The 121,896-nt window shown below is 34.8% G+C and overlaps 1 protein-coding gene and 1 pseudogene across 8 annotated transcripts; one reads left to right on the top strand and one right to left on the bottom strand.

Moving 5' to 3' along the window:
* The first annotated feature begins 9,803 nt into the window (after nt 1-9,803).
* ABCA5 (ATP binding cassette subfamily A member 5) lies at nt 9,804-105,050 on the top strand. Of its 8 annotated transcripts, none has more exons than XM_058284632.2 (41): nt 9,804-10,056; nt 30,904-30,976; nt 32,399-32,433; nt 32,559-32,675; nt 33,668-33,887; nt 36,380-36,541; nt 37,500-37,588; nt 40,393-40,622; nt 42,907-43,048; nt 43,761-43,949; nt 45,101-45,248; nt 53,795-53,963; nt 56,011-56,069; nt 66,850-66,960; nt 68,168-68,343; nt 68,880-68,999; nt 71,488-71,626; nt 72,913-73,003; nt 73,194-73,333; nt 75,029-75,148; nt 76,830-77,031; nt 77,561-77,730; nt 79,808-79,935; nt 80,322-80,459; nt 84,520-84,633; nt 87,156-87,326; nt 87,923-88,036; nt 88,425-88,559; nt 89,130-89,204; nt 90,141-90,232; nt 94,700-94,826; nt 95,130-95,247; nt 95,345-95,436; nt 96,269-96,444; nt 96,873-96,948; nt 97,103-97,197; nt 98,007-98,126; nt 102,034-102,183; nt 102,610-102,689; nt 104,150-104,205; nt 104,731-105,050. In XM_058284632.2, exons 3-41 carry the CDS (start codon nt 32,419-32,421, stop codon nt 104,836-104,838), a joined length of 4,974 nt encoding a protein of 1,657 aa, XP_058140615.1. In that variant the 5' UTR covers nt 9,804-10,056; nt 30,904-30,976; nt 32,399-32,418; the 3' UTR covers nt 104,839-105,050. The 8 variants fall into 8 exon arrangements, with proteins under 8 accessions (XP_058140615.1, XP_058140620.1, XP_071066886.1 ...); XM_058284633.1 differs by having other exon boundaries at nt 9,870-10,056; nt 33,668-33,872; XM_058284637.2 differs by lacking the exon at nt 32,399-32,433 and having other exon boundaries at nt 9,832-10,056.
* Nucleotides 105,051-116,554: 11,504 nt separating this feature from the next.
* On the bottom strand, nt 116,555-118,525 carry LOC101430058 (membrane-bound transcription factor site-1 protease pseudogene; annotated as a pseudogene).
* Nucleotides 118,526-121,896: the final 3,371 nt, after the last annotated feature.

The raw sequence follows: 121,896 nt of genomic DNA, 5'->3' as shown, positions 1-121,896 counted from the left end.
CTTCTTACATTCTGCTTCTTCCTTATGGATTCAGTTTCTTTTTTATTGAAGTACAGCTATTAGTAATTTTTTCACTCTAGGTCTGAGTGGGGAATTATCTTGGTCTTTGTCTGAAAATTGTCTTTTTTCCCCACATTTACTTTGAATGAGAGTTGGCTTAGCATAAGATTTCCTTAGAACTTTATTTTATTTCAAAGTTTATTTTTACAAATAGGACTTCTGTTGTCAGTCTTGTTTGTGTTTCTTTTTAGGTAGTTTGTTTTTCCTTGCTTCACTGTTATGGGTTTTCCTTGTCTTTGGTGCTCTTCTAGTTTAACTACAAATGTCTAGATATTGTATTCTTCTTTGGATCATTATATTCTTTGGATCATGTCTTTATTTCTGCAGAATTTTCTGTCATTTTCTGTTTGAATTGTGCCTCTCCTCTATTAACACTTTTGTTTTTGTTTGGATCCCCTAATAGATGTGTATTGGATTCTTTCATATTATTCTCCACATTTTTTAAGGCTATATTGGGATTGAACTCAAGACTTTATACATAGGAAGCAGGCACTCCACATTTGTAAACTTCTCATTTTTATTTTCCATCTCTTTATCCTTTATGCTCTACTGTGGGTAATTCCCTCTAGTTTATTTTCCAGTTTAATAAATATTTCTTCCACTGTATCTAATCCATTTGTTCAGCCCATCTGTTGAGTTTTCTGTTTTCAATATGTTTTATGATAGTATGGAATTTGTATGTCTTATTTACCATTTTATCCCAACACTTAGAATAGTGCTAGCACTTTTTGCATGCCAAACAAATACTTATTAAAATAATGACTCAATAAAGTTGTTTTCCAAATATGTCTATTTTTCATCTTATCTTTTTTCTTTTTCTTTTTGTTTTCCTTTTTATATTTTTAATCATTTTATACATTTTCTTTTGCAGTCACTTTCAGGTTGTTTTATTAACTCAAATTATTAGGGCACAGATCTGTTGTGTCTGTTGGCTCTCCTTTGTGGTGGATTGGCCCTTACATGGTACACAAATTTTATTGAGAACTCATCTTCAGGGAAGTTTGCTTACTCTGTGGGATTGTTTTGTGTCCTGAGTTGTGCAAGAGTCTTTATCAAGCATTTTTTTTGCATTTGCTTATGTAGTAGCCCTGGCAGTTTCTCTGTTTCTAAGCTTGGGAAATTTTTTATATCCTATCCATCATTTCTATAAATTTGCAGGGGGATGGAGATTGCATGCTATGATTGTTATATCTATATGGAAGGATGATTGTGTTCTCCAAGTCTCGCTAATGAATTTCATCCAAATTATGCAAGAGATTATCACTAAGAATGACCATCTCATTTTTCATTTTTAGAGTTTTTAGCAAGAATATTCTGGATATAACCTTTCAAATCATTTCAGTATATATCACTGTGCTACATAGTTCAAGAAATATTAAGATTTAGTATAGAAATTAAGAAATGTTCATAAATGGGGGTCAAAAGCCTTTACATGCTATAGAAATGAATATAACTCTTTAGAATAATGCATGATACATTTATTATTAAACAAGTAATTAAACTTGTTAAAAGAATAAAATGGGAATTGAAATGACACCAAAATCATAAGTAATGAAAGATAAATTGGACTTTATGAAAATTAAAAACTTTTGTGTGTCAAACAACATTATCAAGAAAGTGAAAAGGCAATCTACATACTGGTAGAAATGATATATCTGATAAGGATCTAATATCCAGACTGCCTACAACTCAACAACGAAAAGATAAACAATCTGACTTAAAAATGGGCAAAGGACTTGAATAGACATTTCTTCAAAGAAGATATACAAATGACAAATAAGCATATGAAAAGATGCTCGGCATTATTTGCCACTAAGAAAATACAAATCAAAACCACAATGAGATACCATTTCACAACCACAAGGATGGCTATAATTTTTTTAAAAAGAAAAATCACAAGTATTGGTGAAGATGTGTAGAGATTAGGGCCTTGTATATTGCTGGCAGGAATATAAAATGTTGCAGCCACTGTGGAAGACAGATTGGTGGCTGCCCAAAAGTAAACAGAATTACTATATGATCCAGCAATTCCACATGCAGGTATTGGGTATATAATTAAAAACTGGTACTCAAATAAATGTAAATACATGTTCTTGGCAGCACTGTTCACAGCGGACAAAAGGTAGAAACAGCCCAAATGTCCATAAGCTTTTAAATAGATCAATAAGTTGGTATATACATACAACAGAATATTATTTAGCAATGAAAAGAAAAAAGTAATGATACATGCTATAACATGGATGAACTTGAAAACATTATGCTAAATTAAAGAAGCCTGACCAAAAAATCGCATATTGTATGATTCCATTTATATGAAATATCCAGAATAGGTAAATACATAGAGACAGAAAGTAGATTGGTGTTTGCCAGGGTCTAGGGGGAGGGGGCCATGGGCATCAATTGCTTAGTGGTCATGGGGTTTCCTTTTGGGATGATGAAAATGTTTTGGAACTAGATAGAGGTGATGGTGCCATAAAATAGTGAATGTACTAAATGTCACTAAATTGTTAACTTTAAAATGGTTAATTTTATGTCATGTGAATTTATTCTCAATTTTAAAAAGATGTTAAAAAAAGGGTGAGAAATAGAAGGCAGGCATTTTCTAGAGGTGTTTCAAAAATCTCATGAAATGGTACTAATTGAAATGTGTCTTAGAGAATGAGTAGGATTTCTAAAGTAATAATGAAAGGGGAACTGCTGGAAGGAAAGAATTTTTTTCTAAATAGAGTGAAAAGCTTAAGATTAAAAAAGGAGATGGGAGGGTAGAGAACATAAATATGGGACCACAAGTAGTCCAGTATGCCTGGTTGGGATTTCAGAATGATAGCACCATTAGAAAGTAAAAATGTAAACATGAAAGTAAAGCATGGGTAGGGATAGGAAAGTAAAGGTGGGCAGGAATTTAAATTTAAATTCCTTACAAAGGTATTTATCAAAAGGAAAATGATGATGTTGGATTTAATTTTAAGGATAAATTTCATAAGCAGGATCACTTAAAATTTAATTTGGGCCATGTCTTCTTTTCAAGGTCCTGATCCTCTTTGTTTCACTAGTTTCCAGGAAGGTAAACTGAATCAGCATTTTTGTCTCTGGGATATACAGGTACCATCTAGTGGCAGAAGACAGTAATCACAGGAATGAAAATTTAAACCGAAAACATTTGTACTTGTTTTTCACGTTATTTATATTATGATAAGCTAATAACAGTGGACCAAGTTCTAACCTGATAGAGAAATAAAGTAATCTAAAATAACATTGCTCGGTCACTGCATTAAGAGAGTATGGGATTAGATTGAAAAAAAAAGACCATAGAGCAACATCTGCAGATTTCACATCAGCAATAACATCAAATTATATTTTAGGAATGGACCTTAAAATAGGATCTATTTTAGTTTACAGGTAAATTGAGAAAAGGAAAGTCAGTGTAAGTGAGGAAGTGGCTGAAATATTGAAGGCAGCAGTATTCTTCAAGAATAGTCTCCCCTTCCTCTTTGGCTAACTTCTATTTAGCCTTCAGATCTCAAGTTAGACATAACTGCCTTCTGACAGCCTTCCTTGACCCCATAGGTGTGCATTTGGAGAATTGCTTATACATTCCTACAGACCACTATCCTAACAATGCTACTGAACACACTCCATTGTCCCTTCTATAGCTATTTCTTCCCCCCCCTATAGCTCTTATTACAGTTTATACTCCTCACCAGCTGGTATCACATGTCATTCACTATTCCGTCTTTAATGCTTAGCATAGTTTCTGACACATAATAGGCATTCCACAATTTTAACAGAATGAATAGACAGATTAATGAAGACACGGAAATGTATGTGGTACAAATATTGAAAGTTAAATATTTAATATTTTCAAGAAAATTATTAGAAAAGATCCTTTTCTCTTCACTGTATATTGATTCCCTATATGATGTCCATTTATTTGTAATCTCTAGTGTGTTACGGTTTTCAGAGTACTTCTCTCTACCTCAGTAGAAGAAAAAATAATGCATATTCAAAAATAGTAACTGACATTGTCGTTGTACAGATTAAATAAAAGACCACATATAAAGAAGATAGAACAATATCTGGCAGGTATTATGTGTCTAATAGTTGGCTTTTATTATTTCACATACTTCATGTCATATATTCTTTGAGGCAATCTTGGAGAGTCAAAAAAAGGCAGCTATTTTTTAATCCTATTTTATAAATTAGGAAACTTATGATTATGAGGCTAAACGAGCAAGGTCACATTAATAACTTAAGGTTCTGAATCCAGAATATCCAAGTAATAATTCTTTGCTCTTTCTATGGAATCATTTTGCTTTTCTAGAGAGAGAAAAGATAAAGAGCAGTTGAATACTAAGTAATCACAATGTTACACTGCAGGGAATTATAATTAGTTGTACGGGGTGTATTAATTAGTCTTTTATTGCTGCTGTAATAAATTTCCACAAACATAATGGCTTACAACAATATAAATTGATGATTTTACAATTCTTTAGGTTAAAGTCTGATGCACATCTCTCTAAGCTAAAATCAAGATGTTGAAAGGACTGTATTCTTTCTGGAGTCTTTAGAAGGGACTCTGTTTCCTTGTCTTTTCTATCTTCTAGAAGGCACCCACATTCCTAGGCTTGTGGCCCCCTTCCTGTATCTTTGAAGCCATCAATGACTGTCTGGCCAAGTCCTTCCCATGGCACATTATTCCAACATCCTTCTTCCTCCCTTTTCCACTTTTTTTTAAAACCGTGAAATAATTTCAAATTACAGGGTTGCAAAAACAAAATGCAAACCCTATACAGAGTACTCTTAACATACACCTACTTCCATCCCAGATGCCCAGATCCACCAATTTTAACATTTTGCAAACTTTGCTGTTTCTCTTTCCCTCCCCCCTTCCTTTCATCTACCTACCTATCTACAGACATACCTAATTTCATTGTACTTTGCAGATACTGTGTTTGTTTGTTTTTTAAGAAACGGAAGGTTTGTGACAGCCCTGTGCTGACCAAGTTTAATAATGGCATTTTACCAACAGCAAGTGCTCACTTCGTGTCTGTGTCACATTTTAGGTGTCTGTGTCAAACCATTTTCATTTTAGACATAATGCTATTGCACACTTAACAGACTACAGTATATTGTAAACATAACTTTTACATGCATGGAAAACCAAAAATTTTATGTGACTCACTTATTGCAATATTCACGTTATTGAGGTGGTCTGGAAAGACCCACGATATCTCTGAGGTATGTCTGTCTCTTTCTCTCTTCCGAAGATTTGAGAGCAGGTTGCACACATCATTCTTCTTGAACAAATCACCCTTCCGTGTACTTTTCCTATGGACAAGGATATTCACTTATGTAATCACCTTAAGCACAGTTATCAAGAAATTTAACATCGACCTAAAGCTTACATTATAGACTCTATTTTTTTTCTTGTGTCCCAATAATGTCCTTTTATCTTCCACTTTTAAGGACCTTTGTGATTTATACTGGGCCCACCCTGAAAATTCAGGATAATATTCCTACTTTAAATCAGATATTTAGCAACTTTAATTTCATCTGCAATACTAGTTCTCTTTTGCCATGTAATGTAACATATTCACAGGTTCCAGGGATTAAGGTGTGGACATCTTTGTGGGGAGGTGGCGGGGGAGAGGTGAATAGTGCATTCTAAGGGGAACAGTAGCATAGGGGTCCCTCAGATGAAAAGCAGCAGCAGCTGCTTGTGGACACAGAGTTTTCCAATGGAAATGTTAGAGCTGTAACGCTAGTGACCTAAGACATATTATTAAACTCAAATGTGGTAGATAATAAACTCTCGGGAAGTTTTTACACGGCAAAACTGGAATCTATCCTATTTTGCCCTTGTGTACCCTTATTTTTCAACTTGAATGAATGGATGGGATTTTAATCAATTTGTTAGTTTTTATCTTTTATGTTTTAGCTCAGAGTTCAAGTTGTCATCCAGAGTTTTATGATAAACTCTGGATAAAATGCTTTTTTGAAGTGAATTTGTAGCATGTCTATAAAATTCTCATTTTAACTCAAAGATCAAAATATAAAAAGTATGATATGAGTTATCTTTAGTTTACTTAATCTGGTTCCTAGTAATTACCATATTTCTTTCTAACTGTTCATAAAAATATGTAATTATGAAGTCTGGAATTTCACTTTTCTGGTCTATAGTTTCTAGTATCTATCTTTTCATCATTTTTAAAAAGCAGGTGATCTGTCTTCTTTTCCTTTTATATGGTTTCTCTGAACTCATCAACAAATGGAATGGGTCTTAGATGATCTGTAAACAGCTGTGGGATGTAATTTGTGCCTGGAAACATGAACTTATTTGAAACAGATAGGTGTTATCTTACTATCTCTTCACCTATCTCAAGTTTCAGTTCTCTATGTTTGTTTCATCTTTACCAATTTAAAGTCCATTTTCCTTACAGAAGAGGGAAGATAAACACAAACTGAGCCATCTCTTTTTAGCCTTTACAATTATTCTTTTAGGTAAGTTGACAATTTTGTGTTTATAAAAAAATTCTGTGTAGTCTTATTTATCTCAGCCTTCTAATATATTCTATTAGCTAAACCTCCCTAGTTTTAAACTAATCTCCCCATCTTTTCCAACAGAAAGTATCTAGGTAACTACTGCCCTCATTGATTTCTCTATAGCATTTTATTGTTTTCACCATACAATTTAACAGTGGAACAAATATTTTTTCCATTGTTTGATTCTTTCATTTTTGTGCATGTGTTTCTCAGAACAATTGTTGATTTCTTGATTTTTTTTTAATCTAAAAAGTAATGGTTCTTGTTAAGCAAGAACATGTACAAGGCACTAGATAAATATTTGCTGGTTGTTTAAGTGTTTAAATACCAAATTGCCTAGACATGCTTCAAATATTAGTTTCCATAACTCATTTTTCTGGTTGGAGAACACAAAGAAAAAAAAATTTATGATACTTTTTGGGATGCAATAAAAATAGTCATAATAATAGTGGTAATAATAATAATAATAATGAGTAGTAATAAAAACCTAAGAAACCAAAACTAATTCAGAAGTAATTCCCTTAGTGCATTCTTTCAACCCTCCACCAATTATTAATCATTTCCAAAATTCCATAATAACAATTTCAGCCATATTTGAGGTGGGAATGTAGAATTAGATTATTGTTAAAGATGCTAGATTCCTTTTCCACTTTGTCAACCAAGGTTGCATTTCTTTGTTTGATTTGCCACATTCTAGACCACATACCAACTTGAAATTCTTTATAATTATATATAGTTTAAACCCCAAATTTAGAAACCACATCACTTCTCTTGGCATCTTTTCTAGCTTTTAGACATGTTGTTTGTTTAAAAACAAATAATAATAGTGTTAAAAACATTTAAAAAGTGATAATGTAATTTCCAATGTATTGATAACCATGCAAAATAACTGATAACAATTTAGCAATTTTGTGTAAAATAGCATAGATGGTCGATTAAAGAAGACTTTGGTGTAGCAAATAAAATAGTAACACAAATAGAATCTAGTGCTCACCAGCAGTAGGTTAGATTTTAGGTGGTTGTTTAGGGTGGCAAGCATCACTCCAATTCTCTACATTAAGTACTAACAAAATTCTAGTATGCTCTTAATTTTGTATAGCTAGGCAACCTGTAAATCTACCTATGACTTCTATGATCTATGTATTCTCATGTGATTTATTTGTCTAAAAATTCTATTAATGACATGTGGGGATTTGGATTGCCACCATGACAACCAAGCAGCATGTTTGCTAGTTCCTAGTTACAGAAGCTCAAAAAGGCACATCTTCCCTACAGCTGCTTATTTAGTGCTAGGACCTGGTAACTATGGCAATCAGATTGAGATTATGTGGCTAAATTGTTTACAATGTTTAATAAGCACAGGCAGTAAAATACGTGAAAGTGAACTCATTAATTTGTAGTAATCTTTTTTTATCTGAAAGGTGTTATTTAGTATTCCCCCTGTTATGTTATTCCCACAAGCATATTATTATCAGAATTTGTCATTCACCCCATAAGAATTAAGATCTTCCTTTTCTATCATTAGGAAGATTTTAAGTGAGTGCTGACATTTTGAAGGGACAATACTGAAAACAATAACTGTTTCCTCATCTTTACCAGCAACTTTTACTATACACTGATGCCTAAAAACCTTGATATTTAAATTGTTACAAGAAAAAGCTCTTAACCTAGTCTACTTACAATTTAATTGAAGGGACAGAACATAAGTAAAATTATGAACAAGATGGCAGCATGTGCCTAGTTTAAAAGAGAGCAAGGTCACTTGTCAGGGATGATGAGAGTTTTCTAGAAGAAATGTTTTTGTTTTGTTTTGTTTTTTGTTTTTGTCCTGTCATGAAACAAGAGCAGAAGCATAAGGAGACGAATGAATGAAGAAGAATATTACAAGGATAAGAAACCCAGGATATGAATGCCTAAAATAGTGGTAGAAGTGATGAGGAGATTTCTGAAATTAAAGGAGAGCTTCTTTAAGTTACTGAGGTCCATGATTGGAGCATTTCCGTGATCTTTCAGCTACATTTTACCAAGTTTATTTCTCTTGGATTTACACTTACTAACTTGTCCACAAAATCCTAAGATGTTGAAAATGCATTCTTCTGAAATTTTAACTAATATGCTTTAGATATTGCAAAAAAGAGAGAAAATATATAATGAATAGTTTTCAGTACCTACTGCCCTCAGGTTTCTGGTGTCGTTTCTTGGACATTCTATTCCCTTGTCCCCGACTCCCACTGCTAACTCTTTTTTTTTTTTTAATCATCGTGGATTCTGCTAAACCACCTTGGACTCCCTGTTTAACTCATATGCAATAGAATAAATAAAACTTAATTCCTTACTGTTTTTCAAAAAGTAGAATGTTGAGGAGATTTGGCTTAAATTTGAAAAAAACTCTCAAATTCTTGAATTTGAAAAACAAAGATGTTTAAAAATGTACACAGGACTGAAAGAATCTTAAAAAACGTCTTTAAGTAGCTAAATCCCACCCCCACCCCCCAAATAAATAACTGTGCCAAGAGATGTGACTCTCCTGATGTTAGTGTTGTGAGGTTTTCTTTCCCCTGCGGTAACTTTTGACCACCACTTAGGTCACTGAGGGCAATAAAACTCAAAACACCCGATGACATGATTAGTAAAAATGAATGCGGCATGGAATCTCCCACAGATACCATGTCTCAGTCATATGGAAAATCAGGATCCGCTACATTCCCAGACTTTCAGGAGGGTACCTCGGAAACGAAGAGAATCCTCAATTTCCAGATGTCCTACAGATGGGGGAACAAGAGAGCTAGTGAGGGGAGTCAGCAGTTATGAAAATGAGGACACTGCACCCCAGGCGCTGCGGCGGAAGGGAGAAGGGACTGCGGAGGGACTCGAAAACGCAGTCCTCCGAGAGGACAGCGCAAACGCCGGGAAGAGGGTAAGAAGGAATCTTAAAACTGGACGGGACAGTGGAGGAAGATAGCGCCAGGAGAGTTCCGTGCTCGGGGTCACACATTAGGGGGCGCTGGGGCTCAGACTCAAACCCGAGCGCGGGACTGCCAGGAGGTTGTTTTTGCAGTGCCCTAAGCGAGGGTGTGAGGAGATCTCTGCAGAGGCGCCCGGGACGCTGGGGTTGCGCCAAGACACCCAGCGCGCGCCCTCACGCCCCGCCCCCGAGGGCCCACGGCCCCTCCCCTGTCTGCGCCTGGGCGCGCGCGGCCGAGCGGCGGGAGCGCGCCCGTCCCTGGCGCCCCGCCCCCAGGTGTGCTCACGTGGCGCACAAGCCTGGCTTCCGGCGCCGCGCGTTCCCGTCGCAGGCGCAGTGCCCGCTCCGTGCTCGGCCGCGCGGGACCGGGTGGCGGGAACGCGCGCGCGCGACCGTGCCTTCACGCCCCTTTGCGAGCTCCGTCACGCGCGCGCTTCCCACAAACCAGGCGTCTCTGGGCCTGACGGCACCGCTGCCCGCGCTCTGAGGTGAGGAGGGCGCCGAGGGCAGGAGCACTTGAGGGCCGGGCGCGGGGAGCTGCCCCGAAGGAGTGAGGGGTCGGGGAGTCGGCTGCAGGTGTCCGCGGAGGGGCTGCGAGAGGAAGGGTGGGGGCCAGGAGTCTTCGCAGCAGGTGTCGAGTGCTGCGGACTCGGGAAAGGGGCCGAGCCGGAGCTCAGGGAGACGACAAAACCTACTGGACGCCAGAGGAAACGCGGGTTATCCGCGTGCGGCTGCCGGGGATGCTGTTTAGTCGCCTCAGAGGTGGGGTCGTGGAGGAAGGGGCGCCGGGGGCCGGGACGCAGAGGGGGGCCGGCCGGGCACCCGCGCGCGGCTGCGGTTGTGCGCGGTCGTCAGCGTTGGAAGCGTCGGCTGAAGTACATTTCCCTTAGAACACCTGGATAATTAGCTCTCGTTAGTGTTCGGGGATTTCGCGCAGATCATTATCGTGTGTGTTAAAAGGACTCTGGATGAGATGAAAATGCGCAGATCTCATGACACGCTTTTTGGGGAAAACACCCTGATTCCTGAAACGTAAAGAAAAGCTCTAGGCGTGAAAGTAGTTGAGCGTCTGTGCTAGCAAGGTGGGCTGGAGGCCTTGTAATCTATTTGAAGCGGTGAAACCCGAAGGAGGGCTTCTGTGCGCCTTCGGTTTGGATGTACGTTTAAAATAAGTCTGTAAAAAATAAACACGTTTACTTTCTGTGAAGAACGATCTATAGTGAGGTAGGTTTACCAGGCTCTGTACTATCAAACTTTTAATCCTGACCGCAACCCTACGAGGTTGGAGCCGATGTGGAAAATGGATCTCAAAGAAGTTAAGTAACTTAATACGGTTTCAGCTAGCAAAAAGGTGGGCCTGCGATTCCATCCCAGGGATATCACACTCCAAAGTCTGGTGCTTTATGCATTATTTTAAAAATTATATATACGTAGAGAAGACTCCATACAAGAGAACATTATGAAAGGATTTTGGAGGTATTTGGGTTAAAATCAAAGTAACAAGGTGTTAGTGCTGTTTAAGTGTATTTCCCTCCAAGAAGAGTTAGTATAGAGAAATCTTATATTTAGGGTAAAAGCAAATTGATGAATACATATTTATCGAATGTCTTATGTGTGCTGAGATTATCAAGAAGAATACAATTTACAATCTCTGCCTTTGAGTTTTGAAAGGGTGACTGTTGTATAAAATCCTATGAAAAAGGATTTCATAGTATTCTACTAAATAGTATTCTTTACTTCCGTGGGAATAAATTGGAAAAAGAATAGTTTTAAGCAAGCCTTTAGGAACCTATTGCATATAAGAAAAGTTATTCGGTAACTTGTTATATGGGTATGATTGTATTGTTATTTTCCCATTCAGCAAGAAATACTGTCATGAATTTAAGTTAAATTGTATTGGCAATTTATTTTTTAATTTTATTAGAGAGGTCGTGAGTTTACAAAACAATTCATGTATATCATATAAGATTCCCATACATTGTCCTACCTCCAGCACCTTGTATTATTGTGACCCTTTTGTTACAAATGATGAAGGAACATATTCATAGTACTACTGCTCTATATAGTCCATAGCTTATATTTGGTGTATTTTTCCCTCAAACCATCCTATTAGTACCATGTATTAGTACTGTATATTTGTTATAGTTAACCCCAGCTCATCATCCACCACAGAGTACAGTGTGTTATATGGTCCCCTAGCTTGTACCATCCATCCAAGGTGTACATTCATTGGCGCTCAGTTTTATCACAGAAATGCACTGTCATCACCTGTCCATTTTAGAACGATTTCATTACTCCAAAAGGAAAGATCCTGTCCCCCCTTATGTACCCTCATTGTTAACCCTTAGTGATGATACAGTTCCATCTTTGCCATTCCTGTAAAAATATTACAATATTACTGTTAACTATAGGCTAAATTGTATTTTTCCCATGCATCACCATATTCTTAACACCTTTTAATAGAGGAACGTTCTTGTCTTTGTACTATTAAGCACACTCGTCATCTACTACCAAAATCACTATTTTAAAGATCCAGACTATCCCTAGCTTTCTTTAAATTGAGACCTTCCTAGACTACCCCTTTCATCCACAATCACATTTATGAATCAGCAGTGTTAATTTTACTCACTATGTTACCATCAGCTCTGTCCATTTCCATGGTTTCCATCATCCTTGTTAAGCATTCTATGTACATTCAGCATCAGTTCCCCTTTCTCAACCCACATTCTGTCTCCTAATAACCTATTAACTCCATGAGTTTACTCACCGTATTTAGTTCATATTAGTGAGACCATACAGTATTTGTCCTTTTCTGTCTGGCTTATTTCATTCAGCCTAATGTCCTCAAAGTTCATAGTTCATCCATGTTGTCAAAAGTTTTTTTAAAAAACTTTCACATGTGCAGTACTGGAACTGGTATTTTGTTTTATATTTATGCATCCTTTAGTAAATCTTAAACGTTAGAGCAGAGGAGAGCACTTATAATTTATCCCCTGTAAAGTACAGTTGAGGAAGTATGAAGTGTTCTATATAGATGCACAAAATAAGGACATCTAAGCTAGTTTTGCATACAAGGTCTTTCAAAATACATTCCAGTGCCTGTCTTTATATTCTTATCTAGAGCACACACCAGGGGGACTCTTTGACTCCATTATGTCTTGGCCATGCTGCAGTTTTTCCTCCCTAGTCTTTACCTGAGAGAAGCCCTTTTTAATTTTTTAATTAAAAAAAAAATTTTTTTTTAAATGGTACTGGGGCCAGGGAATAAGCCTGGGACCTCCTATGTGGGAAACCAGCACTCAATCACTGAGCCACATCGGCTCCCCTGAGTTGATTTTTGTTTGTTTTCTTGTTGTTTTGTTTTTGTTTTTAGCAGGCACGGGATACTGAACCCAGGACCTCCCATATGGGAAGCAGGCACTCAACCGCTTGAGCCACATCTGCTTCCAGGATGCCCTTTTAAGGAGTCTACCTTTTCCATTTTTTTTTCTCTACCTGGAATTTCCAAACCACTCTTTTCCATTTGCACTTACCACATTATGTTAAGTTTTATCTATATCTCGAGTCATTGACAGTGTATAACTTGTTTTTTTAATAATGTTTGGTGCATAAATGTCTCAGTAAATATTTGGTTATGCCACTTCTCTCACTTCCCCTCCTTTTTCCTCCTTTCACCCATAACATGCATTGGCAAATTTTTCCTGTAAAGAACCATATAGTAAATATTTTAGGTTTTGTGGGCCATATGGTCTCTGTCTCAATTACTTAACTCTGCTCTTATAGCACAAAATTAACCGTAGACAGTATGTAAATGAATGAGCATGCCTGTTTTCCAGTAAAGACTTATTTATAGACACTGATATTGAATTTCATGTAAATTTCACATATCACAAAATATTGTTTAATTTTTTCAATCATTTAAAAATGTAAAAAAAATGCTTAGCTCCTGGACTGTACAAAACAAGCTGCACTCAGGATTTAGGTCCTACCTCCTCCATGGTAGTTTGCAGACTCTTGATAAATAAAGCCTCTCAGGAAGCCTTGATAGAGGAATTTGCACTAAAAGATGATACTGGTTATAATATTACTTTTGGTGTTAGAGAAATAAAGATATATAAGATACTTTTTTTTGCAAGGAGCTCAAGGTCAAATTTAAGATTAAGTAATGTAAACAAACACTGGTGACATAGTATGGTAATCGCACATGCAGTTATATTTACTTGGTATTGGGGTATAACAAAGGGGCAATAATCACCTCTGTTTGAGTGTACCAGAAATGACGTCTGAAGTCATCTGTTGGAGTTAGGGAGCAGATTTTTAATGAAAATCTGTCTGGGAATCACTCAAGGATGCTAAGAAGGTGTGTGACCATATCTCTTACTAAGATTAATATGAACATTAGGATGACTTACTTTTATTATTTTATAGAATATAAATTTAATTCAGTCTTTACAGAGACAAATATGAATTTGAGTTTTTTATTAGGTCTATACATATAGATTTTTGTGTTTTTCAAGGTTATTTTTCCTGTTCTGTAATAAAATGGGATTATTTATGTCACAAATATTTAACCATAACTGTATTATTAACTGTAACTGTATTAGCAGTTTTATTAAGCTGAATTCGAGGAAGATAATGTAATGTTAGATACATACATGTATTTTTTGGAATGCTTTTCTAGGAAAAGCATTACTTTTAACCAAGGCAATATATATAACTATAGGGATACTTTAGACTTTAAAAATATTTTTATAGTTCTCAAATTTCTTTCTTTAATTAAAAACAAACTCATACTTTTTAAGTAATTTTTTCTCTAACAATTATTGGTCATGTATATTTTTTATTCTTTGTAGAAATGTGAAATATGTTTCATAGCACCTGGAATGTAGTAATAAATTTTCCTTTAATAAATGAGTAAATGAAGGGTTTTGTTTGTTTTATTTATTTATTTTTTATTTCTTGAGGTACCCAAGGTGAGGTATTGAACCCGGGACCTCATATGTAGGAACCAGCACTCAACCACTGAGCCACATTGGCTTCCCTGAATTGGATTTTTTGTTTGTTTTGCTTGTTGTTTGTTTTTCTGGTTATTTTTTCCAGGAGGCACTGGGAACCAATTCTGTGGGAGGCAGGTGCTCAACTGCTTGCGCCTCATCTGCTTAAAATGAAATGTTGATATTGAGTTTTGAAATTATGTAACTCCTAGTCATTACCTTAAGCCAATTATTAATACAATACAAAGAGGAAGATGGGCTTCAGTGGGCTTTCTGTTTTCTTGGAATATTAGATTTAGTATGAATTGTTTTATCTAGTTTTGTCTAAAGAAGGAAAATGATAAAGTTAAAAATTTGAGTAAACTTTTAGTAAAGTGAAATATTTAAAGCCCCTCAACAAGCAATATATATTTCAGCTGTGTTGAGGAACAATGGAGAATAACTTTTAAAATAGTTTTAATAATTTTGTACCCTTATTTTTATGTCTGTGTCATCATTCTTCAGCAGTGGGGACTGGCTTTGTTAAAGAGTTTTAAAAGTATTACACTTGCAAGATTTTGAATTGGAACTATATCCATTATTTCTAAGTTTTCAAAACTATGATTTTGAAAATATGCCATTAGAAGTTTTAATGTATTTCAGTTGTTGACTTTTCCAATCCATTTATGTTTCAAGAGAGGAGGTTTATGTGAGTTATCTACTCAGAGAGCTGCTCTTAATGTTGTATAGTCTACCCCACCATTTCCAACTCTGCCATGGGCTTGTATTCTACTGCAGGTGAACTTCTGGTTATGGTCCCTTCAGTAGGATTCTTTTCTCACATAGGCCAACATTAAGTGGAATGCAGGCCAGACTGCCTTTTATTCTTTTGAACAGCATCACATAAGGCTGTAAAAAATTGGAATAAAGGGAATTATAGTAATTGAAGATGAAATTTAGAGCTGTATGCTAAACATGGGGTTTCCCATGGTCTAAGGAAAAGTACCCAAGAAGTTAAGCCCTGTTATTCCTTTTCTGGTCCTATCTCATCTGGCTTTGTAGCCCTGTTCTCAGATATCCATTTCTGTTAGAAGCACCACTTTTATGTCACCTGTGCTACATGAATTTCCTCCTTTCTTTCAGGATACCTTGCTCTTCTACCCACAGGAGTTTGTCTTGTTTCAGACAGTATTCCTTTATGTTTGGATTAGTTTTCACTATAGAATAGTCCTGCCTTCCTGCATCCTTTCTCCATCCTAATTTCAATACTGCCACTCCCTGTTAGGATAGTCATTTAGTCCTTTGGCATTCCAAACCCCACAAAACAATGGGGGATAGGTGAAGGGAGGGGAGTTTTGCAATTACTTTACCAGTATGAGTTGTAGGCACTCCTTTTTAATTTTTTCTTTTTCTCTCTGTCTTCTCAGAGGACAAACATTAATTCTTAGAGACAGTGTGGTTTCAACACTTGAAGTAGAAGCAAAATATTTTACTGAGTACCCAATAATTTCAAAGGAATCTTTTATAATTACAGTTAGTACTTCATGTTATTATGTACCATACTTCTTGCTTGATTTATTTTCTGTATCCTTTTCAAATTGGGCCTTAGACCCTGGGTTGGAAGGGTGAGGTGGGCAAATAGGTTCATTGTTGAGTACATTATTGAAGTCACTGTTTAGATGAAATATTAAACTTTAAAGATTTATGAAGAACCAGTGTTAAGAACATTTGATTCTTTTTCAATCAGCCAAATCAGTCTTTTCATATTATGAAGAAAATAAGGTCAATTGTGTTTTCTTCTTTAAGATGTTTTGTTTTCATAAATTTGAATAGGTAGGCATTAAAGATTATTGAAATTTAGCATTTCCATATGATTAGAGCTTTTTTTTTTTTAAAGATTTATTATATTTATTTCTATCCCCTTCCCCCTCATTGTCTGCTCTTCGTGTCCATTCACTGTGTGTTCTTCTGTGTCTGCTTGCATTCTTGTCGTGTGGGACTGGGAAACTGTGTCCCTTTTTTTGTTGCGTCATCTTGCTGTGTCAGTTGTCAGTTCTCCATGTATGCGGTGCCAGTCCTGGGTGGGCTGCACTTTTTTCGCACAGGGCAGCTGTCCTTACAGGGCGCAGTCCTTGTGTGTGGGGCTTCCCTATGTGGGGCACTCCTTGTGTGCAGCAGTACTGCACATGGGCCAGCTCCACACGGGTCAGGAGGCCCTGGGTATAGAAGCTGGGCCCTCCATATGGTAGGCAGATGCTCTATCTGTTGAGCCACAGCCACTTCCCAGATTAGAGCTTCTGAATATAAGAATCATCAGATTGTTCAGGTCAGTCAATGCTGATTCATCTATATAATTTGATAACAGTTCATATTTTCCTTTCATCATTTTCTTTTCTTTGACCTTTTTTTTTTTTTAAGATTGATTTATTTATTTCTCTCCCCTTCCCCCCACCCCCACCCCCACCCCGGTTGTCTGTTCTCTGTGTCTATTTGCTGCATCTTCTTTGTCCACTTCTGTTGTTGTCAGTGGCACAGGAATCTGTGTTTCTTTTTGTTGCGTCATCTTGTGTCAGTTCTCCGTGTATGCGGCACCATTGCTGGGCAGGCTGCACTTTCTTTCGCACTGGGCGGCTCTCCTTAAGGGGCGCACTCCTTGCGCGTGGGGCTCCCCTACTCGGGGGACACCCCTGCGTAGCAGGGAACTCCTTGCGTGCATCAGCACTGCGCATGGCCAGCTCCACACAGGTCAAGGAGACCTGGGGTTTGAACCGTGGGCCTCCCATGTGGTAGACGGACGCCCTAACCACTGGGCCAAGTCTGCCACCTCTTTTCTTTGACCTTTTGCCATCTTTTCTGGGGGATGTCCTTGACTCTGTCTTCAGTCTAGCTCACTAATTTGCCTTCAGATGCAATTATTCTGTCATTTGCCCCATCTATTGTTGGTATTATTTCTGCCAGCCTATTATTTCTAAGTTTGCTAATTTTTTTTCTTAATTGCCTTGTTTTTGTTTCATGAAAATGATATTCTTTGTTACCCCTTTGAGGATGTTAATTATACTACCTTTATATAGAGTAGCAGTATGTATTACTTACCTTGTACCTGGTATGTTTTCAACTTTACATGTATTGGTGCTTTTAGTCATTGTTAGAAGTGGATGCTATTATTACTCCATTTTATAGATGATAAATTTAAGGCATAAAAAAGTAACTTTTCCAAAGACTTACAGGAAGTATGTAGCAGAGACAGGATTCATATCTAGTCCATTTGGTTACAAAGATCACACTCTTAGACACTATACTATACTCTTTTTGGCATTATTCTTTTTTTGTTGTTGATTTTAGTGCCTCCTCTTCATAATATTGTTTTTCTACAAATGTTTACTGATTCCAGTTTCTACGGTCAATTTTCTATTTGAGATTATCTTTGAATGTGTTTGAAGATGCTGACTGGCTTTACTGCAGCCTGCCTTTGATTGTGTGTGTATGCTGGAGGAGGGGAATATATTGCCAGATCTGTACAGAGCAGTTTCTAGGAGTCAGCACCCATCTTTGAGTTAGTACTACCTCTCAGTATAAATATCCACACTTACTGTTACATCCTGGAATTAGATGATGAACTAAGGTTGGAATTTTACTTGGAGGTCAAGGTGTTCTAACAAGATACTGTTTTAATTCAAAACAAATCTTTTTATATTTATCAAATTATGATGTAGATTTGGTATATTATTTTATTGAATTAAAATTTTAGCTTGTTTTCTTGGCATTGATTTTTTTAAAAAAATTTTTCTTTTTTTACTTTTTTTTTGGTTTGGAATTTTTAAAAAAATTTTATTTATTCATTTTTAAAAAAAATATTACATTAAAAAAATATGAGGTCCCAATTCACCCCCACCTCCCCCACCCCACCACTCCCCCCACAATAACACTCTCCACCATCATCATGATACATCCATTGCATCTGGTGAGTACATCTCTGGGCATCGCTGCACCCCATGGCCTATGGTCCACACCATAGCCCACACTCTCCCACGTTCCATCCAGTGGGCCATGGGAAGACATAGAATGTCTGGCAATTGTCCCTGCAGCACCACTCAGGACAACTCCAAGTCCCGAAAATGCCTCCACATCTCATCTCTTCCTCCCATTCCCCGCACCCAGCAGCCACCATGGCCACTTTTTCTACACCAATGCCACATTTTTTCGATTATTAACCACAATAGTTCATGAATAGAATATCATTAAGTCCACTCTAATCCTTACTGTATTCCTCCTTCCTGTGGACCTTGGCTTGGTTGTGTCCATTCCACATCTATGTCAAGAGGGGGTTTAGATTCCACATGGATACTGGATGCAATTCTTCTGCTTTCAGTTGTAAGCACTCTAGGCTCCATGGTGTGGTGGTTGACATTCTTCAACTCCATGTTAGCTGAGTGGGGTAAGTCCAATAAATCACAGTGTAGGAGCTGAAGTCTGTTGAGGTTCAGGGCCTGGCTATCATATTGTCAGTCCAGATATTCAAATCCCCTAAATATATCTTAAACCCCAGCACCAAACACAATTCCAGTAAAGTAGCATAAAAGGCTTGTGAAAAGAGATCCCATCTGAGTCCAGCTCCATCATGCAGAAACACTAGCTCCAAAGAAGGGCCAACCGACATGGCAGTGAACTCCATCTGCCATGACCATAGAACCTGTGGGTCTCTTTAGCTCTCAAAAGAACCAATACCTGGGGTTGTATCTACTTTATCTGTCTCTGATACTCTGCTCAGGTGTGCATAAGGGCAATCCTTCTGACAACCTCCAGACTCTTTTTTAGAGACTCATAGCCATATGAACTCATTTGTCCTTTCCATTTCCCCCTTACTTTAGGTCAAACAGCATTTTTAACTCCTGTTATTATATGTAGACAGGGATATTCTGCTGGTCCGCGTTGAACCTTTAATTCAGGGTCATTTTCTAGTTATGTCATCCGCTGGTACTTGGTAGTGATCCCTCGGAGCCAGGGAGCCTCATCCCCAGGTGTCATGTCCCACACTGGGGGGAAGGCAGTGCATTTACATGCTGAGTTTGGCTTTGAGAATGGCCACATTTGAGTAACACAGAGGCTGTCAGGAGGGAACCCTTAGGCACAGTGCTGCTCAAGGCCTTGTTCTTATTTCAGGTGTATAGGCTCACAAGCATAGTCATTAGTATCAGGGGCTCACTGTTGGACCCTCATTCCTTCCTGGTCCTTGCCATTGCACTTGGAGGACTGCCGCTGCTCCCCTAGAGACCACGACAGAGCCCCACCCCACCCCCGGCCAGGAACCCAGTACCCCCCCAGCTGTTGTTTTTAATTGTTTCCACTATGAGTATATCCAAACATTTCCATGCACCCTGGACACATGCCCTGTATAACTCCCTGTCAACCATATGTCCCCTGTCAATAACATCCCATACCAGTATTCCTCTGCTGCCATTGTTGAACCACTCTGTGATCCAAAACTTCCTGAACAGTGAAGCCCAATATAATGTCAGGTTCCCTTAATAGTAAAATAGAATATAGCGATGAGTTTAAAGGTTAGATATAGAATATATATTGATTTGGAAAAATTCTGTATCCTATCTTTTTCTTTTCTTTTTCCCCTAATTATTGAGCTTCTCTTCACAAGAGCCTTAGATCACAGTAATTCAAATATACAATGTACAGTAGTCCCACATATCCATTATAAAACCTTTTCCCTTCCACAGAGATAATCTTTTAACTTACGCATATCATATTTACTGAAACTGATGTACAGATATTGAGAAAATAGCTTTCAAACAAGGTAACATTTGTGTTTACATTGTGGTTTATACTCTAGGCTATGCAGTTTTCTAAATTTTTTAGTTATCCTATGTTTTACATTATGGTTTACATTATTAGTCTGTCGTCCCCTATATGTTTTTGGTGTAATATTACATGTTTTATATCCATCCTTGTATACTCTTGTGAAACACTTCCCTTGCCCTCACATTTACTCTGGTTCCATCTATTCAATATCTATGTCCCCCTCCCCTTGGGGCCCACAGTGACAGTCAATCTTCATTTCCTGAGGAGCCATGTTCAGAGATACTTGCAACAGTGCTGAGGGCCTGACCCGCTCAACTGCCCTAATGCCCTGGGAGCCACCATTTCTCTTGAGAGATACAGTTCCCTCTATTTGATGGCATTAGTCCTCCCTAGATTGTGGGTCTACCTTCACTTTCATTATATGGGTCTCTACCCAATGATATAACCCACTCTGGCAAAATGAGCATTCAGATATTCCCTAGGAGTGTGTCCTGCGTCAGATTATCCCCTTTGAGTATCTTAAACAGGTAACTTCCCTAATTATATTTTGAAAAGGTTTTCTTAGCATTATACACTCAACCAACACCTGACAATCTCCTATGTTCGTGTGTTGCCCCACCCTCTCCCCAATTTCTTGGGCAATATTTCCCATCCGCCCATCCCTAGCCCCCCTCAAACCCCCAAAGTCCCACCCAAAGGTAACCCTATGCCCCCATTTTATCCCTTCCTTGTACACATACTTACCTGCAGCTTATCATAGATTTCACCCATGTAGATGTCAGCTTACATTCTTCCTCAACCCCCCGATTTCCTGTAAGCCTATCTTCCAGTCTCTAGCTCTCTGAGGCAGCTTGCTTATTTCATATCATTGAGGTCATGTAGTATTTGTCCTTCAATGCCTGGGTTGCTTCACTCAATATAAGGTTCTCAAGATTCATTCATGTTATCACGTGTGTTTGTAGTGTATTTGTTCTTAAAGCCGAGTAGTATTCCATTGTATGTATATACCACATTTTATTGATCCACTCATCTGTTGATGGGCATTTGGGTCAATTCCAACTTTTGGCTATAGTGAACAATGCTGCTATGAACATTGGTGTGCATATATTGGTTTGTGTTGCTGCCTTCAGTTCTGCTGGGTATATACCCAGCAGTGGAATTGCTGGGTCATATGGCAAATCTATGTTTAGTTTTTTGAGAAACCGCCAAACTACCCTCCAGAATGGTTGGATCCTTCTGCATTCCCACCAGCAGTGGATGAGTGTTCCCATTTCTTCACATCCTTTCCAGCATTTGTATTCTTCTGTTTTTTTTATAGCTGCCAATCTTATGGGAGTAAGATGGTATCTCATTGTAGTTTTGATTTGCATTTCCCTGATAGCTAGAGATTTGGAGCATATTTTCATGTGCTTTTTAGCCATTTGTATTTCTTCTTTGGAGAAGTGTCTGTTTAAATCTTTTTCCCATTTTTTAAATGGGTTGTTTATCTTTTTATTTTCAAGATATATGAGGTCTTTATATATGCAAGTTATAAGCTTCTTATCAGATATATGGTTGCCAAATATTTTCTCCCACTGTGTAGGCTCCCTTTTTACTTTCTTAACAAACTCCTTTGAGGTGCAGAAGGCTTTAATTTTGAGGAAGTCCCATTTATCTGTTTGTTCTTTTGCTGCTCGTGCTTTTGGTGTGAAGTTCATGAAGCCATTTCCTATTACAAGTTCTTGTAGATGTTTCCCTACACTGCTTTCCAAGGTCTTTATGGTCATGGCTCTTATATTTAGGTCTTTGATCCATCTTGAGTTTATCTTTGTATATGGTGTGAGATGGTAATCCTCTTTCATTCTTCTACATGTGGATATCCAGTTCTCCAGGCACCATTTGTTGAATAGGCCATTCTCTCTCAGTTGAGAGGGTTTGGTGGCTTTATCGAATATTATATGGCTATATATATGAGGTTCTATATCAGAACTTTCAATTCGATTCCATTGGTCTGTGTGTCTCTCCTTATGCCAATACCATGCTGTTTTCACTACTGTAGCTTTGTAGTATGTTTTGAAGTCTGGTAGTGTGATTCCTCCAATTTCTTTTTTCTTTTTCAATATGTCTTTAGCTATTCAGGGCCTCTTTCCTTTCCAAATAAATTTCACAGTTAGTTTTTCTAGTTCCTTAAAGAAGGCTGTGTTGATTTTTATTGGGATTGCATTGAATGAGTAGATCAGTTTTGGTAGGATAGACATCTTAATAATATTTAGTCTTCCTATCCATGAACAAGGAATATTCTTCCATTTATTTAGGTCTTCTTTGATTTCCTTGAACAGTCTTGTATAGTTCTCGGTGTATAATTTTTTTGCATCTTTAGTTAAATTTATTCCTAAATATTTGATTTTTTTATTCACTATTGTGAATGGTATTTGTTTCTTGACTTCCTCCTGATCTTGCTAATTATTGGTGTACAGAAATGCTACTGATTTTTGCGCATTGATCTTATAACCTGCGACTTTACTAAACTCATTTATGAGTTCTAGAAGCTTTGTTGTAGACCTCTCAGGGTTTTCTATGTATAGGATCATGTCATCTGCAAATACTGAAATTTTGACTTCTTCCTTTCCAATCTGAATGCCTTTTATATCTGGTTCTTGCCTCAGTGCTCGAGCAAGTACTTCTAAGACAATGTTAAATAGAAGGGGGGAGAGTAGGCATCCTTGTCTTGTTCCTGACTTTAGGGGGAAGGATTTTAGGATGTCTCCATGTAAACAACGTTGGCTGTGGGTTTTTCATATATACTCTTTATCATGTTCAAAAAATTTCCTTGTATTCTGATCTTTTGGAGTGTTTTTATCAAGAAAGGGTGCTGTATTTTGTCAAATGCTTTTTCTGCATCTAAAGATATAATCATGTGATTTTTTTCCTTCAATCTGTTTATATGGTGTATTACATTGATTGATTTTCTTATGTTGAACCATCCTTGCATACCTGGAATGAATCCCACTTGGTTGTGGTGTATAATTCGTTTAATGTGCTGTTAAATACGATTAGCAAGTATTTTGTTAAGTATTTTTGCGTCTAGGTTCATTAGAGAAATTGGTCTGTAATTTTCCTTTCTTGTGGTGTCTGTTTGGTTTTGGTACTAGGGTAATGTTGGCATCATAGAATGAGTTAGGCAATGTTCCTTCTGTTTCGATTTTTTGGAAGAGTTTCAGCAGGATTAGTGTTAGTTCTTTCTGGAATGTTTTGTAGAATTTACCTGTGGAGCTGTCTGGCCCTGGGCTCTTCTTAGTTGGGAGGTTTTTAATGACTGATTCTATCTCTTTACTTGTGATTGGTTTGTTGAGATCTTCAATTTCTTCTTTCATCAATATAGGCTGTTTATGTGTTTCTAGGAATTTGTCCATTTCCTCTCAGTTGTCATTTTTGTTGGAATATAGTTTTTCAAAGTATCCTCTTATGATAGTCTTTATTACTGTGGGGTCAGTGGTGATATCTCCTTTTTCATTTCTTATTTTGTGTATTTGCATCTTCTCTCTTTTTTTCTTTGTTAGTCTCGCTAAAGGTTTGTCAATTTTATTGATCTTCTCAAAAAACCAGCTCTTGGTCTTCTTGTTTATCTTTTCAAGTGCTTTCTTATTTGCTATTTCATTTAGTTCTGCTCTTATCTTTGTTATTTCCTTCCTTCTTCTTCCTGTGGGATTACTTTGTTGTTTTTTTCCTAATTCCTCCAAATGTGCAGTTAGTTCTTCAATTTTTGCTCTTCTTTTTTGATGTATCAATTTATGGCTATAAATTTCCCTTTCAGTACTGCTTTTGCTGCATCCCATAACTTTTGGTATGTTGTGTTATCATTATCATTTGTTTCAAGGTAGTCATTGATTTCTTTTGAGATTTCCTCTTTGACCCACTGTTTTTCTAAGAGTGTGCTGTTTAATTTTCATATCTTGGTGTGAAATCTGGGCCTCCGGCCCTTGCAGATTTCCAGCTTCACTCCACTGTGGTCAGAGAAATTATTTTGTATGATTTCGATCTTTCTGAATTCATTAAGCCTTCCTTTGTGGCCTAGCATATGGCCTATATTGAGAATGATCCATGTGTACTTGAGAAAAATGTATATCCTGCTGTGTTTGGGTGTAATGATCTGTATATGTCTATTAGATCCAGCTCTTCTAATATACTGTTCAAATGTTTTGTTTCTTTAGTGATTCTCTTTTGAGATGTTCTGTCCAGAGTTGATAGTGGTGTATTAAAATCCCCCACTATAATTGTAGATGCATCTATTCTTTCACTTAGTTTTTCCAGCATTTGCCTCACGTATTTAGAGGCGCCCTTGTTAGGAGCATAAATATTTATGATTTTTCGTTCTTCTTGACAGATATTCCCTTTCACTAATATCCTTCTTTGTCTCTCACAATTGTTTCGCATTTAAAGTCTATTTTGTCTGATATTAATATAGCTACTCCTGCCTTTTTTTTTTTGGTTATTGTTTGCTTGTAAGATTGTTTTCCAGCCATTCACTTTCAGCCTCCATCAATCTCTGGGTCTAAGATGTGTCTCTTGTAGACAGCATATAGATGGGTCATATTTCCTTATCCAGTGTCCCAGTCTGAATCTTTTGATAGGTGAGTTTAATCCGTTGACATTCAGTGTTATTACTTTCAAGGAATTATTTATGTTAGCCATATTTTGATTGGACTTGTGTTTGTCATGTTTTGTTTGTTTGTTTTGTTTCTCTTTTTGTCTTTTTTGTTGCTCTTACACTCTCCTCCAACTCTGTCTGTCCTGTTTTTTCCTTTCTTCCTGGAGAACTCCCTTTAGAATTTCTTGAAAGGGATGTTTCTTGTTGGTATACTCTTTAAATTTCTGTTTTTCTGTGAATAGTTTGAACTCTCCATCATTTTTGAATGCTAGTTTAGCTGGATAGAGTATTCTTGATTGGAAATTTTTTTCTTTTAGTACCTTGACTATATCATACCACTGCCTTCTTGCCTCCATGGTTTCAGATGAGAAATCAGCACTTAATCTTATGGAGCTTCCCTTGTATGTGATGGTTCTCTTTTCTCTTGCTGCTTTTAGAATTTTCTCTTTGTCTTAAGCATTGGATAATTTGGCAAGTATATGTCTTGGGGTGGGCCCATTGGGGTTTATGATATTTGGGGTATGTTTTGCTTCTTGGATATGTACATCTGTCTCTTTCAGTAGATTTGGGAAGTTTTCAGCCATTATTTCCTACAACACTCCTTCTGATCCCTCTCCCTTCTCTTCTCCTTCTGCATGCCTATAGTACATATGTTTGTGCGTTTTGCATTGTCATTCAGGTCCCTAAGTCCTAGCTGGATTTTTTCTATCTTTTTATCGATCAATTGTACTATCTGTTTGATTTCCGATGTACTGTCTTCCACATCGTTTATTCTCTGCTCTGCCTCTTCTAATCTGCTGCTATTTGCTGCGAGTGTGTTTTTGATTTCTTGAACTGTGGTGTTCATTCCCATCATATCTGTTATCTTTTTGCATATGTCTGCAATTTCCCCTCCAAGTATTGTCTTCATATTGTTAACCTCTTCCTTTACTTCATTAAATTTGTCTGTGATATATGTTCTGAGATCTTTAATTACTTGTGTGAAGTTCTCCTCCCCTTCCTGGTTTTTAGTTTGTTCATTGGATTCAGCCATGTTTTCTTGATTACTGGTTTGGTTTGTAGATTTTTGTTGCTGTCTGTTCATCATTTTATCTTGATGGGTTTAATCAGTTCCTTAGCTTCTTTGTCTAGTCTTGGGGATTAATTAGCTGTTGTTTTTTCAAAAGTATTGTATCTTCTCTTTGTCACTTTGTTCTTCTTATTCTAATTTCTTATTGCTGGCTGAGTTCACTTTGAAGGAAAGTATTAGGGCCAGGGAAAGGCAATTGTGTAAGAAAGGAAAATGTGTAAAGTAGTATTGGTAATAAATGTTAACAGAGCAACAATATGAGATCTGGGAGGATGGATATTAGATTCATGTAACTTGTGTAGTGGTTTAGCAGTAAGTAGAGTACCTATAATGAGGTAGTCGACTGAATATGGGAGGAATATGGTATCAATTAATAGGCTAGTGTTTTTGTGAGAGGGAAAGAGAAAAGAAAGGCAATAGTTTCAAGAGTGGATAAAAGACAGAAAGCAAAACAAAGGTTTTAGAAATTAAGAGTTAGACGATTTGGGGATCAAAGAAAGGGAGGTGGAATATAGGAGAGACAGTAGATGATGGAGGATATCAAGATGTGGGGGAAAGGGGATAGTGTAGGTAGCCAAAATCAATTCACACAAAAATGAGGCAATGGAGGATGAGGAAACCCAGCAAATGTGAGGTGTTCCCTGCAGCACCTATTGTATAATTAAGATAAAAGGAAATAAGAAGAAAATGAGGGACAAGAGAAAAGAGAGAAAAAAAAAAAGAGAAAAGAAAGAAAGAAAAAGGGGGGAGTGGGTATAGAAAAGGGAGGGGAACACGTAAGGAAAAGAAAAGGAGATATAGAAAACCAACAGCAGCAACAATAAAAAACCCCTAAATAAATGAAAAAAGAAAGAGACCTTGGGGGATACAATGGGAGAAAAGACTAGGAAATAAGGCAATATTAGCAACCAGGACAACAAAAAATTAAAAATTAAAAATTAAAACAAACAAACAAACACAAACATTGAGGGCTAGGACAATCAAGGACCTCAGATGGGCCTCAGGGCGTGGTGGATTCAGGGATGGAAAGTCTGTGATATTGCAGACTCAAGAGGTGTGAGTCTCTGGGGTGTGGGCCACCAGGGTTTAAGGAACACAGACCTGGCAACCTCAAATCTGGTTAACAGGGAGCCTGGGAGCACCGCAGTGCAACACAGCCTTCAGGGATCCCCGCAGCTGGGTGCCAGCCCTATGGGAGTGGTCACGTCCACAAACTCTGACCTATGTTTCCAAAACCCGCAATTCCCCCTTTCACTAGGGTCTCTTCTGTGGCTGTATCACCAATTCGACTTCAGGACACCTCCCGCCCTGCAGGCCCCCGAAACAGCCAGGTGGGGGCGCCTCTATAGTGTTGCCAATTTAAGGACCCTGTAGATCCACAGCTAGGCTTGGGGGCGGGGGCCGGAAGTGCTGTATCAGTGTCCGAAATCAAAAATCCCATCTCTCGCAAAAAATTCCCCTAATTGGCTTCCAGCCGCCTCCAACCCTGCCGTGCCCTGAAATAGCCTCCTGGTGACTTCTCTTTGCTTTGAGCTATTTAAGGCCGCTGCAGATCTCACGCAGCCGGCCTTGGGGGCGGGGCTGCAGTCGGAAGTGCTATTATTTGTGTCCACAATCAAAAATTCCCCGCCTTGCAATAAACCTCCTGTCTATCTCCCCAAATCGGTCTGCAAAGGCCTCCTGCCCTGTTAGCCCCCCAATAGCTCACTCAGGGTTTATGAATTCCCCCATACCACAGAGCCTCCAGGAATTGCAGCCAGGGTGCGGCGGCTCCACCCACCCCAGGAGGGAGTATCCTGTGGGCAGCCCCCACCTCCGTGTAAGAGAGCCTCAATTTTATCTTTAACACGAAATTTCTCTATTACCTTCCCACGAAATTGATGTCCAGACACCTCCTGCCCTGCAAAATCCTGAAACAGCCTGGTTCTGAAGCTTACATTATTTTTTAAAAGTTAGCTTCATTCTCCTTGAAGATGAATAGCATTTATTATTTAAATGTCAAAGGTGTGTCATAAAAGTAATTGTATTTTTATATGTAATTCTCCAAACCTTTCTATAAAAAATGTTCTTATTTACACTTATTACAATAAATTCAGAGGCTGTTATGGGACAGGAGATAGCAAATTGGGACCAATACTTCTCTAATTATTTAAGATAATAAAAATGGGAGTTGGTATTCCTCTCATAACTAAATGAAGGAGATATGCTGCTCTGGAGAGTCTTTTATTCCTGCTGGTTTTGTTTGTTGCTGTGAAGTTTAGCATCGCTCCCCTTGTACCGAGTCTTCGGACCTTTTCCAGTTTTTCTGTTCTTGCATTAAAGTCTGCTTCCTGTATTTGCAGCTTTTTGTTTATCTCCGTCTGCATGCTAATTATGTCCTCTGTGACTTGGCCCAGTACTAATTTTACATCTTCAATGGTGAAACCAGCTAAAGGATCTATGTCTGAAATATTGGTTTCTGCTTGGGACTCATCAGGGCCTTGTTCTTGATCCAACCCCTTTATTTCTGTATCCAATGTTGGGGGGGGGCATTATGAATGTTGAGTAAATATAAAATACAATTCTTTCTTCTAGAGATTCTGGGAAAGAGTCATCTGTAGGTTTTATAGCCTCTATCATTTGCTCAGTTCCTATCACAATTTCTTCTCTGGTGGAGTAGATTAGAAATTCATGTAGCATGTAGCATTGAAACAAGCATTTCAGAAGGTGCAAGAATTTTTACTCCCCAGAGGGTGGTATCTTCTGGCTGGCTGCAATCTTTAGGGTTCCTTGGCTTTTCCATCTCATGGCAACAAATATGGTGGCATCTTCCTTTGCACTGATTTTTTAAAAATGCTTTTTAAAAATTATCCCCGCCCCCCCTGTGGCTTTTTGTTTGCTGTCTGCTCTCTGTGTCCATTCGCTGTCCATTCTTCTGTGTCTGTACTTATTTATTCCCCCTGCCCCTTGCGCCTTGCTTGTTAACTGCTCTCTCTGTCCATTTGCTGCACACTCTTCTGTGTTTTTGCTTGTTTCCCTTTTTGTTGCATCACCTTGCTGAATCAGCACTCTGTGGCACAGGCTGGCGACTCTCCACAGCATGCCAGCGAGCTGCCTTCATAAGGAGGCCCCCAGAGGTTTGCCAGGGCCTCCCATATGGTAGACAGGAGCTCAACTAATTGAGCCACAGCTGCTTCTCCTTTGCGTTGATTTTTAATCTTTTTCTTTCTTTTGGAGGGGAGGGAATAAAGTAGTTGACAAGTGAGGTTAGATCAACTCTTAACATCAGATTGATGAGATTATCTGGTCAGAAGTAGAAAGTATTCCTGAGAGACCTGGACACCAAGTCCTCTAGAACATTTGACTAAGGAAAAATCATTAGGAAAAAAATCCAAAAACAATCTATTTGGAGAATAGAGTCCAGAGGGGAAAAGAAAATAGTGAAAGCCCCTTTTGCTAATGGAGGGACTTTGTGTTTTGGAGGAAGGAGGACATGAACCTGAGGATGTAAAATATGCATTAAAGTGACTTCTTTGGTCATTGCATGTTATATTGGCAGAAACATTTCTCTGTTAATATTATTTTACAGCTACTTTAAAAACATTACTTTGAAAGCTTATCTACCCCTACACTCCCATTAGTATCAGAGGGAAAGCAGACAGATGATTTTAAATATACCCCTTTACTCTTCTCATGTTACACTTTGAAAATCATTCTTATAGCTCTCCTTATGAATAGTCTAATGGTGAAATTAACAACATGTTATACTGTTATATTGATTGAGATTTTTTTGGTTGCAAGAATGGAATTTGATTCTGATTAGCTTAAGTGAAAATGAAAATATATTGGGAGAATAATAGGGCATTTCACATACTCCAAAGAAGGAAAATCAAGTTTAGGGCATAGTTGGTATCCAGACACCCAGGGAACTTCAGAGGCAAGAATTTATTTACTTTCTTTCCAAATGTTACAATCAATGTTCCTCAGTTTCCATGACTTCTGGTCTCTGGATTTCTTAGTTATTAATTCCATACTGCCAGGAGAGAATTTAATTTATACAACTCAGAGGTAGTGACAGTGGTTGTGGTGTTGTGGTTTGTATGTGTGTGTGTGTGTGTGTTGGGGTGTGGGGTGAGGCAGTAGAGTTTAGTTCTGCTTTTAAAAGGGCTGACTAGGGATGGGGTGTGTGGCAGGTTCAGGTAGTTCATATTAGGTTATTAGAGATTCAGCACATAGTTTGTGGAGCAGTTCTCAAAGAAAGAAAAACTGTGAATCCAGCAGCTACTCTACGAGGTACCTATTATATAAAAATGAGGAATTAAGCATGTAGTATTCAATTTCAGTGAATAAGTTAGTGGTGCTCACTAAATCAATGTGTTTTGGCAAAGAACTTGAGAATGTTCCTGCTGAGTTGGTTAGTGTTTCTATGTTGTAGCAAATCATTCTTGAATGAGTGGTTTTCTTTCCTTTTTTGCTGGGGAAGGTAAGGTTATTAGTTCTTCACTGGATCTGATAAAATATCAATGGGACCATTGGAAGAACTTCTTTTTTGGTGTATTCACTACTCTTGTCTGACTTTCAAAATGGAGTTTCAGTTTGCTGTTTTTAGTTTACTCCTTTATATTTTTACTGTATGTCTAATTGTCTTATAACCTTTTTTTTTACTATGTAAGTAATACATATTCATGGAAAAATTGGTCAAAGAGAGTAAAATTTGTCCATAATCCCATTCTTAAAATCTCCTTTGTATATTTTTATTGTTTTCCTTCCTGACATATAAAGCAGGGTGCTTATGTAAGCCAAACTTTAATTGTATATATTTACTTTTTTGGAGAAGACAAACTGCCTCTAAAGTTTTGCTTGCTTTTTTATATAGGTGGAGACAGTCAAACCAACTTGGATCAGATTGTCCTTGTTTTGGAGGGGAGTCACATCTTGGTCGTCATTAGGTAGGTTCAAATAAAAAAAGGTAGCAGGAAGGCTTTAACAGGATCTTTTTTCAGTCTTCCCAAGGCTGTCCTCAGTAGACATCTTAGTATATTAGGGTAAGCAAATTTTAATAGGGACCATGGAGATTGCATTTGAGACTCTGGCCACTTCTCTTTTGAGTTCAGCTTTAATAAAGCCTCTTTGAAGGATTGAGATGGTTCCAACACAGGTCCACTGGCAGAAGAGGGCTCCCAGGGCCAGCAAAGGGTAAATTCACCCTAGAATAGGAAATCTGAACTTGTGACCAATGCACTGATTAAGAACATACAGTTTTTAACTTCCTCTCCCCCACTTGATGTATTATAAATTTTTCAAACTGATCAAGTGATTTTTAATGACTACACATTATTCATTTATATGAATATACCATGATTTATTTTTACATCTTACAATTATAGTACATTCCGTTTATCTACATGTTTTTTCTGTTTCTTTACTTTTAAAAATGGTAATATTTTACTTAATTAAAATTTATAAGCTATACAGAAGCTAATAAAGAAGAAAATGAAAATGTCTATAGATAACAACAGTTGAGTATCTAGCTTTTCTTCCTGAAAATTTTGTCTATATTTACAAACCTTAAAAAAAAAGTAGAGACAGGATCATATTAAACACTACCTGCTTTATAAGTAAGAAACCAGGTGCTTCTTTCTATATCAGTAGCTGTCGTTCTATTAATGTACGTTATTTACATTATGTACTGTTTCATATTTTATATGCATCTTTACTAGTGGATACTTGGATTGTTATTAATTTAATTCAGTGCTTGCATTTAAGTTTTTCAGTCATAAAGCTTTACATCTTTGACCTAGAATTTCTGTTAGATATAAATAAAAAATTCTATTAAATGGTCTTAGATTGTCCTACATAAAAGCTGTGTCAACTTTACAATATTACCACAGTAAGTCTGCCTTTTTCCTACACATATTCTATTAGCCTGTCAATCTTTTAATTACTTGACCGTCTGATAAGCAAAACCATATCTCATTGTTTGAATATATATTTCTTTTATTATTAATAGAGGTGGAGCATCTTTTTTAGATGCAGTTGGTTGACTGTGTTCAGAGTTTTTGCTTAAAAAGGAGCTTTCATTTCTGTAGTTTGACACTGTCACCATGGGATTGCTTGGGGGCTGGGGCACAGGAGAATGTAGAAAAGAAAAAAAAGGGGGGGGATATTTCTGTATTCTCCCTGAGTATTAAGAGCTCTCAAGCCAGAATTAGATCATTTCTTTTATAGCTCTTTAATAGCCCTAGCATTTAGTGCACTGAGTTCAGTCTGGGGGACATTGAGGAGAAAAAAATAGTAAACTCACTGCTGGTTCGGTATATTTTGAATTCCGGTCTTTTCCAACTATTTAGCTTGCTGTTATTTATTTTCAGAGTTCTCAAATTGCTGTTCCATGCATTCTGTACAGGTAGGAGAGACAACTTAGAGTGTTCTTAACTCGATCTTAACTGGAATTCTGAAACCTCTGTCTTTTTTTGTCCTTAAAAATGGCATGTGCTTTACCATGTGGTTCCAGTAATTTTTTTAAAATAGGTTGATCCAGAAAACATGGCCACTGCAATTAGGGAGGTAGGAGTTTGGAGACAGACCAGAACACTTCTTCTGAAGAATTATCTAATTAAATGTAGGACAAAAAAAAGTAGTGTTCAAGTAAGTCAAATGATTCTCTTGTCTTGTTACAGTTTACTTGCTTTGATGTGTTCTGTCTTTAAGAAATAATTTATTTTTCTGGGTACATTTTCACTATACTATTTTTTTTCCTTCTCTCTCTTTCATTTACTTGTAAAGTAAAATTTTATTGTATTAGCCCAAGAAAAATACCTGAATTACCTAATGCTTTCTAAGTGTTAAAAATTTTAGTAGTGATTCCTGAAGTGAGTTAATTTCTAACATCAGAACTTAATGTAAAAAAACAAAACAAAACAAAAGTCATTAGGCATGCATTTCCCAAGTTAGTGTTTCATGGACTAATATTCCACAGTTAATTTTGTGGAATATTATTCCATAGTTTTATTCCCCCCTGCCCTCCCATTTTATGGACTCTGGATTGAATGGCCTAAGATTACTAAAATTACATCATGTATTTGTACCTGCAAGTATAATTACTTTTAAAGATAAAAGAGGCAAAAGAAGGCAAAAACAAAATGAAATAATTCTAATTCATCCCCAATAAAGCTGACCATAGAATTTAACTGAGTATAGTTTTAGTAAGATAAGTTCAGTGTAGGTAAAGTATGAGTTCTGATTCAGAGTGGAAGAAAGACATTTCATGGTGACTTGTAATTTACTTTAAATAAAATTATATATGAATAAATTTATTATTTTATATCAGTAATCTAAGATATTTAAATAAAAGCTTTTTTATCCTTTAATTTTTGTGATTTGACTTCTAAAATATTTCATTAGTACTGAATGTAAAGGAAAAATTACCTATTATGCCCAGTTGGTTAAATGAGATGTTCAATACAGTATTTCTTTTTGGATGAAATTGCTTTTACTAAGGTCTTTTTGTACTTAGGAAAGAAGATAAAAATTCCGTATGTTCTTTTTCTTAGTGTTAGTTATATTATTTGCCTAGAAATCATGATTTTTGCTGGCGTTTTTATACCTTCTATTCACTCTACTTCTTTCCTTTATTATAGGAAATCCTTTTTCCACTATTTTTTTTATTTTGGTTAATATTAATTAGCATGATGCATCCAAATAAGAAATATGAAGAAGTTCCTGATATAGAACTTAACCCTATGGACAAATCTGTTCTCTCTGACCTAATTCTTGGTTATACTCCAGTGACTAATATTACAAGAAACATCATGGAAAGAGTGTCTACTGATTATCTTCCTGATGGTATTGTGAACTTATGTATGTTATCTTATTTATAACATGAAACTTCTTCAATATTTATCTACTTGTTTAACTGAGTAAATAACATTCTTAACAGTTAATAAATATATACTTTCACTGATGTATAGTTTTGTAAACATATTAAAATCATTTAATTCTGCTGCTTTCTGTTTCTCATGAAAGATCAATCAATTTATCTTCATGGTAATAGGAAGTATGTTTTATGTATTTTAATATTTTAAAATTATAGTTCATTTATATAGAATAGTTCAGGTACACTTTTACAGGATAAAAGATTTTGAAATATTTCATTTTGATTCTGGCTCTTACATAATTAAGAAGCTACAAATAAATATTAAAAGTTATAAAGATTACTTCTTTTAAGACTGCTCTGCGAGTTTATGGAAGTATATGGTATAAGCTGAGGAAGTGCTTAGCTCTGGAGACTATAATTGTGACTTAAGTACTAAGTGTCTCAATGTCTGTACTTCTTTCAAAGCACTGGACTAGAAAACAGTGTAGAGTGAAGTACTAGTGAACCTAACATGTATGTAAGAGAACATAAGGCAAGAACTGAAAAAGTTAAGAAATTTCTGCTCTATGGGTCTAAGGAAAAATGTTGAATTTTAGGAAATAACGATTAGCATATTGTTTTCTGTCATACACTGTAGTTCTAATTAACTTCTAGTATACATTATCACATTATCGAATAGTACATCACTGAATGGAAGAAGCTAAATATCCCGTCAGGGTCCTGATAATTTTTCCCCTTTGGTTTCTTGCTTGGCTTATTGCTATTTGATATTTTTATCAAACACATATTTTATTGGTACATAATACCTTTATTGGCATATCATGTTAAGCACAAGTAGCATGGATGGCCATAGAATTTAATGTGTCACATCAAAAAACTGATCAGAAGTGTTGAGAATGTAATTCATTGGTAATTCTGAGTAGGAAGAAATGATATACATCAATTAATCCAACATGGTAGAAAAATATGTAGATTTTTTTTAAGTTCTGCTTTTCTAACAACAGAACTATCAAAAAAAATGGACTATATACACGTACATTTCAAGATGACTGCTAAGATGTTGAACTTATTAAGGTTGGTCTTGGAGTTCCACATTCACCTTAAAGGTCTAGAAAATCATATTAATTAACATTTAGACAATATTTTATAATTTAATAAACATTTTCTTGTTTTTAACTACATTTGATCTTTGCATAAGCCCAGTGTGATTAGCTAGGTATTATGGATGAGGACAGTAAGGTTCAGAGAGGTTAAATGGTTTACCTGGGTTCACATAGCTAAAGAATGATGAAATTAAGTAGCAATCCTATCTTCTTTCCATTTCACCACATGTTCTGAAGTTTCTGTAGTGAAGATTAATTGCTTGTAAACAAAACTGCAAGAAAATATTAAAAAACTGGTATTAGCTGGTGTGAAAGGGAGTTGAATGATGATTACAGTATTATTTTCTCCATATATTTGCTAAGAAAGGAGCAATCAATATTGGTTTTAAATGGCAATTTTTATACAGAGAGTTCATCATAGTTACTTTTAAATGCATACTTAGTTTGTGAAAAGAATCATGTAATTTTCCTTGTAAGAAGAAATAATTAAAAATAAAACAGCTATTCATTTATCAGGGAGTTATTTGTACAGTTTTACTTTGAGATAAATAAGTGAACTGCATTGCTTGCCATTTTTATAATTTCATTGCAGCCTGAAATCTTAGTTTAAATTTAAATGTATACTTGAAAGTAAGTCTGCTAGTCAGTGGGTTTTAAAGAGAGAATAGTGGAGTAATGTTGAAACTATTTACTATTAAAGTTTAGTACAGTTCATTGAGGTTTTTGAGAAATAGCAATCTCTTGATGAAGTATGAGTTCTACATGTTTTTTTTTTTTTTTAAGATTTATTTATTTTTATTTATTTCTCCTCCCCTTCATTGTTTGAGCTCCCTATCTGCTTGTCTTCTTTTTAGGAGGCACTGGGAGGCACCTGATTCTTTGAGCCACCTCCGCTCCCTGTTTTGTTGTGTCTCTCATTGTGTTTCCTCGCTTTGTCTCTTGGTTGTATCATCTCACTGCATCATCTTGTGTCATCTCACCGCTCCAGCCTGTCATATCAGCTTGCTGTCTTGCTCATCTTCTTTAGGAGGCACCGGGAACTGAACCTGGGACCTCCCATGTGTAGGCAGGAGCCTAGCTGCTTGAACCACATCTGCTTCCCTCTGCAGTTTGTTTTATACTGTACTTTATCATATTCATAACTTGTGTATTACACTGACACATGTCACATAAGTGACAGCTGAGTAGAGTATGTGAAATTGTACAACTTTTTCATTTTTATTGTTATTGTTTTAGAAAGCTTAATTTTTTAAGAACTTAGAGAAGAAAACAAATGTACTTAAAATATGACATTCATCAAAATAATTATACATTTGATCTACTGTATTAAACTATTTTAATTTGTAAGTAACTATATAATTATATTTTTACAGCCATAATTACTGAAGAATATACAAATGAAAAAGAATTGATAGCATCTAGTCATTCTAAGTCCAAAAACTTTGTAGGTGTGGTTTTCAAAAACGTTATGTCCTATGAACTCCGTTTTTTTCCTGACATGATTCCAGTGTCTTCTACTTATATGGATTCAAGAGGTAAACAGCCTTACTTAATCTTTGAAAATCAATTATATGCATACCTTTACTGCTCTTAGTTCATGTGCAAAATATGATGGGGTCTCACATTGGCAATTTCAACTATACTTATTTGATCAATTAGGAAAGCTTACTTAGTGAATCACAAAAATATATTTATATACAAATTTCTATTTACTTATATATATGTACATAATATAAAATATATAACATCCACTTTTAATTTTAAATATATTTATATATACTATATATTGATTACAATAACATAAAGCAAAATTGTAACTTGATTTATATGACTTTCTAAATATACATTTTTTCCCTCCATATAATTGTTTTTATATGTGATATGGTACAGATTTTATCATAGATGTGTCTTTAGAATTGAATATATTCCATCACTCAATCTCATTTATTTTGTGTTTGAAATGTGGAAAGCAGCCTTCAGTGCTTAATCCTATAAAGAGAGATAATCATCAGACGCAAACATTTATTGAACAATGTTAAAGTCATCATGCTGCACACTAAATTTGTGACTTGATTCCAAAAAGCCCTTATGAAATTTTTTTTCTTTTCTCTTAAGCTAGACTTGTCCTTGCATATGGAAGTGCTATGAAGCTGATAAGTCACTGTAGTATGAAAAAGCTTTAAATAGAAAATTGAATTATTTTAAATGACTTATAGTAAATATGTTTATGGCTAAACCTGAGTATTGGTGTATGTTTTTTATTCATTTACCTATGCCTTTCTATATCTTAACATCTCTAAACTTTTTATTTCAAAATCTCAAAAAAATAACCAGGAATGTAGAAATTGTTTGCCATAGAAGGGCAATAGCTTATTTCCTTGATCTTATAGAGATTGATAAATTATATTTCTTTGGTAACCCTTCATATTATGTTTTTAAAAAAGTATATGCATGTTGTGCAAAATCTTATATCTTATATTTTTCTCCTCATAGCTGGCTGTTCCAAATCATGTGAGGCTGCTCAGTACTGGTCTTCAGGATTCACATCTTTACAAGCATCCATAGATGCTGCCATTATTCAGGTAAATATGGTAAAGGAAGAAAAATAAAAGTCACACCATATTTTAATAATTATATCTTAATTCTTCACAATAGGATTTGGTTTGCCTGCTGTCAGACATACAAAACACATAGCAATACAACTCCTTTAAGACAAAAGATAAGGGAAAAAATTATGTTTTATGATTTAAGCGTCTTTTGAAGCCCACTTTTATTCGATGGTTTCTAAGCATATATTCAGCATTCTGTATATCTGTGCTATTATATATGTGTTGACCATAGGAAATATTTATTAAAAATCTGTATTTTCAGACAGTTCCCCTTGAATCCAAATTACTTAGTTAAAAAATGTCAATATCTTTATTACCTTAATCATAGTAGTAGATTTATTTTTTATTTAACACTCAGCACTTATTTGCTAAAATCCTGTTCCTAAGTTAGGTGCAAATATCAGCCCATTTATTCCTTAATTCGAGATAGGGACTGTTGTTATCTCCATTTTATATTTCAAACTGAAACAGGGAGGTTAAGTGACTTGCCAAAACTTAATTAATTTGACAAAACAGGAATTCCCACTCTGGCTATTTCATTCCCAAATCTGTGCTTTTAATGGGAAGTGGATGTGGCGCAACAGATAGAGCGCCTACCGTATAGGAGGTCCAAGGGTTCAATACCCAGGGTCTCCTGGCTCATGTGGTGAGCTGGCCCACAAGGAATGCCAGCCCACGCAGGGATGCCCCCACATAAGGGTACCCCCTTCCCTCCCCCTGTGTGAGGAGTGGCCCTTGTACAAGGAGAGCCTGCCCTGCGGGAAACCGTAGCCTGCTTAGGAGTGCTGCCACACACATGGAGAGCTGATGCAGCAAAATGATGCCACAAAAAGAGATACAGATCCCCAGTGCCACCTGATGAGAATATAAATGGACACAGAAGAACACACAGCAAATGGATACAGAGAGCAGACAATGAGGAGGGGAGGGGAAAGAAATAAATAAAAAATTGAAAAAAAATACTATACTTTTCTGCTATTAGGATTGTGTACAGGGAAGTGGACTTGGCCCAACGGATAGGGCGTCCGCCTACCACATGGGAGCGCCACGGTTCAAACCCTGGGCCTCCTTGACCCGTGTGGAGCTGGTCCATGCATAGTGCTGATGCATGCAAGGAGTGCCCTGCCTCCCAGGGGTGTTCCCCCGCGTAGGGGAGCCCCACGCGCAAGGAGTGTGCCCCATAAGGAGAGCCACCCAGAACGAAAGAAAGTGCAGCCTGCCCAGAAATGGCGCCACACACACGGAGAGCTGATACAACAAGATGACGCAACAAAGGGAAACACAGATTCCCGGTACTGCTGATAAGGATAGAAGTGGTCACAGAAGATCACACAGCAAATGGACACAGAAGAGCAGACACCTGGGGGGAAAGGGGAGAGAAATAAATTTAAAAAACAAAACAAAAACGGATTGTGTACAAATGGTACAGTTAAATTTCAAAGACATGCTTAGATTTGATCTACCTTTATATATTTTAGCAGAAAAATAGCCATGATATTTATTTTTAAAAATCTTAATTTTATAAGCTGGTTTACATAGCAGTAAGATGAAGTTCCCTGTGAATTCAAATTATTCAAATTAATGATAGTCCAGTCTTCCATTTTTCATATAAATCCGTTGCTTTAAAAAATTTTTCTTTTTCTAATTGAAATTTACTGTATTACAGAATATTATAATTTAGATTATACATTTAAGCAATCCTTCTTTACTAAACTATATGGTAAGATTATTCATGAATATAACTGGAATCAAGATCTGAACAAGGATCCCATCTCTGTTGTTTACTAGTTGAATGAATTTAGAGAGCTTATTTAACTGCTATAGAATAAAATGATAACAATTATAATACTTTGACAGAGTTGTAAAACTAAATGAGATAATGTGTGTAGATTTGCCTTATAAACTCAAACCAAAAGTAAACTATAGATACGTAATATTACACAAATTTAGTAATACAGGAGTTTAGCATAAAAACAATGAAATACGGGATTTATCACACCAGTGGTATTATAGCAATTACTTGTGTTTTGCCCAAAGACTTTAGCCATTCGCCATCTGGATGAATAAGTAGACCAGGTCTTATTTATTTATTTTTTATTTAAAAAAATTTTTTTTTGTCTTTATTCATTTAATATTAAAAAAATTTAATATTACATTAAAAAAATATGAGGTCCCCATATACCCCCCACCCCCCTCACCCCACTACTTCCCCCATAGCAACATTCTCCTCCATCATCATGAGACATTCATTGCATTTGGTGAAGACCAGGTCTTATGATTGTCATTCAGCTGTATTTTAGATAGAAGTGTCTAGTGACATAAAATAATTCTATTACTTTATCTGTACATGTTAATGTATTTATTTTTAAATAATAGAAGAGCATACTATTTAAAAGAACTTTTTAAAAACAAAGTAATGTCTTTATGGCAATAATAATCTTTCCTTAATTCCTCAATTTTGTAGGGTTATGTATTTTTTAAGGTTCATATAATTGTTTGCTAAAGAGAACTTTGCAATTTTATTTTCTTTGACAAATTAATAAAAATTTGTACGATTCCCATCTTCAAACTTTAAATTTTAGGGTGGTTTACAAGATGAATTACAAGCAGTATTCTGTAACATGATATTGAAGTCAGTTTATTTTAGATGTGTAGCTTTTTTGAGGATTTTATTTGTTCTAGGTTATTAACTAAATTTTGTGGTGTAATTGTCACATTTTATTAGGGGCTACTATCAGGACTAAATTAATTGAATACATTTACATTTTCCATTATAGTTGAAGACCAATGTTTCTCTTTGGAAGGAGCTGGAGTCAACTAAAGCTGTTATTATGGGAGAAACTGCAGTTTTAGAAATAGATACCTTTCCTCGAGGAGTAATTTTAATATACCTTGTTATAGCATTTTCACCTTTTGGATACTTTTTGGCAATTCATATTGTAGCAGAAAAAGAGAAAAGGTTAAAGGAATTTTTAAAGATCATGGGACTTCATGACACTGCCTTTTGGTATGTTATTACAAGTTTATTATTTAGTGGAATTAACAGTTGTGTTAAATAGCATACAAATCTTAAGAATTCTAATTTTGTTATTCACCTGACTTGATGTGGTGTTGATCCTAACTTTTTTTACAATTATTGTCTTTGCCTTGGAATTTGAGACTAATCAACAAGCTTCCGAAATTAATTGGCTTGTTTTAACATAAGAGAAGTGGAATTTGGAAAGCTTATGTTGGCAATACATGTTTAAATTCTTTTTCACATTTTGTTTGAATCGGTAAGGCCTGCTCCATGTATTTCTCTGTGTATGTCATCTTATATGTATAAAAGAAAGTTAGCAATTAATTGCTGCTACAGTCTTCCTATAGTATCATAGCATATATTATACATGATATTTAAATATTAATTGAATTCACTGTATGTAGTATATGGAGCCTTTTCCCTTAGAAAGTTTTAGTTATTTGGGTGAACTAATGAAGATGATACACATAATTTATAGAGAAGCAAATGAAAAACATCATTTTCACAAGTGAGTTTTAGTGTATCAGCATTTTTATACAGATAATTTTATAGAGGCATATATTTCTTTGACTGTTTTGTTTCCCTTTATTAGAGAAGTCATGGGTTTACAGAACAATCATGTACAAAATATAGGATTACCATATAACAGCCCACTACCAATACCTTGCTTTGGTGTAGAACATTTTTTACAATTGATAATATATTTTATTAATTAAAGTATTAGGTTCACTGTATAGTGTAGATCTATGGATTTTTAAAAAATTTTATTCTGTTACCATATATACAACTAACATTTCCCCTTTATTTCCAAATATATAATTTAGGGATGTTACTTACATTCACAATGTTATGCTACCATCACCACCATCCATTACCAAAACATTTACATCATTCCAAATATTTTAAGCCTTAACTTCCCATTCTGTATCCTGGGAACCCATATTCTAGATTCTGACTCTATGAATTTTCTTATTATAGTTCTTGCCAAACAATGAGATCATACAATATTTGTCCTTTTCTGTCTTGTTTATTTTACTCAATATCATGTCTTTAAGGTTCATCTATATTGTCGCATGTATCAAGATTTTATTCCTTTTTAAGGCTGAATAATATTCCATTGTATGTATATACCACATTTTATCTATACATTCATCAACTGATGGGACACTTCAGTTGCTCCCATCTTTTGGCAATTATGAATAATGCTGCTGTGAACATCAGTGTGCAAATATCTGTTTGAGCCCCTACGTTAAATTCTTTTGGGTGTATAGCTAGTAATAGCATTATAGAAGCATGAATTTTATAAATAATTCTAAGCCTTTTTTTTCTTTTTCCCACTGTATAAGTAAATTTGTGGGAAAGGTTAACCCCATACCTGTAGGTTGTTGTTATAGTCTATTTTCCAAAATTTTATTCCATTTAATCCAATGGGACAGTTTCTTATAACACTATACATAATTGGGTCATTGGAATTTATTTTCTTTGGTGTTTCTTTCTCCTATCATTAAAAAGTGATAGGTTTTTAAGATGTATTCAGTTATTAAAGTATTTGTAGAGGGGCAGAATAGTAATTGAATGCATTTAGGAAAATTGGCCTCTCAGTGCCTTTGTTTTGCCTCTTTAAAATGATGGATTCATTTTGGTAACTTAGATAATTTTTAGCCCTAACTCAGTGATTGATTTTATGATAAATACATTAAACCATGATCTGCTAACTTGAAAAAATGAAATGAAACTAGTTACTGTAGCAATTCCATTGAGCTCTGGTTGAAGAAGGTAAATATAGTGTATCCATTGTTGATCTTCTTGATCTTAAGTTGTGTAAACATATTAATTAGAACGTTGACTAGAGAGCCTTATTTGCAGTAGCTATCAGAGGTTTTATTGTTGCATATGCCCTGAAGAAAATTGTTATGTTGACACCTTAAACATTTTTGTGCTCTAAGAAAATCAGTAATATGCGTTATGGAACTTTTAAGAGTATTGAATTTAAATTAACAATGAATTGGTACTCATTTTTAAAGCTTTCTTTGACTCTTTGAAAGGTGATTACCATTTTATCTCTATATCTGGTTATAATTTTAGCTATAACTTAACCATATTGTATTTTTAATTACTCATGAAGAGTATTAATTTCCATTATTCACGCATCCACAGAAATGAATAGATTGACTTAATTTTAAAAACAAAATGAGTAAAATAAAACTGAATGTTTTTTTAAATCTGAAAGCCTATGCACATTGACCGGAAATGTATTTTATTCTCATTTTAGGCTTTCCTGGGTTCTTCTCTACACAAGTTTGATTTTTCTCATGTCCCTTCTTATGGCAGTCATTGCAACAGCATCTTCACTATTCCCTCAAAGTAGCTGCATTGTGATATTTCTACTTTTTTTCCTGTATGGATTGTCATCTGTAAGTCTTTCAATTTGCCATATCTTTATATAATTGTGTAATTGAGATCGCCTAGTTTTGGACTTTTCCCCCTTTGTTTTCATGAAATCCTGACCTTTTCAAGTTAATTTTTGTTTTAGGTTGAAGATGTTTAAAGATATAGCTTTGTAAATATAACTCATCAGTAGTGTTGATATTCATCTGGTATATTAGGTTATGTATCAGCCTTCATTTTAAATGGGTCCAGCTGCCCTTCTAATTGGCTTATGTGCTGCTATACTGGTTGTTAAATATTGTGACTATCATACCCTGATATTTAAAATGATAATTTACAAATAATTCATATACTTCTATATATAAATGCCTGGCTTTTAACTGGTTTTCTCTCTTACTGATACATTGCTTAAAAGATGGCTTCTGTATTTAAAAGCTTGTTGATTTACTGTTCTCTTCACCTATGTGCTCATCTAACAAAAGAAACATATGATTGACTATTTTACTATAGTGTAGAGGTGACTATGTTTGCTATCATATAGGCAAACTATAGTTTTTAATGCTTATCAGTTTTAATTTTTCTATGTATATCATTATTTGTGTAAAACTTACTATAGCATTGAGAAATTAATTTTTAATGAATATTTACATGAGTACAGCTTATTCTTAAACTTTTAAATTTTGTTTTCATACCAGTGTACATGAAAAATTCATTAACCATGATATTTATATTTTATAGGTATTTTTTGCTTTAATGCTGACACCTCTTTTTAAAAAATCAAAACATGTGGGAATAGTTGAATTTTTAGTCACTGTGGCTTTTGGATTTATTGGTCTTTTGATAGTCCTCATGGAGAGTTTTCCGAAATCATTAGTGTGGCTTTTAACTCCCTTCTGTCAGTGTACTTTTTTGATTGGTATTGCACAGGTAGGTGATATCTTTATCTTGCTTTTACTACATATTCTCTTTTTCCTCCAGTTCCATGCAACATCTTATACTACCATGAACATATATACCTTTGATTTGGAAAAATATTTAGGCTAGTGAATTTGGTTTTAGTCCTTTCAGGGGCAGTCAGGTTCTAAAGGAAAAAATCTTATAAGGAACTGTGTTATAAGCTAGAGCATAAATTTGGCTAATATACAAAGAAAAGATGTAATTACTAACTAAGAGATTACTTATATTGGCTGGATAAAATATTCTGACTTGTGAGACTAAATTAAGGTATTCTTTTTGAATATTGTCAAAAAAATTTTAATTATCTTGAGACCTAAGAACTACTGTACACATTTTGAGAGTCCACTGGGCCCCCCTTTTACTTAAGTATGTAGAATTATAGATTCATAGGTTTTTGTTGTGACTGAGAGGGACTTTAAATGCCATTTAATTCATCTTCATTTCAGAGATAAGGGGACTGAAGTCCATATTTGTATAATTAAAATTTACATAGCCACTTTGTGCCAGGGCTCAGTCCTGAATGAATCCTCAACCTAGTACATTTCTCTTTATACTCTATTATGTGTGTTTACTATGGATACTTTGTAGTAATTGCCTAATTAATCAAAGTAACTTCTTTGATTAATTTGGGAAATTGCTACCACAATTTCATCCTCTAATACTTAAATTGTTGTTTAACTTCCATGTGGACAATAACCCTTTAGTTTGCATTTATTAGTATTAATATCATATATATTTTTCCATTCAATAGCCTTAGTGTTAGAATTAAGTGCTTCAGCAGTGGATGTATTCTAGTTTAAAAAACAAGCATTAAAAACATGATTGAAAGGAACTGCTTTGAAAAACCTCTATTTTTGTAAAGCCTTTGCTGTTTCCCTTATATATTAATATTCCTAATTTGGTAGACTGTCTCATCTGTTAAAAGGCCCTGTTTGGTTACTGTCTCTGTGACTATAATGAGTACCTTTTTAAAAAATTTTTATTTTTTAATAATTTTTATTATTACCTTTTAAAAAAAAGATGCATAAGCCACACACAAAAAAGTAACACTTAAGTAGTGTTAGCATTTGCATGTTTTTTATCATTATTATTATAATAAAGTTGGTGTTTCTATTTTTCAGGTCATGCATTTGGAAGATGTTAATGAAGGTGCTTTATTTTCTAATTTGACTGAAGGCCCTTATCCTCTAATTATTACTATTATCATGCTAGCACTTAATAGTATATTTTATGTTCTCTTGGCTGTCTATCTTGATCAAGTCATTCCAGGTATGCTGTTGGTTATTGGATTTGACTTGAAAGATGTTTTGTCTTTTTTTCCCATACAGGGTCAACTTAATTTTAATTTTTTTTTAGCCAGGATGTCCTAAGTTACACTCAAAATATACTAAATAAGTTTTTTTTTAATACTTTGTGTTAACCATTACTGAACAGAAGGAGATTGTATAAAGAGAGCAGTTACTTTTTGTTATTGTTGTCTGCTCATTGTTTTTGCTCTTTGTTTGTTTTCTTTATTAGGCACTGGGAACCAAATCTGGGACTTCCCATGTGGGAGGTGGATGCTCAACTGCTTGACGCACATCCGCTCCCAGCAGTTTGTTTTGAAAGCCTTAAGTCTCAATCTGAACTTCTTAATTCAGTCTTTTTCTGTCTTAGTCTTTTTTGACTAAAGTAGTTCATTATTCTACCCTCTAAAAGTATGAAGTACCCCAAACTATGAAGTAATCTTGAAATTCCTACTATTCCCCTCATGTCCTATCATGTAGCCAATTCCTACAGAGTCAATAGTCTTATTAAAACCAAAACTGTAATTCTTTTATTCCTTGAGTTCCTTATTACGGTTGTCTACATTTCTGACCTGCACAGTCTTGTATAGTAATTACTATCCATATGTGACTTTTTAGATTTAAATTATTTAAAATTAAATAAATTAACAGTCTTTCTCTCAGCATGAGCCACATTTCAAGTGCTTAATAACTACAGTTGGTGGTTAGCTACCATACTGGACAGAACAGATACAGAACATTTCTTCTATTGGATAAAGTTCTATTGGGCAGTACTGGTCTAGACCATTGCAGTATCTCTTACTTACTTCTCCTACTTCCAGTCAGTGAAAGCACTTTACCACCTACTTTAATTAACTTAATAAACCTGCTTAAAAACTCTGCTGAGCATATTCTTTTAATTATATAGACAATTTTTATATATATATTAATGTCCTTCATAGTAATTTTATATATTTAATGACTCATTCTTACCTTCTCCCTCCTTACTGTACCTTTTATTCATCCATACAGTTCTTTTTTCATATTTAAACACATCCCCACCTGTATTGTTGTAGAATTGAGAGAAGTTTAATTATTTGAGTATAGAGAGGCCAGGACTCAGGAATGATTTTGAGAAGGAAAAATAGTTTATTGACGGCCGGCCAGACTCGGGAGCTTTCTGTTTGAATCCCGAGCCCTGAACAAGATTTTCAAACGTCTTTTATACAGAGAGGAAAGGCCAAATGGTCCCTTTGTTTCAGTTCTCAATAGGCTTCAATTAGCATATATATCTTCCACATCTTAGGTAAGCTTTTAGCATGGACTCCAGATATTCTAGATAAGCTTTTAGCATATTTGGTTTTTGCATTCATAGCCCTTGCATTGTTAAACTGTTTCCTGGGACTGGAGCCATTGCCATTGTCCCTAAGGGCAGGACTGCAGCCTCTTACCGTTCCACACCCACAAGTCAAACAGCTTAGGTTATCTCTGAAGAGACAAAGAGCCTTCCACCCATAGCCCACATCATTCCCCCCTTTTGCCAAAGTTTAACTTGCTAAGCTTTGGCATAATTATTGTTGGAGCTATGAGGTGGATGGCTGTTTGTTGTTTTGATTGATTATTTATCAGTCTTTAGTACAGCATCCAGGACTGTTTTTAGAAGTTTAGAACTTTTCATTCTGGACAGCAGAATCTTGGGCAGGGGCTTTTTGCAGTTATTCTGCTGCCACTGGCACTCACGTGGATTTCCAGTCAGGTTCCAGATCCATCTATTACTTTTATTTTACTCTTAAAGAGTTTACACTTTTAATTTAAAAGGGGTGCTGAAGGGAGACGATTTCTTTTCTGTAACTGCTTCCTGCTGGCCATGGGCTGTAGTCATTGCCTAATAAGGTGTAAAACTCTTATTAATTTATTTTAACTGGAGGAAGATGGATCTGGCATTCTGTACGAAGTTGGATGAAGTTTTCATATGGTTAATAAGATGTTTACTCTGAAAGAAACAAACTTAATTAAAAATTTGGAATACCCGTTTTTAAAAGAGGACATTGGATTACAGAGGTAGACAAGGTTAGGTGCCTATAAAGATGGCACTTCTTCTTAAAAGCTGGTGGGAACAGCATATATATTCTTTTTTTTTTTTTTTAAGTTATTTATCTTTAGAGAAAAATTGCAACAGACACTTAGCTTTGTCTGAAGACACATTCTAAGCTGTTTAATGATTGGCACTCATTCGCTCTGTCAGATGCTCCTGGTTAACTGGCACTCCTTGAGAACTGGCTTCACTCAGGATTAGAACACTAAGTTGGAAATTCTCTTGGTTTTTACCTGTGGAGTGATTAGAACTACAGAATAAAGGTTTTTTTTACACCTTGGTTTTAATTGTACAATTTCTAGCAATTTTGACTTGTTCAATAGGTGACTCAACATCAGCAAGCAAGCCTCACCTTTGCTACACAGCAGAGTACAGTAGAATATAGAAGTTGACTGAGACTGGCTGAGATTGCCACTTTATTTTATAGACATGTTATTAACTGTTTAGAAAATGATTTTACCAGGAATTTAACATGTCTAATTTACTTCTGCACTTGATCCAAAATAGAAAAGATAACATTACAATTATTAGGCATGTATTTAGTACAGGATAAAAGTACAGCACTTAATATTAACTAATGTATTACTTAATGCATAAGGATTCAGAGTTGCAATTATTAGTTTTGAGTTTCAGGTTTATAATACTTTACATGTTATCTCTCCATGAGAGCAGGCCGTAATGCCAATTGTGTTTAAGTTTCACTTACAGTATCCTGGTATCATGGCTCCACTTAGCATGTTCTTCAACGCAGTGAGCAAGTTGCAGCATCCTTTATCTTAGAGAGATTTTTCAGTATTCTACTAGCCTGGTGCATAGTGCTCTCTGGCACCATGGAACAGTGCCAGTCTGGAGGCAATATTCATTGTACACTTGGCTGTACCGAGTCATTATTGGCTGCTGCAGGAGCTTGAAACTGCAGTATAGTTTCCATCGACTTCAGGAGCAGAACCAGAAACTGATAAAGCACATATTTTAATTGAGGGGTCAGTGACCAGCCTAGCCAATAACTCACATGGAGAGGACACCTGTAATGTATTCAAGGCTTGGTTTGAATGCACAAGAGTTTGACAATGTTAAAATTTATTCCTTGTTTTTATATATATTTTAAACAACTTAACGCAACACATATATCAAATGACTGTTTACTTACACAATTTTACTATGAAGATAACAGTAGGTACTTTACTAATAGAGGAAAAATATTATTTTTCATTGTTAAAATGAAAACAGAATATTTCCAATAGAATTAAGACAACTTTTTATTACCATTTACTTAAATGTGTACTTTGCAGTGGCCTTCAGACAGGTTTTATTATCACGAAGTTATTTCTGCTACCAATACCAATCTAAGTTTTTTAGTTAACAATGACTTCTACAACTAGAAGTATTTAAACATTTTCAGTTTGGAAGATGTTTTACAAACTCTTTATAATTGACTATAACCACATTGACTAGCCACCTCATGTTTAAATAAACTTACTAAATTACAATTACTAATGAAAGAAATTTACTCTTTATTTAAGAGAGCATATCTACAATCTTTTTCCTTTAGCCTAATTTCACCAATGTGAACTTACAATTTTCATTACTGTAAAGATTTTGTACATATAATGTTAATTTAGTTTATAAATTAACTATGGGAGATTAGACTCAAGTTAAATAAAATTGAAACCATAATAGTTTATGCAAGGAATGTTCTCTTTTTCCTTTACAGGAAGCTAAAAACTTTTTTTCTTTGGTTAAGTTATGAAAATTAATAATTTAAAAGCATACTGACTACCAGGTTTTAAAACACATTACACATTTATTTATTTATTTATTTTTTTAATCATAACCTAGGAAAGATCTTTCCATAGTTTTTATGGACTTTCCTTTACTTACTGAAATTTGTTAATAGAGCCACTAATTACCTTTATTTTGTTGGAAAGAAATCTTCTGAAAGAAAATAAGTCTTACCAGATTGTGGAGAAGAATTTATTCTCAATCTTACAAGAAGGTTTATTCTCAATCTTACAAGAAGGAGCCAGATATGGCTGGTGCCCCGAACAAAGAAAAATGACACAATTTATACCCCTAAGCCTAGCATGCAAGCTCTTCCTCTGTTTTTCCATAGATTGGATACTTCAGAAGTTACAGCTTATCTGAGTTCTAACCTTCCCACGCAAAAGCTTGTGATTTAACTCCTTCCTCTATCACATTCCAACCATTTTAGTTTTTACTTGCTCCCCTTTGTCAAATAAGGAATAGAATTTAGTGCTGAAATGGCATCGACTTAGTTGGGCATCCTTCCACTGCTCATAGGACTGGCCTAAACTGGTCTCCTCCACTGCTGTCCAACCCGGGAGTGGGAGACTGAGGCAGCAGGCCGCCAGGTTACACCAATCAACAATTTTTTCCTTATGTGAAAATTAACCTAATCTTTTTTTTTTTAATTTTTTTTTTTTTTAAGGCTGACAAAAGGTTTAAACTTGGAAATTACAGGGCAAACTGATTCTTAATTCCCTAGCCTAGTAGATAGGTTTAATCTGCCACACCTAGTCTTGCCTTTAAAGCTCTTGCAAAGAGGAGGCCCTTTCCTAATTGTTTCTATAATCAGATTTCTATGACTTTTTCATCCTGCTTAGTTTAATTTGGGCTTTAAGAATATTTACAAATATAACTGCATATTTAGTTTTTAACAATTTGAATAGAGCTCTTTTAAGAATTTTTGTTAATTTGATATTATCTTGATGTATGAAGACATACACTGAGCATTTTTTTTTTAAATGGGCAGACACAAAGAGTTAGACACAAACACAACTCATTGATATTACTTATAATTTGCATTATTTTATATACTGTTTAGCTTAATTAATTAGGGGTCCAGAAATACATATTACTTATATAACTGCATATTTAACCTCAACAATTTGAGCAAATAGGCAGATATAAATAGTTTGAGACAAAAACGTAACTTTAATTACTTTAAACTTCTAATCTTTACAAAACAAGTGTGACTGCAAACATTTCAAAGACTCCTGAAACTTTCCTTAATTTGCACTATGACCATGCAGTTTACCACAAGAATTTTCCTTCTTACTTAATGGATTGTAATAACCAAAATGTTCTCAATGCTTTAGCACCATTTTGTTTTAGAACTTTATATTTTACCTTGAAATTAGCAGAATTTTGGATAAACAACAAGATTAATTTTATATATTTACTGAGGCTATTTGAAGACTCAGGGAGACAGACGTTTCTCTCATGAATTGCCACTCTTAGGGACACTGACTGTCTAGGCAGGAGACTTCTCCCCCTCCACCCCTCTTTTCATTTTGGAGATAATAAAATTCCAGTGGTCATTTAACCTTATTCCATCAGGCAGCAATTTATTTAGTTTACACTTGAATTCATGAGAGAAAGGGTTACTAATACCAGGACAGGAGACAGTGATGTCCCAGCTCTTTTCTGGCCTATAGGGGCAGAAGCTATTATGAAATAACCATAGGCAAAGGCAAGGGGTGAGGTTAGCCTTGAAGTAACCATAAACTAAGGAAAGGTAAAGTTTAGAGTTTATACTTAAATAATAACTTCAGGCTAAATTCACCCAGATATAATTTCAGTTATTACCTTTCCACTGTTTTATAATATAAATGCATTTATAAATGATTTTAAAGACAAAGTCATCTTCTGTTTCCTTAACAATAAAAACACATTCCATATATCCCACATACTAAGTTACCAGGCAAACTTTTTACAACATGTAATTGCCATTAATACTAAAAAGCTTGTTAAAATAATGAACTTTTCTTCACTTTAAATACTTAGCATGTAATACCAGAAACAGTTTCTTTGGAAGCAAGTTGGCAGGGGAGGATGGCTGCCAAATAAATTTGTTATAAAATTACCTTTTATTATTATTATTAATTCAGTTTTTATTAAATAATGACTTTCTGCAATTTGCCATTTAAATACCTTAATTTAAACAATGGTTTGTAAAAACTTTATAATTATTTATACCTTTAAGACAAATTTTACCTTCACAGAACACATTCTCTTACTTAAAGTTACTACAATACATTCTAAGAACCTGGGCAGAATGCAAACGTATTTTGGCTTTGACACTCTAAGGAGGGAACTTTACTGTACTTATTCTGATTCTGCTTTTCACCCCCTTCACTTCCCCTCCTTCCAGGCAGTCGGGTGCACAACAAACAGGAATGCGGCTTATGAATAGAAGGGTGGACTCACTGGAAAGGGGCAAGCCGCTCTCCCCTTTCCAGCTTTCAGCCAAAATGGGCAGACAGAACCTACTCAAATTTGGCAACTCTGCCGGGGACCCAGCCACTCTGACTGGGACATCCCCAACAAACTTGGGTGCATGGCGCGGACACAGATGGCCTCCAAGCCCCGGCAAAGGGCCAGACCAGAGACAAGACAGCAGAGCATGCACAAACATCTAGACTCCGCAGTCATCCAGACTCCTCAGCTTTTGCCCCAGAATCATTTCACCCCCTTACCAATGGCAAGGGAGGGCTCCAGCTTAGCTGTAATTCTACTTTACGTAAGGATACAACTCCAACACTAGCATTGAGCTGACACAGACAGAAGCAGAAAGGTCACTAATTTGACCCACAAGTTTATATATTTATTTTCACTATGGCTGCCCCCACAGCCATCACAAACCTCAGAACACTTAACATTTGGTATAAAGCGAATTCATTCACAAATTAGCACCATAACAAAAGATTTCAGTTAGACTTTTCCACTGTTTAACTTTATACCCAGACTAAGCTCCACTAGAAAAGCCGATCCATTTTTCTGTAACCAAGTTTGTTTGTTTGTTTGTTTTAATCCAGACCAATTTCCAGGACGTTAGGACTTGAACCTATAAACAGCCCTTCCTATTAAAATCAAGCCTCCACTCCTTTAGTGGATATAAGACTAGTACCAGATTCTAACATGCAGTTAGACAAACCCAAAACACCAGGGCTTTTTCCCGGTTTTTCTCTGGGACATTAGGACTCGAACCTATAAAGAGCCCTTCCAATTAAAATCGAGACTCCACTCCTTTAGTGGATATAAGACTAGTACCAGATTCTAACATGCAGTTAGACAAACCCAAAACACCAGGGCCTTTCCCTGGTTTTTCTCCTTTTCCCAAGCCTAGAGAGAACGGCTTCCCCCCAACCTTCTGGGGCTACTAGGGTTCTCTCGGGAGGTGATCAGCCTCCCCTTCCTAGCAATTAAAGCTAGGGCCTTCCAGACTCTGCTCACCTGGGGAGTCTTAACCTTCTTCCATGTTCGCAGTTCTTTTTCATTCCCAGAATCTTTCTCTTCAGACCTTCCATTGCCCTCGATTTTTGTTGGGAAGATTCTCGTGGAGCCCACATCTTTTCCGGATTAAATTTAATCCAGGGGCGCCCAGATTTGGGGTTCACCCTTGTCCTCCCGGCTTCCTCAGGGATTTGGAAGGGGCAGCAAAATGCTACTGTCTCTGGCCTTCGTTTGTTGTCCCATCTGGGTCGCCAAAAATGTTGTAGAATTGAGAGAAGTTCAATTATTTGAGTATAGAGAGACCAGGGCTCAGGAATGATTTTGAGAAGGAAAAATAGTTTATTGACGGCCGGCCAGACTCGGGAGCTTTCTGTTTGAATCCCGAGCCCTGAACAAGATTTTCAAACGTCTTTTATACAGAGAGGAAAGGCCAAATGGTCCCTTTGTTTCAGTTCTCAATAGGCTTCAATTAACATATATATCTTCCACATCTTAGGTAAGCTTTTAGCATGGACTCCAGATATTCTAGATAAGCTTTTAGCATATTTGGTTTTTGCATTTCCCCTAAATACTTAAAGTTTATAGCCCTTGCATTGATAAACTGTTTCCTGGGACTGGAGCCGTTGCCATTGTCCCTAAGGGCAGGACTGCAGCCTCTTACCGTTCCACACCCACAAGTCAAACAGCTTAGGTTATCTCTGAAGAGACAAAGAGCCTTCCACCCATAGCCCACATCAGTATCAGTTTGATTGTTTTCAGCTATTTATAAACCTTCTTAATTGGCTTGAACAGAAAGGAATTAATTGTAACACTTATAAGGAAAGCCAGAGATAAGGTAGGTGCAGGGTTGTTTGTCTTAGCTCAATTATATCATCTGGGACCCACTTTCTCTGTGTTTTGCCACCTTTGTTTCAGAGTCTGGCAGGTTTGCCCTCCTCATGGTTTCAAGCAACAGCTGGCTCATTTATGACAGAGAATGTTTATTCACTTTTACATTACTACAAACTCTTAGCAACTCTGAAATTATAGATAAGAATTGTCAATAAAACTTTGATTTTTACATGATACTGATTTTAGAATTTTATCCATATCTAAACTTTATATCTAAGTTGTCATGTTCAAATACTGCCTTTATGATTTTAAAACTAGTCTTCAGAATTAATAATATATGGTAAATCTTTTTTTTTTTTAATTTTCAGGTGAATTTGGCTTACGGAGATCATCTTTCTATTTTCTGAAGCCATCATATTGGTCAAAGAGCAAAAGGAATTATAAGGAATTATCAGAGGGCAACATTAATGGGAATATTAGTTTTAGTGAAATTGTTGAGCCTGTTTCTTCAGAATTTCTAGGAAAAGAAGCCATAAGGTATGATTGAATCTTCGGCAACTTAGCTATAAAAACTGCTGATGGGGCCTGCCACATTAATATCTTATCTTTTAAATAATGTATGTAAGTATCATATCTTAGGAGATTTGGGAGACACTTCATTATTTTAAAAGCACAATAAAGATTGCTTTTTAAAAAAATTCTCATTTTCTTTGTAGCCATTTTAAAATAAGGTTGCTAATAGGTTTGAAATTTTATGTTCCAGTGTTTATACAATTAAGCTGTTTAAAGCTTCCTGAATGTTATGGAGTTTGAAAGAATGTTATGGAGGTTGAAAGAGAATAAATACTAATGATATAATTTTATTCATGCTTGCATTATCTTTATACAACATATTTAATTGTCCTCTTAATTTCATAGATCATTAGGGCATTTTAACAGAATCAGAATCTCAATTTAATGTTTTTTAAAATAAAAATCACTTTACTCCTCGCAGCTCAGTGGGTTCCAATGGTACCCTTATTCAGGATTGCATGATTAAGGCAGAATTTTTTTTTTAATGCAGATTTTTAAAATATATGTTTTTTATTGTGGGAATATGTATAACATACAATGTGCCATTTTAACCATTGTTAAGGGTACAAATCAGTGATGTTAATTATATTTACAATGTTGCACTGCTGTCAACACCATCCATTACCAAATTTTTTTTACCACCTAAAACAGAAACTCTATACCCATTAAGTAAAACTACTCATTCTCCCTCTTCCCAGACCACAGTACACTCTAATCTGTTTTTCTACATCTATGAATTTTCTTATTCAAGGTATTTCATTTAAGTGGAATCTTAAAGTATTTGTTTGTGTCTGACTTATTTCACCTAGTATGAGTGTTTCAGGGTTCATCCATACTGTAGCATATATAAGAACTTCATTCCTTTTTGTGGTTGAATAGTATTCCACTGTATGTATATGGCACATTTTGTTTATCCATTCATCTCTTGAACATGTGGGTTTCCACTTTTTGGCAACTGTGAATAATGCTCCTGCCTTATTGTACATTGTACAAGTATCTGTTTGAGATACAATTTTACATTTGTGTACAAGTATCTGTTTGAGTCCCTGCTTTCAGTTCTTTGAAGAATTATTTCTTTAAAAATATGTAAAATAAAATTAAACTGGAATGAGGGATTTGCCTTGTGTGTTTATAGGCAATTTAAAATGTGTGCTGACATGAAATTGTGTTTAAAATTTATAAATGAAGTAATTCATTTAAGTTACATTTTATTTGTATTCCTTTTAACTGATGTAGAAAGTATTTATTAATAATCACAATGGAAAAAGCATCAAAGATGAAAAGAAATCCACAGACTGGTAGAATCATGACTGACTTTCTTTTTAGAAGTTTTTTGGCATGAAAAATGAGTAAATGTCAGTTAAAATGGAGAGGGCTATTTTTCTCTTATAACTTCTTTAAAATAATTATATAATTATTGTATTAAAGATCTCCAGAGAAACAGAACTGACAGGATATTAAGAGATTTATTGTAGGAATTGGCTCATGCAACCTTGGGAATTGACAAGTCTGAATTCTGTAGGATAACCACAAGTTGGAAACTCTGATAAAGGTGATATTGAGTTTTTCAGAAGAGAGCTGGCTGATACAGAGATAGAAATTCTTTTTTTTTTTTTTTTGACCACTGAAATCCTCAGTTCTCCCTTTAAGGCCTCCAGCTGATTGGTTGAGGAGACTTCTCATTGCTGAAGGCTTTTGCCTTAGTTGATTGTAGCTATAGTCAGCCATAGATGCAATTAACTAACTAATGATTATATCCCATCTATAAAATACCCTTACAGTCACAATGAGGCTATTGCTTGCTTGACCAAACAATGGAGCACCATAACCTAGCCAAGCTGGCACATGAAATTAACTATCAAAGTTATTGTTGACTGCCTTTGGTTCATTGTTTTAGTGGGAAGAAAATTTATTATTACTATTAAATATGACAGCTTTGATACAAATATTATGTGTAAACATGCACTTTTAAATTGCTTTAAATACTTAAAGTAGAAACTATGTCTTTCAGAATCAGTGGAATTCAGAAGACATACAGAAAGAAAGGAGAAACTGTAGAGGCTCTGAGAAGTAAGTAGCCTTCCTAGTATTGTCCATAGCATTAAAGTACAAATGGAAAAAGCAACATGCATAATGTATGGAAAAGTTAAAATTCTCTATAACAATTTTCTGTCTTTCGTTTAGGGATACTTTATTCATGTGATTAATAGTAATAATAAAACTAACAACAATAAAATAACATCAAAGTGGTAAAAGCAAAAAGTAATAGCTATTAAGTTGAAAATTTTCCAATTATTTGCACTGTTTATAACCTTTTAAATTTGATTACATGTTTATATGTTAAGTGTTTGTTTTTTTTTTTGGCTTAACAGACTTTCTCATCCTCAGTACTCTTGACATTTGGATACACACACATACAACACAGAAACTCACACACTCAACCTGAGAGCCTAACATACTGGCTTTTATAGATGCCTTCATTTTATTATTTTCAGGTTTATTGCCATAAATTTATTATAATCTCATATTATCTTTTAACGGTCTGTGGGATCTGTAGTGATCTCCCCTTTTTTAATACTTAAGTTTATTACTTGTGCCTTCTTTACTTTTTTAGCAGGGCTTTATCAATTTTAAAAAAAGCTTTTCAAAAAGCCAACTTTTGGCTTTGTTGATACCATCTGTTATCTATTTCCTGTTTCCTAAGTTTTTGCTCTTTTCTTTCTTGTTTTCTTGTTTTTTCCTTTGGCTGCCCCTCTTCTGCTAATTCTTGAGATAGATGCATAGGTAATTTTCTAATGATGCATTTTAAGTATATACATTTTCCTCTAAGCCTGGCTTTAGCTGCATTCCACAGGTCTTGATCGGTTGTGTTTTCATTATTATTCAGTTTTGAATATTTTCTACTTTTTATTGTGATTTCTTCTTTGTTCCTTGGATGATTTATGCATTTTGATTTTTAACTATATGGAGACTTTGTAGCTATGATTTTGGTATAAATTCTTGCATTACTTTCAATGTGATCAAAGAACATAGTCTTATGATTTCAGCCTTTTGAAAATTTTTTAGATTTGATTTATAACCCAGCTTATGATCAGTTTTTGTATCAGTTCTGTGTGCACTCGCACATGACATATTCTATAGAAGTTGGGTATAGTGTTTCATATGTCAGCTCAAGTTGGTTAATTGTATTTTTAAAAACTTCTATATTCCCTGCCCTCCCTGAGATAGCTGATATAATTTATATATTTAATTGTTTCAAAACAGTGAAATCCTACAATGTTTGTCCTTTTATTTCTGACTCATTTCGTTCAACATGTCTTCAAGTTTCATCCATTTTGTCATATGTATGTGGACTTCATTCCTTTTTTATGGATGAGTAATGTTCCATTGTGTGCATGTGTATAAACATTTTATTTATCCATTCATTAGTTGATGGACACTTGAGGTGCTTTCATCTTTTGGCAATTATGAATAATGCAGCTATGAACATTGGTGTGCAAATATATGTTTGAGCCCCTGCTTTCAGTCCTTTTAGAGATAAACCTAGTAGTGGGATTGTGAGATCATATGGTAGCTCTATACTTAGTTTTCTGAGAAACAGCCAAACTGTCTTCTACGGGGTTTATACCATTTTGCATTTCCACCAACAGTGAATATGTTCCTATTTCCCCTGATCTTCTCCAACACTTATTTTCCATCTTTATAATAACAGCCTTTCTCATGAGTGTGAAATAGCATCTCATTGTGGTTTTGATTTGCTTTTACAACCCAACTCCTGACGGGCATGCGTTGGTCAGGCCGTGGGACCAAAGAATATACATGGCATTTAGTCAGGCATAAGCTTTGTTGGGACTTAAAATACATTTGAAGGCAATTTAAATCTGGCCATATCAAGCCATCAATGGCTGCTGCAATATACTTTCCATTCACTTCAGGAGTCATGTCCAGAGGTATGGTCGATATTTTTATTTTAGGGATTGTAGTGACCAACATAGCCAGTAACTCAAATGGAGAGGTACCAACAAACAAATAAATGAACTGGAGGCCTGTTTTGAATGTACAAGAGAGTTTTACAATACTGAAGTCAATTGCTTAACTTTTATACACTTTCTAAATACTTCCAGTGCAGTTTATAACATCTTAAATGAACTTAGCTATTTTTAGTACTTTTTACTTCTACACCTTTGCTATGATTATGTTAATTAACAGGTATTTTACTTTGGTAGAATAGGAAAAATTACTTTCTCCATTATTTTATGAAAACCTAATATTCCCAATGGAATTAAGATTATATTCCCCCTACCACCAGTTTAATATTCAGATTGAGGTGGCCTCTGATAGGTTTCCTTGAAATGAAGTTACTTTTTGTTATCAATATAAGTTGAGGTTTCTATGTAATAATGACTTCCTAGAACTAGCCATTTAAATACTTCAATTTAGACAAATCTTTTACAAACTTATAATTAACCATAAGTTACTTTTTGTTATCGGTGTCAGTTTATGTTTCTTTTTAATAACAGCTTCCTGGAATTCGCCATTTAAGTATTGCAGTTTAGAAAATGCTTTTGCAAACTTCTTATACTTATCCCCATGTGGTAGGCAGACACCCTATCCACTGGGCCAAGTCCACTTCCCAGGAGTGCACTTTAGACAGACTCGAAGTTCAGGAGTAAGCTCTTGCTTCAAAACTGAAAGTTCTTTTTAACACTTTAGTAAAAATTCTGATCAAATGTGAATAAAACTTAAAACATTGTCAAAATAGCATCCCATTAAACTCTTCCAGTTTACACAATTTTGCAATGTAACTGATCATCAACTTGATGCATGTGATCAGTTAAGGAATCTTTCATTTCTGCCTGTGCTAGATGCATATCCTTTTCTGACTTTAACTTTCCTTTTAAGCAGCGCACAAGGCTTTTGACTTGTTCTGCCTTGGTAGCTACCTGCAAATCTCCTAACAGTCCAGGTAACGGCTGCCGCCATCTGGTGGTCTTCTATTTCTTTAAGTGCAACTGCTTTGCTACCTGCTGTAGTATAGCCAGCATACCTGCTGGAGTTTTCAGGGCATCCCCATATTCTCTTGGTGGTCCCCACTTGTAGGGCAGCAACCCCTCCCTACTTGAATGTTATAGTCCAATTTGGGGTTTTCCCTGTGGCTTCTCCTTTCCAGAGCTCATACCTACCACTCCTGGTGGTCCTTCGGTCTCCTGGCTGAGGCCAGTTGTTGCAACCCAACTCCTGAAAGGCATAAGTTGGTGTGGCCATAGGACCAAAGAACACACCTGACATAGTCAGGCATGAAGTTTATTGGGACTTACAGACAGGAGAGGCTCTCTGATGGCAGTGATTCAGAGAATGAAGATAGCATTCTGCAAAGAGACAGGGAAATGAGTTGTGACGTAAGGGGTTTTAGAACAAGGATATACTGTAGGGTATGAAAACAGTTTCTGCTAGGGTCACGTGAAGTGTACATATGGGGTCTGGTGATGTTTTCACTATGCTTGTAGGAAGGACATTTACCAAGGACATTTACTGCTTTGTGAAGATTATAGTTTATAATACCATATATACATTTTTTCCCCTCTGCGGAGAGTTGTTAAGCTTTAACTTATGTCACACAGGCAGCTAAGTGCTGAGGTCTTGGGGAGGGTCCTGGTTCCCCACATTTGCATTTCCCTGATGGCTAATCATGTTGAACTTCTTTTCATGTGCATTCTAGCCATTTGTGTGTCTTCTTTGGAGAGCTATCTGAATTCTTTTGCCCATTTATTAATTGGATTGTCTTTTTGTTATTCCATTTAAGGATTTCTCTATATATTCAGGATATTAGTCTTTTATTACATATATGGTGTCCAAATATTTTCTCCCTTTGTAGGTTGTTGTTGTTTTGTTTTGTTTTTTCTATGATAAAGTCGTTGATGACCAAAAGTTTGTAATTTCAAAGAAGTCCCATTTATCTATTTTTTTCTTATGTTGCTCATGTTTTGGGTATAAAGTCTGAGAAACCAAGGCCCCTAATATACTTCCTTACATTTTCTTGAGGAGTTTGATAGCTCTAACTCTTAAGATTAAGGTCTTTGACCCATTTTGAGTTTATTTTTATAGATGGTGTGAGGTAGGCATCTTTTTTCTCTTCTTGCAAATAGAGATCCAGTTTTCCCAGCACCACTTGTTAAAGAGTCTGTTCTTTCCCAGTTGGCCCGCTTTGTCAAATATTAGCTGGCAATAAATGTGATGTTTGATTTCTAAGTTCTCAGTTTTACTCCCTTGATCTATGTGTCTGTCCTTTTGCCAATACCATGCAGTTTTGGTTACTGTGGTTTGTAGTAAGTTTTAAGATAAGGAAGTGTGAGTCCTGCAACTTCATTATTATTTTGCAAGATAGCTTTAGCTATTTGGCACCCTTTAACCCTTGCATATAAATTTGATGATTGACTTTTCCTTTTCTGCAAAGAAGGTTGTTGGGAGTTTTTATTGGATTGCATTGAATCTATAAATTGCTTTGGGTAGTATTGACATGTTAAAGATATTTAGTCTTCCAATCCATGAACATGGAATGTCCTTCCATTTATTTAGGTCTTTATTTCCACAATTTTTTGTAGTTTTCTGTATGCAAATCCTTTATATCCTTGATTAGATTTATTCCTAGATATTTGACTCTTTTAGTTGTTATTATTATGAATGGAATTTTTTTCTTGATTTCTTCTTCTAATTGTTCATTTTTTGTGTATAGAAACTATACTGGTGGTTGGATGTTTAGCTTGTACTCTGCACTTTGCTGAATTCATTTATTACTTCTAGGAGCTTTTTTTGTAGATCTTTTCAGAATTTTATGTATATAGGATCATATCCTCTCTAAAAGGGAAGGTTTTACATCTTCCTTTACAATTTGGATGTTTTATTTCTTTTTCTTGCCTTACTGCTCTGGCAATCGTGTTGTTTTTTCCTTTGTTCTGTTAATGTGGTATATATTATATTAATTGATTTTCTTATGTTGAACCAACTTTGCATACTAGGGATAAATCCCACTTGATCATTGTGTATAATAATTTTAATATTTGCTACTATTTTTTGAGGATTTTTACATCTATAGTCATAAGATATTGTTCTGTGGTTTTCTTTCCTTGGGGTATCTTTATCTGGCTTTGATATAAATGTGATGTTTGCCTTGTAGAATAAGTTAGGGAGTATTCCTTCCTCTCAAAGTTTTGGAAGCTTTTGAGCAGAATTGGATTTAAGTCTTCTTGGAGTGTTTGGTAGAATTCCTCTGTGAAATGATCTGGTCCTGGGCTTTCTTTGTTTCTTTGTTTGATTACTGAGTCAGCTCTCTTTAATAGTAATTGGCTTGTTGAGATCTTCTGTTTCTTCTTGAGTTGGTGTAGGTAGTTTGTGTATTTCTAAGAATTTATTAGTTTCAATTAGGTTATCTAATTTATTGGCTACAGTAGTTCACTGTATCCTCTTCCAGTACTTTTTAATTCTGTGGGGCTGTTAGTAATGTCTCCTTTGCATTTCTGAATTTATAATTTCTATCATCTCTTTTTTCTTTGACAGTCTGGCTAATCATTTACTGAATTTATTCATCTCAAAGACCCAACTTTTACTTTTGTTGATTCTCTATTATTTCTTAATTTTCTATTTCATTTATCTCTAATCTTTATTTTCCTTCTTCTGCTTGCTTTGGGTTTAGTTTTTTCTTCTCTTTTTCTTTGCTCACTCTTCCAGGTTTGGTGGTAGGTCTCTGATTTGAAAGGTTTCTTCTTTATTAATGTAAGCATTTAGAACTATTAATTCTGTCCTCGCCCCCCCCCCCCCCCACTGCTTTTGCTGCATTCCATAGGCTTTGCTATATTTTATTTTCATTTGCATTTGTCTCAAGATATTTCCTAATTTCACTTCTGATTTCCTTTTTAACCTACTGGTTGTTTAAGAGTGTGTTGTTTAATTTTCACATATCTGAATTTTCTATTTCATCCTCTGTTATTGATTTCTGACTTCATTCCTTTGTGACCAGAGAATATGCATTGTAGGATTTCAATATTTTTTAATTTAATGGGACTTGTTTAATGAACCAATGTATGATCTATCCTGAAGGTTGATCCTTGTGCACTTGAGAAGAACATGTATTCTCTTTTTGTTGGCTGCATTGTTCTATGTATGTCTCTTAGATCTAGTTAATTTAGTGTGTCATTCAAGTCTTTTACTTCCTAACTCATCTTTTGACTAGATGTTCTATACATTATTGATAGTGTTGTGTTAAGGTCTCCTTCTGTTACTTTAGAACCATCAATTTCTCCCTTCAAATCTGTCAGTATTTGCTTCATATATTTTGGGGCTCTGTTTTTACGTGTATATATATTTAAAATTGTTTTATCTTCCTGTTGAATTGTCCCTTTTATCAATATATAATGACTATCTCTGTCTCTCATAACTGTTTTTGACTTAGTCTATTTTATAGCCAAGCCAGCTTTCTTTAGTTGCTACTTGCATGGTATGTTTCCTCTTGGAGTCCGACTATGGATGATTAGAAATATTCCTAGTCTCTTCAGCCTTGAGCTGCTCCATGGGCCCAAACTCTTGGGGGCTTTGGGCCTGAGCTGCTAGCAGTCCTTGAGTCCTCTCTATACATGGCAAAGTCAAAATGGCATAGCTTCCTTTTCTGTGTGTCATATTTTGCTCTATGTCTCCGTTTATATAAGGCTCCAGTAAGAGTGTGGAGATCTAATCTGAGTCACTGATAGTCCAATCCAAAGTGATCTAATCAAATGATCTAATCATGGTCCAATTAGGAATCTAATGCAATCAAAGTATCTCATACAGCCAGGAATGAATTAGTTAAAAAACATAATCCTTTTTTGGGGGGATTCACCAGACTCACACTGTCAACAAACTAAAAGAGAAAAACCCTTTTGATCATTTCATTAGACAGAAGTGTCTGACAAAATCTAACATCCTTTCCTAAATGCTAACACTCTCAGCAAAGTAGGAATACAAGGCTATTTATGTGATGAAAGAAAAGTCATCTATGAAAAGCCTATAGGAAAATCATGCTTTATAGTGAACAGCTGATTGTTCTCTCTCTCATATTGGGCATAAGACAAAGAGACACCCTCACCATTTTTACTCAGCACTGGAGATTATTGCGTCCAATGGAAATTATGCAACCGGAAAGTCTAGCCACTGCAGACAGGCAAGAGAAGGATATAAAAGGTATCTAGGTTGAAAAAGAAGCAGCAAAACTGTTTATTTGCAATTGACATGATCATCCATGGAGAAAACTGATATGTTCAAAAAAAGCTAATGGAACTAAAAAGTGAGATTAGCAAGGTATCATGGTGCAAGAGAGAGAAAAATTAATTTTATTTCTATCCAGTACCAACACATAATTAGAAATTGAAATAAAAATAGCATTTACAGTAACATCAAAAGTATGATATAGATCAGTCATTCAAAAAATGTAAAAGATCTGGATTCTGGAAAGTATAACACTTTGCTAAGAGAAATGAAAGAAGGCATAAATAAATGGGTCAGAAGAGTCAATGTTTGGTTAGGTGTCAGTTCTGCCCAGATTGTTTTGTAGATTCAAACTCATCAGGCTTTTTAAAGATTTTTCAAACTTGAATCTAAAATTCCTATGAAAATGCACATGACCTAGGATAGCCAAAACAGCTTTGAAAAAGAACATAGTTGGAGGACTACCGTTACTTTGTCTTAAGACTTATTAAAATAAAAGGTACAGTAACCAAAATATTGTGTTTTTTGCCATAAAACAAAATTAGATTAATGAAACAGAAAAGAGCGTAGAAGTAGATCCAAACCGAAAACTGATTTTGGTAAAGGTGTGGAGATGATTTATTGGAGAAAGGATAGACATTTTTTCTCATTGATCAGAGTGTATGTTAATTTAATTGGTATCAGTTCAATGGGACTTTGGAATGGTCTTGTGATAATTACTTTTTAAAATCAGTTTTATTGATACATGTTAATAAAGCATAAATCCATCCAAAGTGTACAATCAATGGTGTTAGGTGTAATGACATATTTGTACATTCATCACTTCTCTTCTTCTTGAAGTACTTTAATTATTCAATAATAAACAAACAAAACGCATCACCTATCAGTCTCTCTTTGATTCCCCTGCTGTACATAGCTGCTATTCTTTTTCCTTCTCTCTAGTATATTTATATTTTGTAAAAACGGCCTTATATATGCAAATAACTCATATTTGTGTTTTACGTGAGATTTTACTATCCCATGTTACAGTTTTTAGCTTTCCTTCTAGTAATATATACATGAACTTAGACTTTTCCTTTCAGCCACTGTCATACCCTGAATAGCTGTACTTAGTTATAAACACCATGATATTTTTCACCATGTCTTCATTTCCAAAATATAGACTTTTTAACAAATGTTGTTGAAAATTAGATATATGTGTGCAAACAAGAGAAGAAAGTAAACTTGGTTCTACACTGGGTAGCATATACAAAAACTAACTGAAAATGGATAATATATCTACATTTTAATCCTAAAACTATAGCACTTCAAAAAGAAAACTTAGGAGAAATCCATTGCAATATTGGGTTAGGCAAAAGTTGCTTAGCTATGGAACTAAAATCACAAACTGTAAAATAACTAATTGAAAATTAGACTATAAAAATTAAAATAATAAACTTCTGCTTTTTGTAAGATACTACTAAAGTAATGAAAAGACAAGCCACAGAATTGGATTTGAAATATGAAATATTTGTAAATTGTGTATTTGATAAAAGACTTGTATCTAGAATATGTACACGTTTCTCCAAATTCAATAATAAGGGAAGACCCTAATTTAAAAATGGGTAGAATATTTTAACTGACTCTTTACCAAAGAAGATTCAAAAATAGCAAATAAACACATGAAAATATGCCCACCATTTTTACTCATTAGGGAACTGTAAATTAAAGTCACAGTGAGATAGTACCACATACCCATCAGAATGAATGAAATTGAAAAGTGTTGCCGAAGATGTAAAAGAATTGGAACTTGTATACACAGCTGGAGGAATACAAAATGATACAATTTCATTGGGAAATAGTTTGGCATTTGTTTAAAAGTTAAATTACACCTACTATGTGATCCAAACATTCCACTTTTAGGTATTTTCCGAAGAGAGGTGAAAGCAACTTACACAAGAATGCTTATTGCAACTTTATTTGTAATAATTAATAACCTGAAAATGCCTATTAAAAAATGAATAGACAAACCAATTGTGATATATCCATACAATGGAATCCTACTTAGGACTAAAAAGGAATGGACTTAATACATTAAAAAGGAATGGACTTAATACATTAAAAAGGAATGGACTTAATACACAGAGATGAATCTCAAAATAATTATGTTTTATGAAAGAAGCCAGAATTAAGAGTACATACTGTATGCTTCCATTTATATAAGATTATTAAAAAAGCAAACTAATCTACAGTAAAAGAAGATCAGTGGTTGACTGGAGATGGGTAGAGACAGGTGGAAAGGGATGAGAGGAAGGAATTATAAAAGGGGCAACTGGGAACTTTTTGAGGGTCATGGATATGTTCATTATCTTGATAGTGGTGATGGTTTTATGGTTGAGAAGATTGTAAGGTTTATTACTACTCTGTTGTTGGTATTTACCTTTTCCCTGACTTTTCCAAGATTTTTCTGTTTTTGACTTTCAGCAGTTTTATTGCACAGGGCTTGGTGTGTGTTTATTACATTTCTTCTGTTTCTCTTTATCTTTTCGAATCTGTGGCTTGATATCTTTCTTTTGTTTTAGAAAATTCTCAGCTCTTCCTCTTTTAGTATTGCTTCTGCCACATTTTCTCTTTTCTCTCCCTATAGGATTATTACTACATGTTGTTGCAGTTTTTCTTGTTACCCTACTTGTCTTCTATTCTCTTCTTTGAAATTTTTATGCTTTTGTCTCTTTATGCTTTAGTGTAGATATTTTCTTCTGATTTTTCTTCTCGTTCACTGATTCTTTTGAGTGGTCTAGTCATCTGATAAACTATCTATTGAAATCTTAATTTCACATATCTTTCCAGTTTCTGTGTTGTATTAGGTTCTTTTTTTATAGTTACTTGTTCTTTGCTATCATTCTCAAAGTTTGTCATTTATTTTCCCGAAAATGATAGTGCAGAGTTATTTTAAAATCTTTGTCTAATGGTATAAATATTTGCATCTTATATAGGTTTGTTTCTACTGCCTGTCTTCTCTATTCGTTTTTAGTGTTGCCTTCTCATGCCTATTTTTGATTGAATGCTACACATAGTATATGAATAATTGGTGATATTATTTGATGCCCTCAATTATGTAATCTTTATTTAAGATTCCTTTTCCTTCTGTCTTTGACGATTGACACATCCATCCAGTGATATTTCTTGTTTTTTCTATTTTTCTTTTATTTCAATTAAACCTTCTAAGCATTCATTTAACCATTCCAGGACTGTTTGTTAATTCTTAATTTTTTGCCGCTGTACTTAACATGACTATATATAACCTTGGGAATAAATTTTTGTTTCTTTGTTTATGTATTTCATTTCTCATGAGATTTCCTAAAAGTGTTACCCTAATATTTTATTTGCCCCTTAAATCTAACTGGTAGTGTAACAAATAAATGAAAGTTTGTTTTTATTTACTTTTCTTGTTGTTCATAAAATTTGGCTATAACAAAAAGTAATTATTATTTAACCTGCTATAAATATTATTATAAATTTAAAATTTGCCTTTAAATTTATTGCCTTACTTCATAATTGCACAAGTATGATGAATTATCTTGCGTTGCTGAACAGAAATAAAGCCACATTTAAGTCTTCTTCTCTCCTGAACTAGATTTGTCATTTGACATATATGAGGGTCAGATTACTGCATTACTTGGCCACAGTGGAACAGGAAAAAGTACGTTGATGAATATTCTTTGTGGACTATGTCCGCCTTCTGAAGGTAAGAGCTTTCTGACTCAAAAAAACAAACCAACCAACCACAAAAACTCTATTTTATTAGTATTATTAACCGGGGTGTCACAGTGTATTTATTTATCCTTTAAATGTATACCGAATGATTTTTATCAGTGTTTTGGGACCAACTTCTGTTTCTAAAAGATGTGTTCTCTTTATAATTGTTTATAAAACAATTGCATTGTTTTTCAATAGAAAATAAAAACGATTCCATCGTTTAATAAAGTTAAAAGAATCTAATGTTTAATGTATTTCATCATGTGTTTATATATACATAAACATATATGTATGTTTTTATTCCTCATTTTCAAGGAAGGATGAATCAGTAACTAATTTGTAATGGAATGAGACCTATAGAATTTTAGGTTGAAAAAGAAGTTACAGATTTCCAAATATGCCACAGTAGTTCAAAAAGAAAAGAATGGTAAATGTGAATACCATCTCCTAAAATAAAATTTTAGGAGCATTTCTTAAAAAGGATGATTTCTATATGTGATTTTCTTATAGGTGAGAATTCAATATGGGAACTCCATATTTCCACAATAAGCAATTAAAGTGATAGTATAATTAATAGTTTACTTTAAAAAGGGGGAAAATGTCCATGTACTGAATTTGCATTTCACCCTTTAAAATGTAGTTTAATTAATTTGATTTTATGTTACTCTTTGATGGTAATAATATCTTATTTTTTAATAAGAAATTTTTAATGATTATCCATAAATTAACACAGTGATATAATTCTTAAATTAATTGGGATATATTAATATTCAGTTTTTGAAAGAGAAAAACTGGAATTCAGAGAGATTAAGTGATTTGCCTAAGACCACACAACTAGTTAGGCAAAAATTTTTAGTTCCTTGTTCTCTCCACTATTTCATAATGCTTGGATGGGAAGGAAAATTGTTATTGGAATATAAGTGAAAATAACGATAATTATATTTAGTTTTAAGTTTCTAGTTCCTTGCTCTTTCCCACTATGTAATAAAACCTGGAAATGAAGGAAAATGAGATTGGAATATAAGTAGAAACAAATCACCAGTAGTATAGAAATGCGGCTGTTCCATATCTTCCAAATTTGTGTAATCTCTTGCCTTATATGTCTATTGCAACCATATATAAATTATTAGGGTAAGTTAAAGCATACACATTTTTTAATACTTAATATATTTAATATAAATTTATTTTATTTTTAGGATTTGCTTCTATATATGGACACAGAGTCTCAGAAATAGATGAAATGTTTGAAGCAAGAAAGATGATTGGCATTTGTCCACAGTTAGATATACACTTTGATGTTTTGACAGTAGAAGAAAATTTATCAATTTTGGCTTCAATCAAAGGAATACCAGCCAATAATATAATACAAGAAGTATGTTATTCATATAGAAATTCTGACTTTTATATTCTCTGTAAATTAAAAACCCTTTGTAATAACTTGTCTAATAAAAGTATGCTTGAAAATCTCAATATAAAATCTGTTCTGAGCCAGTAAACAGAAAGTCATTCCAAAGAATTGGATTGAATTTTGAGTAAATATTTTAGCACATGTAAAATATTTCTTGTTTCATCTGAATGATAATGGCCTCTCAAAATAGGTCCTTCCTTCCTCCCTCCCTCCCTCCATCCCCTTCTCTCCCCTCCCTTCCTACCCTGCCTTTCTTGTCCCACAGAACCTTCACACTGATCCCTTCTTAAAAGTAAGAAAGGCATGAAAGTAAAATACACATTTCCCTTAAGAAGTATGTTATCTGTTATTTTCAAAACTGTATGTGAATGTCAAAATAAAATTCTGTAGTTGAAAAAATTTTCAAGTTGGTATTAAAATTAAAACATTAAAAATAATATTGATAATTATGTAAATGGTATGATTTAAAGAATAACATTGCTCATATTTTACTTTTACAGGTACAGAAGGTTTTACTGGATTTAGACTTGCAGGCCATCAAAGATAACCAAGCTAAAAAGTTAAGTGGTGGTCAAAAAAGAAAACTGTCTTTAGGGATTGCTGTTCTTGGAAATCCTAAGGTAAGTAAATGTTAGTTTTGCTGATGGGGTATTATTAAATTATATTGAATAAAAAAAGTAGGTTGTAGAAAGATGTATTAGTCAGCCAAATAGGTACTGATGCAAAATACCAAACATTTATTGGCTTTTATAAAGGGTATTTATTTGGGGTAGAAGCTTATAGTCACAAGGCCATAAAGCGTTAAGTTACTTCGCTCACTAGTCTGTTGCCATGTGTTGGAGCAAGATGGCTGCTGATGTCTGCAAGTGTTCAGGCTTCCTCCTTCTCTTAAGACTCCGTGGTTCCAGCTTCCCTATCAGCTTGTAGGCTGAGATAAGTCTTGTCTGTCTCCGGGGCTCATTTCAATCTGGGCTCAGCTGCTCTGTTCTCTCCACAAGGTCCACTGTAGACTATCAATCAGGCTCTCTCTCTTCGGGCCTCTGCTGTGTCTGTGGAGCTGTCTCTATTCCTGGGGCTCCAGCATCTAAAAACTCCAACTAACTCCTCTGCTATGTAGTTTTCTCTGTGAGTCCCCAGCAACCAAGGGGACAGGGACTCAGTGTTACTGATGTAACCCTGTTGTAGAATTTGAGAAAGGTTCAGTTACTTGCGTATAGAAAGGCCAGGACTCAGGAATGATTTTGAGAAAGAAAAATGGTTTATTGGCAGCCGGCTGGGACTCGGGAACTTTCTGTTTTAAACCTGAGCCCCGAACAAGATTTTTTTTTTTTGGTCTTTATTCATTTTTTAAAAATATTACATTAAAAAAATATGAGGTCCCCATATACCCCCCACCCCCCTCACCCCACTCCTCCCCCCATAGCAGCATTCTCCTCCATCATCATGAGACATTCATTGCACTTGGTGAATACATCTCTGAGCATCGTTGCACCTCATGGTCAATGGTCCACATCATAGCCCACACTCTCCCAAGTTCCATCCAGTGGGCCATGGGAGGACATACAATGTCCGGTAATTGTCCCTGCAGTACCACCCAGGACAACTCCAAGTCCTGAAAACGCCTCCACATCTCATCTCTTCCTCCCATTCCCCACACCCAGCAGCCACCATGGCCACTTTATCTACACCAATGCCACATTTTCTTCATTACTAATCACAAGATTTTGAGTCCCTTTTATACAGAGAGGAAAGGCCAAATGGTTCTTTTGTTTCAGTTCTCAATAGGCTTGAATTAGCATATATCTTCCACATCCTAGGTAAGCTTTTAGCAGGGACTTCATACATTTTAGATAAGCTTTTAGCACATTTGGTTTGCATTTTCCCTGAATATTTAAAGTTTATAGACTTTGCACTGTTAAACTGTTTCCTGGGACTGGAGTCGTTGCCATGGTCACCAAGGGCAGGACTGCAGCCTCTTACCATTCCACACCCCCAAGTCAGGACAGACAGCTTAGGTTATCTCTGAAGAGACAAAGAGCCTCCCACCCATAGCCCACATCAACCCAATCAAACCTTAATCATAATTTAATCAAATAAAAGTGAAATCTCTGAATCCAATACAATATAATATGCCCAGAGGAGCAAATCAGTTCATAAACATAATCCATCGTCTATTTTTGGAATTGGTAAACAATACCAAACTGTAACAAAAGGCAAATATGACACATTTATGTAAATTTTAAAAATGAAGTACTGTTTATCAGTATGGATATAATCATAACAATAAAGTTTTAAAACAAATCAGAAATATATATATATAACATCTTTATTATAGTTACCTCTAGGAAGAAGAATGGAAAGGAAGGTCTTGAGTTGTATCTGAAATGTTTTATTTCTTCAAAACAGGATCTGGAGAAAATATGGCCAAAAGTTGCATTTATTGAATTTGAATGGTGGCTTTAACAGTATTGTTCTATTAATCTCTGTACTTTTCTATGTATTTGAAATAGTTCATAATAAAAAATAGAACAAAATCAAAAGACTAGTTCAGTTTATTACTGTCCGGCTGCTTTGATTTTGCATGTATTTGTTTTGTGCTGTTCTCTGGCCTAGAAACAGAAACAATTGGTGCACTGCTTTGTGCCAGGCTTGCAGCTAGGAGCTTCATTGATCTCCACTGTCCCACCACATTCTCCCTTGTTGATGCAGCTTGGGGATGAGTGGGGATTCTGGCTTTACGTTAGTCTTCCTCTTAAATTGCTTCCCGTGAACCTAATATAGGTTACAAGAAGCGTTTGTCACATCTTCAAAATTTAATTGATGAAATAATAGCAATATTCTTCATGATCTGTTTCTATCTAGTCATTATTACATTTATGTCTCATATATGACATTAGTCTTTAAATTAACCTAGGAAAGTATTCACATGCCAAACTGATAACTTTTAAAATTTATGCTAACTCAAAGATGAATGAAAATCTCAGGTCTGATATATTGCTAGTTGGAAATCATAACTGAAAATGAGAAAAAAATTTAGTATCCAAGGAAGTTTTAAATATTTTAATTTTCCTGAGGATTCCCTGCTCCTCTGTTCCCCTTTGCACATAGATACTATTACTAGATGAACCAACAGCTGGAATGGACCCATGTTCTCGTCATATTGTTTGGAATCTTCTAAAATACAGAAAAGCCACTCGAGTGACAGTGATTAGTACTCATTTTATGGATGAAGCTGACATTCTTGCTGGTGAGGTTTTTGCTTTATTTTTGAAGGATGAGATCCTGGGGGCCAAAAGGAAGATGGGCATAGAGATGCTAAGTCCTGAGAAGTAGAGAAGCTGTTAACATTTAATAGTGTATGTTCTTCACAAGAAAATATTTTAAAAATTTAAAAAGTATGTATTTTTTGTATTAGGCATCCCCCATACATTCCTAATTTCAGTGATTTACTAGGAGGACTCATGAGGATTCAGCATATAATGGTACAGCTATGATTTATTATAGTGAAAGGATACAAAGCAAAATCAGTAAAGAGAAAAGGCATATGAGGTGAAGTATGGAGGAAACCAGATGCAAGCTTCCAAGAGTCCTTTCCCAGTGTGATCATACAGGATGCACGTAATTCCTCCATCAACGAACTGTGACAAAATATCTGAAATGTTGTCTACTAGTGACGCTCATTAGAGATCAGTGCCCAAGAGTTTTATTGGGTGCTGGTCTCTGTCTAGCATATGTCAAGATTCTAGATTCCCAGAAAAAAAGCAGGTGTTCAGCATAGACCACATTGTTTGTACACTGTAAGCACATTAAGCCAATATTATCAGCAAATAGTGGGATCTCTCCTGAAATCCAAGTTCCCAGACACAAGTTAAGGACCATCCTTGCATGCAGGACAAGGATAGCAGTATCAGACCAGCTATGTTAACTATTTTCTGCTAAATTTTATACACATACACACATATGAAAAACACAGGTTTATACCAAACATGATTTTTAATAGCTGTGGCAAGATCCAAAAGTTTTAAATGCTGTAGCGACTTTTTTTACTACTTTTAATCTAATAAATTGAGCAAGTTATTAATTTCTTCCCCATTATCTGTGTTTTACAAAAACACACAACCACCTAACATTTTGTTGTGTTTTTCATTCTTGTCATTTCTCTTGCCTTTCAGTGGTTGTTTTTACATTTGGTTGTAAAAGAAATTAGGAAAGCCTTTAAATTAGTAAATCTTTTAGAAAGAATCTGAGATATTTGAAGAAGTGTCAGGAAAGCAGACTCTAGAATCAAATTGCCTGGGTACAAATCCTGGCCTTGTCACTTAATTGCCATGTGAATCATGGGAAAGCTGTATATTTTCTTATTGCCTCAGCATCATCATCTAAAAAATAGGTGATCATAATACCTTCCTTATAGGGTTGCTGTCTTAATTGAATGATATAATACATGAGTGCCTTTCATATGTTAATTCATAAAATATAAATTTCAATTATGCTGTTATAAATTTAAAAATTGAAATGTAAATCTGTTTGCAGATAGGAAAGCTGTCATATCACAAGGAATGTTGAAATGTGTTGGTTCCTCAATTTTTCTCAAAAGTAAATGGGGAATTGGCTACCGCCTGAGGTATCATTCATTCTTTATTATCTTTATTCTCTATTATATTCTTGACCTAGAGCGATAATTTTTAGGGTTTGTCATAGTGTGCTTTAACCATCTTTTGTGATGTTAAATTTAATTTAAAACATTAATAAATTGCTTTTTTTGTTTCTTTACTGAGTAATCATTAAAAAATGATGGTGTATGGTTTTCCTAGCATGTACATAGATAGATATTGTGCCACGGAATCTCTTTCTTCACTGGTTAAACAACATATACCTGGAAGTACTTTATTACAACAGAATGACCAACAGCTTGTGTATAGCTTGCCTTTCAAGGACATGGACAAATTTTCAGGTATTACCTACTATAAATTTCTTGGTTGTTGAACTAGGATCTTGCTTTGGGAATGTTTTCTTGATTTACTCTTTGATTAATTTTCTGTATATAATATTTTCATGTACCCAGGTGATCAAAGTTAATATTCTATTTCCTGCTTTATTTTCCTTTGAAAACCATAAATACTACAAGCTAATGTGTTTTTTTTTTACAAACAACATGCAAGGAACTGTAACTAATATGCTAACTTAAATCCTCATGAAAATATTAGAAAAACATAAAAATAATTGTTTGCTTGTTGCCAAGAAAGAAAGAAATTGCTCCAAGTTTGCTTCTAGATCTCCTGGGAATAAAGCACATATATTGTTGTTTGTATTAATGTATGTTCTCAAGTTCTTTTCTAGTTTCATGATTCCATAGTAAATCATAGGGTAAAACCCTGTGTTAATTTAACAAAAGCATTATTTTATACTTTATAAAGAGGATTTCAAACTAAGTTTCCTTCTTCTGTTTAGGAATTGCTTAATAGCCAAAGGATATTATTGGTGTAGATATACTGTACAGAATTCCCACAGTATTTTTCTCATAATTAGATAAAAGTTTTTATATTAGGTTAATAGGTTTCTTTTGGAAAATAAAAGAAATTGCTAATCAACTGGATTGAAATATATATGCCAACTTAATGTATCCTGTCTATCATTCTGTTGACCTACTTACCCTCTAGTCTTTAATTTAATAATACTTATCTAGTGTTTATTATGTGTCAGCTACTGGTCTGTACCTACCATTATTAGTTTATTTGGTCAACTCAATATTTAAACAACTATGCAAGGTAAATACTATTATTATTTCCATTTTATAAATGAGGATACTGTACTGTAGAAGGATTAGATAATTTGTCTCAGGTAACAGTGGTAGGAAGTGGTGGAGCTGAGTTTTGCACTAAGCCAGATTAGTTCCAGAATCCTGGAACTCATGGTCTTGGTCATCACACTCTGTTGCCTCTCATGTGTCCTTGGTAAATTGTCACTGGTTTTCAAAGTGTGTTCTGGGAACTCCTAGGTGTGGATTTCAGAACTTTTCAAGTGTTCATGAATTCAACTCTTATACATAATATAACTCTTATACAAATATACAAAGATATTATTTGTATATTTGACCTTCGTTTCTTACAAGTATATAGTTGAGTTTTCCAGAGACTACCATCACAATAGAGTGAATGGAGAAGCAAATATACAAATTCCTGTCCTCTCTTAAGACAGACATTTAAGAGATTTGCAAAAATATAAAATGATGCCCTCTTCTTGTTGATTTTTCTGAAAAATATAATTTTTTCAATAAAACAATTATGTTAACATATAATAGGTTTATTTTGGTTATATTAAAATAAATGAATAATTTTACTGTATCCCCGATATATATTTCTGTTTCCATTTCTAATGTAGTAATATATTCTGTCTTAATTTCAAATATTGTTAAATGTTTCTTAGTTTTAATTTATAGTACAGTAAATTTGTATTTAACATATATCCACATAAACAGAAGTTTTGAGTCCTCAGCAAATTTTAAGTGTTAAAAAGATCAGAAGACCAAATAGTTTGAAAACTGCTGTGTTGGGAGGGTAAATTTAGTATGTACTATTTTAAAAAGATATTTTAGAATAATTCACAATAGTATGCTTAACTATACAACATTGTTGCTTTTTTCTTTTAGGTTTGTTTTCTGCTCTAGATGCTCATTCTAATTTGGGTGTTATATCTTACGGTGTTTCCATGACAACTTTGGAAGATGTATTCTTAAAGCTAGAAGTTGAAGCAGAACTTGACCAAGCAGGTAAAAAACAAAACCAATGAACCATTTTAGTTAATGGGCTAGATAAATGGTGAATAAGGCAAATAATTATATAAGCCTATGAAATTTATATTATTTTAGAAAAGGAAGGGCAGAAATAAACAGGTGAATAAATAAATGACCGAGACATTTTCTGATAGTGATAAGAATTATGAAGGAAATAATGGGATGATTTTGGGAGGTGCGTAACTTAGTTTGTATGGTCAGGAAGGACTTTGTTGAAATGATATTTGAACTGAAACCTGGTTGACAAGGAAAAGACAGATGGTGATGAATTTAGGAATGAGCTTTTCAAATAATGGGAACTGCTAAGGCAGTAAGATACCAGGACACACAGGTTATATTTAAGTATTATTTTATGCATTATCCCATTCAACTTTAAAAATTTTTAATTTTTACTAATTTTTCATAATTGGACATAATTTTCAAGGTAGTTTTTTTTCTTGTGTCTAAGAAGTCCATCCTTGTGACTTTCATCATATGGAAGCCAATTTTCAACACATCCTTATTTTCCCTCTCTCCTAAATTGAGGCACTGACATAAAAATACCATATCCTGATTTTTATTCACTTTGATTAGTGTATTAGTTAGCCAAATGGGTGCTGAATGCAAAATACTAGAAATTGGTTGGTTTTTATAAAGGATATTTATTTGGGCAGGAGCTTACAGATATCAGGCCATAAAGCATAAGTTACTTCCCTCACCAAAGTCTGTTTGGAGCACAATGGCTGCCAATGTCTGCGAGGGTTCAGGCTTTCTGGGTTCCTATGTTCCTGGGGCATGCTTTACTCTGGCCTCGAGGTTCCTTTCTTCTCAGGGCTTGCTTCTTCCTGGGCTTAGCATTCCTCTCTTCCTGGGCCTGACTTCTCTTTACTCTGTGGGCTTACTTCCCCAGGCTCCAGCTTAAGGCTTCAGCATCAAACTCCAACATCAAAACTCTTAACATCACAAGCCCTCGCATCAAAAGCTCCAACTCTGTCCTTTGCCGTGCCTTTTATCTGTGAGTCTCCACCCACCAAGGGGTGGGGACTAGGTGGGGACTCCATGCCCTAATGATCACTCAATCGTGTCCAGGTACAGATCAGATTACAACACAATTCAATATTTCTTTTTGGAATTCATCAATTATATCAAACTGCTGCAATTAGTTTTGTCAGTTTTTTGGCTAATGGCATCATACCATTATGTCTCTTTTTTTGTCTGGCTTCTTTTATTCAGTATTATGTTTTGAGATTCAACTGTATTGTTATGTGTAGTTGTACAGTAGTTTGTTTACTTTCATTGATTCATACTATTCTATTGTAGGAGAATTTCATGACTTACTTATTCATGCACCTGTTGATAGACATTTGGGTTCTTTCTGGTTTATGGCTCTTCTGGATAGGGCTGCTGGCTAAGAACATTCTTGTACATATGTTTTGGTAAACCTGTGTATGTATTTCTGTTGTATTTATACCTATTAAGGAATTTCCTGGTCATAAGATCTGTATATATTCAGCTTTGGTAGATACTGCCAAAGTATGAAGTGTATGTGAGTTTCATCTGTCATGCATCACCACCAGAGGAGTGGTTCTTGAAAATTTACATGCTTCAGAAAGGTTTTCTTCTTATCAAGGAATATATCACAATTCTCTATCTTTTCTTTTTTTGTTTTGTCAAACAGATTATAGTGTATTTACTCAGCAACCACCAGAGGAAGAAATGGATTCAAAATCTTTTGATGACATGGAGCAGAGCTTACTTATTCTTTCTGAAACCAAGGCTTCTCTACTGAATACAATGAGCCTTTGGAAACAGCAAATATTTACAATAGCAAAGTTTCATTTTCTTAACTTGAAACGTGAAAGTAAATCAGTGAGATCAGTGTAAGTATAATCACTTTTCTTCTTGATGAGTTGTTTTTTTAAAGTTACAAATTTGAGTTACCATCTCAATAAAATGTAGACATATGTAAATAATCTATGTGGTTTTGAAGGGTTCAAACTCTAATTTTCACAATTTAAGAATAAAAAACTACATCAAATACTTTTAGAACCTTATGCTTTTTTAAACTATCATTTATTGTTCTATAAAATGAGGGAGAGACAGTTGTCTCTATTTGTAAAATTTTTAAATACTGTTATTATATATTTTATTTTGCATTTGTATTTTTCATACTTTTGCACCTCTTAGTTAGTTCCTATGGTCACTTCCTGTAAACAGCAGGAAGAATGAGATTTATCCCTATTTATGAAATGAAGAAACTGAAATATAAAGAAAATGTTATAGCTAGCTAGGAGAACTAAGATCAAAATGACATTTTCTCAACTTAGCTTTCTTTAGCATTTCTCAGAAGATTTTTAATAGATTTATATACTAATGTATCTTGAGCTGTTTTAATTCTTTCCCTTTCAGGTTGCTTCTGCTTTTAATTTTTTTTGCAGTTCAGATTTTTATGTTTTTGGTGCATCATTCTTTTAAAAATGCCGTGGTTCCCATCAAACTTGATCCAGACTTATATTTTCTAAAACCTGGAGATAAACCTCATAAATATAAGACAAGTCTGCTTCTTCAAAATTCTACTGGTGAGAATGTGTGAAGGTCTATGAATGTGTGTTGGTTGGGACATGAGGAATGGGTGGAGATGGGTCAGAATTGAATTTTAGAAATATATTTAAGGAAAGGCATGTTCTGCTTGAAGTCTAAATTTAATGAAACACTTTTTGATACTGAATAATTACAGAAATGAAGTTTTGGCTTATGTAAGAGTTTTAAAAATTATTCTTATTGTTGCTGCTATATTATGATCATTAAACTGCAGCAGTCTAATTATTTTCAACAGTATTTTATCCCAAAGTTCATGATGAGCAAAATACATTTCAGAAGTTGAACAAACCCTCTCTAGAGTTATAACATATAATTTTTATCAGTTATATACGCTACATAGAAATGTTGAACAACCCTTGTTTAAACAATCCTTCAAGGATTTAGCATCATGACTAGACAATTACATTTAGCAATCAATAGCACTGGTGCCAAACAAAATAAAACAAAAAATTTTTAAAAATTACACTTTTTTGGAATACTTTAGACGTTCCCCAGGACAAAAATAAAAATAATCTTTTGGCCACAAATACAGTCCTTGAGCTTTTTGCCCATACACTTAAGTATTGTCTAAAATATGTCCTCTTTGTAGCCTTTAGACCCTGTTACTGCTGTGCTTGGCTGAGTTCACAAATCTTTTGTAACCTGTGGCTTCCCTTTCATATCTCTTGTTCTCCTCTTCTGCTAAGATTTGTTTCCTGGTAGTAATTAAAACGTTCTGCTATAGCCATAGCTCCTGCTGCTGCTGCTGGAACTGCCATAGCCATCTTGATTTTCTGGTATTGGCCCTCACCTACCACCATATGAGCCAGAGCTTCTGTGTTCAAACTTTCCTCCTTTCATGGGTCCAAAATTTGAAGACTTATTGTTGTAATTTCCAGTATCGTTGTGCTTCCTGCACTTCCACCACTTCAGCTGCCAGCACAGCCACTATAACTACTGAAGTTTAGTCTATGCTCAAAAGTTGTCATTCCCACCAAAACTACCTCCATAACTACGACCAATGTTTCCAGAAGTGCTTCAGCCTCTTTGGCTGGATGAAGGACTAGACATCTCTTACTTAGACAGGGCTTTCCTGACTTCACAGTTGTAGCCTCACATTATGATATTTCTATAGACAGTCTTTTCCACAGAGCAATGGTCATTAAAGGTTTTAAAAGCAAAGCCTGTCTTCTTGCCATTGCTTTAATCACTCATGATTTCAGTCACTTCAATTTTCCCATCTTGCTCAGGAGAATCTCCTAGGTGATGCTCTTTATGTCTTCTTTAGCACCACCAACAAAGATCTTTTTCACAAAGAAATGGGCACCTGGTCTTGGAGAGTCTCCTTTTGAGGCAGCCCTCTTTGGTTCCACTACTCTTCCATCCAAGTTGTGTGGCCTGACATTCATGGCTGCATCCTCTACAGTGGCATATGTGACAGAACCAAAGCCTCTGGAGTGCTTGCTGTTCGGATCTCCCATTACCAGTCTCTGTTTGTTCTCCATTGCTTAGAATGGCTTCTCAGACTCTCATTGGTTGTTTTCAAAGCTCAGCCCTCCGATGAAGAGCTTCAGCAGCTGTCTGGGCTCTTTAGGAGACTCTGACTTAGGCATGATGGCAACGGGAAGAAAGAGTTTAAAGGCCAGATGGATTTTTATTCTATTTTATCCAATTTCATGGGACTGTTATTTATATAGGTAAACTTTCAATGTGGTAATAGTAACAGCAGCAGCTATAATTTACACAACTGCTATGTGTCAGGTTCAATTCCAAGCCCTGTACATATATTGAATCATTTGATTGTTATAACCACATTTATTATATCCAATTTACAAAAGAGGAAACTAAGGTCTGGAGCATCTACGTAATTTACTTGAAGGACAGATTGTGTGAGTGGCACAAGGGGAATTTGAATCCAGCCTGGCCAGTTCCAGAGCCAATGTTCTTAATGACATTTTATCTAATACAGATAATATGTTTCTTTAAAAAAGAGTGATCTTTCCAGTGTTATTAAAAGCCTATGCATTTTTCTTATGTAAGCTGATTGTTTATTATTTGCTTGTTTTCTCATACCAGACTCAGATATCGATGATCTTATTAGCTTTTTCACAAACCAGAACATATTGGTGACAATGTTTAATGACACTGATTATGTATCTGCTGCTCCCCATAGTGCAGCTTTAAATGTGATGCACTCAGATAAGGTAAGAGTGAAATATGTTCATGAATACCCACTTGTGAGTTATAAAAGATTAAAACATTTCATCTAAAATTAATTAATTGCTGACTTGGCCTCATTAGTTGGAAATTTGAATTTATTTTTGGAAATAGTTAGCTGCATATATTTATGATATATTTTATGTCCTGAAAATTCATCAATATGTAAAACTTGAGAGATTGAATTTTATTTTTAGGTTATATTTTTATCTAAAATATCAAAATATCTGAACATTCATTTCTTGTACCAGCAGTTAGTACTATTGGTGAGAATCAGCTCAGCTGGTGTGAAAAACTTGGTACACAGCAATAGTATAGCTACTTACATTTTTATGTAGTATGTAATAAGTCTTCTTGTATCTTTTTATTGTAGGTCTTTGTTTTTACAGCTGTTTTCAACAGTACTATGGTTTATTCTTTACCTGTGTTGATGAATATCATTAGTAACTACTATCTTTATAATTTAAATGTGACTGAAAGCATCCAGATCTGGAATACCCCATTCTTTCAAGTAAGCTAAAAAATACATGTAGATACAGATATATATTGATATAAAGATATAGATATGATATCAAACATATAGATACATATATATATATGCACTTACAGATACATAAAATCTAATCAGTACTAACAAATGAAATAATGTAAAAGCTCATCTTAGGACATCTCCTATTCTTAAAACTTGAATGGTTATGGTTTATGTCTGGGTCTGTCTAGGATTCTTATATTAATCACAAAAGAAAGATAAAGGTAATTTAAAACTCCGTATTTGGTTACCCTGGAGGGTTGAAAGAACCTTGAGAGTGACCAAGAGTATACCATTTTTCCTCTGGGTAGGACTGTTGGATTGTAAATATCAACATATTGAACATTTTTCTCCCAATCCTTATGACTGGTTTTTCATATTTTGAAAAATGCATGGACAAATATTTGTCTGTAACAGCATTTTCTGATATTTTATTTTGCCATGTTTTTGAAACAGCTTTATTGAGATATAATTCACATACTGTGTAACACTCTCATTTAAAACGTGCAACTCACTGGTGTTTAGTATGTTCATAGAGTTTTGTACAACCCTTTGTACAATTTTAAAATATTTTCATCATACCTTAAAAAACACCTTGTAATATTAGCAATCAATGCCCATTTCTTCTACCTCTCCCTCAGACCTAGACAACCACTAGTCTACTTTCTGTGTCTATGGATTTATCTATTATATAATAAACGGAATCATATACCATGTGGTTTCTTTTATCTAGCTTCTTTCACTTAGTATACCATTTTAAAGACTTGTCCATCTTACATCATTGCATCTGGACTTGGCTTTCTTGTTTTGGTGGAAGTGTGTTCCATTGAATGGATGTGCCAAATTTCATTTACCCATTCATCACTTAAAGGATACTTGGGTTGTTTCCACTTTTTGGCTGTTATGAATAATGCTGCTATGAACATTCATGTACAAGTTTTTGTGTGGACATGTTTTAATTTCTTTTTAAGTGCATACCTAGCACTATAATTTCCTTTTGAGAAATTGTCAAACTGTTTGCCAAAGTAGCTGCACCGTTTACCATTCCCACCACCAGTGATTGAGCGTTCCAATTTCTCCATATCGTCTCTAACACCATTATTATCTGTCTTTTTTTTTTTTTTAAAGTATAGCCATCCTAGTGGATGTGAAGAAGTATCTCATTGCCATTTTGATTTGCATTTCCCTAATGGCCAATGATGTTGAGAATCTCTTCATGTGCTTATTATCCATTTTATATCTTTGGATATTTACACTTATTTAGGAATTTACAATATATTCTGACATAGATCATGGGGTACTACTAAACCATTACTTGAGTTGTATTGTGGGGAATGTAATGGAGGGGCATGACTTGAGACAGGAAGATATATATTGGAGGCTGTTGAAGTAATTCAAATGAGGGATGGTTGTAGTTTGAATTAAGTACTAGTAGTGGGTGTGCTGAGAAGCGAATATATTTGAAAGACGCAACAAGGTAAAAGTCAGAATTTGGTACAGATACATGTAGGTGGAGTGTCAGTGTCCAATGATGTAGGGAAGTAAGATAAGGACCGACAGATGTCATTGGCTTTATCAACAAGGAAATCATTGATGACCTTGGCTATAAGAGTGGAGATATTGGAGTGATATCCAGATTATAGAGGGTTAAGATATGAATGTGAGATGAACAAATTAAAGAATATTAGCTCTAAGGGATTGGGGGTGGTGAGCAATAGGTGGAGGTGTCCGGGAACTTTCCCTCCCTCCTCTCAAAATTTCTCCCTCCCTTATTCTCACCTCCCTCTCTTCCTTCTTCCATTTAAACTCTTGTTTATTTACATTCTGATAGGAAGTAGAGAGGAAGGTTCAAGATGGAAGAAAAGAACTGTATCTGAGAAGGCAAAAATTGTTAGAGGCAAAATACCTACTTTACTGTGAGGAGGGATAGAGATGGGTGTAGATGAAGATATGGCTACATGTCATAGTTTCTATTTTCTCTTTGAAGTAAAAGATTCCTTCCTGGAAATACTATACATGTTCTGTTTTTCTAGAAGATTGTGGCTCTGTAATTCACACCCAAAACTTTTTCAGTTATAACATTTTGCCATCTTAAATGGAAATCAAATAGAAGATTAAGTATATTTTTCTTTTTGTAGTTCTGCTTAGACATGGGCTACAAAATAACATCAGATTTATATTTTGGAAAGATCACTGGCATGAGAATGGAGAGGAATTTCTGTAGACGTTAGTTTGTGTGGAGAAGAGGACAGAAAGTTAAGGTGATTAGATTAGAGATTCTTTTAATTATTTCAGAGGAGAGGAGATTAACGTCTGAGCTAATGCAGCAACAGCCACAATAGTGATACTGGGAAAAAGATGTTAAACTCAGGTGGCATAACTGCTGCATTTGTGAGGTGAGAAAAATAAAGGAGTCTTTTATTACAGTTTTGGATAATGAATTGCATAAGTGTATCATTCACCAATTCTGAGAATACAGACAGAAGAGAGATTTTCACTTTGTTTTGGTGGAATGGAGATACTGTTTCAGTTTTGAGCTTACTGAGCTGTTGCTTATCCTTGTGGCTTTTGCCTGATGGACAGATTACTGGACAGGATGTAAAAATTTGGGTCAGCGGCATATATGTGATATGGAAATCATCAAAGTTGTTGAAAATCCCATGTAATTTTTTTATTGTGAATATTTCAAATGTGCAGAAAATGAACAAATGCGTCAAATGTTAATATCATACCTGTTATTTAATAAAACTTTAAAGATACAGTTAAAACCCCAGTGTACTCCTCCCCACACTTGTTTTCTTTATTCCTCCATAGAAATAACAATTCATAGCTTATAATTTCATTATGTTTTTATGATATTACTACAAATGTACGTATCCATAATTTTCATAAACGATCTTGCAACTTAGGTTTCCCATCAAACACTGATACATACTGTAGCATATTTAAAAATTGAAGAGAAAGAAATGGGTACTTTTTAAAGTTAACTATCCATATAGTCCTAATCATGCTTCATACTCTTTTCTTCCTTCATCAAATTCCATGTGATTGAATCCAATAATAGCTTCATTAATCTCCACTTCTTTTACTACTTAGTTTACATATTTGTGGGTTCTATCTGGATTTTTCACTGTCATGTACCAGAGTTTGAGACTGATTCTGCAGTGTCACATGGCATTAATTAAGGAATTAGCTTTATTGTTGAATGGGAAATCTCAGAAGGTTTGAGTCAATAAAACAGGATGCATTCTATTTCCATGTCATGCCATGGAATGGTGTGCCAGGTCTAGGTTATCTTCTAGACAACATATAGGTTCTTCTCTAGTGCAGGGTACCCTTCCTGCCCCATGGTTATATCCTCTTACAGAACAAAGACAAGAAAATTGGCTTTTGTTGGGGGTGAGGGTGAGAGATAAGATAATATGCTTGGTCCAAGGTAGTCTGCATTTGAGATGTCAGCTGTTTATTGGGTCTTTTGGGAAAGTTAGCTGCCTGCACCTAGATCCTTGGGGCATCCAGGGATGTTGGAACCTGGGGGGGATGAAGTTCTCTTCTCCCAAGGAGATAAGAATCTCCTGGTTCGATGGGAAGCTGAGCTTGGGTATTGCTTTTCCCAACTGAGAAAAGGACAGTCCTAAGATCCCAGCTAATTCATAGTTCAGCATCCAGTAAAAAATACTAAAAGTCGTTCTTAGGCAGTCATGATCACTGTGTGGGATCACTGGTGGACATGCTAACTGCTTTTCACATGCATTATTATTATTTTTTTTAATGATGAAGCTTAATTTATATACTACATTATTCTGTATTGTAAATAAGAAAATGGAAATACAATGATTTTCTCAGAATCATGTAGCTGTTTAATAAGTGGCAAAGGTGGTACTGTAGCCCACTGCCTGCTAAAAACTCTGTAACCATTCTTTCAGGTAGACTATGCCTAGGATAGATATCCTTTATATGTTCCTTCAGAGGTTTTGATGGTCTTTTAGAAAGTACTAAGATGATATAAAGTCATTCTCATTTCCATTTCTTTGTCTTTTAGGAAATTACTGATATAGTTTTTAGAATTGAGCTGTATTTTCAAGCAGCTTTGCTTGGAATCATTGTCACTGCAATGCCACCTTACTTTGCCATGGAAAATGCAGAGAATCATAAGGTAATGACTAAGAAAAAAAATACGGGTATAGTTTGGTAATAAGAAATCTCGTTCCAAATAATAACCTTTTACATTAGTTCAAGACTTATATTATTATTTCAGGAGTCAATGGAATATAAAATAAATTATAGTTTATTATAGTAATGGTAATAACTAACATTTATTACTTGAATCCTTGCCATATGCTTTTAAAATTAAATTCTTAATCCTCATAACATTGTGAGGTAAATTTTATGTTACTTATTTTGCAGAAAAGGAAATTGGGGATGTGTGTGTTCATATAATTTGCTTGGGTTGACAACTCATTTAAGTGGCAGATCTGGGAACTTTTCTGATCTTCCTATTTTTATTTGGTATAACAAACTACCTCTTCCCTTTAGCCTTTAATATGAAGGTATTGAATATACAAGGCTCTTAATTTTGTTAGATGGAAAATGATTGTCATCACCAGGGCCTAAGAAAAATTGCTATGTATTTAGAATGTTTTTGGTATTCTTTCACCACCTTTTCTGTACCTTTCTCTTTCAATGTCCACCAGGAAGTTGGTGATCTTCTAGAGTCTTCTGGCTGTTCAAAGCCTTTCACTGTTCCACTCTGCTGAGGTTGTGTATCTCTTACTCGTCTAATCAAAATTTTCATTCTTTCCATGGCTGATCTTAGTTGATTGGGAGAAAAGTTATCTAATTAATTCATACAGTGTGATGAATAATGAGCATTAGCCTCATAGCAGGCAATTAAGTATTTGATAAACTTAGTATAAAAGTAATATATGAGTCAAAGGGGATAATCTTTAAACAATGTTGAATTTTTGTGTAATAAATGTATGTATTCATTGTAGCAATTCAGAAAATATAGAAAGATTTAAAAAAGAAAATAAAAAGTATTCATAACCCTGTCACTCAAAGATAAAACTTACTGGACAATTGCATTATTTTCTCTTTTTTTTTTTTTTGTAGTTTTAACTTTAAAATTTTATAATTAAACTTTTATTTTGAGATAATTATAGATTCATATTGTTATAAGAAATAATAGATCTACTGTGCCCTTTATCCAGTTTCCCTCAGTGATTATATCTTGCAAAACTATAGTACAATTATCACAACTTGGATATTGTCATTAACACAGTTAAGATATAGAACAGTTATATCATCACAAAGATCTCTCTTGTTGCCATTTTCTAGCCACATGCCCACCATCCCCACTAATCTGTTTGCCATTTCTATAATTTTGATATTTTGAGAATGTGAAAATGAATTGCAGTAGATATACTTTGGGGTTGATTTTTTTCACTGAACATAATTTCCTTGAGATTCATCCAAGTATATATAAATAGTCTATTCCTTTGTATTGCTGAGTAGTAGCCCAAGGTATAGCTATACCCAGTTTGTTAAGCCATTTGCTTATTAAAGGACATCTGGGTTGTTTCCAGTTTTGGGCTGTTCTGAATAAAGCTGCAGTGAATATTCATGTAAGGGTTTTTTGTTTGAACTTAAGTTTTCATTTTTCTGGGTGCAGAAACTGCTAAACTGTTTTCCAGAGTGGCTATGCCATTTTACGTTTCTACCAACAATGTAAAAGTTACAAAAGCATGAATTATTGAAAATAATTGTATTTGACTTGGTTTATGTTTTTATACTTATAAAGAATTTGCATATGTCTGATGTTCTTATAATTCATTGAACATAAAAGTCCAATTTTTCTTATTTCCCCCTTTCTTTTTGACTAATCTTTTATTCCATGCTCTCCCTATCTTACTCTATGGCAGCTCTTTTGTAAAATATCTTTTAATTATTAGAAATAGATTTTTTTATAGATGAAAAGTTTACCACATCTTAAAGTTCAAGTGAATAAGAGTGCTAGGCATTTGATTTATAAAAAAATTTTAAATTTCAAATTAAATAATGAGTGCATGAGGTCAGTATACATTAAAATGCTATTTACTTATGGTCGTAATAATTTATATACTATTCAAGAGTGTCAAGAGTATATAACCTGCTTTCAACTGCATTATCTACCCAAGTTTTTACATTTAAGCTGAAAGCCCTATAAATCCACCAGGTACTTTGCAGTATATTAGTGTTGTCATGGAAGTTTAATTTTTAAAATCGAGACTCCTTTTGCTGTTTAAAACATATTTTTCCATCTAGGTCAACAGATTTTCAAAAACAGCAGTGTTTTGGCTACTCTAATATTAAATCACTCTTTACATCTATAATCCCTATCATATCTTCGGTTTTATTTTGGTTTCATGTGACTTAACAATACCTTCGCATTCTAATTCATAAAAATTGCAGTGAAAGTATTATGTCAGAAATAGTGAGCCAAGTTAAAGGCTAAGCTGAATTTATATTTCGCTGTAAGGAGTATTTTATTATCTTTATACCCATAATATGATCTTTCTGTTTTGTTGATGTGAAGCAAGAGTTCTAAAATAACTTGCCAGAGTTTTCTGTTTGTGAAATGCTTAAAATTATAATAAATTCCTTTTCCTTTTCTTTCTTTTCTTTTTTTTGTTTTTTTAGATCAAAGCTTATACACAACTTAAGCTTTCAGGTCTTCTACCATCTGCGTATTGGATTGGACAAGCTATTGTTGATATTCCCTTATTTTTTATTGTTCTTGTTTTGATGCTAGGAAGCCTATTTGCATTTCATTATGGATTATATTTTTATGCAGTAATGTTCCTTTCTGTGGTAAGTTATCATCATCTGTATTCAAGCTATTTATAAGTAAAATATTTTAAAATCTAAGTGTTTATAAATATGACGGTTGGTTGAGTAATTTGGATATTAAATTTTTAAAAGAAAAACATGAAAATAGAGCTTGGTGGAATTGGAGTTGCTGAAAGCAAACAGATTTCACAGAGATCATAATGACCTTATTAATTTCTGTCTTGTAAATTAATAAATATTTTTCTTAGAACTTTGCAAAATACATTAAGTGCTATATATTACAATGGTAGCTAAAACTTAAGTGAGATAAAGTTGTGACCACCTGTAATTGTTTTTTATAATAAAATAACATTTTACTTGCTATCATAGATGAACTACAGATAGCGTTCAATTCAAATGGCATTCAAGATTGTATTAACAATAAAGCATGGTTTTTATTGATATAGGAGAAATATAAGTCCTTAACTAATGACAATTTCCATTTTTGAATTATTTGTTTAGCTGTAAAATATAAAGAATAATTATCCCTTAATATTTTAATATGACTGGTATTTAATATCATATGTCTTGTAGCTATTCCTATTTTTACATAAAGCATATACATTTATCTTTTACAGGTTTTTTGCCTTATTGGTTATGTTCCATCAGTTATTCTTTTTACCTATATTGCTTCTTTCACTTTTAAAAAAGTTTTAAATACCAAAGAATTTTGGTCATTTATCTATTCTGTGGTAAGTCACATTTTATTTCAACCTCACTTTTCATAGCAGCTTAACTGAAAGTCATTAACTCTTTCATTATTCCACACACAAAATTATGTATTTAATTGCAGAATTTAAATAGATAGCTGTCAGCATCTTTTTGAGTGTGTGTTTCTCTTCTCCATCATCCACTCAATACAAAGGTGATATTGAAAGCATTTAACAATTGGCATTGGTAAAGTCGCTACTTCCAAACAACTTGTACCAGTGCACTGACATTTTTTACCAGGCTAAATATCACCTCTGGTTCCATGTTTTATTAGAGGATTGACAACATAGCTAAATGTGAGGTGCAAATTTACAGGTAAGTTTGGATGGAAATTTCTAAACACTTTTTTACTTGCTTTTTTTTCTTTAGACAGCTTTGGCTTGTATTGCAATCACCGAAATAACTTACTTTATGGGATACATGGTTACAACTGTTCTTCATTACATCTTTTGCATAGCCATTCCAATCTATCCACTTCTGGGTTGCCTGATTAGTTTTATAAAGGTAGGTCTGTTAAGTATTTTAATATTGTACTGTCTGATCTTTGAGATCTTAGTCTTGTACTGAAAGTATCAAGTTAGCTGCTGTTACCTGACTTAGGTATTATTAATACAGCAATTTAAAGTTATTTTGGGGTCTTTTCAAGCATGTCTTAAACTGTAAATTCTCAGAGGAGAAGGACTATATCTATTACATGCTCTTTGATGCCCAGAATGATGTACATAATTAGAAATATGATCTGGCTTCAATTGGTATTTGTTGTTGTGTGCTTGAGATTAATTTTATTAAACCTGGATAATTAAAACAAATTTCTGTGTGATTAGAAAAAAATTAAGCAGTGAATTCTTGGCTTAGGAGGATTGCTGATGAATTATACTTGTTAATCCCTGCATCTTTTTTTGACTACAGTTTAATTTGTTTAATTTATACCTAATAGAAATATTTTGGGAATATATCCAAAACATAGCTACTAATATTAATAGCTTATTTATTTTATAGAATATATTTGCTGAATGAAATGAAATTTTTTTCTACACATTGCAGCATATAAATTTTCAAAAATTTTTATTGTAGATTTCTTGGAAGAATATACAAAAAAACGAGGCTACCAATAATCCATGGGATAGGCTTTTGATAGCTGTTATATCGGTAAGAAATAACAAGTGTTTTTTGTGTTAGCATGTTTACCCAAAGAGTAGTTTAGTTGTATGATTTTAACACTGTCTTTTTAGTTTTAGCCTATCACATAAAAACAAAGATGCATCAAGAGGTCAAGTGTGTTAGTTAATGCTACCTCATTTGTATGTCAGTGGTAATCTTTCATTTACTAAATGGGTCCACTTTAAGATACTTGGCTCATTAACATACTATTGATTCCTTTTTCAAAAAAATATTTATTTTTTATTTATTTACCGCCTTACCCTCATTGTTTTGTGCTCACTCTCTGCTCTCTGTGTCCATTTGCTGTGTGCTCTCTATGCCTGCTTGTCTTCTCTTTAGGAGGCACTGGGAACCAAACCTGGGACTTCCCATATGGGAGAGAGGCGCTCATTTGCTTGAGCCACCTCGGCTCCCTGCTTTGTTATCTCTCTCATTGTCTTTCCTCTTTGTGCCTCTTTGTTATGTCATCTTGTGTAAGCTTGCCGTGCCTGCCTATTGTGCCAGCTCGCTGTCTTGCTCGTCTTCTCCAGGAGGCACCAGGAACTGAACCTTGGACCTCCCATGTGGTAGGCAGGAGCTCAGTCACTTGAGCCATATCTGCTTCCCTATTAATTCCTTTTAATTACTATTCCAGCTTCCTTAGAAGCAAAAACAAAGATTCTTTTCTTGATTATGTTTTATGAAGCTGACAACAAATACGGTTTACAAAAGTAAAAAAATATGTGAGATTATTTTATTAAAATTCATTCTACCTTAATGGTTTTAAATTTATTCTTAAATCTCTTTCTCATATACTTATCATAAGCAAAAGGAAAATTATGATTAATTTTTTGTTGATGGTAAGGAACCAGATGTATGTGGGTTTGGTTCTGTTGATGTAGGTAAAAAAATTCAGTAATCAACTGTTACATATTCTTGTTTTAGCCTTATATGCAGTGTGTACTGTGGATTTTCCTCTTACAATACTATGAGAAAAAATATGGAGGCAGATCAATAAGAAAGGATCCCTTTTTCAGGTCAGTTTAATTTTTTTAAAGTTTCATTTTTTTTAGTATATTTGCAGAGTTGTGCAACCACCACCATAATTAATTTTAGAATATTTCTGTCACTCCCCCCAAAAAACTTTATACCTGTTAGCAGTCTCTTCCCTATCTTTCATCCTCTGTCCCTCCACCCTAGGAAACCACTAATCTACTTTCTAATTTGTATATTCTGGACATTTCATATAAATGGGATCATTCAAATATAGTCATTTTTGTCTGGCATTTTTCACTTAATATGTTTTCACGGCTCATCCATGTTGTAGCATGTAGCAGTAATCCATTCCTTTTCTATTGCCTAGTAATATTCCATTATATGAATGAATACCATATTTTGTTTATCCATTCATCAAATGATGGACATTTGGATTATTTCATTTGTTGGCTAATATGAATAATATTGCTGTGAACATTTGTGTACAAGTTTGTGTGGATATATGTTTTCATTTCTCTTGAGTGGATATTTATAAATGGAATTGCTGAATCATAATGGTAACTCTATGTTTAATCTTTTGAGAAACTGGCAGACTGTTTTCAAAAGTGGCTGTACAGGGAAACGGACTTTGGCCCAGTGGTTAGGGCGTCCGTCTACCATATGGGAGGTCCGCGGTTCAAACCCCGGGCCTCCTTGACCCGTGTGGAGCTGGCCATGCGCAGTGCTGATGCGCGCAAGGAGTGCCGTGCCACGCAAGGGTGTCCCCCGCGTGGGGGAGCCCCACGCGCAAGGAGTGCGCCTGTGAGGAAAGCCGCCCAGCGTGAAAAGAAAGAGCAGCCTGCCTAGGAATGGCGCTGCCCACACTTCCTGTGCCGCTGACGACAACAGAAGCGGACAAAGAAACAAAAAAACAGACAAAGAAACAAGACGCAACAAATAGACAACAAGAACAGACAACCAGGGGAGGGGGGGAAATTAAATAAATAAATAAATCTTTAAAAAAAAAAAAAAAGGTTGTAAGTTAAAAAAAAAAAAAAGTGGCTGTACAATTTTGCATTCCCACTAATAATATGTGAGGATTCTATTTTTCCACATCCTTACCAGTGCTTGTTAATAGTTTATCTTTTTTATTTTAGTCATTGTAGTCAGTGCAAAATGCTATTTCATTGTGGTTTTGGTCTGTGTTCCCTAAAGACTAATGATTTTTAGCATGTTTTCATGTACCTATTAATCATTCATTATATTTTATTTTGTGATATTTCTATTCAAATCCTTTACCCATTTTTTTAAGTTGAGCTATTGTTTTTATATTATTGAATAGTAAGTTCTTCATATATTCTTGATGCAAATTCTGAATCAGATATATGATGTACAAATATTTTCTCATAGTGCATTTTCCTTGGACAGCTCAGTTTAAGTCTAAAGAAGAGTTATTATCTAGCCATTTGCACTAAATTGGATCTGAATTTCTTTTTTATATTTCTCATATATTCATTTATGTATTTATTTATTGCTGAATATTATAGAAAACTGGAAATATAGAAATTCATAAAGATTATTTATTAACCACTGGATATTCCCCATATCCATTGATGACTTTAGATTATGGTTCTCCTCCTTCTTTATCCTTATTCCTGTGGTCATCTTAAGAGAGATTTCTGCATCCATATGAATAGCTTTCCTAACACTCTAATCCCTCAGTTTCTGATTTTCTCTAAGCCAGTGACTTTTACCTCTACTCCACTTCAACTGTTTATTTCCATAAGAGCCATGCCATCACTGCTTTTTACTTCATCTGTAAAATCTTAAGCTTCTACCAGTACCTTTTTACCTCTCTAGCTCTCTCATTTTACTAGTCATATTGTACTTTCCTCCTCACCTCCTTTTGTTTTTTTTTTTTTGTTGTTGTTTTTTTTAAGAGAAAAGACTTTTATTTTGTCTCACCAAGTAAGTAGGAGGCTAAAAACAAGGGCTCCATAATACACCAGCTGTGTAGCACCAGGACTCCTGAGGTATCAGGTTCTTCTCAGATACCTTGTCTTCCAGCCAGCCTTCTGGCATATCCAGTTTTTTTTTAGCTAAGTGCAGTCATTTCAAAAGGACCATTTGGAACCACCTTATTTGTTCAAAAGGTCTTCTAAGGCAATCTCTTCTTGACTGCTTCAGGGATCTCTGCTGGTGACAGCTCTTCTGTGGTTATAGATTCTATAGGTTATAGTTAACTGCCTCCAGCTAACCCATTCCAGTCACCAATCATCCAGAGAGCCTGATGCATCCAAGATCCAGGGCACCCACTGAAGTCTACATGCATTTGCTTTAGGATTTTCTGCATGTAGCTGAAATATAGCTCCTCCTTCTTCCTTCTCCACCTCCTCCTTCTCTTGAGTATTCCCTATCCTTTGAAATGTATCAGATAATACTTGTTTTTACTTTCTTCTCTGTCCAGCCTTACCCATGTGATTCATCACTTTAACCCTTCTATATCTCTTTGACCTTTCCACTAAAATCTGTAGTTATGACTTTTGATGGAACTGCCATCTTGCAGTAATTTGCCAAAATTACAAACATAGGGGTAAAATAGAGGAGCCTTTTAGGAAACATGGAGCTGTTCTTTTGACCACATATATATGAATCTACAAGAAAGGTGATTTGTAAATGTCAAGGGAATGGGCACTATTCAAAAAGGAATGCCCACAAATGTATCATGGCAAAACCAGAAGAGTCTGCAGTGTTTTCCAGGATGCTGTTGGTATGTAACCAAATATGTTAAGATTCTTACCAACAGAATTAATATACATATTGAGTGCTAAGATAGCTTCCTGGAATGCATGAAAAAAATGATGAGAAAAAGAAGGAAGCCAAAGAGAAAGTTACCTGGGTTCAACTGAAATGCTAGCCTGCTTCACCCAGAAAAACACACTTGGTGAAAACAAATGTAAGGGAGCCTGAGTTACTGCAACTTATTCCCTGTGCAATCAAGGCATAAAAAGTATACAAAAAAAAATAAAAGACTTCTGGATTATAAAATATTATGTCTTTGATGTTTTTTCTTGAGTAGAAGTGTTGTATCCCTTCCCCAAAAGAAAAAGTATTTGAAGCAAACTATATCCTAATTCATTAGTTGATGAGTGTCTTTACTCTTAAAATTTAGTATTTCTCTTCCTGAAAGCAAATAAGCAAACAAACAAACAAACATAATTTTGGGTGAACCTGGAGAAAAGTCACATAAAGGTGCTGACTGATAATTTTACAGTCTATTAAACAAACATAATTATGAATGAATCTAATCATATGCTGGAGAAAAATCACATAAAAGAGCTGATTGATAATACTATACATATATCCCATTTTAGCTCAGCTTTATTTTAACAATGTTTGGTGACTTTTTCACATTTTCCTAGTCAGTACCTTTCTATCTTTCCCTTGAGTTCTTATCCCAAGCCTTCTTTTAATTCCTCAAATTCTCAAATTTACCTCATCTTATTTTCTACTTCTCAGTAAATGATGTTGCCACCTATCTCAGAAAACAGAAACCCTTAATTTTAAAATAATTTTCTACAGATTAAACCACACCTTCCATTATTTTTGCTCTTTCCGAGTACCAGAAGAAGAGATGATCCTCCTGTTATCCAAGTCTTTATTCATTCCATCCACTTAAGGATGCTGCTCAATCAATTTTCCTTTCCCTTTCTGTATCTTTCCCTCTGGATCTCAATAGATTATTGGGGGATGGGTGTGCATATTCTTCCCATCTAATAAAATAATAGACATCAGTTCCCATAACTCTCATTTGAACATGAAAACTGCCTCTGGCTTGTATCCCACATCTCTCCTTTTTTTCATGGTCATAAAGCTTCTATCACCATTCTCTCACTTCCCATTTACTCCTTAATTCCCTGCAATCTGGTTTCTGGCCTTACTTATAGTGAAATAACTTATGACCACCTTTTTGCCACATCATGTAGGTTCAATTTATATAATCTTTAATGTGGTTGACTACTTCTTCCTTATACTTTTATCTTATTCCTTTGCTTTCCTGCATGCCATCTCCTATTTGCTTCCTTACCTAATTTTTACTTCAACATATCCTTTGCTAACACTTTTTATTCTGTCTGCTCTTAAAAATAGCATTCCTATGGGTTCTGACCTCAGCCCTCTACATCTTCTCTTCCTGGGCAATTCCATTTACACCCAGGCTATGTTCTTTGAGTGCAGCATCCATATTTTTTCATCTTTCTATCACTGTGTCGAATAGGGCCTGAGTAATACTGGTCATAATGTAATATTGTTGAATAAATGAATGAATTTAGATAATATATTTATCCACTTATTCAACAAGTATTCATTGGTAAACATTTATCTGCGAATGAAAAATAACTCTTGCAATTCCACCTTGCATAGGTAACCACAGATTCATGCTGATATATTTTCTCAATATTTTCTTTTTGTAGTGACTGTACTTCTTACTAGTTTAGTTATTTAAAATTCTACTTCATTTATATATTTAGAACCCTTTCAACAAGGTCCAAACCTAGAAAGTTTCCAGAACCACCACACAATGAAGATGAAGATGCAGATGTCAAAGCTGAAAGATTAAAGGTCAAAGAGCTGATGAATTGCCAGTGTTGTGAGGAGGTAATTTAGTTTTTATGGCTGTAATATTAAATTTGAAATGGTCAGTTCCCAGTGCATAGTGATTAATTTGAAAAAATATTTTTCTTTGCATATTAATTATCAGACAAAATACTTTCTTTGAGAAATATTTCTGTGCCTTTTGAATAAGCCATTTTTTCAGTCATAAATGTACATTTATTTGTATAATATCTCTTATTAACAAATATAGTTCTTATAATATGGACGTGAAGTGTTTGCAGCCTGTCATCTCATGATAGATATGTGATTTATAGCTCTCTTCTTAAATCCTCTTTCCTTTATTAGAAACCAGCTATTATGGTCAACAATTTATATAAAGAATATGATGACAAGAAAGATTTTCTTCTTACAAGAAAAGTAAAGAAAGTGGCAACTAAATATGTCTCTTTCTGTGTGAAAAAAGGCTGGTATTTAATTTTTCTTAAATAATTTTTTCAGAAAAGTAATTTCCAATTTTAGTTTGATTTGCATGCAATGATTTTCTCTTTCAATTCCTTTAGGAGAGATATTGGGACTGTTAGGTCCAAATGGTGCAGGCAAAAGCACAATTATTAATATTCTGGTTGGTGATATTGAACCAACGTCAGGCCAGGTATGATATATAAGGGTGTGGGATATGTTGAATATGATTTATATTTTAATCAAATTATATTTACTAATGATATACTAGGAATTTTATGCTCAAACTTTATATCTATTTTTAGTATTACTTTTTAAAGTATAACTTGATAAGATAAATTATGCTTATCTGTCAAAATAATGTACGTCGTGAAAATTTCAGATATGCGTGCAGATGTACATATACACAGTATTTCTGCTTTTGTAATTACTGCATGTATGGGTTATTTGTCTACTACTGTAATGGAAGACAATTGTTACTAACTTTAGGAGATATGGATGCTAGGCTTGACCCTACCATTTATTAGTCTTTGGTAATAAGCATGTCTCTTACAACCTTGTAGAAACTTCACAGAACTACTCTGATCCCATTTCCTGAACTCTCCCCATTGTTTACTCAACACCAGACATTGCTGTCCTGGAAAATGTCAAACACACTCTATTCTTTGCATTTTTATCCTAGTGGTTCCCTTTGTTGGCTCTGCCTGGCCCACTGGATAACCAAATGACTAATTTCACATATCTCCTTGGCTCAAATATCAACTTCTAATGAGACCCTCTAATTGTTCTAACTAAAATTGCAGCCTGCCTTCCTCATAAAACCCTACATTCCTAATCACCCTTTCTGACCATGTCACTGAGGTCTGATTTAGCTATGTATGTCCTCATTTCATCAAAAGGAGTAAAATTTTGACCTGATATTACTTTGACTCTAGGGAGGGGATCAAATTAATCCACTTACCACTTCTTTCACAGAAGTAAATTAAGCAAAAATAGTTACTAAAAATGAGTTTGTGTTTCTGTAGGTATTTCTAGGAGATTATTCTTCAGACCTGACCGAAGATAATGATTCCATTAAGTGTATGGGATATTGTCCTCAGATGAACCCACTGTGGCCAGATATTACACTGCAGGAACATTTTGAAATTTATGGAGCTGTGAAAGGGATGAGTGCAAGTGACATGAAGGAAGTCATAATCCGGTAAAAAATAATTGTCTCTAGCACCTTTTGTTACTTGGGGGAAAGGTTAACTTTCACATTTTAAAAATTTGCTTACTAGGCATTTCCATGGGTTATAATTTTCACTAAAAGTGGTCATTTAAAGTTTTCGTATATTCTTTAAAAATTATGATAGCTATGAAAGACAGACGGGCTTTTTTTTGTTTCTAATTACAGAATGAATGCACCTATTCACATGAATGTCATGAAACTTAATCTAAATTGAAGATTTTTCACGTTAAGATAGTAATTTGTTTAAAATGATGTATATTGTAGGGTTTTGTTCTTATGTACTTATAGTATGCTTCAACTGAGTAACTTACAGAAAAAACAATGTCAATAATCACAGCAGTTTATATGAGTATTTATATACATCATAGTATGCTCATTTTATATTGTCCATTTTGCAGAATCACAAATGCACTTGATTTAAAAGAACATCTTCAGAAAACTATAAAGAAACTACCTGCAGGAATCAAACGAAAGGTACTTTAGTTAAATAATATGTATATATTTTATTGCAAGTGCTTGATACTATCTTGATAGAATTTCTTGTAGTGATGTATCTTGATAGAATTTCTTGTAGTGATGTCTTATTAGTTTGCTATGTTTTTTACTTCCCTATTTTCTTCCCATCTAGTTGTGTTTTGCTTTAAGTATGCTGGGAAACCCTCAGATTACTCTGCTAGATGAACCATCTACAGGTATGGATCCTAAAGCGAAACAGCACATGTGGTGAGTATACATTGAAGAAGCTTGAGACACATTACATTATATCATGCTTTAGAATAAAAAAAAGTGTCATTAGTTTTATATATACATATTGATTTAAGACTTTGAAGATGATAGTATAGGAGTGGAAGAATATTTAGATTTTTAAACTTTTTAAACATCACTTGGTAAGTTTTAATTAACTAAATTAAGCAAATAGTTGTATTTTAAATTTAATTTTTCACGAAGTAGTAAAAATATTTTATATATTCCAGAACACAAATGGGTATGTGATTAGTTTCTAAAATGAAGAGTGCTATTATCTAAATAGATTTTAAAGTTTTTTTTCCCCCTAGCCATTTAACATACAAATTATCTTTCTCCTAATAATAATGCCTTGAATTTATGTTGAAATCTCTCTAGGAATTCTAGTTAGTACTAATTAGTTGACCAACTCTTCAGGCTTCAATTTCCATGTCCAGAAGGTTTAGTTTAGATGAGTGCTTGGTCTTCTTTCAGTCATATGATTCTACGACTATTTCTTTTTCGTAACATGAAAAGGAATCAATCCTTATAATTCGTTGGTTAGTATACTTTTAGCCCATAGAAACATGTGAAATCATGGACTTTCTTTTCTCCATGTGACAAACCTTCAAAAATAAGAAAAAATAGAATATTAAAATCACAGTTGTACAGGATATCTTAACCACAGCGGTTGATATTTGGTAAGTTTTAACTAAATTAACCAAATAGTTGGCTTTCAAAAACCCAAGTATTTGCATTAAAATACAGATATTTTCCTCTCATCTTTTAATTTTATTTATGTTTTATAGGCGAGCAATTCGAACTGCATTTAAAAACAGAAAGCGAGCTGCTATTCTGACCACTCATTATATGGAAGAGGCAGAGGCTGTCTGTGACCGAGTGGCTATCATGGTGTCTGGACAGTTAAGGTAGATGTCTAGACAGCATGCCATTTAAGGAAAGAGGGTGATATTGTATGTGTGTTCCAATAAAACTTTTTTACAAAAATGGGGTGGCCTGGTTGGCTGACACACTGTAATTTGCTGGTCCCTGCTCTATTGTTTTGTGGTTTGATCAGTTCTCCAATATAACATTCATTGCCTCGATGAGCTTGTGGATTTTTACATGATTTTCAGTTTCACTTTTCAAACAATTTACATTGAAACTTTTTGGATATTTTACTGTCTACTGGAATTTTGGGTGAGAAGGATAATAACCATTGAATGTACTGTAATTAATGGTCAGTCTTTAAATGTATATATCTAGACATCAAAATGAAGTACTGATTTTTCTTAAACATTTGATTAAAATTAAATTAACTCCCTTTTACAATTAAAATACAATTACAAATTGAATAAAATTGATTCTTTAGCATATATGGCAAAAACAGCAGGTAAAATGTGCACAAATATATAAATTATAACCCTTATCCCACTTAAATGTTATTTTTTTTAATTAAAACTTTTTAATTAATTATTTTAAAGAGCTTTAGATTATGTAAATGTTACATAAAGGTATAAGGAATTCCCATATGCCCCACTCCCCCCCACACACTTTTCCACATCAACAACATCCCTTATTAGTGTGGTACATTTGTTACAATCAATAAATATATATTGAAGCATGGCTAACAACTATGGATTACAGTTTACACTATAGTTTACACTCTGTCCCACACAATTTTGTAGGTTATGACAAAACATGTAATGGCCAGTATCCATCACTGCAGTGTCATGCAGGAAAACTTCAGTGTTCCAAAAATGCCCCCATTATACCTATTACATCTTCCCTCTCCCATCCCTCCAGACCTCTGGTGGCTACTACCTTCATATCAATGATAAGAGTTCTTCCATTGCTAGAATAATAATAAGTCTATAGTAGAATAATGAGTCTAGTTTAGTCCATTGTTCATTCCCAAATCTTGAAGACTTGGGGATGGTGATGCCTACTGTGCCTCTAATTGAGAAGGCACGTAGATCCCATGGGGCAGATGGATGGAACTCTTGCTTGCAGTTGCAGACACTCTTTGTTTCTTGGGATGGGTGTTGTCCATCATCATTTTCTTGTTAATTGTCCTGGGTGAGTCCAATGAACTGGAGAGTAGGTGTTGCAACTCTGCTGAGATTCAGTGCTCAACTGGCGCATGGATGAACCAAAGATGTAAGTCTCTGGGAAATATATTTATCAAGTGTAGTGCTAATTATAGGTTCAAAGAAAAGGTGCAGAAGAGCCATGTGTAGGAAACTATAAATGAGTCTAACTGTTACACTGGGGAGCATAAATTCCAAAGTAAGGCCTACTGACAGGGTCCCGAATTCCTAAGCTTCTGGATGTCTCTAGAGCCCTCAGGTGCCCCGCTATTTGAGACTCTATTTGTGGCAGTCAGTGAGATCCTGCTGAGACTTGCATAAGCATATCCTCTGGAATGGCGGCCTGACTCATTTTGAAATCTCTTAGCCACAAAAACTCATTCATATTTACAATTTCCCCCTTTCGGTTAAGGTCTTCACTGCTAATAATCCCTCAGTGCCAGGGAGGCTCATCCCTGGGAGTCATGTCCCACTCTGGCAGGAAGTTAGTGCATGTATATACTGTTCGGTTTAGAGAGAAGCCACATTTGAGCAACAAGGAGGTTTTCAGGTGGTAACTCTTAGGAAGTACATTGGTAATAGGCTAAGTTTCAATTTCACAAGAAAACGTTCGTAAGTACAGTCATCAATATCATAGGCCTGGAATAATGGTCTGTTTTCCTTCACTAGGCACTGCCCTTGCCTCAGAGGATTTTTCCTGTCCTATTAGAGAATGTAACAGAACTCCTCAAGATGGGAATTCAATATTTTTTCAGTTTCATTTAAATGTATTTTAAAATACCAACATCAGTGTTCAATTAAGTTCTTTATTACCTGTAAATTTAATCTTTATTTTCCAAATGTTACAGTAATATTATATTTGCTTATTTTTTCAGTATGTAAAATTTTATTTTTTAAATCAATGTCACAAGTTATTCGATTAGCACTAGATAATAACTACAATAAAAATAAATTTGCTTTAGGTCAGCAGTTATACTTCTCCCTTTTTTTTGTTCATTCCTCAATCTTGGGGTTTTTGGGATGGTGTTCACTCTTTTTCATCCTGAGTAGGGTCATACATATGATGCAGAAGAATGGAATTGTTTTGGTTGCAGTTGAAGATAGGGCTGGTCTATCATTATCATTTTGTTTGTTGTCCAGGGCAGACCTGAAGCATTGGAGAATAGAAGTTGGAATGCTTATCTGCTGAGTTTCAGGGTTCCACCAGCATAGGAACAATCCGAAGGCTTTAAGTCTCTAAGAAATATGCTTAACAAGTAAACTGAAAATTATAGGTTCGAATAAAAGAAGTAGAAGAATCATGATTAAGGGATTTATAAATGAGTATAACTCTTATATTGGGGAAATAGCTTTTCATATATTCCCAGATAGAGCCTGCAGAGATGTTGATTTCATGTGATTGCATGGCTTTGCCTATAGTGTCTGCACATCCCAAGGGCCCTCAGGAACATTTTTGTTTGAGGCTTTGTTTATTTTGTTAGGTTGTGAAATCTGGCTGAGACCTGCAAACTCATAACTTCCAGAATGACTTCCCGACTCACTTTGAAATCTCTTAGCCATAAAAATTCTAATTTATTTAATATTTCCCCCTTTTGATCAAGGTCTTTCTCCACCTGCATTGCTTATTAATGTTTTGGGGGATAGATTTTGAATGCCATTGTTTCAAAAACTTATGGTAATGTATATTGATTTAAATGTTTAAAAAATTGTTTCTTTGTTTTAATTTTAGAATCAGTCTTTAGCTTTTCTTTAGAATTTCTTGTAAATATGTCATTTCCAAAATATGGCTGACCACTTTGCATTTGGAGTTAATTATTCAACACTTTGGTATTTCCTGAAATGGTATTTGGTATATTTTAAAAATTAATATTAGGTGTAATATTGGATTATAACCCAAAATATAAAATAAATACACAAGTTCATCCATATAAAGAAATAATTGAGTAAATAAATGGGGAAGGGACGCAAATCTTTCTTACAGGACCCCAGATAATATATGGAGATACTACTCCCTCCAGGAAGAGGAGCTTAATCCCCTATCCCCCAAGTATTTTCTGGATTTAGGGAGTTATTTCTAAAGAATAGAATATGGAAAAGGGAACATAGTTGTTTTACAATAGAGAAACGTGACAAACACTGCCTTAATCAAGAGGTGTCATGAGTTATATAATGTATCCCCTGATACAACAAATGAGATATTTCAGCTCTGTGGTATTCTCTCCAAAAACCCCTAACCCTAATCTGATCACGAGGAAAAACATCAGACTAAACCAAATTGAGGAACATTATAGAAAACACCTGCCCATTATTCCTCAAAACTTTCAAAGTCATGAAAAACAAGGAAAGACTCCGTGAGAAACTGTCACAGACCAGTGGAGACTAAGGAGACTTGACAACTAACTGCAATACGATAGCTTAGACAGATCCTGAAACAGAAAAAGGACATTAGTTGAAAAAACTGATAAAATCTAAATAAAGTCTGGAGGTAGTTGATAGTAATATACCAGTGTGGTTTCTTAAATTTTGTAAGTATAGCACAGTGATGTAAAATGATAACATTAGGGAAACTGACACTGGATGAAGGGTATTTGGGGATCTCTGTATTATCTTCATAACTTTTCTGTAACTCTGAAGTTATTCCGAAATACAAAGTTTATTTATGAAAATGGTAGAGATTTAAGTGAGAAATCATTCTTTGAAACTGTCAAGTCACTTTATACCTGAGTTTTAAAAAAAATTATTGCAGATGTATTGGGACAGTACAACATCTAAAGAGCAAATTTGGGAAAGGCTACTTTTTGGAAATTAAATTGAAGGACTGGATAGAAAGCCTAGAAGTAGATCGACTTCAAAGAGAAATTCAGTATATTTTCCCAAATGCAAGCCGTCAAGAAAGGTAAAAACAAAGAAATTTGGTAGTACTTCTTTGTAGAGCAATAGTTATAAAAATTGATTGTTGTGTAAAGAGTAGGGGTAAAATCCTCTCTTTGCACGTATGCTATATAGATATGTTACATTAACTATCTGTATTATTACAATATTGGGCTACTGTAGTCTGATGTATTATAAACATTAGACTAGTCTGGAATTTTCTGTTATATCTTTCAATATTTGATAGTATTTAAGCTTTTTAAAGTTCCTTTTTGATAGTAATGATAATTAATAGTGCATGAAAATATTTTGATTTCAAACAATTTTTGTCAAATATCAAACTAAATAAAAAATATAAAATAAAATTGAATTTTGAAGTTTAGCTTTAGAATACAGTAGTAGTTACATTTGAATTTTTAATTTTCCTATGTTTTATCTTACCCATTTTCAGTTTTTCTTCTATTTTGGCTTTTAAAATTCCTAAGGAAGATGTTCAGTCCCTTTCACAATCTTTTTCTAAGCTGGAAGAAGGTAAGTAGTATTTGAAAAACAGTATAAGGTAGTTCTCAGATTATGAAAAAATTTTATTTTAAAAATTTAAAGCTTAGAACTTACAAATCATGGTAAATAAGAAGATAGCCTTTTTATCCATTTAATCTAAGATATAACTAAATAGTAATACCATGGGGATTTTGTAGATCAACTAATTGTAGCGTAATCCTTTTACAGTCTTCAGTGGACATGACCAGTTTATCACATTGCCTCTATGAGAAAGTTAAGCTTAATTACATCTCACATAATTCAGTCCAGCGGTGGGAACATTGCGTTTCTTGAATCCTCACTTCATACTGGGCCACAGAAGTAGCAGTAGTATCAACACTCCATTGACAACAGTAGAGAGAAGACAGTAATTCATAGTGCAGAAGGGAGGGCATTCTCAACAGTTTCAGAGAAACTTATTGAATCTTGGCATTTTAAAAATAAATGATGGGTAGATTAAAGATATGCTGGCGGCCACAGAAGGAAGTTAGCTCACATTTGTCCATACACAGGGTTATTGTATGGCATTTATAAGCTATGCTTGTTAATGTAAATGTTTATATTAAAACCTTTCAAGAATTATAGGATGTGTAGGATTGTTCTTTAAGTGAATGCTGAATACAAAGAGATTTCCTGATACTGCAGATGTCCTCTTCACAGCTATACATTACTATTCTTTCTGCCTAAAAGCACTAATGAAATTAGTCATTTTTGTGCCTACTATTTGTGCATTTACATAATCAGGTAATGTTGTTGCCTTTCTGGTGATTCTTTTATGATCAAAGAGAACTCCTGAACTACTTGTGGAGAATTAAAGGAATGAATAGAAAACCAGAAACTTGGTTTTGGATCATATAAAATGATCTGATAAATACATAAAAGTTTATGGAGATATGATCAATATCCAGAATCTAGTTCAAGAAATCAAGAAACAGAATATGTTGGAGTTGGGGAATGGGAGAGAGCAGGGATCAAAAGAAAACATGAAAGGAATAATGAGGAAGAAGATAGAGGAGAGCAAGAAGTTGCTTGGAAAAGATGAAATAAGACAAGTTACGTTAAAGATATAATATTAAGGCTCTAGGACAGGGGTTCTTAACAAGGGGTCAGTGAGCTTGAATTGAAATTCAAAAAAACTTTATGGGGTATGTGTTCGTGCAGGTGTGATATATTTATTAAATAATACACAGTATGGTGTGGACATAGCAAGGGGTCTATGGTTTCACCTGACTGGCAAAGGAGTCTATGTGACACAAAAAAAGGTTAAGAATCCCTACTCCAGGAGATTATGGGGGTGGTGAAGAGAAAAGGAGCAAGTAGAAAGGAAAATGACATGTTTTGGAGCTTCAAATTTAAATTAGTTTAAAATATTTTTTAAAAGAAATGGTTAACCACCTTAGGGTAAATGCCATTTTATTTTTTAAAAATATATTGTTTTCATATTTTAATAGCTAAACATACTTTTGCCATCGAAGAATACAGCTTTTCTCAGGCAACATTGGAACAGGTACTATAAAGTTAAATTTTTAAAATTTATTTTATTAAAAAAGTGTCAATATCAAATTGTTTAGATTTATATTAGAGAGGGAGGCAGATTGTGAACCAGAGACAGTGTTATAGTATATTTCTGAAAATTTGTATAATTTTAAACAACTTCAGGTTCTCTGCCTGATTATTTTGGATAGCTAAATTTTTGCAGCTTGATAAAGAAAGTGGATGATGATGATGTATTTTATTAGCATATTTGAAATTATATTTTCTAAATATCTGTGCATATTTTTTATATTATGCCAGTGCCACTTACATATATTAATTAAAAACAAATAGCCTATTCCTCTAAAATAAAACTCATCCTTGCTTGTGATTAATGGAGAGTACTTATTTTGTCTGAATAGTATTAATATCAGTAAATCTAATCTCTTCTGATATTTGAATGATTAATGTAGTTAGTTATAACTTTATCTCTTTCTAATTTAATTAAACGTTCTCTTGGGTACAGAATGCTGTATTTGATTTATTTCCTTTCATTTAGGTTTTTGTAGAACTAACTAAGGAACAACAAGAAGAAGATAATAGTTGTGGAACTTTAAACAGCACACTTTGGTGGGAAAGAACACAGGAAGACAGAGTAGTATTTTGAACTCGTTTACCTTAAATCTACTTATTGAACTTATTTCTTCTTTATTTTAACTTTGATTTTAAAAGTTTATTTGAATGGTAACTGGAGAACCATGAAAGCATTTGAGATAAAGAAAATGCTTATTTCACTAAATTTACTAAGCTTCTTAACTGAAGTGCTGTGGTTGTATGTTTTGTGTTTCTTCAAATAAAGCTTATATATAATTTATTGAACCTGCATGTTTGTATCTGAAGTATATTGAACTGTAATACCTTTATCAAGCTGAGTATTTACTTTTTCACCTATCAAAAACAATGGTTCTGAATTTATAATTTAGAGATAAATAATGGAATAATTTTATTTAGGACAGTTATCTTTATTTTTTTTTAATTGTACTGTCTTTCAAATATATGTAATGTACAGTCTGAATTTAAAAACTACCACTTAGCTAGACAGAAAAGAGACATAAACTAATATGAAAGTTTCTTCTCCTTTTTAATTTCTAAAAGAAAATTTTAATGGAAATTGGCATCCTAAAATCCTAACGCTAGATAATCTGTGTAGATAAGAGGTGTATGAGAAGTAAACAGCCACTAGGTGGCACTCATTAATCATAGTAAGTAAAATGAGACCTTGTTCTATTGGGTGATTTTAGATGTAGGTAACTTAGATAAATAAAGTTACATTTCTTCTGCTTATAGTAAAATTCATAGGTATTTTAATTATTATAGTGAAAGGAAGACTATGTCTAGAATCTTATTTAATAGTCTGATTTTTTTACTCTTTCTGACTTGAATAGCAGACATCCATAAAAGTAGAAGAATTAAGCCATACCTCCTATCCCACCCCTCAAGGAACATATAAATTTTTTGGTCATCTACATTTCAAGGGCACATTTTATTTCATTCTTTGAATAAGATATTTGTTGTGTAATTGTTTTTATTGGTATATTTTATTATTTTAACTTTTCTCCTCCTCTACAGAATTTTAAGTATATCAGTACTTAAAATTTACTTAAGAAATCACCTGAGATTCACTTTGGAATATGGTGGGATATTAATAAACAAGCTCTTTTGACAGTTAAGACTTAGAAGTAAACTATACTTAATTCTCCTTAATGTAGAGAAAGCTTAATGAGCTTTTAGCTCTATTGCATAATAAATAAGACATTTATGAATGTTTTTAGAAAGATATTTGAATTCATTTTTTCAGTTTTTCTTTACTTAGGATGAGTATATTTCAGTCATGAATTAAATTTTTCATAGAAATGTTCTGTTTACTTTTTCATAGCAACAAAAAGTATAATGTAACTAATATTTAGGAAAGTAGGATATAGAGGAGGGAGGAAAAGGAAAGACAAAGTTAATTATGAAATTTATCTTTAAACACAGTTTTTGAGCATATATTACTTTCTTTTAATATGTCTCGAATTGCTGATTTCAAAACTTTTCCTATATCAAAACAAATAAACTTAAATATATTTTAGGCAAAATTGGAAAATATAAATTTAAGTATATATTGGGCAAAAGTTGGAAAATATATATTAAACAGCATCATCTAAGTTTTTATTTTCCATCTGTGATCACATTTTAAAAGTACAGTAAAGCCGGAACTTTACCGAGTAACTATGGTTACTGACAAGGCAAATTTCTGGCTGCCTTGGGAATCAAGCAATTGGCAACAATGAAAAACATTATGATGAGTACACTTTACATTCCCCTTTGTGGGCTCATCATTCTTTTTCCAGTTTGTTCTTAGTAAAAAGCTATACATATTCTTTAAAAGCATTTTTTCTTTAAATTGGTACAAACTATTTTAAGTCAGTATTTTACTTTTAATGATCATTAAAACATTTTTAGAGTAATTCAGTTCATCAGACATATTAATGACTATTTTTTAAGTCCTGAGGGTTCTTTGGATACAAGGATGTCTTTCATTTTAGGTTCTGACAGTCTAGTGGGAGAAAGACAGATATTTATACTTAATTATATCATGACAAATGCTTTGCTAGCAGTACTATTTTATAAGAGCACAATTAAGGTAAGTATTGTCATTGTTTATATTGTTGTTCTTCTGTTCATTCAACATTTCATTCTGACCTTACTCTGAATTTATTAAAATATCACACTATATTTTCATGTAATATGTAAATAGGCATTGCATTTTGAAAAGTAGAAATGTTTATCCTTAATGTATTTTTAATATTGCTAGCATTGTATTTTTCATTTTCTTTCCTGAAATAATATTACATAAATTGAAAAAAATTATGCTCAGGTGAATAATTTTTTATCAACTATTCTTACAATTATAAGGTAAAAGTTTACATATTTTTATTTGTAACATCATATATGTAAGTAATTGTTAATGCTGTCCCTCAAGAAAAATAACTAATATAGTTATATATTATTAATATTGAGCTATAAGAACTAAATGTAGAAGACAAACCTTTTGTTTTGTATCCTGGAATTAATTCTTTGTTATTTAGTATTGATAAATTAATTATGAGTTGCTCATATTAAAACTGAAGAAAAAATCTTGGCACTAAAATTGTTAGTAGAATTTTTTTTTTTAATCTGAGAAGAGTTTTCAAGTACAGAAGTAACATTGATAGTTATTTTTAATTCACACTGAGATTTTAAACTTGAGCTAGGTATTCATATAGATATTTTTGTCTTGAATTTATTTTTTGTAAATATAAAACAATCACTTTCACTTATACCTTATTAAATTTTACAGATCAAATTTTCTCCAATTTGATTCTCTCAAACTGGCAAAATTTTAAATACAATGAACAGTCTATTCCTAAGAACCTAAACAACTCTTACAACTGTAATAAGTCAATTTTTTGGTGGTGGTTGTTGTTTTTAAAGATTTATTTGTTTTTTATTTATCTCTCCCCCCACTCCATTGTCTGCTCTCTATGTCCATTCACTGTGTGTTCTTCTGTGTCCCCTTGGATTCTTGTCAGTGTAATCAGGAATCTGTGTCTTTTTTTGTTGCGTCATATTGCTTTGTTAGCTCTCCATGTGTGTGGTGCCACACCTGGGCAGGCTGTGTTTTCTTCGCACAGGGCAGCTCTCCTTACGGGGTGCACTCCTTGCGCATGGAGCTCCCCTACGCTGGAGACACCCCTGCGTGGCATGGCACTCCTTGTGTACATCAGCACTGTGAGTGGGCCAGCTCACCACACGGGTCAGGAGGCCCTGGGTTTGAACCCTGGATCTCCCATGTGATAGGTGGACCCTCTATCTGTTGAGCCAAATCTGCTTCCCATAAGTCAGTTTTTAAAAATCAAAGCAAATCAACTTCTCCAGAGTTTTTACATCTTAAAAATACGCAAAACAACATGATGGTTATACAACTTGCCACCACACTTGCATAAATACAGCATTCCAAGAGAGTATCTATATAATAATTTGAAGTAGTTATTTTCACCTTCTCTGCATATATACCTTGCAAGGGTTACAAATTTACAAATAAAATGGAAGAGAATTACCATCTCAGGCCATCTGAAGTTTATCCCTTCAATGGGTTGAGACCAAGAAATGGGTATTAATTAGACTACTTGATTAATGATTGAGACTTGCCAAGGGTTTTCTAAACACTACTGCTAAATTAAATACTAATATGAACATTGCACTTGGATGTGCCTTCCAAGATTAGCTGGCACCTGTTTGGGTGACTTCTTAATTGAATTGTGTCCCACAAGAAGATATGTCCAGGTCTGTGAAGTCTAAACCCTGGTCCCATTACTATGACCCTGTTTGAAAGTAGGACATTTCAGGGTGTTATTCATTAGGATGAGGCCAGACTGGATTAGGGTGGACCCTAACTCATTGTGACTGTTGTCCTTATAAGGAGAGAAAACTTGGACACAGATATATAGAGATAGAGCCATGTAATGGGTAGAAATTGAGTTATGCTGAAAGCCAAGGATCATCATGGATTGTCAGTCCCTGTCAGAACTCTGCAGACCTCAGAGGAGGCTTGGTCCTGCTGTCATCTTGATTCAAATTTCTCTTCCAGAACTGTCAGTCAATTTCTGTTGTTTAAACCAGCTCATCTGTGTTACTTTGTTACAGCAGTCCTGGCAAACTAAGGTAGAGTAGTCCTTCTCTTCTGTTCCAACTTTTGATTTTTTGAGGTTTCAATTGTGACTAGCCCAACCTATGTTTCAACCTATGTTACAACCCAGTATTTTTCCCTAAGTTTTATTGTTAGGTTTTGTGGCAGTTTGGTATTGTTTATGAATTCCAAAAATAGATATTAGATTGTGTTTGTAAACTGGTCTGTTCCTATGGGCATATAAGATTGTATTAAATTCAGAGGTTTCATTTTTATTTGATTAAATCATGATTAGGGTTTGATTCAGTTACCTCATTAGGATGTTGACTCCCCACTTGGGTGGGGACTTACAAAGAAAATGACATGGCAGAGGAGAGAGTTAAGTTTTTGATGCTGGAGCCCTGGGAGTAAACACACAGGAGAAGAACACAGAGAAATAGAGATGGTTCCATAGACATGGCAGAGGCCCTGGGAAGAGAGAGAGCCTGATAGTCTATAGCTGACCTTGTAGAGAAAACAGAGCGGTTAAGCCCAGAAAGAAACGGGCCCTGGGGAGAGATGAGGCTTATCCTAGCCTACAGCTGAGATTGGAAGAAACTGGGACCACAGAGCCTTAAGAGGAAGAGGAAGGCAAACCCTAGCAGTCATCTTGCTCAACACATGGCAAATGACTTTGGGTGAGAAAATATCTCTTATGGTACCTTGAGTTGGACTCTTTAGGGCCTGGTAGCTATAAGCTTCTACCTCAAATAAATACCCTTTGTAAAACCCAACAGATTTCTGGTATTTTGCATCAGCACCCCTTTGGCTGACTAATACAGGTTTCATCCAAACTCATAATAGGATTTTCTGTGTTCTGTGGTATGACTATAGCCTAACCTTTATAACTGAAGACTAGCTAAATAAATCTCTCACTTGGGTTGCAATTTTACTTTCCTTTCTGTTTTGTGTTCTTATGTGTCATTAACCACAGTATAATGGTATCATTGTTTTAGATCACTTTATTCATCTTATTAATATATTTGTCACATAACTGTTAGAAAAGATATTAACTAATAATTATTTTATGTGTTGGCTAGTTATTTCATTGGCCAAATTATATGCATTATTATACGATGATTATATACTTTGATATTTCTTTTCTGTTGGCTACATTCAAACAGTCACACATCAACAGTATGTGAAATCAAGTTGGTGGTTGAATGAGATTAAAATTATTTGTGGTCATCTTTACAAATTAATAAGAATCCCTAAACTGTAATCTCATTGTATTTCTTAATTTTCCATGTTATCATTATACTTCAATTTTGTAATAAGTTCAAATTTTAAAAGTAGTCAAGAGTAAAAGTAAGTCATACTATTGTGGAATTTAAGAGAAGTTCAATTAATTGAGTATAGAGAGGCCAGGACTCAGGAATGATTTTGAGAAGGAAAAAATGGTTTATTGACGGCCGGCCGGACTCGGGAGCTTTCAGTTTGAATCCCGAGCCCCGAACAAGATTTTCAAACGTCTTTTATACAGAGAGGAAAGGCCAAATGGTCCCTTTGTTTCAGTTCTCAATAGGCTTCAATTAGCATATATCTCTTCCACATCTTAGGTAAGCTTTTAGCAAGGACTCCAGACATTCTAGATAAGCCTTGGTTTTTGCATTTCCCCTAAATACTTAAAGTTTACAGCTCTTGCATTGTTAAACATTTCCTGGGACTGGAGCCTGTTTGCCATTTCCCCTAAGGGCAGGACTGCAGCCTCTTATCTTTCCACACTCACAAGTCAAACAGCTTAGTTATTTCTGAAGAGACACAAGTCAAACAGCTTAGTTATTTCTGAAGAGACAAAGAGCCTTCCACCCATAGCCCACATCAATACTATTCTTTTGTTCTCCAAAAAAAACAATGAATCTTCCAACAAAGTAAGAAATGGAAGTTCTGGTTTTCAAATATGTGCAAATATGGCTTTTATTTGTCTGGTTATCGAAAAGGGGTGACTAACTATGAGGTATGCATATTTTAGAATTTACCTTCCTCATAGCAAGTTATTAGCTGTTCTTTATAACTAATGTTGGTAACATCCAGAGTCTTTTAGGTTCAAAGAAAGATTGCTTTTCCTATCTTTCATTTATTCATAAATATTTTGTGCCATGCGTGTTTGAATCAAGCATTGTTCTAAGCACTAGGGAGAAATTATTAAAATAGACAAAAATTCTTGCCCTCACTTAGCTTTTATTATGGTAGAATGATACAAACTACTTACCAAAGTAAAATATATAATATGTTAGATGGTGAAAAAAAAAAAAAAGGAAGATAAGAAGTGTTAAGTGTTTATTGCAGTATTAAATAGATGAGACCACAGTGAGCAGGTGATCTGATGAAAGAGCATTATAAGCAGAGGGAAAAGCAAGTAAAAGGCCCTGAGGCAAGAGTGGTGTGACATTTGGTAGAAAACAGCAAGACCATTGAGGCTTGAGTGAACTAATTAAGGGGACATTAGTAGAAGATGGGTTCAGAAATCTCAAAGGAGTCCTTATTGACATTGTATGAACATTGAGTGAGATCAGAAGTCATTATAGGATTTTGAGCAGAAGAGAGAGATCACCTGATATAAGTATTGATTTAGCTTCATGTGTTGTAAATAAATGAGATACAAGTGAAGGAGAAATGAGACATTTTAGGAGGCTTTTGCATTTGATTAGGAAAGCCATGATGATTTGAATTAAGGAGGTGATAAGTGCATGTGATGAGTAGTTGGATTTTTAAAAAAAAATAACATATTCAACATAAAATTTCCCATTTTTAACTACTTTCAAGTATACATGTTGATGGTGTTAATTAAATTCACAATGTTTGCTACCATCACCATCATCAATTACCAAAACTTCCATCACCCTCAAAAATACTCTGTACCAATTTAGCATTAACGTCCCATTTTCCACCCTGGTAACTTGTAATCAAATTTCTATCTCTAAATTTACATATTCTAGTTATTTCACATAAGTGAAACCATATAATATTTGTCCTTTTGTCTTTTGCTATTTCAACATGATGTCAAGGTTCATCTGTTTCAGCTTGAATCAGAACTTTGTTCCTTTTAGGCTGAATAATATTCCATTGTATGTATATACCACAGTTTGTTCATTCATCTTGGGTTGCTTCCACCTTTTGGCTATTGTGCATAGTGCTGCCTTGAACGTTCTTATACAAATATCTGTTTGAGTTCCTATGTTCACTTCTTTTGGGTATATGACCAGAAGTGGGATTGTCAGGTTGTTGTAGAATTTTGAGAGAGGTTCAATTATTTGCGTATAGAGAGGCCAGGACTCAGGAATGATTTTGAGAAGGAAAAATGGTTTATTGATGGCCGGCTGGACTCGGGAGCTTTCTGTTTCAATCCCAAGCTCGGAACAAGATTTTTGAGTCCCTTTTATTCAGAAAGAGGAAAGGCCAAATGGTCCCTTTGTCAGTTCTCAATAGGCTTGAATTAGCATATATATCTTCCACATCTTAGGTAAGCTTTTAGCATATTTGGTTTGCATTTCCCCTGAATACTTAAAAGTTTATAGACCTTGCATTGTTAAACTGTTTCCTGGGACTGGAGTTCTTGCTATGGTCTCCAAGGGCAGGACTGCAGCCTCTTATCACCCCACACCCACAAGTCACAGATAGTTTAGGTTATCTCTGAAGAGACAAAGAGCCTCCCACCCTAGCCCACATCAAGGTCATATGGAAATTCTATACTTAACTTTCTGAGGAATTACCAAACTGTGTTCCACAATGGCTGCATCATTTTCCATTTCCACCAGAAATTCATGAGGATTCTTATTTCTCCATGTCCTCATCAACACATGTTATTTTAAGAGGAGATATCCAGTAGGCAAAGGAAATAAGTGTCTGAATCAGTATTAGTTTTGGAGCCCAATCTTGAGATGAGTGTCAAGTGGATATTGAGCAGTAAGGTAAAAAATGCAGCAAGGTCCAAGGAAGAGTATCATAAGGCAAGGGTCCCCACCTAAGTAAGGAAATACTGAGAACAGATTTGAGATCTAGTTGAGTATAGCATTAGCTACCAAGGAACTGAAAAGGAAGCAATTGTAAAGTGTACAGGACCAGACAACTTTCTTGAGAAGTCACTGTTGAAGAGAAGGAGATAACTGACAGGAGACCCATCCCTTGGAAGTATGGTAATGTAGAGAAATGAAGAAGCAAAGACCTGATAATATCCTTACAGAATCAGAGACGGACCACCCAAACCTCCCCACATGATACTTTTTAAATAAAGAAACTGATTCATCACTCTAATCTAGAAACTGATTTAACCACACAAATCATAGAATGGCCCAACTGTTACTGGTTCCAATGGATTCTGTAATGAACCATCTATATCCCCTTTCTGAAATGAAAAACTTCTCTAGCTGAGAGTACTGCTAAGCAACAGGCCTCAGATTTCAATCCCCTTTGATATTTCCTCATGTAAAGGGATCCAACTTCATGTAAAGGGATCCAACTTTCCCAGGGCATCCTGCATCCAATCAGTTTTTCAGGGGTATTGAGGCTTGGTTCACTCTCTACTGCCCTAACTCAGGAAAGTCTAAAGAGGCGTTATATTTTCAGAACTTCCTGTAGTATTGGATGGGAAGGGTTGTTTTGGGACTACATTGTAGTTTGACATCCCCAATCTAGCTTCCTTTCCTCACACGTTTCTTCTAAGGCACTGTCTAAAAAATCACCTGCATGCTTATCTGCATTTCAGAGTCTGCTTTCCAGGGAAGCATTTTGGTACCAGGACTAGTCTGAAAAAGATGCTAGGAGGAAACTATGGACCTGGCTCACCCTTCGCCCATCTGGCAATAGGAACTTCAGGGTGGTAAGTGGAGCACAGATGAACCCTGGCACAAAGTAACAGTGTAGTTGTTAACTTCCACCACTGGTGAATAGGAATGGTATTCCTGTAGAAAGGAATGTATTAGTCAGTATGGTTTGTCAGGTGTGTTTGAGTTTGACTGACATTTCATTTGGGGATAGGGGAGAGATTGCAAATTGATTAATTGACAATTAAATCTAAGTGTGAAAGTTAGAAGTCTTCCATGGTAGCATGTAAAGAGGTATTCATCTTTTGTAATGGGAGAGCAGAGAAAGCTGATGCCCAGGCCCAGGAGTTATTGAAAGCATAACTGAGCTCCAAACAAGATTAATATTCCTCTGGAGTGACATCATCAAGATTGTGACATAAGACATCCCTGGGAAAGTTAAACCTCAGAGACAACTAAATAAAAGAGCAAAAACTACTTGTTTGAAACTCTGGAGAGTGACAGACTGGACAAAGGCTCCACAAATGCTAAGTCAAATTTTAAAAAACCAACAAATAGGTGGGAAATCTGTGATTCAGACTTGCCAGGCCAGATCCCTCCCCCATACTTGGTCTCATACAGTTAAGATTCACACAGTGGCAGCCCTCTGGTCCAGACATTTCCTGCCATAGTAATGGGCACAGAGCCACTCACTACAACAACTTAGCATCCCACCTAAGGCATGAGTGCGAAATGCCACAGACCCAGGGTAAGATCCTAATGGTCAGCAAGCATAAACATACAGAATGGCCCCCAGAAACAAAAGAACCTATGGCAGAATTGTTGCCAAGGGGTGGGAATACCCAATCCAATGTCTAATCACTGGTCCACTGTCATGAAAAAGGCATTTTTGAACCCTGTCCCCATCTGGCTCCCTGAGACTGACTACTCTAACATGGAAGTTATCAGAGGCAGAAAAGGTACATGGGTAAAGGGGAAAACTGAACTGCTGTAAGGCAGGGTGGACTCCACCCAGAACTGAAAGCTGTAGGGAAAATGTGGCACTTAGCCTGGTAAAGCAGTTGAGCAAGTCATAGCCACAGGGGAGGAAGATTTGCAAAAATTTGCACAAAAGCATACAGAACAGCCCAGGACTCCCAGAGAAAGAAGAGAGGAAAGGAAATCTCCTGGAGGTGAAACAGTTGCACATAATAGGGTAATCTTAAAAGCTACACTGCATGTTCTGGGCAAATGACAGAAAGAAGACCTGATAAAATCTGAACAAACACAGGCTGCTCTGAAGTTTCAGTATAAGCTGGATCAAGCATTGAAGAAGAACCTTAACACAAAGCCAATCTACAATAAAGTCCTAGACAAGACAGACAAATGTACTTGCAGAATTAGAACATCAAAATAATCAAATACTCAGTCATCAACAACAACAAAAAAACACAAGCCACTAAGAAACAGGAAGATGTGACTCATTAAAGGGAACAAATTAAAACTTAAGAGAAAACACAGACTTTGGAACAACTAATCAAGGATGTTCAAATCTAAACAAATTCAAAGAGCTGAATAGGAATAAACTACATATAAGTATAGAGTTAAACATATTAAGACAATTTGTGAACAAATAGAAAGCTTACAAAGGAACATGACAATGTATATGGGGTTGAAAAACATAAAATATTAAAAATACAATAAAAGTAAGACGATTGATGAGAGAGAGATCTAAGATGGTGTCAGAGGAGCTCAGGCAGGGCAAAACTCCCTTGCAAAATAGGGGAGAAGATGTAGAAGTCATCTGAGGGAGCCAATTTAGGGACCCCTGTAGGCCAGGAAAATACCTCATGCATCATCCAGGAGGGACTGGGGATAGAGAGATGGAGAGACCAAAAAGAAAACCATGAATTGATACCCCTGTTGCTGGGAATGCCATCCATCCCCATCCCTGTGATAAACAGCCTTGGTAAAACCTGTGGCTTAGCAGCCAACAGAAAGGAGAAAGGACAGGTTCCTCCCAGGGAAGAGGGAGATTGTAGTGGAGGACTGACTGTGGTTCCTCTTTAGTGAATGTAACTACCATAATTTGCTAGCTCAGAAGATATATTGGGAATTGAAGGAGTAATCTCCACTGAAGGGTTCCCCGAGTAGTGCCATTTGCTGGCCAGCCAGAAAAGTGAAAGAAGACAGGCTTGTCTCTCCAAATTCTTTCCCAGACATTGTAGACCAGGGTGGGCCCCATTAGTGGCTCCCTGTCCAGTTTTGACTACTTTAGCAGGGCAATATTGAAGTTCTAGAAAAAAAAGTATAAAGTAAAACCACTAGGCAAGAGAGAGAAATTGATCAACAGAGCAAAATCATTAATATAAGCAGATGTCTAGGTATTAACAAAAGAACAACCCATACTAAGACACAGGAAGCTATTGCCCACTCAAAGGAACAAGCCAAAAATATATATGAGACTCAAGTTTAAGACAACTAATAAATGATGTTTAAATAAACCTTAATCAATTAAGGAGATGGAGGAAAATATTACTAAAGAGATAAAGGATATTAAGGTGACACTGTATAAACATAAAGAACAATTTGAAAATCTGCAAAAAAAAAAGTAACATGGGAGTGAAAGACAATGGATGAAATTAAAAATACATTAGAGGCATGGAAGAGCAGATTTGAAATGTTTAGAAGAATGAATAAGGGAATTGGAAGACAACATTTGAACTGATAGAAGAGACACAGAAAAGAATGCAAAAATTTGAGCAGGGTCTCAAGGAACTGAATGACAAAAGAAATACACAAACATATGCATTATTGGTTTCCCAGAAGGAGAAGAGAATGGAAAAGGGGTAGAAAGAATATTTGAGGAATGGCTGAAAATTTTCCAACGCTTATGAATTTCTAAGTCCAGAGGGACTGAGGTTGTGAGGCGTCACGCCATATGACGTGTACTGAAGGAGACCATCCAGAAGTCCAAAGCAGTCCTTCTGTTAGTGACAGTCATCCAAGCAATTGGAGTCTCCGTACAGAACAATGCGGCCTCCACCCACAGCTTGAATCTGATAAAGCCCCCAAATTGATATATTTTCAACAACTGCTGTTTCCTGCTTTAAAATATCCAGTTCTTAGTACTTAAAAGTCTGTGTTATCATTATGCCATCTTCTAGAAATTTAGCAATGCTGCTTCCTGACACATAATACATGTCATGGTTTGCCAAAGTGAAATTTCCTTCATACTGGTAATTGCTCAAACCCATATTCCCAGAAAGACTAAAGTTCATTTAGAGTTGGGGATATTAGCTCCTCCCATATCTGGCATTCACCACTGACTTGTGTTTTCATCTTAAAACTTTACTTTTCTCACAATGAACGTGTCGTACCAGTCACTGACAACAATGAGTGAGAGGCTGCTGTCTGTGTACCGCCCCAGCTTGGCAGTTTCTTCAGGAAAGTACTCCTCTTTGCTGTCCACCATTAGCAGGATTCCATATTGATTAGCATCAGAGCACATGAAGGAAGAGCCAGCATGTGAAGGAAGAGCCAAGCCCTTCAACAAAGTAGCCCATGCTTCTCAGATGCTGGTACATGTCCCTGAAGTTGGTGTGGATGTGCTCACCATTCCAATCCAAATGGTCATTCTTAAATTATCCCTGGGGAAATAGCCAGGTGGATAGTAGAGATTGTGGTAATGATCCCAGAGAACTCCCTTGCTTCAAAGAGGAGTAGGAATTCTCTTCACCTTAATTGGGAGCTTCACTGTTGAAGTCTGCTCTACAGTATTTTTTTTACTCCATCTCTGCTGAGGAGGCAACAGTGATCATGATGCGCCTCTGGGAGATACCTTCCTATGAAGCCCCTTCTTGGTTATAAAGATGGAAACAGCCAGATGGCCTGACCACCTTGTCACAAAGGGATGGTCCATGAAGTTTGGATCACTGATGCTGAGGTCTAGCAAGTCAGTCTTCTTTAGGGTGGCTTATTTGAAGGCATCCCCAAAACAAGACATATATGATATCTGATTATTGGTAAAGACCCTGACAATATGGATTTATACATCTAGAGCAACTCCTCGGCATTCTATCATGCTGGCTAACATGCCTGCTACAAAAGTGCAGTGACCCAACCTGTCATTCAGTGTTCTCTCATTGATTTACTTGGTTCTCTCCTTCACGTTTTTGAAGTGGGGATGCTTCTTGCTCAGCCCAGTGTCAAACACAGCAACTCTCATGTTAGCACCTGTATATACCAATTGCCAAAGTGTGTCTGCCTGCAGGGTCTTGGCGATCTGCCTTGGGATGGCTCTCAGCAGCAAAGATTCAAGTATCTTCCCATAGCATTCCAGAATCCAGAGAACAGGGAGAGGCTTGCTCTTCAAAGGGGGCATGAGGATTGCCATTTATGATTCCATCTGGTTTCATTACCAAGTACTATGGCATAAGATTAAGCATACTTGAGGGAATGTAAGACTTTCCTTAGGGGGAGAGGGTACCTCGTTTGATATTTGTATGATCATCAAGCGTCAGCAAATGAGCTCTCTGGTTTTCTTTCATCTGAATCGTCTCGAAATCACTAGAATAGTCCCTGGATGGATTGCTTCAAGGAATAATTTTCTAATTATTTCTAATAAATTACTATTTCACTGCTCTTCAGGATACTTGAAATGAATGAAATTGTAGTTTTGGCTATAAAGTATCCAGTGAAAGCCACGATGTATTCATATTCCACAACTGTGGAGGAGAATTCCAGATTCAAAGTCAGGTGGGAACAGCCAGGACACATTTCTTTTCCAGCCTGTCACCCAGATGTCTCTTCCCACAGAGCAAAACCACTAGCAGAGGCAGCCAGATATTGACAAGCTTCATGTTCATAAGTGAATATGGTCATAAAATCACATAAATTTAAATTGTACTTTTTGCTTTCTTGATTATCAGTTAATCTTTGTTTTAGCGAAAACCTGGAACATTACTGGCCAGCCATCTTACAGTCTTGTCCAACAAAAATAAAAGTTAAATATCTTAGCCTTCTTTGGTTTGGCCTGAAAGGCTTTCATTTCTTTTTCTGCTTCTTCTTCATTTTGGATATAAGGCTTTGCTCACTCTGACTGAGACTATTGAGACCTAAACTCCATTTGCACCATGGAACCAAAGTCTAACAGGGAATGATCAACCAGTCTGTAAGCCAATCTGCAGCTGGCCTAAGCTCTGACCTAGGGGGTTAACAGAGACTCCACAGAAAACGCGCCTGGGCTCTCCATTCGGGGCTGTTTACTCCCAACTCTTCTGCATGAGATATTTTTATCCATCCTTTCACTTTCAACATATTTGTGTTTTTGGGACTAAGATGACTTTCTTGAAAACAATATGCAGTAGGAGCATGCTTTTTTATCCATTCTGCCAATCTATGTCTTTTAATTGAGGCGTTTAATCCATTAACATTCAGTGTTATTATAGATAAGACAGGATTTACTTCAGCTATTTTTGTTGTTGTTGTTTTTATATATCATATTTTTGTATCTATTTTCCTTTACTGCAGACTCCTTTTATGTTGACATTTTGTGATATATTTAACTGTTCCGTTCTCATTTCTTTTTCTGTATATTTTTAAAGTACTTTTTTTGTGGTTGCTCTAGAATTTGTATTAAACATCCTAAACATATAACCTACTAGTTTGAAAAGATAACAACTTAACTTCAGCATGCACATAGTCTCCCATTTTTCCCTCTACTTCTTTATATTTTGCATGTCTGTTACAAGAAAATAATGATTACTTCTTATTCAATTGTATTCTAATTCTCATAGGAAATAAAGAGTAAAGTTATATACTGAGAACACAGTACTATTAGGTTTTGCATTTATCCATGAACTTACTTTTACTTTACTGAAGATCTTCACATCTTCATATTGCTTCAAGGCGCTCTCTCCTGTCCTTTCCTTTCAACCTTTAGCTTTTTGTTTTGTTTGTGTGACAAACTCTCTCAGCTTTCATTTATCTGTGAATGTTTTAAACTCCCCCTCATTTCGGAAGGATAAATTTGCCATATAAAAATTTTTGACTGGCAATTTTTGCCATTAAAACCTTAAATATGTCATACCACTGCCTTCTTGTCTCCATGTTTTCTCATGAGAAATTGGCAGTTTTATTGACAATCCCTTGCATGTGACAAATCACTTTTTCTTGCTATTTTCAGAATCTCTCTTTATATTTGGCATATGACATTTTTATTTGTATGTGTCTTGGAATAGGTCTATGAGGGTTTATCCTGTTTGGAGGTCTTTGAACTTCTCAGACATATATACTTAAGTCTTTCATAAGAGTTGGAAATTTTTCAGCCATTATTTCCTCAAATACTCTTTCTGCCCCCTTTTCTCTTCTCCTTCTGGTATTCTCATGATTCCTCATGCTGTCTGAAAGGTCTATAAGGCTTTGCTCCCTTTTTTCTGTTTTCTTTTCTTTTTGTTCTTATTGTATGATTTCTATTGACCTATCTTCTAGTTTGTTGATTCTTCTGCCTGTTCAAATCTGCTGTTATATGCCTCTATTGTATTTTAACAGCTTTATTTCAGATTCACAAAATATAAGAACAGCTTATAGCTCAATAAGTAATGGAAACATTACTCCTAAAAAGTTGTTTTTCAGGCAATTTTATCTCATCTAATTCAAACTGCTAACTCATTTGTTCCTCTAGTGTTCAGAAAGAGGCACAGGTGAACACAGATTAGTTAAATGACATAGTCAAGTTCTCCTTATTCATAAAAAAAATGCAGAGAAAAAATGCTTAATTGTATTCATATATCACAAAACCAAACCCCATATTCTTTTTTTAACTTTAGAATTCATATAGCACCAACGTTATTTGTTTCTGTTACAAAAATATTGTAATGTTGTAGTTAACTATAGTACATAAATTACCTTAGTTATATTTTTCTCTTGTATCATTATATTCTTAACAGCTTGTAGAAGAACACTCCTGTATTTATATCATTAACTATAATGCTCATCTACTTCCAAAATTATTGTTATACATTCCCAAAATTATCCTCCAGCTGTCCTCCAACTAACATTAATCTTCCTAGACTACTGTTTCAGCCACAATAAAATCCATAAAGCAAGTGTTTGGTACATTCATTATAATGTATTATCAGCAAGTCCAGCCATTACCACATATTGACATTTGACCTTATTAAACATGCTACATACATTGAGCATCTTCTTCCCCTTCTCATCTCACATTCTATCTCCCACCAACCTACACTTAATAGTCCAATTCCCAGGTCTACTCATTGTATTTAGTTCATATCAATGAGACCATATAATATTAGTTAATTTATTTCTGGCTTTTTTTCCCTCAACATAATATCCTCAAGGTTACCCCATGATGTCATTTCATCCCCAATTGATGTCTTCTTACAGCTGATAATATTCCATCGTATGGATATTCCACATCTTGTTTATCCATTCATCAGTTGACAGATACTTAGGTTGTTTCTATCTTTTAGCATTTGTGGATAATGCCACTATGATTATCAATGTGTAATTATCTGGTCATGTCTTTGATTTAAGTGAATATATTCCTAGTAGTAGGTTGATGAATCATATGGCAGTTCTATATTTAGTTCCCTCAGGAACTACCAGGTCATCTTCCACAGAGGTTACACCATTTTACGGAACCACCAACAGTGAAGGAATGTTCCTATTTCTCCACATTTTCTACAGTATTTGAAGTTTTCTGTTCTTTTAATAATTACCATTCTGTATGGTGTGAGATGATATCTCATTGTAGTTTTGATTTGTATTTCCCTAATAGCTAGTGATGTTGAACATCTTTTCATGTGTCTTTTGGCCATTTGTATTTCCACTTTAGAAAAATGTATGTTCAATTCTTTTGCCCATTTTAAAATCAGGTTGCTTGTCATTTTGTTGTTAAGTTGTGTGATCTCTTTATATAACATGGAAATTAATCCTTTCTCAAATGTATGGTTTCCAAAGAATTTTTCCCATTCAGTAGGCTGCCTTTTATTTTCTTGACAAAGTCTTTTGAAGAAGAGAAGTATTTTATTTTGAGGCAATCCCATTTATATATTTTTTCTTTTGTTGTTCATGCTTTTGATATAAGGTTCAAGAAACCACCACCAAACGCAAGATCTTGATGATGTTTCCCTACATTTCTTCTAAGGGTTCTATGGTTCTAGTTTTTATATTCACACCCTTGATCCATTTTGAATTACTTTTTGTA

This window comes from Dasypus novemcinctus, chromosome 21 (genome assembly GCF_030445035.2).
Source record: "Dasypus novemcinctus isolate mDasNov1 chromosome 21, mDasNov1.1.hap2, whole genome shotgun sequence".
NCBI lineage: Eukaryota > Metazoa > Chordata > Mammalia > Cingulata > Dasypodidae > Dasypus > Dasypus novemcinctus.
This window is presented reverse-complemented; position numbering and strand designations above follow the sequence as displayed.

Coding starts and splice junctions, on each gene's coding strand:
- ABCA5 (XM_058284632.2), top strand. Junction 75,149..76,829: donor AGCAGAACTTGACCAAGCAG/GTAAAAAACAAA, acceptor TTTGTCAAACAG/ATTATAGTGTATTTACTCAG. Junction 88,037..88,424: donor GGTCATTTATCTATTCTGTG/GTAAGTCACATT, acceptor TTTTTTCTTTAG/ACAGCTTTGGCTTGTATTGC.